The following is a 144,179-nucleotide window of genomic DNA, read 5'->3' as shown; positions in this document are numbered from 1 at the left end:
TTGTACAACTACTGTGGAAATCAGTATGGCGGTTTCTCAGAAAATTGGGAATCAAACTACCTCAAGACCCAGCCATACCACTCGTGGGTATATACCCAGGGAATGCTCAATCTTACCACAAAGATACATGCTCAACTATGCTCATAGCAGCATTATTTGTAATAGCCAGAACCTGGGAACAACCTAGATGGCTGTCAACTGAAGAATGGGTTAAGAAAATGTGGTACATATACATAAATACTCAGCAGAGGAAAACAATGACATCATGAAATTTTCAGGCAAATGGATAGAACTAGAAAATATCATTCTGAGTGAGGTAAACCCAGACTCAGAAGGACAAACATGGTATGTACTCACTCATAAGTGGATACTAGACATAAAGTAAAGGACAATCAGTCTGCAACCCACAGATCCAGGGAGGCTACCTACAGGGAGGACCCTAGGATGACAGTGGCTTATAATAAGTTTTGGTTTTGCCCCATTAATGGGCATGCTTTAAGGAAACATTTCACTATTAGGATAAGAATTTGTAACGTATCAAGCTGATGAAAGAATATGCTGGCTGTACTTGCAGGAGGAGAGGCTAAAATCTTTTTAGATTATCGATTAACCTGTAAAAAAAAGTCTGCCGTAAATCAACAGTGAAGGGGAAGATGAATAGGAATTTCACTTACACAACTTAAGCAAAACATAGCTCTCTGAACAGATGAAGATAGGTTTCTTCTATATCCCAGAATCTAAACAACATTTATATGTATAATTCAGCTATTATTTGGCTTAAAAGGGCTTATTGGGAAATGTTATCATTTTTACTATTTTCTACAGAGAAAATATTTTCCAGTTTCAAATAACTCTGGAATTTGGAATTATCACCTGTTTTTATGTTTAAAAAAATTTAAGTTGAAAATGCTGAAGGACCACTGAACTTGATGTTGTATTTGCATATCTAGATCTCTATAAAACAATGATTATAAATGTTTGTTTAAAAAGGTGAAGAGCAAATGCGAATTTAACAAGAAGTTGTAGATCTTTAATACTGTACACAAATTACTTTAATTCACTGCCTCCATAGCTCTCTCTCTCTGTACACCTTTCCTCTTCTCTCTCTCTCTCTCTCTCTCTCTCTCTCTCTCTCTCTCTCTCTCTCTCTCTCTCTGCACCTCTGCTGCCCTGTTCTTTCTTTGATGCTCTTCCTCAGCCCCTGTCTCTATATTACTCCTGCTCTGTTCCACAGCCAAAATCTGGACAATTATAAATTACATTTTCAGGGTCTTACCCATTCTCAGAATACAGGATAAGTCATGTAGTTTCTCTTAGGCTAGTAATGCCACATTGACCCAAGCACATAGCTCTAAGTTGGTGAGGGGTCCCAGACAGTAAACATTTGGCTGAACCTTGAGTGGTCAGGGTACATGCAGAAAGGGAGCTACTGCAAGGACTATGTCTTGATGTAAACAACCTGGCCTTGATTTAGCAATAGACAACACCTGAGAATTAATCTTTGCATAGTCTCTGTAGAGGCAGCTTACTCTGTTTTGGGCTAATTCTAAGGTCTTTGCAAAATGTGTAAAATGTTGTCTTTGAGACTGAGAACCCTATGCCAGTCTGAGTAATGTAAAATATTCCAGTATTATTTCTATACATCAAAATTATATAGCTTAAGCAGAAGTAATTTTCCTGAAAATCCACAGCTATATGTGTACCCAAAGATTTTAAAACACACTACTAAAGGGCTGTGGAAAGAACCCCACAGCTGTTCTTATTAGGGGGGCATAACAATGGCACCCAAGAAAGTTACAGACAGAAAACAACTGGTTTCTGCAGCCAGTTGACCCCATGGCTTTGCCAGGTGGGGGTCCCCATCAGGGAGTTTCTCATCTGGTGGGTCCACTTGTCAAACACTAGTTGTCACCTGCTGTATACTCCCATGACCCTCAGCAATCCTCCATGCTCCCTGCCCATTAATTTCATGAGAGACAATACGCCATATGCTATTTAATTACTTCAAGAGGAAAATCCTGTCCAATTTTCATTTGTTAACCAAAGTCAATTAGTTACCTGAGACAAAAGTCACACAGGATGAGAACCCACACTTTCTGTCTCCAAATAAAACGTTCTGTAATTCTCTAACATTTTAAGTCAGTTCCTTATACAAATTAGGTATACTATTATTCCTATTTTGACGATTTAATATATTAAATTAAACATAATTTAATTTGCTACAAGTTCACCCTAATAATTCATGAACTGAGGAGGTGGAGGCATGTGCATCAGGAATTGAAGGCCAACCTCAGCTATAGAGCCAGTTTGAGGCCACCTAAGTAAAAATAAATGAAGAAAAATAGCAAGATAATTAAGTTTCATCAAAACCTCAGTACTTTTCTCCCTCAACAGCCATAGCACGGAAACCTACAACTTACACTCATTCTAGGTATTTGAAATATGCATTTTTAAAATTCTATAAGGAAATTTAGGTTTTAATATTCACACAACATTTACATTCCATTCAACCCTGAAAGTTAGCACTCGGCGGCATTCCTGCCGAGCTCCTCCTGGCCTGGCTCCAGAGAGTGGCACCGAGCGCTAATCCAGCTTTTGTTTCACCGACGACACCTTTTGTTTCTCTTATCGCCCTATGTGAATCTTGTCTGAGAGTCTCCCCTAGGATCAAAGGCCTATGCAAAACTTGGTTCAGGAAACCTGGAAAACCCTGGTACCTGATAAATCCAGGAATTTGCACTTGGCCTTGTATTCTTGGGAGCTCCTTTCAGGTTGTTTTGAGCATATGGAAATCAACTTGCTAAAGTGTAAATATTGAGAAAACTAAAAATGCTCTGGTGAAGGAAGTGCTTCAGTCCTTAGAGGCTGGGTCCCCCTGCAGCCAAGAAAGGCTAGATTCATCTGAGTTTTCTTTCCACGGATCCACATGAACCCACACACCTATGCTGAGACATTCTGCAACATTAACACCTCTTTACTCAATCTTAAATGACATTTTGAGATTGTATAATCCTAGACAGACAGTACCAAGCCATCAAAGGCTCATGAGGCTAGGACAAGTGAGTCTGTCTTTTCAGGAAGGACGCTGATCTCAATCCTAAGTGATTAGCACTAAACACATGCAGATAAAGGTAACTTCAGTAGGGAAAGATGTGTGTGTGTGTGTGTGTGTGTGTGTGTGTGTGTGTGTGTGTGTGTTGTTTGTGTGTGTATTATTGTGTATAAAGCAAAGATAAGCATAGAAGTCTGTATCATAAATTTGTGAAGAGGTACCTTCACTCACGGAAACATCCCATCAGCCTAGTATTTTCACTTGCATTTTTTATTTTGTTTATCCTTTTTTATTGGATATAGATTCTCCTCTCATAAAATATATCCTGACTACAATTTTTCTTCCCTCTAATCCTCCCAGGTCCTCCCCTCCCATCCTGATTTACTCTTTCTGTCTTCTAAGAGGTAGCAACAAAACAGAACAAAATAAAATATAATTAGATGAAACAAAACCCAAGCCTAACCCACAGAAGGAAAATAGCCCGACACCCGGCACCAGAATCAGAGACTGACTCACTTACATACCCAGGAGTCCCATAAAACACTAAACTGGGAACTATCATAGACATGCAGAGGACCTGGTGCCGACCCCGCAGGCCTTGTGCTCGCTGCTTCAGTCTCTGTGGTTCATAGGAGCTTTGCTCAGTGTGTGTAGAGGCCTTGCTTTCATGGTCCCCTCCATCCATCCCCTCAGGCTCTTACACTATTGTTGTCTCCTCTCCCAAGGAGTTCTCTGAGCTCTGAGGGGAGGGATTTGACAGAGGCCTCCTATTTAGAGCTGAATGTTTTCAGTTTTAAAATTAAACACACTAGAAAGAAGAATTATTATTTGAACTTTTGAGGGGCAAAAATTACTCATTCTGATATTAAGTATTTTTTAATTACTATACCAAGTATTAGGTTCCTTTATGGTATTTTGAAAATACAACTTGTTTTTGAAGCTCCTCCTCCCATAGTCCCCCCACTTTCCACCTCTCCATCCCCAGTAGACTTTTTCCCAGTTTTCCTGTCACAGTCTGTTTATTATTACAGTCCCTATCTCCCATCTCTGTCTGGAGACTTATTTTCCCTCTCTCTGCTCTAGGTTCATGACCCACCTATAGTCCATCACTGATACAAATACATATATAAAAGCTAAGATTTGGGGACTGAGGAGATGGCTCAGCCAGTAAAGTGCTCGCTGTACAACTACGAAGACCCAAGTTCTACTCCAGAATCCATGTGTCAGCTCATCAAGAAATTCCTTTCCCCAGAGTCTGGCATTTAGATGAAAGCCAAAAAAAAAGTGATTTTATGAAAGGCATATAGGTTTCTGTGGTTTGGGCCAGCCTGGACTACAATCTCAAGTTCTAAACCCACTAGTTCTACTGTGAGACCCTCTCAAAAAACCAAAATCTGAATATTATTTATTATTATTATTATTATCATCATCACTATTATTATTATTTTATGGTATGTTTCATTCCTAGTGTAAAGGACTATGAAAGAGTCTGTTATGGCATTGCTTATGTTCCAGGAGAAGACAGATACATTGTGGAAGTGAAATGTAAAGTGAGGTATAATTTAGCAAGTGACTGAGAAAAGTGACTAACTGCTTGCAAATGGAACTAATCAACAAGGATACAAATGAAAAGGAAACAAAAGTCAACAAGTACTTATGAGTTCATTCATGAAGGAAAATAAAAATTAAGAAAAAAATAAAAACAATGAACTAAACCACTAGGCCTATCCGTCAAGAAAAAAAAACTCTAAGGGAAGCTTCCAAGCAAAAGATCATATTGTAACTTGACTTCTAAGAGTATCACACAACTCTTGGCTCATGATATACATCCAACGTTTGTTGAATGAATGAGCAAAGGAACTCACTACCTCTCTATAAATCAGTGAAATCATTTATAGACTTTTTCTTGAGTGTCTACAGCTACCTTCTTCCAGGATTTCAGAATGAATGGCCTAAAATGGGTCCTGTTGTTACAAAAACGACTTCCAAGCCTATCTATCCGATCAATTACTGTATCCTATTGTGTCAAACACCAAAATGGCTCAAAATAAAACCTACTATATGTACAATTAATCTTGGTCTCCAATGGTTAACTTCCAAAATGAACAGTGAAGTATGATTGGTTAATAGTATTACCCTAGGATGCATAGAATACTCAGAAAATTCACCCATGAAATTGTCAGTAATCTCTTTGGTACCCAAGATTTTCTAACACTTGAATAACCAACTGATACTCTTACAAACATGTAGTTCATCTGCATAAGCAGCACAAAGTGATATCTGTATTCAACACAACTATCTTCCTCCCATCCAATTACTGTATCCCAAAGGAATCTTCTGAACATTAATAATTCTCATAAATATCTGAAATGAAATATAGCCAAGAAAGCTGGGTGGTGGTGGCACATTTAATCCCAGTTCTCGGGAGGCAGAGCCAGGTGGATCTCTGTGAGTTTGAGGCCAGCCTGGTCTACAGAGCGAGATCTAGGACAGGCACAAAAACAACACAGAGAAATCCTGTCTCGAAAAAACATATATATATATATATATATATATATATATATATATATATATATATATCTCCGAGGAATTGAATGACTTGTACAATGAAAACTCTAAGCTTCATGAAACAAAATAGAAGAAGATACAATAAACTGGAAAGACCCCTATACTCTTGGATTGGCAGGGTTAATATGATGAAGACAGCCATTCTAAAAAATTAATCTAGAGACTCAATGAAACCCCTTAACAATTCCAACACAATTCTTTACAGAAATTGATAAACTGATCTTAAATTTCATATGTAAATACAAAAGAACCACATTAGTCAAAGCAATCATAAACAACAATAAAACTGCTTGAAGTATTACAATCACACATTTCCAGTTGTACTATAGAGCTATAGGAATGAAAAAAGTGTGATATTCAATTAAAAAAAAGATTCATTGACTAATGAAATATAATTAAGCACCTATACATAAATTTATACTTATAGACCCATGTGTCATTTAACAAAGAAGTCCAGAGGATACCACAGAGAATTGATAGCAATTCAACAAATGATACTTATCAATCCAGATTAGCTACATGGAAAAGAATGAAACTCAATCCTTTACCCAGACCAAGCACAAAAGTCAACTTCACCTTCATCAAGGGCCAGAACCTAAGACTTGATATCATGAATCTGACAGAAGAGAAAGTAGGTAATAGGCTTGACCTCATTCAAGCAGGGAAGGACTTTCTGAACAGGATCCTAAAAGTACAGATATCTAAAACAAAAATTAATAAATCAGACCTCATGAAACTAAAAAGTTTATATACAACAAAGAACACCATCACTTGAGTGAAAAGGAGTCCTCAAGTGTGGGTAAAAAAAAAAAACTCACTAGCTCCATATGAAAGAGAGGGATAATATTTAGAATATTAAAAAACTAAAATATCAACTATTAAGAAAACAAAAATCAAAAAGTGGGAAAAGTTGAACTGGTGCCTAACTAGAAGCTTCAGTTCTACTCACTAGTATTTATGATGTGTAAGCTACCGTGCATACCCACAGAATAGAAAGGTAAACACTAATATCACCAAGCTACAAATACTGCAACCTAAAACAGAGACCTGCCTGTCAGAGATTCTGGTGCAATAGTGGTACAAAGGTTATGGAAGTAACTAGTCACTGTTGATTGTATTTAAGGACCACTCCATGAGATGGAACCCATACCTGACACTGCTAGAGCAGTCAAGATCCTGAGAATAGATAAGGCATGAGCCTAGGGGAAACCCAATACTATTCTACTGAAGTAGCAAAGGGATATAATGAGTGTCATACCCACTGACCTGTGTTTCACTCAGCTCTCATTAGAGAAGCATCTTCTCACAGGAGATGAAAACTAACACAGAGACCCCAAACTGGAGCAAAATAAAGAGTAAGTGTGAACCCGGTTTTAAATGAGATGACTTGTTTAAAACCCTCCCCTTAAGGTTATTACTTCTATAGAACCAGAGGCACAAAGATTGTAAGAACCAGAGGTAATAGGTGACTCCAAAGAATCAGCATTTTCCAGTTAGAATATTATATAAATGAAACATTTTCCAACCAACTTTCTAGGAAAAAAAGAAAAAAGAATATAGAATCTGCCGGGCGTGGTGGCGCACGCCTTTAATCCCAGCACTCGGGAGGCAGAGCCAGGCGGATCTCTGTGAGTTCGAGGCCAGCCTGGGCTACCAAGTGAGCTCCAGGAAAGGCGCAAAGCTACACAGAGAAACCCTGTCTCAAAAAAACCAAAAAAAAAAAAAAAAAAAACAAAAAACAAAAAGAATATAGAATCTGTGAAATAATACTAAAAAATCAGTAGGATCTGAATTAATAATGATTTACTCAACTTAGAAATACAAATACAAAATTAAAAATGTCCAAAAATACACAAAAAAGGTTTTGTTTTTTCTAGAATGAGAATAATGCATCAAGTGATGTCTTCACAAGGAATTCTGCAGAAAAAAATACCTCCATAATAAAGGAATAATACTCTAGCAAATAGCCAACTCTGCAGTTCCACATCCTGGAAACAAGGACAGAATGAGGCCAGAGTCATAGGATGGAAACAATGAATGATGGTAGAGGTCAATACAGTGACTTTAGAGCAATCTGAGGAGGTCTGATAGTAGCACATAAGGCCAGCGCCCTGTGCATCACCCTGTGATTCTTTTTAACATATCGAGAAAAAGACAATATTTGTGTCAATTTCCTGAAACCAAATTACTGTAGTTTCTCTAGTTTAAGCAAAATAGACGAGCTGGGTGAAATGTGTGGCACTGCCTAATGGAACTGTTATTTTCCAGGTTTAAAATGTTCAGCCCGAGAGAAAATGTGTGAGTAATCTTTGTTGTGCTCTCATGCAAATTCCTAGTCTCTGGAGCACATAGACATAAAGCCTATTTAAACTTAACATAACTTGGGGAATTATAATTATACCATTTCCACCATCTCTTTCCTGTCTCCAAGCCCAAGTGTGTCAATCATTCCAGGCTGAGCCTTGACTGGTCAGTAAGAAGGAAAAAGAGACGGGGAAGGAGTGTCCTAATGCAGCCCAGGCTTTTATTAGGTAGTGGTGATGCAGAGGCATTTGTGTAAGAATGAGAATTCATTGTCCACACATTATAACCAGTTATGGTCACAGGATGGAAAGGGAGGAGCAGGAAGGAGCTTGAAAATTTACCAGTTTTAAGTGCAGTTGGGATTACCAATGTGCAATCAGTTAGTCAATTATAGGTGATCTATAAATGTCCTGAGTAGACATTTCTTGAGCTCCCCAGACCAGGTTCCTTGGCCAGGAGATTGACCTGTCCCCATTGAATAGTTAGATCTGCATCCAGGACAGAGATTTAATTCTCTTGACCACAGGTCCTTTTCTCTTAACAGGCCTTTTTTACTACTTTTAACATTTCTCCTTCCTAAGTCCCCTAGAATCACTTAGCATCAGAGAACAGTGCTCCCAAAACTCTTTTGGCATCTTTGGCCTCTGGCAAGGATGAAACTGCTAGAGTCCCAGTGTTACTTCTGGCTTTTAGTCAAGAAAGCAATGGGTTACTTTTCTTTGGGGTCTTTTTATCCTAAACTGCCTCATCAATTCTACCTCCAGTTCTTATCCCACCCCCTTTTGAAAAGGTAACCCTAACTGCCATTATGGGTTTGGGGCAATGAATGATTTGGCTTCTTCCAGCTGAATTTGGGATATCATGTGGCAATGTTGGGCTACCATTCCAGAGGACCTCATAAAGACCAATCTCTCAGATATAGACAGGAAAGGAATTTCTTTACTGATGTCTGGAAAGGACTAAAATGTCCAAAGTCCATAAGACATTCTTGATGGGCTCACAGTAGCCCCCGTTTATTAGATGTTTCTCTGTAACCTCTACAGTTGGTCTCTGGAATGATGAATCCACAGTAAGCTTTCACACCCTTTCAAGGCTGTTTCCAAAGCCAAAAGTCGGCATGATGCTCTTCCCATGCGGCTTCTGGATAGAGAGAGAAGTGGTATTTAGGCATTATTTAATTTGGGGGTTAAAACAATCATGGGTCTGTCTTTCTTGGTTGTGTGCAGGTGCTTAGGGAGCCAAAGTCTGACATCTCACATCTACATAGTATTTTTTTTTATGAAGAAGAAAATATTAGTGAGATTGGTTGTCTAAATAAACATCTCATGTAGACTCATATCTAATGTCCGTAGAGTGTGATCCCTTGGGTTGTTACCAATTCTCTTAGTCTTTGGTTAAATTTTTCTTCTGAATGCTGAGGCCCATAAACGTGGCCAAAATTAATACTTCTTTCTGTGCTATCAAGGCCAGTTGAGCAACTAGTCCTCAGGGATCACTTGGGCTTTAGAGGATCCTCAGACTCTTCTAGCCTTTCTTTTACCAGTTGTCTATCAATGTGAGGATGAGTCAAAGACTTTTCTTTATGTACTGTGGCTTCCTTTGAAGACTTGAGAAAATCTTCCCCACATTGACCCTCCTTTATGTAGACTGGACTATATTTCAAATTTATTGAGTGGGGTCTCCATGGCCTCTGTGAACAAGACAACAAGTGATCAATGGCCTTAGTTTCCAGGGGCCTCATTGACCTTATAGGGAAAGGGGAGAAATATTTCTTTTATCCTCTCTAAGCACATTAGAATAGGCTCTGAGAATGATTATCAAACACCCAGAAGATCAGTTTTACACCAGTTTGGTCCTTTTAACTACCGTATACTATTTAAATAACCAGATATAACTCTGTTTGGCAACCTGCCTAGGCCTTGGGAGGTTTCTCTGAGGCCCTGATGTATAGAGCAAAAAGCAGAGTTCCTTCTCTAACACCAGGAACATGCTTGGGAGAGCTGGTAAAGTTCTGGGGTCAGTTCTTGGGAAGGGATTGCTTCAGGTCCTGAGAACCCAACTTTTTCCACACATGGAGCTCTGGTTATCAGTCCCAATACTACTGTGGACTTTGATTAAAATGCTCTTGAGATACCCTATGTTCCTCTTGTGCAACACTGTCTTAAGATTAGCCTCCTTCTGAATTTACATACTTCCTTTTAAAACGGAATGCCTTGGTTTACATTAATGAGATATTTACTGTTGAATTTGCCACAAATCTCCAGTAAATCTGGCATAGGTCTGAGCTTCAGGTGGAAGCTAGAGACTGGGAATCCCTGCTGTATCCTTTCAGCTCACCAGGTCCTGTCACTCGGGCCTCACTAACCAATCAGAGCCTCCAGTTGAACTGCCAGTCAGATGGGAGGGTTCTTCCGGGCGCTAGGTTTATTTCCTCTGCTGATCTCCGCTGTCGGGCCAAGTGCGGTTGATCACAGAGTCGGCTTTGTGGTGAGCGAGGGGCTGCTGTCCCAGGCTGGGAGGAGTGGTCGGCCATGGTGAGCGAGGGGCTGCTGTCCCCAGACTGGGAGGACCAGTCGGCTGAGCCGGGTGAGCCGTGTGAGCCAATGTAGTAGGACTTCCCATGGCTGAATGGGAGGTCCTGGTGTAGTCCTGCTCTGTCCTGCGTGGTCCTTGCAACTCCCAGGGCCAGCGCGGCAACCTGTGAATACCTTCACTCTATGGGCTGTGTCTGTGCAGGGTATTGGGAGCGGCACTGTGCTTAGGAATGCCCTTATTGTGGACATCACCGTGAAATGATGGCACCTGTGGTGCTCATATTGCCACTATGGAAAGCAGATTTGCTGGACTCGGAGAGCCCTGGTCTCTCTAGTATCTTCCAGAAGTTCTGCACTTTTAACATGTAACATTTAGGTTTAGGATCCATCCAGAGTGAATCACTGCTAAACTGTGATGTAGAAAAGTAGAATTAGGCTGGGCTGTGGTTAATCCCAGCACTCGGGAGGCAGAGGAAGGTGCGTCTCTGTTGAGTTCCAGGACAGGCTCCACAAGCTACACAGAGAAACTCTGTCTCGAACCGCCCCCCCCCCGCCCCGCCCCCAACTTCCCTCCAAAAACAAAACAAAAGAAAACAAAAAACAAGTAGAATTGATGGAACTGAATTAATGGTATAAGGATTTACCAGTTCTTAGGAGACATTAAGTCACACAAAGTAGAATTTAGCAAAGGGAGGGCTGCCTTCCAAATACCCCAAAGACAACTAATATGGAAACCATGCCTGTTACAGATTAATGTGATAAAATGTATATGTTTGTTCACCAGGACTAACTGCGCATTAATCTACAATTCTCATAACAAAGGAGATAGCCCTAAATTATAACCAGCCAATCCTCCTCCCAACCCCACCACAATCCCCCTCCCCCGTAGCGAAGAACAGGCTTCTACCTTGCTGCTCAGGGGACCAACATTAAGTCCTGGTGTGCCATAAAGAGAGAGAACAGCTAGAACAGCTGCATCTCCATTCTTTTTGAAAAGTGGTTTTGAGTAAAAGTCTCCAATGTAAGATTGAGGTGGACTTGAACCCTGTCTGTAGCCCCACAGGGCATTGCCCTTGCTGTCCTCCTGACTAACCACCCTAAATTCTTGGTTTACAGGCCTATAGCACCACAGAGTTCTAAAATGACCAGTTTGAGTCACATAGTGGACTGTGCATTGCAGCGACAGGGAAAGAATTTGTGTGTAGCGCTTGGCTTCTCCCTTCAGACCAGAAGAGAGGAACAGTGTACTGTGCAAACTGCAGGGGGAAACAGACTAGACAATAGCCAGATCACAGACAGAAGTTTAAGGCAGTGAGTTGCAGGGGTCTCCATCATAAAGATGGACCTGATAGGGCAGGGTGAGTGACTTCTGTGTAATTTCCCAGTGTCTATTAATTCCTTCCATGTGAATGAAGACAAACAATTCATGGGTGTACAATTTAGGGAGCGTAGCTCGAACCACCGAATACTCAAATTTCCACTTAGGGAACTCTCCTATGCAGATATGTGCAGTCCTGGTTGACACAGTTAAGTCATCTCAGAAGTTTGAGACACAGGCCATTGACTGTAAATCTAGGTCAGTTTATAGCACTCAGCAGCTATTGGTATCAGTTATTGGTATCATTTTAAAAATTTCATTTTCTTTAAATGCATTACTGCTATAATCTCTATTTGTTTGTTTGTTTCTTTTTTCTTTTTTTTTTTTTTTTGAGACAAGGTTTCTCTGTGTAGTTTTGGTCCCTGTCCTGGAGCTCACTGTAGCCCAGGCTGGCCTTGAACTCACAGAGATCCGCCTGGCTTTGCCTCCCAAGTTCTGGGATCAAAGGCGTGTGCCACCACCGCCCAGCTTTTTGTTTCTATTTTCCAATATTTCCCAGTCTTTAAGAATTTCATTTTGTTTTTTTCCTAACTCCTATTTATTTATTTACTGATATCAGTTTAAAGCAGTGGTTCTCAGCCTGGTGGGTGGTGACCCTATCATAGAAGTGGCCTAAAACCATTGGAAAACATAGATATTTATATTACAGTTCATAACAGTAGCAAAATTACAGTTATGAAGTAGCAGTGAAGATAATTTTACCATTGAGAGGTGTTCACCACAACACGAGGAACTGTGTATTAAAGGGTCACAGCATTAGGAAGGTTGAGAACCACTGATTTAGATCAATGTCACCTCTTGTATAATATTAGAGGGACCAGCCTTAATATTATACATCCCAGGGGCTCGGGAGAGAGAACTACTAACGGCGAAGACTATTTTCGGGAAATAGAATCTCAGCACACCGAGCTCTATAGTCCACTTGCTTTAATTCCTCTGGCATAACATCCTTTATACACAGCTTCAGTTCTGTTCTCATGCCTAGCTCCTTTCTTGCCTGATTTTTCTCTATACTTATCCATTGCTCCCTCTAAGTTCTATCTTAACTCTGCCTCATCTAGGTCCTTTTCAGCTTGTTCTTACCCAGCTAGTACTTCACCATCTGGCTCTTCCTCATTTTCCATCTTGTTCCTCTAGTCCTCTCTTCTAGCCCTTCAACCTAGTTCTTCCCCATCTCAGTTTGTTCCTTGAAAGTTCTTACCCGTCTAGTTCTTCCATTCTCTTTTTTCTTCTCTGTCCTCCCGTGCCCTGGAAGTCCTGGTATATATACACTTAGAAGCAGTATTCCCTTAGCAGTGCAAAGCCAGGCTTCCAGGGTCAAATGGAGGGGTGATAAGAACCACATAGAGAGGCAGTAATTACTAATTATCATTTGCAACCCCAAAGGGAAGTGACCAATGGGGAATGAAATAACTAAAGGCTAAATTCGGGTAATATCTAAGAAGAGGGCTCTTATGTGCTCAACTATAACCTCAAATGTGATTGGTAGAAAATGTTAAGAATCTATAAGTTGCTAGATCAATGGGAGAAAATAAAACCGCCTTCTTTTTTCCTGTGGCTCATATCTGTCCAAGCTATCTGCTGTTTTTTCTGCAGGGTGGGGGAAAGTGTGCTCAGTCTCTAGGCAACCTGTGTACAGCTAGATGCCTTTGGTGATAGTTAAAGGGAGATCTGGAACTAGAGGTAAGGTTTGGGAAAGCAGGAAGTAAGGCTTAATTGGCACATCTGCCAGGCCTTCTCAAACAGGTAGCCTGGATGCTTAAGTCTGTTCTTACAGAGTACAGAGATATCTCTGATAAGGTACTTTCCTTCAACTGGGGATGGACCTGGCTGGATGCTGCCAATGATGATAATTACAGGGAGGCTTGAACTGGGGTTCTGGCTGAGCATAGCTGTCAGCACAGAAAGTTATCTAAATATTCCTAGAAGTGGTTAGGTAAGGAGTTAGAGGTCTATAAAGTTAGTAAGGCTGTGAGAAAGGAGGGTCTGAGCTAAATTGTGTAAAGCTATTACTTAACATCCACCTGATCTAGGCGGTGTCTCCTTGTGGAATTTATCTCAAATCAGGAGACTTGCATGTGGACTGTTATTACTTACTGCTAGTCCTTGAAAGTGGCCAAGGGAGATAATCTGATTCCAGAGAGAGCCTTTCCTGAAGCTGTTCTCCAAATACCTGGAATGTGTATGTCCAGAGAGTGATCAGTCCACACTGTTAGCCCTTCTTAGGGAAAAGTCAATTGGGAAAACTATGAAGGCACACATGATTTTCATAACAGAAGACAGCTGATATATAACAAGCCAAGTAACACCAAAAGCTCCTTGGAATTTGGCTTCCTCTGGAGGAATTCCCTGATCCCTCCAGGTAGTGACTTTGCCATAACCAGCTGAGTTCTTATGATATATTCCTGCCGCCCGCAGCAGTCACCTGTAGTTCAGAGTTGCCGTATAGGATGTAGTTGAGAATTGCTTTGAATCCCTAATCCTGCCTGTGCTGCCCAGGGATGGAAAGAGAGTCCTGTCACTCCTTCCAGGCTGGACTTCGACTGGTCTGTGAGAAGGAAAAATAGACCAGTGAATGAGTGTCCTCCAAGTTCTCTAGATTTTACTGGGAACTTACAAATGAAGAGGGACCTGTGTACAAATTGAGTTCACTGACTCTAAATCAGGTGCAGTCACAGCACAGAAAGGGAGGGGCAAGAAAGAGGGCAAAAGCTTTCCTGCTGTGACGGTAGTTGGCATTACCAATGAGTGTGAGGTAATCAACTTCAGGTGATTGATAAATGTCCTGACTGGCCATGTCTTGGGTTCAAAGACCAGACAATCAGGAATCTGGATAAATAGCCAAACATTCATGAAAACAAATTACTGTAGTTACATTAGTTCCACCAAAATGGAAGAACTGGATAAAATGGTGTGGCCCTGACTGACATGGCTGTGTTTTCAAGGTTTAAGATGTACAACCTGAGAACAGTGGTGTGAGTAGTACTTGGTGTGCTCTAATACACATTGATAGTCTGTGGAGCACATGGCCATAAAGCCTATTTTAAGTTTTTAATCATATTGCTTTGGGATTATAACTGTATCATTTCCACTGTCTCTTTCCTGCATCGAAGCCCTCCCATAGACCCTTCACTGTTTTCTAACCCATGGCCTCTTTTGCTTTAATAACAGTTACTGTTTGAGTGTGATGTGTGTTTGGCTGTAGGACTTCTCAGCTATGAAGCAAAGGGTTGGCTGTGTGGGACATTGAGTGTGTAATGGAATGTGCATACAAAGGACCCTGTACCTTGAAAGAGGAACAGGAAGTGCTCTGGGAGAATGGAAGGTTCTACTAAACTACAAATTTCTCAGACTAGAGCCTTGGCTGACCATAGGGTAGAGGGGCAGAGCTGTGCTGTCTGAGAAATTTGACTTCTGCTCACCCAGGGGGGTTACTGCTAATGTCTAGAGCCCCAACTGGGTGGTCCTAGCTAATGAGGGACTCTAGAAGGCTTAGCAGTCAGAAGCACCAGTTGGAGGTAGCTTACAGGTTTTTTTTTTTACCAGGATTCTCCTGTTTCTGCTGTAGGGAGCTATAAGGAAGACCACAAGCCATAGCATGGTGATTGTGAGGGTCATTGTCCCCAGACCAGAAGGAGCAAGTTTCCTGAGCTCTCAGAGCTGCTGGGAGTAGGATGGACTCGAAGCGAGACTGTGGTTTTGTTGGTCCATGTGTTGACCTGGGCAGTGGCCCTTGACCTCTGAGTGTGGATTCCCTGGGGAGGGGAGGCTATGCTGCACTGGCATGGGAGGCTGAGATGCTGGTAATATCCATGCCTTGTGTGGACACCCAGCAACTGTTTGGGTGTGCAGTGGGAAGCCAGATTGGAAAACTGAAGGTCTGGTTTCTAGAAGTTTTGAATGTTGCATTCCACTTTCAGTTGTCTTATAAATGTTACAGATAGTTTAGAAACTGGTAGAAAGGAGGTGATGGGGATCATCCTTCAGCAATCCATGATTAGAATGCTTTTAACTTTCTGCTGCTGTTGTGCTCATTTCTCGAAACCCCCAGAGACCAGCAAGTAGCTGGTTTCCAATGCAAGCACATAAGGGTCCTTTTATTGTCAGGTTCAACCTGGCTACCACCAGGCAGATGGAGGGAAATGTGGCGGCAATGGTGAGCCCAGGTGTAGAGAGTTTTTATAGGGAAAAACTGCAAGCCAGAAATTGGCAACTTGGGATTGGGTAGAAGGGACATGGGGCAAGGTGATTTTTTGAAACTATTGATCTAGACTTTGGGCGCGAAACCACATTTAAAACCATTGAGTTAGACTTTTGGTGGGGAACCACAACCTGTTGAACAGGATTATCTGGACTGTTCAGCAGGATGATTAGATATCTTCAAGGGCCATAAACCGCAGACAGAATGTCTGCAGGAGCATTCTGCTCTGTATCTGTTCGAGTTGTTATGGCACATTCCTGAGGCCCTTCCTGGAACTGAGTACAGCAGGTGGTCTACGATGGTGGCCCTACCCTAAGATAGGGTCTGTATTGCCTTCGCACTACCAGCAGCCACAGTGGTGTGATTCAGAAAAGTTCAGTTCCAGTGCACAATAGGAGTTTCTGAGCTGCAGAGGTATCTCAGTTGTGCATGGTGTTGGGCAGGGGATAGGGCAGATGCCATATTGTGTATCCTAATCCATGTGGCAGGAAGCAGACATTAAATTATTCTTGTACCTTGTTTTGTGACTGGACATGAGTGTTGCATTTGCCTGAAACAAAAGGGGTGCATGAGGGACTGTAGAGCCATAGTAAGCTCTGGAGGAGATCACCACCATTTGCAGAGAGCTCTAGAGCATGGGCCGTTCTGTTTGGAAGAAATATCAGTAGCTGGAGGGTCAGAAACATAATAGTTTAAGGATCAGTTTTAGTTAATTTTGTGGGAGTTGTGAAGTCTGTGATTAGTACACTTCTATACATATAGAATGATAGCTAGCTGGGTAACATTTGTCAAGATCACAGTTTTCCTGGCTGAGTTTCCTTTGGACTTCAGATTAAAAGTTGACTGTATTTTCTTTCTTTTGTTCTTGGCTTGTTCTCTTCATCCCCTTTATTCTTTTACAAATATTATAAATATTCTTGATTATTGTAGCTCTCGTGGTAAATATAGAAATCACATTTTGTCAATGTGTGTACTATTTTTTAATAATCCCATTGAGCATTGTGAGTATTTCCACTTTGCATGTAGCTTTGGAATCAGCTTTTCTGTTATGAATTGTTAGACATTGTCATTGGATTGTATTCAGTTTATGGTGCAAATTAACCATATATACTAATATAGATTCATCATGTTCCCAAAGACCATTTATTTACTTCATTTATTTAGGTTTTGCTGGTGTTAATTTGTGAAAGGCTTAGATTATTGGATAAAAAGTATTATAGGTCTTGTTAGGCTGTTGATATTTCTTCCAAACAGAATGGCCCCATGCTCTAGAGCTCTCTGCAAATGGTGGTGATCTCCTCCAGAGCCTACTATGGCTCTACAGTCCCTCATGCACCCCTTTTATTTCAGCACATATTCTTTTGGGGCATGACTTGAGTTCAGATCCCAGCACCCAAGTTGGCAGTATCATAACCACCTGCTATTCCAGGTCCAGGGGATATACTATCTTCTGTTCTGGTGTGTCACCTGTACATTCATGAAAGACATTCCTCCAAACACACAAACATACACATAAAAAACAGTGCTAAATTTGTTTTCAAAAGTGCTTGGACCTATAAAACAATTAGAGCAAAACAAGTTGCTTTAGATGCATAATACAAGTTGTACACTGTTTCTTTAAAAATCTGTTATCTTGCATTTGGTTTGGGAAAGTTTTTCTTTCCTCATTCTGATGCAGACTTATACCTAATCATCAATCATAGGAAAATGATCCTAATTTTTATCAGCAAAAAGGTAGGTATGCATAGATAGTATAACAAAAGTTATATTTTATTATGCTGATGGACATCACACAAATTTCACACTCTAAATTCCTAACTAAGATCCTAAGACTATTTCCCCAAGGCTGCCCACCTGTGTGATGTATCTTAGCTGAAGTTCAGGTCCAGTCTCTAACAGAAGTCTCTGATTCGAGGGTCAGGATTTGGAGAAAATGCTCTAGCTGCTGTTCAGATCAAGGTCATGTCATAGGATCTAGAGCATCCTCTGGTTACAAATTGTATCATTTCTACTTTTGGGTTGATGTAATCAGTTTGGTAGCTAGTATAAATCTAGCCTGAAATTTCAACAGTCTGGGACCTGATGTTCTATATTCTGGAAGGAACTAGTGTTTGATGTTTCTGGCTTGTATATCCAAAGGAATTGGGTGGTTTATTGTTTTCATCGTTATAGAGTATGTTATAGAGCATGGTATCATAGCTACAAAAATTCTTCCTCATTTGGCAAGCAGATTTTTTTTTGTTATAAAGATGGGTTTCAGTATATCATTGATAATTAGTGCAGTCCATTGTTCCGTTGGTTTCATAATTTTCTTTAAAAATGTGTCAGTAGTTGTCAAGTTGTATATCTTCTAAGAGTGGTGTATGAAAAAGACTGATTGGTCAGTTTGGTTACTCCATTGTCTCTTCCACCACTTAGACTTGTTTTATTGGTGGTGTATTAAACACTAAACTTTGTATAGTGGTGGTCCACTTGAAGTTGGAGCCCTTGATGAACTGCAAAACAAATTGAACAGACTTGCCCTCACAAGTCCAGTGTGAATTGGATGGTTGCATTGAGAGGTCATCCCATATGGAAGAGGTGACATTAGTCAGTACATTATTACTGTTTGCATCAGTTGGTTCCCATCCCAGAGAGTCTATTATGAGGATTGAGGCCTTTTGTGGTGGTATATTGACCATGTCAGTACAAAATATGGCTGGCTGTGCTAAGGTATAATCTGAGTTCTGTAGAACATAGGCAGGCATGAAATATCCAGGTGTCTGCATGGGTTCTCCTCAATGTGGTGAGGCTTCGATATCATAAGATATGAAGGGTTGTGGCAGTGGGTCAGTTAAGATCAATGGAAAATTACAATGTTGCATCTCTAATGCTGTAATTTACAGCCAGTCATCAATAGGAGGAAACGAATCATTTTCTGCCTTCCCTATCAAGTAGTTATTACATATGTTTGTCTTACCATAGTAGAGTAGGTTGGGAAAATCAGACACAAACACTACGGTCACATTTGGCCTCTTCAGTTGTGGTTTTAGTCTAAAATGAATTTGGGCATTTGAATCTATATGGTAGTAGTATTGTATTCCAAGAAAGAAAATGCTTTCCTAATGTTCTCCTATCAGTGTCTGGGTCAAAGGTACAGTTCTGCCAAATCATAGGTTCATATGGGTTTGTTGTGGTTGATGTTGATGTCTTCTCAGCCATGTAACCTGGCTCTTCATTCTGGTCCTAATCTGGATAATTGTATACATTTTCACTTGTGATTCTGATAGTTTCATTGTACTGGTAGACAAATACAACGTTCATCTTCAGTATGTATGGCATGAAGAATAATGAGGGGAATTTTGTGTTTGCTGCTGTTTCCATGTCTGGCATCTCTAATCTTATTCTCCCTTGTTCTTCATTATAAGGCATAAGGATGGTTTAAGAGATATTTCTCCAGTGGAAGTGGTAGATGGCTGTTGCTGCTGTGATATTTCTTCAAATCAGTGTTAAATGTCATTCCACTGGGTTTCTTTCTTTAAAATTGTTGTTTTCAGTGTACTCCTGGTTTGGTGACTAGCTCTCAAACTTGGTGCAATATGGGCATTAGCCTTTCTCATTCACCTCAATAGCTATACCAAGCTGCATTGCCAATAATAGCTTCACAATGAACATGTTGAACATAGAATGCATTCTTAGTGTAGGTGAGTTTTAGGATGAAGTCTTCATGGTTCTAGTATTCTGGCAGAAATCCATCCAAGGTGTAGTAGGGTAAGTCACCAATTTCATAGTTTTCTCTTGGTTTGTTTGTTATTGTAGCTGTTGGTATGGTGGTTGTTTCATTCATCATACCTGTTGCTATAGATATGGTTGTTGATGAGGGTGATGATGTCTCTGACTTTGTCCATCTCAGTGGTGTTCATGATGGTGAAATGAATGATAGTGTTGTTGAAGAGCCTGTGCTTGACTCACTGGGTAATCTTAAATTATAAAATTCTACAGGAGGAGTCCCAGCAACAGTGCCCTGGGTACCTTGGCCCAGCAGATTGATACTGTGACATTTTTTTCATCTTGTGTTCTCTTTTAATTTTCATGGTAAAGTTTCTATGAGGCATAGGGTGTAATTTGTTATGACTCTACCTTGCCATGTTCTATTTCCCTCTCTGTCTGGACAGAAGGTATAATGCCCAGTTAGCACCAGTGCTTAGTAAAGTAATCCTAAGGCTTTTACTATCCCTATGAAAGTACAAATCATATATATTGGGTTAGCTACATTATGGTTGTAGATCATCTAATTTTCTGAGGTTCAGATTTCCCTTCTTGTCTTTGGTCCAGATTATATTGACTGTTCCAGGTGCCAAGACTTATGTCTCCTTTAAGTCTTAAGTATTTCTGTCCTGTAAACACATTTATAGGGAATTATTCTGCATGGTCCAGAAATATCTGGTTGTTGTCCAACCTCAAGTCTGATTTAATAGCTTCTTCTAAGGGAAAAGCTCTATTTGATTTTGTCTAGTACTTAACTAATAGCATGCACTTTTAATAGCCATTTTCAAGGGGTATCTTTGAGTTATAATAACTTGATTTTAAGCAGTGTATTCTATCTTTCTATGTTGCCAGCTGAAGTTGTGTTATATGCTAAGTGGAAGACCCACTATATATCTATAGTCTGGAACCACCTCAGAACTTTAGAACCTGTAAAATGTGTTCCTTGATCTGACTCAATAATTATTGGGCAGCCATATCAGGCTATCCAGCACCCAAGTATGTTATTTTGTTTCCAACTGGTGTGGTCTATGACTTTCTCTAGGTAATCTAAGCCCTGTGCTTATATCTACAAGGGTGCAGACATATAGGTTCCTGTGAATATTCAAGGGTCTAATGAAATCTATTTGTAGTTTATAATTAAATTGTTTAGGAGACCATGTTACAGATTGGACTTCATGTCTGGATCTAGTTTTAAGTGCTAGACAAAGTGACAGTCTCTAATTGCATATATACAGGCTTTCCAGGTTCCTTCTATAAAACCATTGGAACAAAGCATGTGTGCCTACATATCCCACTGTTTTATGTAATTTTAGGATTTCTTCTTTACTAATTAGGCTAACATTCTCAGGTTTCTTAATTTTCCAGTCTGGGTTTTTTTTTTTTTTTTTTTAATAGTCATTCTCATAGGGTTGTTATGATTTAATTCAGTTCTCCACTTCACCTCATTTTTCAGCGTTAGGAGTAAACTTCCAAATTTACAAACCGTGTAGTGTACTGGCCTTGATAATTTATTCTGAATTTGTTCCCTAGCAAATTTTAGTATTCTCGTCTTAATTGAACATGATGCCAATTTGTCTATTTCATTATTTTTAAATGCCTCTTTAGTCTTGCCTGGGTGCGTGTTTACATTAGTTACATAAATTTTGATGTCTTTGCTGTGCATTGCTATTTCTATCCATGCCTCCCTTGACCAAATGTCTTTGTCATTTATTTGCCAGTTAGTGGTTTTCCATTCTGATGACCATATCACCATACCATTGCACACACACCATGAATCAGAAGACGCGGATTTTCCTTTTACCTTCCTTAGCTATTTGTACTATAGCTTGCTGTGGTGATATTTTATTTGTGCACCACAATAAAACTTATCTGGAGATCAGAGAACAGAGCCAGCCAGCAAATTAGACACAGAGGTCAGGCATGGTGGCACACACTTTTAATCCTATCATTCGGGAGGCAGAGATCCATCTCAATCTCTTTGAGTTCAAGGCCATACTGGGAACAGAGCCAGGTGTGGTGGCACACACCTTTAATCTCAGCACTTGAGATCTTTACTTGGGAAGGACACATGCCTTTAATCCCAGGAAGTAATATGGCAGGAAGCAGAAAGGTATATAAGGCATGAGGACCAGGAACTAGAGGCTTTTAAGCAGTTCAGCTAAGATCTTTCGGGTGAGGACTGAGAGGCTTTTAGTCTGAGAAAACAGGAACTTGCTCTCTTCAGACTTTCTGGAGGCTGAGGATTTCGTCTGAGGATTCGTGGAAACAGGGTCGGCTGAGAGTTGGCAAGGTGAGGTTGGCTGGGGTTTGTTCTGCTTCTCTGATCTTTCAGCATTTACCCCAATATCTGGCTCCAGGTTTTTATTAATAAGACCTTTTGAGATTCATGTTACAACCAGCAGTGTTGCTATTACTTCAGCGTGTTGTGCTGATTTGGTGATTCCTTCCTCAGTACTAGCCATTCCTTCCCCTGGTCTATAGGCTTTCCACTTAGTTTTGGTTCCATCAGTGGTTCATGAGCCATCAGTAAACCATTTGTTAGCCAAATGCTCTGACCATTCTATTGGTCCCCACAGTCCAATAGGGTACTCTTTTGGGTGAGTGTTGAGCATTTTAGGGATGGGGACTGTAGGCAACTGAGCTATTTGCTCATTGTGGGAAGGCACAGAGCCCTTTGCTTCCACATCCTGGTCATGAAGGAATTCAGATAGGTACCATGTCCACTGGATCTTGCTCTGTAGACCAGGGTGGCCTCGAACTCACAGAGCTCTGCCTGCCTCTGCCTCCTGAGTGCTAGGATTAAAGGTGTGCACCGCCACACTCAGCACATATCTGAAGATTTAACACTAACCTCCACAGTGACAGAAAACATGGGATGTTTACTTTCCTTTCTCTGGGTTGCCTTTCTCAAAATACCAGTTTCCAGCTCCTTCCATTATGTTGTGTATTCCAAAGTTTCATTATTCATTTATCAGTTGATGCAAATCTAGGTTGTTACCATTTCCTGGCTACTGTAAATATAATCACAATGAATTTAGATTAATAGATGTCTCTAGAATAAGATATGGACTCCCATATATATACATATGAGTGGTACTGCTGGGTCATATGGTGTATCTAGAGTTAGCTTTTTCAGAAATCTCCATACTGATTTTTAAAATGGTCGCATCAGTTTCCATCCCCTTAAGCGGTAAAATGGAGTTCCCTTTTCCAAAAATCAATGCCAGAACTTGTCCTTATTTATTTGTTTTTTAATTTTAACCATTGTAACTAGGGTAAGATGAAATCAAGAGAAAAGTTGTAATTTGCATTTCCCTAATACCTAAGTATGTTGAACACTTTTAAGTGTTATGTCAGCCATTTGTATTTCATTTTCTGAGAATTCTTTATTCAGCTCTATGTTTCATGATTAACATTTAAAATTCTACTTTTAGTATGGTTTTTTGAGGGACAGCCACACTTAAGAATATATGTGAGTATTTATTAAAAACACATGTATTGTGCAATATATTTACTTTAAATCAAGGTCAGTTGGGGTTCCGAATAGACTCTGTCTCAAAGCAGGAAAACAAATCAAAATTATATACACCTTTTTTAAATGTTTAGGGTTTTTTTTTTTTTGAGATGAGTCTTACTTTAGTTGACTATGTCAACCAGCATGCCCTTGAATTCATGCATATCAGCCTGCCTTTGCCTCCCAATGGCTGGGATTATTGGTTTGTGCTGGCATGCTCAGCAATATTCATTTTTGAAAATGATTGTATGGGCACCAGTCGCAGATCCCTGAAGTGACTTTTAACAGGTATTATATTGTCCTAATTTTCCAGTGCTCCTTTTCCTGTATGTTACTTCATTTTGTTCTTATTTTCTAGTGTGTGTGTGTGTGTGTGTGTGTGTGTGTGTGTGTGTGTGTATTGACTTTGTAGCACAGGTTTTAAAACTCAGTGACCTTCCTGTCTCTCTGTGTGGGGTCCTCATGTTAAAAGAATGCAATACCTTATGCAGCTTGAAAAATAAGTTTTATGGTGCAAGTTATCTATCTATCTTTATTTATTTTACAAATTTAATTTTAGTTACTTTATGTGTACGTGTATTTTCCTGTATGTGTGTCTTTATACCCCATTCATGCATTGTGATCAGGGAGGCTAGGAGATGGTATCTGAACCTCTGGGCCTAGAGTTACAGATAGTACTGAGCTTCCATGTGTACTGGGAATGGAACCTGCTCTGCAAGACTCGTTAGTGCTCTTAACTGCTAATGTTTTTCATCCCAAGTTTTCTGTTCTTGATAATGTTTCCTATTCAAGGCAGCCTAGTCAGGGGGTAAGACACCTGTTGCTTATTAAAAAGTGGGATTCTCCTTCAGGTGAGAGAATTAGTCTCAGATAGGGATGGGCTCCCTAATTGTTTATCCAATACAATGTTGTTAGCCCTTAAACCATATACCTACAGCCAACAAAGATGGACTCAGAAGGTTGCATTCATATGTTTCAAGATACTTATTCACACAGGAAGAAGTTAGAAGAAAAGTATTTTGGAAGGGATGGATGGAGGACGACAACAAAGGGGGAAAGTGGTATAATGTCTTTTTATTATAAATGTATAGAAATAAAGTTTAAATAAAAAGAGGGGCTAGAGAGATCACTGAGCTATTCAGACCACTGGGTGTTGTTGCAGAGGACTCAGGTTCCATTTCCAGAACCCACATGGTAGCTAACCATTTGCTGTAACTCCCCTTCAGGGCATCTGCCACCTTATTCTGGCCTCTGTGTGTAATATGTACAGACACACGCAGGCAAAACACATTAAAGCTAAAATAACTAAAGATTAAAAAAAAGAAAAGAATGGAATTCTCTAGAGTGATGTCACAGCCCTGAACCAGACAGTAGCCAGGGCTAATTAAAATGAACTCCTGCTGGTCCGCATGAGAACAGCCATGGCCTTCCTCTGAGCCAGCCTTCTTATTGGTAAAAGCAGCCTTATTCTGAGGTTACAATATCTCAGCATAGCCATCCAACTCAAAAGAGCAACCACAGTGCTCCTAGGTGATTTTCCTTGATGTTTTCTATATCTGTGTTCTCTGTCCTTTGTATTTGTGAGAATTATGGTATCAGTACATCTATCTTTTTTAAATGAAGCATACTTTCCAAAGCAGTCTAATTTCACAATGTCATTTACTTGATTTTCAGCTAATATCTTGTGGTATAAGATCAATATGCCAGAGGCATTTCTTTCTATCATTTTTGTAATTTTTATTTGTTCCTGTATGACTTTGAGGTAAGGTCTCAAAAGGTCTCTGCTTTTACTTTGTTACCATGTTCAGAAGTGGATTGTTCATTGAAACTGCTTAGGAATAAGTAGAACTGTACATGAACATGTTCAGACTCCCTAAGCAAAATCCCCATGCTCTGCTTGCCTCCTACAGGTAAGAAATCTCTCTCAGTTCTTCTGTCTTGGTTATTGTGATGGCTATTCTTGGTAGTCAAACTGACTACCACTGGGATTAACTAGAACCCAAAGAATTGGATACATCCCTGAGGGATTTTTTCTTAATTAAAGCATTTGAAATAGGAAAACCCTTCATTAATCTGGATATTTTGAGGTGATGAGATCCACCTGGTTAGACCAGCTCAGAATGATTGAGAATAAAACAGGGCTGGAGAGATGGCTCAGCAGTTAAAGGCTAGGCTCACAATCAAAAGTATAAGAGGATAAAACAGACCTTCTCTAAAACCAGGGATATGCTTGGAAGATCTGGTAATGATCTGGGGCCAGGGCCTTTGTGGAGGGGTTGCTTCAGATCCTGAGAACCCAGTTCTTTCCACCACACGGGGCTGTGGTTGTCAGTCCCAGGGGCGCTTTGGGTCTGCTCAGTGGTGTTCTTGGGGTTCCCTGTGTCTCACTTGTGCGGCATTGTTTTCTTTGCCTTCTCCTGGGTTAGTCCCATTTTGTGACAGTTTCTGCTGACTTCATAGAAGCTCCATGTTTCCTTCCATTTTCCACTGGATGTAGTATACAAGATGCTATTCTTCTTAAGACCTCACTTGGCATGAGACATAGCTTGTGCAAGACTTCCCCAACCCTGCTTTTGTCTTTTCTGCCTTCTGTTTTTCCTATCTTTCTCATCTTCTGGCTCCTGTACCTCACAATTTTGTCACTGGTATACTTAAGAAATAATTCTGGGAATATCTTTGCTGTGTGCGTCTCCCATCTGCCTGTGTGACTAGACTTGCAGTCTCCTTTCCCTATTTAAATTGTTCAGAGTGCAACTTGGAATCTGAATCTAAAAGGAAGATGGCAGCATACCTGGAATACAAAATCTGTTCTAGGTTGGTTCCTCTTTGAGCATTAGCCAAAGCTTAATGCATGCTATAATAAAAGACTTTTTAATCTTTTAATTGTGTGTAGCATGGTTTCTCCTTTGGAAGTCATATTAATTGTAGAACAGCTACACTTCCAGCTTTTTAGAAAAATGTTTCTGAGATAGGCTTTCCTGTGTTGACTCAGGTGGACTTGATCCCAGTCTGTTGTTCCCCAGGGCAATTACCTTACAGTCCTCTTGATTAAACCAACTAAATTCTTAAATTTAATGGCTGTATCCTCACAGAGTTTAAAATTATCTATTTCAGTCATGTAGTTAGCTATCCATTTGACAATGGTTGAGATTAGCAATGTGGAGTCAGGCAATCAATTTTAGATGACCCGTCAGTGTCCCGACTTGTCGTTTCTTAGGGTCCAGAGATAAGGGCAATCTGGATAGAGGACTGATCTTATCATGAAACCAAATTGCTGTAGTTATACTAGTTCAACCAGAATAGAAGATCTGGGTAAAACAGTGTGGCCCTGCCTAACTGGACTATTTTCCTGGTTTAAGATGTTCAGCCTGAGAGAAAAGGTGTGAGTACTCCTTGGTGTTCTCCCATACAAATCCCTAATCTCTAGAGCACATGGCCATAAAGCCTGTTTGAACTTTTCAAAATAATTCTTTGAGATTATAACTACATCATGTCCACAGACTCTTTCCTGCTTGCAAGTCCTACCATTGACCCCTCACTATTTTCTAATTTGTGGCCTCCTTTTCCTTTAAAAACAGTAGCAACAGTTGCCATTTGGCATATGTTTGGTTGTAGGAGTTCCTGGCTCAGAAGCAAAGGGTTGAATGCACTGGACATTGAGTGTGTGATGGAATGTTCACACAAAGGACCATGTGTCTTGGAAGAGGAACAGGAAGTGCTCTGGGAGACTGGAAGAATGTCTGCTAAAATACTAGAGACCTGTCTCCTGGGGTGGAAGGGCAAAGCTGGGAAGACCTTTGCTGTCTGAGTCATTTGATCTCTGATCACCCAATAAGGGAGGTGCGAATGTCCTGAGGCTTAGCTGGGTGGCTCTAGCTAATGTGGAACCCTTGGAAGGCTTAGTAATCAAGAGTACCAGTGGTGAGTAGCTCTAGATTCTTTCTAGGGATCATCTCTAATGGATCTGTAGGGAGTTGTCATGGATTCCACAAGCCATGCCTTTGTGAGTGTGAGGGTCATTGTCTTCACTGTCACAGAGCAGGAAGAGCAGTTCTTCTGAACTGCAGAGGTTTCTCAGGTATACATGGTGTTGGGTGGGTGGAAGAGGCAGATTCCATATCTTGTGCCATAGTCCACACATAGGAAATTGAAATTTTAATTATTCTTCTACATTGTTTTCTGTGTGGATATCAGTGGGGCTAAAACAACAAGGGGACATGACAGTTGGCAGAGCCATAGTAGAATACCTTGATTTGCAGAGAGAGCTCTAGAGCATGGAGCCTGTCAGGAATAAATATCTGTAGCTGAGGGTTCAGAAACATAACAGTTTAAGGGTCATTTTGAGATAATTTTGTGGGAGTTGTAAAGTCCGTGTTTAATTTCTAAACACATAAAATCATAGATAGTTGGGTAACATTGGCCAAGAGTGATTAAGCAAAATGATTCCTAGTCCCATGAAGTAACTTCATAGAGAACTTGCTACAACTCTGGTCTAAGCTTGGCAGGATCCATCCCAATTAAGAAGCCAAATTTTGGGGGGTCACCCATGTTGTACTGGTTGGGGAAACAAGAAAGGTGCAAAATTTAAAGGTCATGCATTCTTCCACTCTGGTTCTAGTTCAACCCTGTTGCACCCATCCTGTTTTGCAGAGTCAGAAACCCAGTGAGGAGACTGTGAGAGTTCATTGCATGAAGTTATGAAGATGAAGCCTGTGTTGTATTTTGAGACCATTGGATGTTGAGAGACCCAAGCTATAAGACATCTGCCATGGACCCCTGCATACAGGTAGTGGAAATAGCAAAGGAGAGACATATATATATATATATAAAGTTGCATGGATAGAGGTATCTGAGCCCTTTGAGAATTAAGCCCCACATGTCTGAGACAGAGCTACATAATTTGATGGTTTCCCTTCTGAGTTTTAGTCTTGTCTTGCTACAACATTCCCTCATTGTGTCCACATTCCTCTCTTTGTTAATTTATTCGTCTCTCATATAGCCCTTCCTGACTTCAATTCCCCTCCTTCTGTACCTCCCAGCCCCCTCCTCTGCTCCCTTCTCTCCCAGATCTCCTCCTCCCCGGTTTCCCTTCATAGAAGTGCAGCTCTCCCTGGAATATCAAGGAAATTTGGCATAACAAGTTACGGTAAATCTAGGCACAAGGCTTCATATCGAGGCTGAACGAGGCAACCCAGAGGGAGGAAAAGGTTCCCAAGAGCAGGCAAAAGAGTGAACACTCCCCAGCTGTTAGGAGTCCTACAAAGATACTAATTATTCACCCATAATACATATGCAGAGGACTTGGTGCAGACCCATGCAGGATCCATGAATGCTGCTTCTGTCTCTGTGATCCCCTATGAACCCAGATTATTTGATTCTGTGGGCTGTCTTCTCTTGTCCTCATTTAGGTTAGGAAATTTTTTTTTCTATGATTTTTTTTTTGAAAATATTTTATCGGCGTAAGTACTGGGATCTTTTTCTTTTCTTTTCTTTTTTTTTTTTTTTTTTTTGGTTTTTCGAGACAGGGTTTCTCTTGTGTAGCTTTGTGCCTTTCCTGGAACTCACTTGGTAGCCCAGGCTGGCCTCGAACTCACAGAGATCCGCCTGGCTATGCCTCCCGAGTGCTGGGATTAAAGGCGTGTGCCACCACCGCCCGGCTTGGGATCTTTTTCTATTCCTATTGTTCCTAGGTTTGATCTTATAGTGTTCCAGATTTCCTGGATGTTATGTTTCGGGAATTTTTTTAGATTTAAAATTTTCTTTGACCAATATGTCCATTTCTTCTAGCATATCTTCAATGCCAGAGATTGTCTTTTCCTTCGTTTCTATTCTTTTGGTGAAGCTCACCTCTATAGTTCCTGTTTGCTTACCTACATTTTTCATTTCCAGAATTTCTTTGGTTTGTACTATTTTTGCTCCTATTTTCATTTTTTTTTTGTTCATTTCCTTCAACTGATTTCTTTTCCATGGCTTTCTTTTAGGGATTTATTCATTTTCTCCAATATTTTGTTTATATTTTCCTTGCTATCTTTAAGGGATTTACCCATTTCCCCTTTAAGGAACTCTATCATCGTTATAAAGTTTGTTTTAAGGTCTTTTACTTGTGCTTCAGCTGTGTTAGAATATTCAGGTCTTGCTGTAGTAGGATTGCTGGGCTCTGGTGGTGACATATTGCCCTGGTTGTTGTTGATTTTATTTATATATATATATATATATATATATATATATATATATTTATTATGTATACAATGTTCTGTCTGCACACATCTCTGCAGGCCAGAAGAGGGCACCAGATCTCATTACAGATGGTTGTGAGCCACCATGTGGTTGCTGGGAATTGAACTCAGGACCTCTGGAAGAACAGTCAGTGCTCTTAACCTCTGAGCCATCTCTCCAGCCGTGTTGATTATATTCTTAAGCTAGCATCTAGGTATCTGGGTTTGGGGTGGATCTAGGTGCTAATTTCCCAGCTTGTCATTGTTGAATGTGTGTTTTCTTCCTTGGTTCATATTTGCTTTCTGGTCTTCAGGTCTTCTGGTCTATGTGGTCTATGGTTGAACAGCAGCAATTCCTTCCCCATATCCAAGTTGGAGGTTCAAAATCTGGTGGCAAATGTGGCCTCTGTTCCAGCATAGAGTCTTTGCCAAAGTTGGGAGCTGAGAAAAGATGAAGTGGGGGCATTGGGGACCGTGTGGGAGGCACCAAGAAAGTGGGGGAAGTTTTTGGGCGGGTGGCTTACATGGAATCCTGGCAGCCTGTATGTCCTTTGTTTACTACATCATCCTGACCAAGGCCTCCCCCTCCCTCTATTCTTCCCAGATTTCTGCCCCACCTCCTCCCACCTCCCCCCCCCATCCATTGTTACTCTCTTTCTCTTTAGAAAACAGTAGGCCTCCTAGGGATATAACCAAACACACCGTAACAGGATGTGATAAGACTAGACACAAACTCTCATTTCCAGGCTGGATTAGGCAACCCAGTAGGAAGAAAAAGGTACCAGAGCAGGCAAAGGATTTAGAGACACTACTACTGTTAGGAATCACACAAACACCCAAGCCAAACAACCACAGCATATATGCAGAGCACCTGGTACAGACCCATGTATGCTCCATGATTGCCACTTCAGTCTCTGTGAACCCCTATGATCCTTGCTTGATTCTGTAGCCTTTGTTCTTCTGGTCTCCTCAATGTCCCTGCCTTCTATATTCCTCACCCCTTTTCTTCCATGGAGTTCTCTGGGGGACCACCCCTCACCCCCACATTTCTCCAGAGTACTCTTGGGTAGGAGCAGTAGTAAATGTTAGATAGAAGGACAGAGGGGAGAGAGACAGATAGAAAATATAGGATAGACTCAGGAGAGCCTGGATCCTAACCCATTGGGCCTCAACTGTCTCTGCTCTAGGGTTTTTAAAGGAATGCTAAGGAGTAGAGCAAAAGACCTCCCCCCATCACAGCCAAGTGCAGACCATCTCAGACACCTGCACTCAGGCCTGTGGTCTAGTTATCCTCTCTATGCAGACCTGCTGGGTAAAGCCCAGATGTGCTCCAACAGGGCTCCCAGAGCTCTACCTAGTGTTTGGATGAACATCCTCTACATCTGCTCCAATCAGCTGCTGGAGAATTCGTCTCTAATTACAGTTGGGCTAGACACCAATTTATGATTTTAATGCAAAATATGGTTAATCATTTCATTGGCTTTTTTCTTTAATTTTGTTTTGAATAGTTGTATTTTATTCTGCCCTAATTCTCTCAGCCATCAGCTTCTGGTTCTTGCTCATCCAGGCAGTGCAAGGCATGGTCTCCCTCTTGTGGCATAGGCCTCAAGTTAGACCAATCATTGACATGGTCTAACCAGTCACCATTACCCAAACAGATCTTGCAGACAATAGAAGTGTGAGTTGAAGGATTGTATTTTGGCTGGATTGGTGTCTTAGTCCCACCACTGGGAGCCTTATGTGGTTACAGAAGATGGCCAGTTCAGGTTCCACATTCTCAATTACTTAGAGTACTCACTAGGGTCACACTCATAGGTTCTAGGAAGTTTCCACTGCACTAAATTTTTGAATCCACCCTTAAACCCCCTCCCCTCATTCCAGTTATCTCTCTCTGTATTTCTTGTCTCCATCCCTCTTTTACTCACCTGATCATTCATGTTCCCATCCACACCTGCCCCTAGTCAACCTGCAAAATATATTCTGTTTCCTCTTTCCAGGGAGATCCATGAATCTTCCCTATAGCCATCCTAGTTACTTAGCCTCTCTGGGTCTGTGCTTGTACTGTGATTATTCTTTACTTAGCACTAATATCCATTTATAAGTGAGTACATATCACATTTGTCTATGTGGCTTTGTGTTGCTTCACTCAGGATAATAACTAACTCAAGAAACTAGACATCAACAAACCAAATAATCCAATTAATATGGGGTACAAATCTAAACAGAGAATTGTCAATAGAGGAATCTAAAATGGTTGAGAAACACTTAAAGAAATTTTCAACATTGTTAGTCATCAAGAAAATGCAAATCAAAGCCACTTTGAGATTTTATCTTACACTCGTTAGAATGGCTATGATCAATACCTCAAGTGACAGCTCATGCTGGCAAGTATGTGGAGCAAGGGGAACACTCCTCCATTGCTAGTTGGAGTGCACACTTGTATAGCCCCTGTGGAAATCAATATGGCAGTTCTTCAAAAAATTGGGAATCTATCTACTTCAAGACCCAAATGCCTCTCTTGGACATATCCCCAAAAGACACTCCTCCATTGTAGCACAAGCATACTTGCTCGACTGTGCTCATGTCGGCTTTACTCATAATAGCCAGAACCTGCTGGGTGTATAAGAGATTGTGTTGATTGAAGATTGATGTGGAACACCTCCTCTACTGATGGTGGCAATGTCCCTGAACAAGTGGGCCTGGGCTGGATAAGAGACCTATCTGAGCATGAGATACTGACGAAGCAAGAGAGAAAGTGAGGAGACAATGTTTGTCAGTGGGTTTTGCCATCAGTTGCTAGCTTGAGTTTCTATACTCTACTCCCAAAATTATGAACTGTGATTTGATAGAATCAGCCAAATAAACCTGTTCATTACCAGAGATGCTGTTCATTACAGAGGATTTAATCTCTCCTGTCCCATGTTGTTGATTTATGATCAACAGTTGCATTGCTATTATTTTCATTTGTCTATTTGTAGCTCCTTAAACATGCATCTCGTTTAGTAAGACTTTTTTTTTTAAAGATTTATTTATTTATCATGTATACAGCATGTATGACTGCAGGCCAGAAGAGGGCACCAGATCTCATTACAGATGGTTGTGAGCCACCATGTGGTTGCTGGGAATTGAACTCAGGACCTCTAGAAGAGCAGTCAGTGCTCTTAACCTCTGAGCCATCTCTCCAGCCCTAGTAAGATCTTCTTAATGTTACATTATAAACTGGTTTATAAACACTTCAGGTTTCTAAAAGATGAATACAGAACTGGAATGAATACATAACTCTTTCTAGGAACTTCAATTAAAACATTTGAGTTTTTTTTTTTTTTGTTTTTTTTTTTTTTTTTTTTTTTTTTTTTTTTTTTTTGTAGCAGAGACAGGTTCTTATTAATATGTATGCCTGGTTGTCTTGGAACTCATTACATTGACCAGGCTGAAATCCAACTCAATTAAATTCACCTGCCTCTGCCTCCTGAGTGCCAGCATTGAAGGTATGAACCAGTACACCCATCTTGCCCATCTTTTTTTGTACTTAGTAGTTGTTCATAAAATTTCTTTGCTGCATACTCAGTATCACTGATCTGTTTGCTTGTCTCTCTCTGTCTGTTAATTGGCATTCGCTTTCAAGGCTATATCCTATTCATAGGGTGCAGAGATGATAGAGGTGAACCTATTCAGCTACCTCCTAAAGGAATTTGATGATTGCATTACAATTTCTGTGTTATGGAATAAGTGTGGGAAGCACCAGAATTCTATGAATATATTGTCAAAGAAGTATATATTTACTATATTGTCATTTTCACACTTTCTCTTTTATACATGTATGGGATATTTTAGAATACAGTAACCTATGATGATGTGCATATAGATTTCACTTGGGAAGAGTGGACTTTGCTAGATCCCTCCCAGAGGAATCTCTACAAAGATGTGATGGTGGAGACTTACACTAACCTCACTGCTGTAGGTAAGACTGAATTTTCCTTCACATTTTAAAATAAGGGGATAACTGCTTCTTGGTTATTAATGCACTTCTGTAGTTTTGGCTGAGAAAGAGGAAGAATGAGCTGAATAAATCAGGCATGGTTCTAAGGTTCACTTAACACAGTAACTTAAATATTGCACAGTTTCTTATAATATGCCTTTCATTTTCTGATACTATATTTTAGGCTACAGTTGGGAAGACCATAATATGGAAGAACATTGTCAAAGTTCTCAAAGACAGAAAAGGTAATTTTCATGTGCAAGGTGATACAAATGTGCCTCTGAAGAAATTTTGATGTGCCCTGGAAGTTTTAAAAGAAACAACAGTGTAATTAAGCACAGCTTTAAGAGTATTGATGATTACTAAATTCTCACAAAACTTTATACATCAATGTAAGGTAGCTGATTTGTGTTTGCAAAGTATTCTTCTAAGAAAGAAGACAGGAAAATAATGCCGTAATATATATCATCTTTTGGATCATAGCCCTGTGAGAGCTATACTGTAGAACTGCCAATCCACTTAGTTTCATACCACTCAGATACTGCAAAATGTACACATGTTGAATAGGTGATAAGTTTATATCCAAGACCTTCTAATAGTCAAATTGTCCATAGTAAAGTTGGTGTTTTATATACTTATGTACTTGTACTCACTTTGCTAAGTTAAGCTAAAGAGACAGCTTATGAGGGTTAGAAGGTTGTTGTGGAGAAACCTTTAACCCAATACCAAATGTCTCCTATGACTAGAAAGTCAAACTATGTGAATGCAATGTGGAAACCATTTATTTGTTACTTTTTCTTTTATGAATATACCATATGTCACTCTGGATACAAAGCGTGTTAGCATAGGGATATGGGAAGGAGCAATGTTCCTCTCTCTCTCCCAAAACAATTAGAAGATATGTAGTAGTCCCCACTTTGAATAGACTTGTTGAATGTGATACAAGTTTACAATTAATTGGTTTTCTGATATAATTGGGAATGTATCAACAAACTCAAACTTCAGAGAAGCCCTATGAGTACTAAGAATGTGCAAATAGTTCTGTTTGTCTGGTTCACTTTGCAAATGTAGTATGACTCATAGTCTAGAAAATTTACGAATCCATTAACTGTGGTAAAGAGTTGATTTCTTTTAGTTCTCTTGTAATATGGGAAAAAAATTCGTATAGAAAAAAGATGGTATAAGTGTGAGCCATATAATAGAGACTTTTTCCATCACAGGTATTCTTAATGAAGGGGAATACATGAATGTGAGCAAAGTAATAAAAACTTAAGTTCTGATTCCTCTTTATAATTAGACAAAATTGTAAAATTAATTAATATTGATAAAATGGTTCATCACTGTAATGATTATAGTAAAAGTTTACCATGTGCCAATTATCCTTGCAGGTACAAAAGAAGTAATACTGGAGAGAAGCCCTGTGAATATACTCAATGTGTTAAGTCCGTTGCATATCACAGTAGTCTCCAAATACACAAAGGAACACATACTGAAGAAAAACCTTATGAATGTAATCAGTGTGGTAAAGCCTTTGCACATCATAGTCATCTTCAGATACATAAAAGAACACATACTAGAGAGAAACCTTATGAATGTAATCAATGTGGTAATGCCTTTGCATTTCATAGTCTTCTTCAAATACATAGGAGAAAACATGCTGGAGAGACACCCCACAAATGTAATCAATGGATTAAAGCCTTTTCACAACACAGTTATTTCCAAATACATAAAAGAACACATACTGTAGAAAAACCCTATGAATGTAATCCGTGTGGTAAAGCCTTTGCATATCAGAATATTTTTCAAGAGCATGAAATATTTCATATTGAAGCAAAACTCTATGAAGGTATTCAGTATGGTGAATCTTTTGCACATCATAGTCATCTCAAAATATGTAAAGAAACACATACTGGAAAGAAACCCTATGAATGTAACCAATTTAGTAAAGTCTTTGCACATTGTAGTCATCTTCAAACACATAGTGGAGAGAAACCTTATGAATGTAATCAATGTGGTAAAACCTTTGCAAGAGACAGTCATCTTCAAATACATAAAAGAACACATACTAGAGAGAAACCTTATGAATGTGATCAATGTGGTAAAACCTTTGTACATCACACTTATCTTCAAATACATAAAAGAACACATACTGGAGAGAAACCTTATGAATGTAATCAATGTGGTAAAACCTTTGCATATCAAAATATTCTTCGAAGGCATGAAAGAATTCATACTGAAGTGAGACCACATGAAGGTATTCAATATTGTGAAGCTTTTGCTCATCACAGTCATCTCAGAATACATAAAAAAACATATACTAGAAAGAAACCCTATGAATGTAATCAATGTGGTAAAGCCTTTGCACGTCGTGTTCATCTTCAAACACATGAAAGATCACATAGTGGAGAGAAACCTTATGAATGTGATCAATGTGGTAAAACCTTTGCAAATGACTATCATCTTCGAATACATAAAAGAATACATACTGGAGAAAAACCTTATGAATGTGATCAGTGTAGTAAAACCTTTGCACGTCATAGTCATCTTCAAATACATAAAAGAACACATACTGGAGAGAAACCCTACAAATGTAATCAGTGTGATAAATCCTATTCACAACACAGTTATCTCCAAATACATGAAAGAACACATACTGGAGAGAAACCTTATGAATGTATTCAATGTGGTAAAGCCTTTGTAAGTCAGCGTAGACTCCAAATACATAAAAGAATGCATACTGGTGAGAAACCCTATGAATGTAAGCAGTGTGATAAAGCCTTTTCCTGTCACAGTAATTTTCAAAGGCATAAAAAAATACATACTAGAGAAAAATCCTATCAATGTAATCAATGTGGTAAAGCTTTTGTACATTGCAGTAGTCTCCAAATACATAAAAGAACACATAGTGGTGAGAAACCCTATGAATGCAATCAATGTGGTAAGGCCTTTGCATGTCATAGTCATCTTCGAATACATAAAAGAACACATACTGGAGAGAAACCTTATGAATGTAAATATTGTGGGAAAGCTTTTGTAAGTCACAGTAATCTTCAAAGACATGAAAGAGTTCATACTGGAGAAAACAATATTTCTATTGTTTTCAGCATCATGAAATAATTCTTATTGGAGAGAAACCCTGTGAACACTAACAATGTGGTAAAGCCTTTGCATATCATAGTTATCTCTGAAGGCAGAAAATGAGACATACTAGAGAAATCTTATGAATGTACTCATTGTGGTAAAGCCTTTGAATGTCATAGTCATCGTCAAATACCTAAGAGAATAAATACCAGACAGAAAGCCTACAAATGTAATCAATATGCTTTTCACAATATTGTTATTTCCAAATACATAAAATAACACATACCGGGGAGGAACTCTATGAATAGAAGCAGTGTAGTAAAGCCTTTGCATGTGACAGTAGTCTCCGAATACATAAAAGAAAACATTACTGGGAAGAAACCCTTTGAATGTAAGGTAAGCAGTACAACCTTTGTATGTGTAAGTAGTCCTTGAAGTCATGAGAAAAAAAATCATATGCAGAGAAACCCTATTAATAGTCAGTGTGTTTAAATTTTGCACTTCATGGTAGTCTTTCTGTTACATGAAGCAATTCCTGGTTAAAAACAAAAAAACTATAAGCCTTTAGATGCCTAACACCTGTTACAGAAATGAATGCAGGAATGAAGAAAAACATTGTTTTAATTTTAATTATGTGATGTCTGTGTATCTTATGTGGGGATGTGCATGTAAATGCTGGTTCCCAAGAAGTTTAGACCCTTGGACATTCTTGTAGCAGGAATTACAGGAAGTCATCAAAAACCTGACCTTGGTCCCTGGAATGAACTTTGTCATTGCTTGGCCATATCTCTATTCCTGTAAATATTTTAAAGCTTCATATATCATCTTGATGGTAGGAAATATGAAAGAACTTGTATAAGAGAAATCCTATTCATGTAAATAATTTGGTAAAGACTTTAGGCATCACAGTTGTCTGTAGTTTATAGAAAAAAAATTGTTTCATCTCTTTTTCATCATAGACATGAAGCAAGTAAGTTATTTACCATGTTTACCCAAGACCGTGGAGATCCCTACATTGTAGTTTCTATTTTGAAACATTTGAAAACATTGATATTAAAGTTTGCTTTATGAGTGACAAATCTATTTAATAAAGTTTATATTTCTTCTGTGGCTTTTGTTCATCTTTTATTGTGCTTTCACTTGGAGATAGGTAGTTTTCTGTTCAGTGTATAGAATGGGGTGCCCATCATCTAAGTAGTCCATTATTTATTTATCAGACTGTGGAGGATTATACTTTTCAAGTAAGGGTGTCTGAAAATTTGGTGGGTACCTGGTTTTGTTTTTCATAGCTTTATGAATCCTCTTGAGATGTTGTTTGTTATACAACCTGTCTTAGATGTTGAAAATTAGACAGGGATACATTTGAACTCATGGTCCTCATGTGTCAGCCTTATGAATACAAGTCTAAGGGTAGATAATGTACCTCCAACATGCACTATTTTGTCAATACATTGTAACAATGTTAATGTTAAAAAACTTAATAGAAGAGAATATAAGGAACAATACTTCATGTGTATATCCAATGCAGCATTTTGTCTGTCTGGAAGAGATATAATAAAGTAGGATAATCAGCAATCAACTGTATTATCTCATAACATAGCTTCGTATTTCTTTGGATATGTATATATTACTTGATGTTCCATGTTTCTTCATGTCCAAGTATAGTTATATGTTTTGCACTTCATCTTGAAGTACTGCCTTCAAAGGGAATTATACAGAGATGGCCAATAATGTAACAGCAATGAAAATTTTTAAAAATTTCTGTTGTGTGTGTAATGTGATTATAGGTTTTTAGGCTGTGACAGATATGTGGAGCCTGAAGACAACTTTGTGAGGTCTACTTTTTTCTTGTTCATGTAGTGATCAAGATGAAGGTTTCAGCCTTACACACCACAGACATTTCCTACTGGGCCACCTTCCAGATGCTCAAATAAGATTAGTTGAAACATTACATCTGTAAAATATTGTCTTTCTTTTCAGACTGTAAACATATTTTCATCCAAGGATAGAGGAAAACAGGACAGTTTGAATAATGAATACTGTTTGCAAATGAAAATGATATACTGCTATCACTTGTATTTTGGAATATGTTAATTCTCAGGACTAAACATTATTCATAAAACTTTCTCAGAGCCACAAACAAATGCCAGAGAATTCTCTCAGTAATGTTGGTTGCTGCTAAGCTTGATAACTTCGGTTCAATCTTTAGTACTACAAGTCTTTTTCTTATTTCTATATTTGTGCTGTGGTATATGCACACTCACATACCAGCACACACATAAATAAATTTTAATCCAAATAAGTACCATTGAGATCACTTGAAGCCAAACAATTCCTTGGCTTTCAGCACTAGAACACACATAAGGGATGTAAATAATCAATACCTATAAGTTGTCCTCTCATTGCCAAATTACATTATTATGCAGGTTTACACACACAAACACAATCCAGGCATTTTAAATGGATGAAATTAGCCAAGCCAAAAAAAAAAAAAATCCAATTATTGGGAACATATGAAATGACTTGCCAGTTTTAATTATTAGAATTTCAAGAAGTATTACTGTTCATCAAAACAATGATAGTCCCTTTTAAAATCTAATTTTATCCTTTCTGTCTGATTCAAAGATAGGTCATTTTAAAACCATGTCTCAGCTGGGCTTAGACGTCGATACACATAATCACAGCACTTGGGAGACAGTGGCAACTGATCTGTCTGAATTTGAGGTCAGCTTGGTCCATTTAGTGATTTCCAGGACAGCCACAACTATGTAAAGATATCCTGTTTCAATAAGATTCCAAAAAGAAAAAGCATATCTCAAATATGGAGCTTTTTCTAATGTAATCTGACTGGACTCTGGTTTCAGCAAAACCTTTTGTTGTTTTTACTCACATGAAGAGAATGTGGAGAGTCCATTCATGGAGGTGTAGAAATCCATTGACAAACATCTAGCAGGGACTTTCATCACCTTCAAATGATTGAAGATAGGAGTAATGAGGTGTCATCTTCTGTAGTATAATAACGTTTGGGAGCTGGAGAGTTTGATCCATAGAACTTTTCCTCTGGAATACCCAAGTGTGGTTTCTAGCCCTCCACATCAGATGAGTAAAAATTACCTGTAATTCCAGCCTCCAGTAGATGTGATACGTTTTTCTGGTCTCCTAGGGCAGCAGATATGCAAATGGTGAGAAGACAAATATATATGTGATTAAATGTTGTAAAAAAGGTTTTCTTTTGTATATATTAATTTTTAAGAAAAATGAAAATTAATTTAGATGTACATATTTTGCCTGTGTGTATATGCTAGGTACTAGTGGAGGCCAGAAGAGGGTGTCTGATCCCCTATGACTGGAGTTACAGATAGTTGTGAGCTGTCTTGTGGGTGCTAGAAATCAAAAGACAAGCCCTGTGGATGAGCAGTCAGTGTTCTTATCTGCTGAGTCATCTTTTCAACCAAAGGAACATGTCATTAAGAGCGATGTTGTATGAATGGCTAATCCTGAGTTCATCTTTACCTCAATCCTGGTCACCCAAAAGATAGCATCAGAAACTAACTTAGATATGGAGCTTAGCGAAGTTTCCAAGCCTAAATCTCTACAAAATGAGGGAAGAGTACAAATATTGATCAGGAGAAAAACTGGCAAGTCTTTTAAAAAGTAGCTGACTACAGATTGAGTTTATCTCAAATGTGGTAAATAGGCAGCAATGGGAGCCCACAAGAACACTGCAGGTGGAAGAATTAGGCTCAGGCAGGGATGAGCTCTGTATTTGCTTATACAATGCAATGTGTTCGGTCCTGAAACCCTATACACAGAATGAACAGAAATGGACTCAGCGGGTTTTATTTATATATTTGTGCATACTTAGTCACACATACTTAAGGAAGAAATTGGAAGGGAATAATTTGGGAATGGATGGACAGAGGACAGGAAAGGGAGAAAATGATGTAATATATTTTAATAAAAATATATATAAATAAATTTTAAATAAAAATGCTGCTAGTAATATAAATTATCAATTAAGAGCACTGGGTGTTTGTACAGAGGACACAGGTTCCATTTCCAGAAGCCATGGTAGCTAACTATCTCATGTAATTGCAGTTCGAGGGGATTTTATGCCTTCTTCTGGCCTCTGTAGGTACTGCATACAGACATGCAGGCAAACACACATATACATAAAGTAAAAGTAAATCTTAAAAAATGGGAGTTCTGTACAGTTACGTCACAAGTCTTGAGACAGACAGTAGTAAGGATTACTTAAAATGAACTGGTCCTCCATAGAAACAGCAATGGCCTTCCTCTGAGCCAGCCTCCTCAGAGGGAAAGGCAGCCTTGTTCTGGGGTTAGAATACCTCAGAATAGTGGTTCATTTAAGAGCACCATCCATGATTTGGAGAGGTGTCTTTCCCAAGATGTTTTTTTGTATTTATATTCAGTATGGTGAATCTTTTGCACATCATAGTCATCTCAAAATATGTAAAGAAACACATACTGGAAAGAAACCCTATGAATGTAACCAATTTAGTAAAGTCTTTGCACATTGTAGTCATCTTCAAACACATAGTGTGTATTTGTATCTTGGCATTGTTACATCTTTTAAATGTAAAAATATTTATAATATAAGTAGATCATAATGTTTTATCTAAAAGATAGATTTTGTTCTATAAATCTCCATCTGCTTAAGTGGAGTCTTCTGTCCCTATTTAAGTTGTTCAAAATATAACCTGGGGCCTGGAATGAAAAGAGACTTAAAGATGACAGCATATTTGGAATGCAAAATCTGTTCTAGGCTGGCCTCTCTTTTTCCATTGTCCAAAGCTGGGTATGCACTGTTACTAAAGAGATTTTTGTTATACTTTTAAGTGTGTGGAGTGATTTCTTTCTGGGGAGGCATATTAATTCTAGAACATCTGCACCTCTAGCCTTTTAGAAAAATGTTTCTGAGACAAGCTCTTTATGTTGACTCAGGTAGCCTTGATTCCACTCTGTTGCTCCACAGGATAATGACCTTGTTGTCCTTGTGAATAAACCAACTAAATTCTTTTTTTTTTTGAAACTAAATACATTTTAATAGAAAACAAAATACAAAATAACTCTTTCCAGAAAACAGAAATATTAAATCCTTCCCCACACATCAGAACTTCCTCTGTCCTTAGAGCATGGTTTGATACTCGTGAGTGTGCACTCATGATTCATTCCTGTGTTCACTATACTGGTACTGCAGTGAGGGGTGGAAGCAGATCATTGAGGGAGAAAAAGACACCAAAAGCCACCTCTCAGAATAAACAGTCATCTGGAAATCCAGCTTTCTTAAGTCTATCTTGTGACTTATTCAAAATTAGTCTTGACCATAATTTTGTTGACGGTGCGAGGATGGAACAGTGGACAACGGGCTCAGGTGCTGATGCCCGCCCTCTGCCTCCACAGTCTTTCTTTCCAGGTAGAGAAGTCCTGACCGAGTGATGCCAACAAAACAATCTTTCTCCCCCACCATCACTCCAAGAGCCCACTGTTCAGTTAAGCTACCTGCCTGCTTGCAGAAGCACATTCTATGGTGCCCCTTTCTCCTGATACACTGGGCTACCAAAGTCTGAATTCCCTGAACCTCAAAATTCCAAGTATCATAGCCAATGCCAGGAGTCAAACCTGCAGATAAAAGCAGAGACATCTCTGCCAGTGCTAGGTTTCCTCTTCTCAATAATAATAATTATTAATTATAATAATAATAAAAATCCTGGTTCTATCATTATGGAAAAGAAAGACTGCTAGAACATCCCTTCTTTTCCTAGTTCCTGTCCCCACTTCCCTCGAGGGGTAGCCACAGGAGACACTGTCTACAGCTGCTGCAGGGGAGTTCTGCAACTGTCCAGTAACCCTACTGGGGAGAGACAGATGCAAAAGCAAGGTGCCTGCATCGAGCCGGGAGGCCTCAAGCCTGAGCATCCGGCTCACAACTGGAGTCTAGTGCACCAGGGCTGTTTTGGGTGAATGTGGGGTAGGGGAGGGCTCTTTTGCAATCACTGATTCAGTTTTAGCAAGTCCTGGACTTCGACCAGTCTTCCAGCCCCACCCAGTCTGCCACCTGAATAAAAACTTAATGTTCTTGATTTTCTTGTGTGATTCCAGTCACCAGGAGGAGGTTGCAGGCCATGAACTGCACACTCAGGACGTTGCTCATCTGCCCAGTGTACACGCCCACGAGCTCACCCGAAGAGCCATCAGCAGGTGTGTTACAGCACGTGCTTCTGATGTCCCAGACACGCACAGAGTTGTCCATGGAGGCAGAGGCAACCAGACCGCTGTCTGGGCTAAAGGCCAGACTGGTGATACTGTCTGTGTGGCCTCTCAGTTCTTTAAAAAGCGTCCCAGAGGCCAAGTCCCACAGCTTTAACCGCTGGTCCTCACCAGCAGATGCCAAGTACTTACCGTTGGGAGAAAAGGCAAGGGAAAGCACGGGACCTCGGTGACCTGTGAAGAGCCGCACTGAGTACCCCTGTTGGGCACTCCAGAGCCGGACAGTTTTATCAGTGGAACCTGTAGCCAAGTAGTTTGAGTTGGGGTGGAATTTGACACAGTCCACATCAGCCAGGTGTCCTGCATATATCCTCAGCGGGTACGTCCGATCAAAAGACTACAGCCTGGCGGTCCGGTCATGGGACCCACTGGCAAAATACAGGCTGTAGGGGCTGATGTCCACGTCCCACACAGGGTAGGCATGTCCCTGATACAGCACAGTGTTGGTGAAGCTTCCCAGGTCCCAGTACCTGATGGACATATCATCAGAACAAGAGAGTAGTCCCGAGCTGTCTGCGAGGAACCGAGTGCTGTATACTGGGCCACAGTGTCCCCGAAGGATCTTCATCTCTGTGCCTGCATTATCTTCCTCATTCTCCTCCTCCTCCAGAGTGTCACAAGCTAGACGGATACGAGATGTGTCCACATGGTGGGGCTCTGATTTCAGCTTTTTGGAGCACAAGCTCCAGAGCTTTATGCAGGAGTTGTCAAACCCAGCAGCCAGAAGTTTGCTATCAGAGGAGATCTCTGCAGTATTCAGCAGCTGCTCTGTGTTATAGAAGGCATAGAAGCAGATGGTGGTGAGGGAGGGAGGTCCATCCTTGACCCGCTTGATACTCTCCTGCAAGACTTCCAGGGCAGCCTCATTCTGCAGAATTGGATTGGGCACATCTGGTGGCTCCAGGCCGCTGCTCTCACTTCGGGAGGAGCCACCACTGGCATAGAGCTGATAGTCTGTCCCCTTGGCAGGCTGAACGTCCAGGTGAATGTGCACGGCAAGCTCCTTGCACAGGGCAGTGTTGTTGTCGCTTTGGAGGTAGCAGATAAGGTAGTTGTAGCTATCTTCCTGGAGACGGACCACGTACTTGTTGTCCAGGAATGCACGAAGCTGGAAGTTTGACACAATGTCCTGGATGGTCTGTGTGGTTTGCAGCTGCTCAAGGATGTCCTTCTGACTTGCATTCTGTAGGAACATTCCATGGAAGCGGCTATAGAAGCTTTCCACTGTGCTCTTGGGGCCACTCTGGACCAGGTTGAGGTGGAGGTAGACAAAGAGGGGGTAGAGGAGAGGCATAACTTCATGGCTGTGCTGGGAGTCAGAATCAGTGAGAAAGCTTCTCAGTCGTCCAAACTGTACTTCATATTGCTGGGGTTCTGCCTGGCAAGGAGCTGCAGACACCGCATTGGCACAACCAGATTCTGACTGGACTGTGAGGTTGGCTGCCATCTCCTCAGGGGTCTGTGATAGTCTCAGGCCTTGCTTCAAGGGGCCTTCTGAGTCCACGTACTGCCGACGTTTGAGGTAGCAGGACACTGCCACCTGAACCTGCTCCGTGCGCACTCGTTTCATGACCTCTCGACGCCGGAGCCACAGCGCCTGCGAGGTCCGCGGGTCGGCGACTCACGGCGAAAGCTGCGAGCCTGCCGTCGGCTGCCCACTTCCGCCGAGCGCCCTCGGGAGCTCGCGGCTGGCTCCGCGCGAGGGCGCCCGGCGGGGCCGCGGGGTCTCCGGGAGCGTGCAGCCGGGGCCGCCACGTGCGGGGTCGCTCGGGCCCGCGCGCGAGGAAGGTCGGGCCTGCGCAGGTAAACGCGCGCGCACGCCCCCTAAATTCTTAAGATTAAAGAACTTTAATACCATTGAGTTTTTTTTTTTTTTTTTTTTTTTTTTTTTTTTTGATTTTTCGAGACAGGATTTCTCTGTGTAGCTTTGCGCCTTTCCTGGGACTCACTTGGTAGCCCAGGCTGGCCTCGAACTCACAGAGATCCGCCTGGCTCTGCCTCCCGAGTGCTGGGATTAAAGGCGTGCGCCACCACCGCCCGGCACCATTGAGTTTTAAAGTTACCCATTTGAGCCATGTAGTCAACTGTCCATTGTGATAATATGAAAAGGATTTGTGTGTGGAGCATGGCTTTTGTCTTCATACCAGAATAGAAATAGTTTATTATGTATACCAGAGGAGGAAATGGGATGGGCAATCAGCTGCTAGAGTCACCATTATGAAAAAGGACATGATTGTGGCAGGGGGGAGTGATTTTGTGATTTCCTAGCATGTATTAATTCATGTCATGTGAATGAACACAGACCAGATTGGTGGGTGTACCGATCTTCCTGGACTGGGAAGGTTAGCTTGAGCCAATGAGTATTTAATTTGTCACAAGAAAACATTCCTATGCAGGTATGTTTAATCCTGCTTGTCACACTTAAATCAGCTCAGAGGATTGAGACACATGCCTTTGGCTATTACTGCACAAAGGGACAAGGTTAATCAGTATCTTATAAATGCCATTCCCTCTTCCAGGGAAGGGTTTACTCTTTTCAAAGGCAGTATACTTATCTGTTTTTTTTTTTTCAGTTTTATCGGTTTTTAAAATGTCAATTATTGCTGGAGAGATGCTGAAGTGTTTAAAAGCACTAGCTGCGCTTCCAGTGGTCCTAGGTTCAATTTCTAACAACCACATCGTGGCTCAATAATCATCTATAATAGCATCTGATGCCCTCTCCTGGCACGCAGGTATATATGCAGAGCACTCATACATAAAAATATAAATTTTTTAAAAAATTTAAAAAATTATTAGCTTTACTTTTTAAATTTGATTTTCTTTAAATACATCACTCCTCTATTTTCTTATTTGTATTTAAACTCCAATGTTTGCCAGTCAATAATTTCCTTTCATTTTTCTTAAGTGCTGTTGATTATTTCTGTTTAGAGCAATACCTTGTGTAGCCCAGGCTTGCCACATGCTGTGTAGTTGAGAATTTTTTTAAACAGCTAATCCTGCCTCTGCTTCCCAGTGCTGGGAAGACAGTCCTGTAACTCCTTTCAGTCTGGGACTTGACTGGTCTTTGAGAAGGAAAAATAGACAAGTCAGTGAGGGTCCCCCAACTTTTCTAGATTTTATTGCAAATTTACAAATGAAGTGGGACCTGTGCAATATTTGAGTTCAGTGACTAACTCCAAAGCAGGTATAGTCATGGTACAGAAAGGGAGGGGCAAGAAGGAGAATAAAAGCTTCTCTATTTTAACAGTAGTTGAGATTAGCAATGTCGAGTCAGATAATCAATTTTAGATGATCAATAAATGTCCTGACTGCCTGTTTCTTGGAGTATACAGATGAGATCAAGGACTGACCTTATTGTGAAACCAAATTACTGTAGTTACACTAGTTTGACCAAAATAGATTTGGGTAAAAATGATGTGTCTCTGCCTAACAGGACTGTTATTTTCCTGTTTAGGATGTTCAACCTGAGAGAAAAAGACATGAGTAATCCTTATTGATCTCTAATATAAATCCCTAGTCTCTGGAGCACCTGGCCATATAGACTATTTCAACTTTTTAAAATATTTTTTTGGGGGGATTATAATTACTCCATTTCCACCATCTATATCCTGCCTCCAAGCTCTCATTGTTTTCCAACATGGCCTCTTTTTGCTTTAAAGATAGGTACTGTGTGAATGTAACTTATGTTTGGCTGCAGGACTTCGCAGACATCAATAAAAGGGTTGACTGTACTGGACAGTGAGTATGTAATGAAATATGCACATAAAGAACACTATCTTGGAAGTAGAACAACAAGTGCTCTGACAGACTGAACGAATTTCTACTAAAATACAAATTTCCCAAACTAGGGCCCTGTTTGCCCCAGGGTGAAAGAGCAGAGATAGAAAGTTCTGTGCTGTCCTCGTCATTTGATCTCTGCTCACGCAGTAGGGGAGCTGCTGCTGCTTTTAGGCCCAACTGGGTAATCTTGGCTAATGAATGACTCCAGGAAGACCTAGCAATCAGGAGTACCAGTGTGAAATAGATTTTAGTTTCTAGGGTTCTCCTCTGATGTAGGTTTAGAGATCTGTGAAGAAGACCATAAAACATGTCATTGTGAGTTGGGGGCATTGTCTTTTAAGCAGAAGGAGGAGGTTGGCTGAACTGGTAGATCAGCAAGGAGTTGGATAGATCATTAGTTCTGTCGGTCCATGTGGTGACTAGGGCAGTGGTTCTTGGTCTGTGAGCCTCCCTGAATGTGTATTCCCTAGGGACAGGGATGCTCTTCATGCTTGGTCATGGGAGCTGTGGTGCTTATAATATCACTGTCCTGTGTGCTCACACAAGTATTGTTTTTGGTGTGCAATGAGAAGACAGATTGGAAAATTGGAGATCTGGTTTCTAGAAGTTCTGAACATTTCATTCCACATTCAGTTTTGTGTGATAAATTTTACAAATAGTTTAGAAACTAGTAGAAAAGTGATGGAGATCATGCTTCAGCAATACTTAACTAGAATGCTTTTAATTTCCCTCTACCACCAGCCACAATGGAATAATTCAGAGAAATTCAATTCCAGGGGACAAAAGGAGTTTCTGAGCTGCAGAAGTTCCTTGGTGGGCATAGTGTTGGTTGGGTGAATAGGGAATATTCTGCATCTTGTGCAATAATCTGTGTAGGAAGAAGCAGACATTAAATTATCCTTAAACATTGTTTTGTGTGTGGGCATCAGTCAGACTGGATTTGTTTGAAACCACAAGAGGGATAACCATAGCCAACCTTTCCTATTACCTCCATTTTCAGAGAGCTCTAGAGCATGAGAACTCTCTGTTTAGAAGAGAGATCAGTAGTAGCTGAAGGGTCAGAACTATCACAATTTACAGGTCATTTTGAGTTATTTTTGTAGGAGTTGTGAAGTGTGTGTTCATTTAATTTTTATACACATACAATCATAGGTGATGATGGCCACATTCACATTTTTCCTGGTTGAGTGTCCTTAGGTCTTTTGATGAAAGCTTGACTATAATTTTGGTTTTTTGTTCTTGTCTTTTTCTATCTCCTTATTCTTTCACAAATATGGTACATATTCTTGATGATTGTTGATTTGTGCTAAGTACAAAAGTGTGGAATATTCCTTTTTACTATGTGAATATATTTTGCTGTGATTGGTTTAATAAAGGAGCTGACTGGTCAATAGCTGGACAGGATAAGGTTAGGAGTAAAGCCAAACAGAGAATGCTGGGAAGAAGAGTCAGAGGAGTCATAGAGACAGAGAGAGAGGCAAGATGAATATGCCATAGTGAGAAAAGAAACCAAGCAATTTGACAATGCATAAATAAAAATGTGGATTAATTTAAATGTAAGAGCTAGTAACAAGCCTGAGCTATTGGCCAATCATTTATAATTAATTTTATGTCTCTGAGTGGTTATTTTGGAAGGGACTGTCAGAACATAGGAAAACTCCACTTACACAGAAGTCACATAGTCTCAATGTTTGTATCATTTCTTCATCATCCTGAGAACTCTGAAATTTTCCACATGGTTCTTAGCTTTAGAGTCAACTTTTCTGTTGTAATTTATTGGGAATTTTCTTTGAATTTCATTGAATTTATGCTGCAAATTGAACATACCCAACTTGTTGTTGAAGTGTACCATTTTAATGGTGTTGTTTGCATAAGTATAAAGGGGTAAAAGATACTATTCTACATAATCATTCATTAAGCAAACTACAGTAAATGTGTGAAACTGAAATTAATTTGAAGTAATGTACAAAGATGTAAAAAGAGGACAGAATAGTGATACAGAATACATTATTACATTCACATAAAAGATATCTCACTAAGTATGATTTCATTGAGAAAACAAAAAGTTTGAAAATAAAACATGCTCCAGAATTTAATTATGAATCTAAATGTGATGTGATATCGTGTAGTAGCTTGCAAAATAAACTGTGATAGCAGTGGGTGGAGATTTTTCCACAGATATCAACTAAAATTAGTTAAAAGCATGTTGCATTGTTATAGTTGATATAAAATCACACATATTTAGTGTATGTATTCTGATGCACTTGGACACATTGCCTATACCCAAGCAACCCCATTACTAAAAACAAATGGTAAACCCTGTTCTCTATACATTCTCTTTCTATCTATCTATGTGTATATGTGTGTCTATAGTATACAGAGTTCTCATAAAATGGCAGAATTGCTATGGACCCCTGCAATCTTCTCACTGTATTCTCCATGTACTTGAAATTAGTGTTAGAAAGTATCAGAACTTTCGTGATCATTGCAGTTATATTCACAGTTGCCTAATTATGAAAGCAATCTAACTGTTCACTTGTTGAGGACAAGCTTGGTGCCTCAGGAGGACATAATGCTAAATGAATTAAGACAATAGCAATGGTTAAAGAGAGGCCCAGGGATACAACCTGTGCTCCCATACCCCTACCCATTGTAGTCCCAGTTGCAGGCCAGCAGGCAAGACTCCTGAAGGCAGGCATGAGAACACCATCAACCATCAGACCCTGTAATCTATAAGCCTCACTCCATCCTCCAAACCCACCCATCCCCTGAGACCACAACTGCTCCCTGAGACATAGACTCTGCCAGCTCTGATTGAACCAAGAGGTGAATCACCGTGCTTCCAACCAGTGACTCCAGCCTCTAGGCCTTAGGCCCAGAGGTACAACCCATGCCCCCATACTCCTACCTATTGCAGCCCCAGTTGCAGGTAAGGAGGTAAGACTCCTGTGGGCAGGCCTTCTCACCACCACCCATTGGACCCTGCAATCTATAAGTCTCACTCTGTCCCCTAAACCCACCCACCCCCTGAGACCCCAGCAGTTCCTTGAAACACAAACACTGCCAGTGCCAATTGGACCAAGAGTGGCTCCTTGAGACACAGACAGCTTTTACACTGATTGGAGGAAGAGATGGGTAGGTCCCAGGGAAAGAATACATTCAACAACATAAAGAACAATATGGCACCACCAGAACCTAGTGGTTATACATCAGCAAGACCTGAACACCTCAATGTAGAAGAAGCAGATGAAAATGACCTTTAAATTGATTTTATGAAGATGATAGAGGCCTTTAAAGAGAAAATAAAAAAATTCTTTTAAAGAAATTGAGGAAAAGACAAATAAAAAACAGAAAGAAATCAATAAATTCCTTAAAGTCAAGACAACCAAGAAAATGCAATCAAACAGGTGAAGAAAACAGTTCAAGACTTGAAAATTGAAATAGAGGCAAAAAAGAAGACACAAACTGAGAGAATGCTGGAAATGGAAAATCTAAGTAAACAAACAGGAACTACAGATGCAAGTATAACCAACAGTATACAAGAAATAGAAGAGAGAATCTCTGGTGTTGAAGATACAATAGAGGAAATAGATTTGTCAGTCAAAGAAAACATTAAAGACAACAATGTCATAACACAAAATGTCCCATACCTATCCACAAATCCAGCCTTACAGAAAGCCTTGGAAGGAAACATCCATGAAAACACAGGCAATAGATGGTTCCACACAAACAAATCTCAAAGAAGAGAAACACACACTACCACCAAAAATTACAGGAATTAACAATCAATGGTCATTAATATCTCTTAATATGAATGGACTCAATTCACCTATAAAAACACACAGGCGGGCAGAGACAAGCAGATGCAGGTAGGCCCGCGGAGGCAGCCCGCAGAGGTAGATGGGCCCAGCGGCGGAGACAAGCAGACGCAGGTAGGCCTGCGGCGGTGGCCTGCAGAGGTAGATGGGCCGGCGGCAGTGGCCGACAGGGACATTCAGGCCCAGCGGCAGCCCACAGAGGTAGACAGGCCCGGCGGCGGAGATAAGCAGATGCAGGTAGGCCCGCGGAGGCGACCCTCAGAGGTAGACAGGCCCGGCAGCATCGGCCGACAGGGACATACAGGCCCAGCGGCAACCGGCAGAGACATACAGGCCCAGTGGCAGCCCGCAGAGGCAGACGGACCCAGCGGCAGTTGACAGGGACATACAGGCCCGGTGGTGGACCGCAGAGGTAGACAGGCCCAGGGACGGAGACAAGCAGACGCAGCTTGGAACAGGGACGCCCCTAACCCCAACACCTGGGGAAGAAGCTATCTCTGTGGGTCGGAACCAGAACGAGTCTGAACACTCCATCTGAGGACAACCCAGGGCCCAGCTGCTGATCCTGATCAGCTGAGGAGTTGACAAATGAACAAAACGTGACCTGGGAACACAGAAGAAGGCTCTACCCAGCCACCAAAACAGATCACCAGAATCATAAGTATATAATTCACCGACTGAAATCAGCTGCCCCTGAAGAAATAGCCCAATAGCACCAATTTAACCAAGAACCCCTACTAAACCAAGACTAAAAATGAGAACAAGAGAGGCACTCTCAGACACAGACACCACCTGCACCGCACAGAGGAAGAGATGAGTAGATGCCAGTGCAAAAATACAGGCAACAACATAAAGACCTATATGGCAACATCAGAACCTAGTGATTCTACACTTGCAAGACCTAAACATACCATGACAGAAGAAACAGAAGAAATAAACCCTAAAAATGACTTTAAGAAGATGATAGAGGCCCTTAAAGAAGAAATAAAATATTCCCTCAAAGAGGAAATAAAACTTTCCTTAAAGAGGAAATGAAAAACTACCTTAAAGAGGAAATAAAAACTTTCCTTAAAGAGGAAATGAAAAACTACCTTAAAGAGGAAATAAAAACTTTCCTTAAAGAGGAAATGAAAAACTCCATTAAAGAGGAAATAAAAAACTCCCTTAAAGAAATGGAAGAAAAAACGAACAAAAAATGGGAAGAAATCAAATCAAGCCAAGAAAAAGCAATTAAACAGATGAAAGAAACATTCCAAGATCTGAAAAACAAATTTGACACAATAAAGAAAACACATGCTGAGGGAATGCTGGAAATAGAAGTCCTGACTAAACGAACAGGAACTACAGAAACAAGCATAACCAACCGATTGCAAGAGATGGAACAGAGAATCTCTGACACTGAAGACACCATAGAGAAAATAGATTCGTCAGTCAAAGAAAACACTAAAGACAAAAAAGTCGTAACACAAAACGTCCAGGAAATTTGGGACACCATGAAAAGACCAAACCTAAGAATAATAGGGATAGAAGAAGGAGAAGAATACCAACTCAAAGGCACAGAAAATATATTCAACAAAATCATAGAAGAAAACTTTCCTAACCTAAAGAAAGAAATACCTATGAAGATACAAGAAGCTTACAGAACACCGAATAGGCTGGATCCAAAAAAAAAAAAAAGTCCCCTCACCACATAATAATCAAAACACTAAACACACAGTACAAAGAAAAAATATTAAGAGCCGCAAAGGAAAAAGACCAAGTAACATATAAAGGCAAACCCATCAGAATAACACCAGACTACTCAATAGAGACTATGAAAGCTAGAAGATCATGGACAAACCTCATGCAGACACTAAGAGACCACGGATGCCAACCCAGACTATTATACCCAGCAAAACTCACCATAGGCGGAGTAAATCACCATAGGCGGAGTAAACAAAATATTCCAGGATAAAACCAGATTTAATCAGTACCTGTCCACAAACCCAGCCCTACAGAAAGCACTAGAAGGGAAAATTCAACCCAAAGAAGCTAAACACATCCATGAAAAATCAAGCAATAGATAATCCCACACCAACATACATTACAGAAGGACAACACAACACAAACCACAAAAAATAACAGGAATTAACAATCACTGGTCATTAATATCCATCAATATCAATGGTCTCAACTCACCTATAAAAAGACACAGGCTAACAGAATGGATAAGAAAACAGGACCCATCCATTTGCTGCATACAAGAAACACACCTTAACTCCAAAGACAGACACTACCTCCAAGTAAAGGGCTGGGAAAAGGCTTTCCAAGCAAATGGACCTAAGAAACAAGCTGGTGTAGCTATCCTAATATCTAATAAAATAGACTTCAAACTAAAATCAATCAAAAGAGACCAGGATGGACATTACATATTTATCACGGGAAAAATCCACCAAGATGAAGTCTCGATTCTAAACATTTAGGCTCCAAATACAAAAGCACCCACATTCATAAAAGAAGCACTACTAAAGTTTAAAACACACATCAAACCCCACACATTAGTAGTGGGAGATTTTAACACACCACTCTCACCAAAAGATAGATCTACCAGACTGAAACTTAACAAAGAAATAAAGGACCTAACAGATGTTATGACTCAAATGGACCTAATAGATATCTACAGAACATTCCATCCTAACACAAAAGAATATACCTTCTTCTCAGCACCCCATGGAACCTTCTCAAAAATTGACCACATGCTTGGACACAAAACAAATCTCAACAGATACAAAAAAATTGGAATAACCTCCTGTATCTTATCAGACCACCATGCCTTAAAGTTAGACCTCAATAACAACAAAAATTATAGAAAACCCACAAACTCATGGAAACTGAATAATGCCCACCTGAAACATCAATGGGTCAAGGAAGAAATAAAGAAATAAATGAAAGATTTCCTAGAATTCAATGAAAATGAAAGTACAACATACCCAAACATATGGGACACTATGAAAGCAGTGCTAAGAGGAAAATTCATAGCTCTAAATGCACACATAAAGAAGATGGAGCAATCCCATACCAATGAATTAACAGCACAACTGAAAGCTCTAGAACAAAAAGAAACAAACTCACCCAGGAGAAATAGACACCAGGAAATAATTAAATTGGGGGCTGAAATCAACAAAATAGAAAACAAGAGAACAATACAAAAAAATCAACGAAACAAAGAGTTGGTTCTTTGAAAAAATCAACAAGATAGACAAACCCCTAGCCAAATTAACCAAAAGGCAAAGGGAGAGCACCCAAATTCACAAAATCAGAAACAAAAAGGAGACATAACAACAGACAACGAGGAAATCCAGAGAATCATCAGATCATACTTCAAAAACCTGTACTCCACAAAAATGGAAAACCAGGAAGAAATGGACAATTTTCTGTATAAATACCACATACCAAAATTAAATCAAGACCAGATAAACCATTTAAATAGACCAATAACCCCTAAAGAAATAGAAACAGTCATCAAAAGTCTCCCAACCAAAAAAAGCCCAGGACCAGATGGTTTCAGTGCAGAATTCTACCAGACTTTCAAAGAAGAACTAATACCAATACTCTTCAAAGTGTTCCACACAATAGAAACAGAAGGAACACTACCAAACTCTTTTTATGAGGCTACAATTACCCTGATACCCAAACCACACAAAGATGCAACAAAGAAAGAGAACTACAGACCAATTTCCCTCATGAACATTGATGCAAAAATACTCAACAAAATATTGGCAAACCGAATCCAAGAATACATCAAAACAATCATCCATCACGACCAAGTAGGATTCATCCCAGGGATGCAAGGATGGTTCAACATACGAAAATCAGTCAATGTAATACACCATATAAACAAACTGAAAGAAAAAAACCACATGATCATCTCCTTAGATGCTGAAAAAGCCTTTGACAAAATCCATCACCCCTTCATGACAACAAAAGGAGATCAAAGGGATACAAATTGGCATGGAAGAAGTCAAACTTTCACTATTTGCAGATGATATGATAGTATACATAAGTGACCCCAAAAACTCTACCAGGGAACTCCTACAGCTGATAAACTTCTTCAGTAAAGTGGCAGGATACAAGATCAACTCAAAAAAATCAGTAGCCCTCCTATACACAAATGATAAAAGGGCTGAGAAAGAAGTCAGAGAAACATCACCCTTTACAATAACCACAGATAATATAAAATACCTTGGGATAACACTAACTAAACAAGGATCTTTTTGATAAGAACTTTAAATCTCTAAAGAAAGAAATTGAAGAAGATATCAGAAAATGGAAGGATCTCCCATGCTCATGGATAGGTAGGATTAACATAGTAAAAATGGCAATCTTACCAAAAGCAATCTACAGATTCAATGCTATCCCCATCAAAATCCCAACACAATTCTTCACATACTTGGAAAGAAAAATACTCAACTTTATATGGAAAAACAAAAGACCCAGGATAGCTAAAAGAATCCTATATGATAAAGCAACCCTTGGAGGCATCACCATCCCTGACCTCAAACTCTACTATAGAGCTATAGTAATAAAAACAGCTTGGTACTGGTATAAAAACCGACATATGGACCAATGGAATCGAATTGAAGACCCTGACATTAATCCATGCACATATGAACACCTGGTTTTTGACAAAGGAGCCAAAACTATACAATGGAACAAAGTAAGTATCTTCAACAAATGGTGCTGGCATAACTGGATGTCAATATGTAAAAGATTACAAATAGATCCATATCTGTCATCATGCACAAAACTCAAGTCCAAGTGGATCAAAGACCTAAACATAAATCCAGTTATACTAAACTTAATAGAAAAGAAAATAGGAAGCACTCTTGAATGCATTGGCACCGGAGACCATTTCCTAAATAAAGCACCAACAGCACAGACCCTAAGCACAACAATTAATAAATGGGACCTCTCGAAATTGAGAAGCTTTTGCAGGGCAAAAGACACAGTCAATAAGACAAAAAGACAGCCAACAGAATGGGAAAAGATCTTCACCAACCCCACATCTGACAGAGGATTGATCTCCACAATATATAAAGAACTCAAGAAACTAGACATCAAAGTACTGAACAGTCCAATTAAAGAAAATGGGCTAAAGAGCTAAACAGAGAATTCACAAAACAAGAACTACAAATGGCTGAAAGACATTTAAAGAAATGCTCAACATCCTTAATCATCAGAGAAATGCAAATCAAAACGACTCTGAGATACCACCTTACACCTGTCAGAATGGCTACAATCAAAAACACCAATGACAGTCAATGTTGGAGAGGATGTGGAGCAAAGGGAACACTCCTCCACTGTTGGTGGGAATGTAAACTTGTACAACCACTGTGGAAATCAGTATGGCGGTTTCTCAGAAAATTAGGAATCGAACTACCTCAAGACCCAGCCATCCCACTCTTGGGCATATACCCAAGGAATGCTGATTCATACCATAAAGATACATGCTCAGCTATGTTCATGGCAGCACTATTTGTAATAACCAGAACCTGGAAACAACCTAGATGCCCATCAACGGAAGAATGGATGGAAAAAATGTGGTACATATACACAATGGAGTACTACTCAGCAGAGAAAAACAATGAAAGCATGAAATTTGCAGGCAAATGGATGGAACTAGAAAACATCATCCTGAGTGAGGTAACCCAAACCCAGAAAGACAGTTATGGTATGTACTCACTCATAGGTGGATTCTAGATATAAAATAAAGAACAATCAGACCACAACCCATAGAACCATAGAGGCTATATATATAGCATGGAGGTCCCTAGGATGACTGTGGCTTATAATAAATTTCAGTTTTACTCAATTATTGAAAAAAAAATAGCCAAATGAATGGAAACACATGAACTATGAACCAAAGGCTGAGGGGTCCCCAGCTGGATCAGGCCCTCTGAATAGATGAGAGAGTTGATTGGCTTGATCAGTTTGGGAGGCAGTTAGGCAGTGGGACCAAGTCCTGTGCTCATTGCATGAGTTGGCTGTTTGAAACCTGGAGCTTATGCAGGGACACTTGGCTCAGTCTGGGAGGAAGGGACTGGACCTCCCTGGACTGAGTCTACCAGGTTGATCGCAGTCCTCGGGGGAGGACTTGTCCTGGAGGAGGTGGAAATGGAGGGTAGGCTGGGGGTAAGGGGAGGGGGTGGGAGGGGGGAGAATAGGGGAACCCATGGCTGATATGTAGAACGAATGGTATTGTAAAATAATATATATATATGGAAAAAATTCTAAGTTATTAAAACATTTTAAATGCCATATTATGTAGCTCTCTGAAGGGTTTGAAGATGACATGTCTATCTAAAATATATCTCTGCTTAACCTTGAAAACACCTAATGTGACTACAAGTTCAATTGTAATGACTAACTACTAATTCTCATTTCTCTATATCCTAATAGTTGAAAATAATAACTTTCAAGGATTAGCAAGTTGCATTACATTGTTAAATGAACTATATAGGTACAATATCCTGAACAAGATTAGAAATATACATAGAGCATTTTCTAACAATATCAATCTCAATACATATGATTTGTATACAATATATAAAAATCCAATCCAATGTAAAGTTTTTAAAACTAGTAGTTGTCTTTTAAAAGTAGATTCAACAATCTACCTTTTTATCTATAGCATATCTATACCCTCTCTTTTCTTTTCTTTTTTTAAACAAGAACCTTAAATCTAATCTACTTTGTTTATCTTTTTTTCCTGACCATTAACAACAACAACAACTTGTAACCAATTATCCTAAACAATGAAAATTATCCCAAACCCAAAACTCATTGAAAGACAAAAAATTCCTGCCTCACCCCAGCTCTTGGGAATGTAGGTGTTGCGTTTTTAAAATTACTTTCTGCTGTTTCTGAGTGAAGGCTTCTTTAGGGGATCCTGAAGAGAAAAATTTTGGGTTAATTGTCAAGTTCTAGGAAATGTAGCTATATCATTTGTTGTTCAGTTTCTGTATAATGCCAAAGTGCAAGGCTTATCTCAATTCCTTGTTGAAGTAGTCTGTGAAGCTGGATCATCTCAGCTAGCCATCTTGAAATTGTTCTGAGCAGTTTGTAGTCCAAAGCTGATCTTTGGGTGATGTTTGTCAGATTAGGGGTATTAATATTGTCCATGTGGAATCATTGTTGTGGGGCCCCATCATCTTTCTGGAGTCTTCAAATTCACTGTTAGGTATGGTCATGATTCCCTGCAGAAAACAGAGACTCAAACACAGAAACATGTATAGGCAGCTAAATGAAGCCTTTTTTTCTAGAATTAGTTAGTACTCTATATGACCATTAATATCACAATGAGAGTTTAAACAATATATATTAATCTTATAAATTTTGATATAAAATTCATACTTTAAGAAAAATTTAAAGAATCAAAATAGAACCAAAGAATTGATATTAGTGGCAATAGAATAGTCCCTTAATTTTTTTGTTTTCTTCTGTCCCATATCAGAAGATGGCTTTTCCTTCTGATATGATACAGAGATTTTACATTTTCCTTTTAACAACATGCCTGGGTTTAGAGAGGGAGAGAGCCATTCTCCAACTCCAAAGCCAGCTTTATTTTTAATTGAACCGGACTGCAAGAAGATCATTTGTGCTAAGTGTCTGTAGAGAAAAGCAGAAACAAACATTTAGGAAGACTTATGAAATTTTATATGTGATATACCAATAGACCAATTTACTCTTTTTCTTGGGACATTTTTTTTTCTAGATAATTTGTCCTTTTTCTTCAGATGTCTCATTTGACCTGTGTTCTTCAGATTCCTTAGCCTTCATTCTCCTGAAAGTCAAAAACAAAAACCCTTCCCCAACCCTAACTTTGGGGAGGTCCCCTTTTGGCAAGTTATATGTGATTAAATGAAAAGCATTTGTTACTGCTATAAATTAGTTTAAATTGGATGGTCATGCTGGGCAGTGAACTATCACCTCTTATAATTAAGAAGTCTCTCTTGTTCAAATCGAACCTTTATCAATTTTGATGGTATTGACAGCTTATCTTCTCCTGTAGAAACAAAAGCAAAACCTCTTCCCCAACATAATACATATCCTGGTTTCCATTCTGAAGTCAGCACATCCTTAAAGTATATAGGCTGATTTAATTCTGTAGTTTTTTCTATTATTTTGTATTCTATTTTCTATTCCAGTGTCTCTCTGCAGCTATTGTACTTTTCTCATTAGCACTGACAAAATTCAAAGTTAATAGAGTATTATGTAATCTATTTCTAGGGGTTTTTGTTATCCCTTTCTGTTTCTTTAGCATATCTTGGTGTCTTGCAGGCTTGTATTTGGGCAGTACAAGATGCTCTGTCTACAGCACTGCTGTATCACAAGGCAGCTTTACCTTCATTTTTCCTTCTGAATTTATGGAGAACATATCTGCAAAAACCTGATTACTGTTCCTATAGGTTTGTCACCTTCTTTCTAAATGAAAACCTCCTGCAAAGTGACAGCTTTAATCACCTTCAGGTATTGGATGTTTTCATTTTCTTTTCTACAATCAGGCATGATAATTTATGCTGAACAAGCAAAGAGGCAGTGTGGTTATGCATGTGACTGAGTACTAAAGTCTGTGACTTCACTAGCTTCAGGTATAATACCAATATCCGGTATAATTTCCCACTTTTTGGGTGGATTTTAAGTCTACTTAGACAGTTCCTGCATCTATGGCTCAAGGAACATTGTGGAAGAGGTGAGCAAAAATGTGGTAAAAGCCAGAAAACCAGAAAATCTAGTCGGAAACAGTCTCTCCTGGCATTGGCTGCATAAACAAGACCAGACAATGGCAAGATCAATGGATGTGTTAACATGGAAGGAAAGAATTTCATGAGGTCCGCCCATAGACAAAGAACTGCAGGCAACTAATGCCTGCTGGGAGAAGAAGAATTTACCTCTCCCAGAGCCTTCTTATTGGTAGTCCAGTGCAGAGCAGAGTCATAAGCTCTGAAACCATTTACACAACTGGTCATTTGCAGAATAACTGACTCATCAGGCTGAGTCATGTACACACAGACACAGACACACACACAGACACAGACACAGACAAGCACAAACACACACACACACACACACACACACACACACACACACACACACACAGGTTCCGATCAGGCACCAAGAGTATCAGAAAAATATGTCTCTATTGTTAGAACATTCACTCATTGATTTGGAAGATTTTTTTTTTTAAGTAAATAAGCGTTTTAAAACCAGAACAGTGCACACAAGGAGCTTGAAATGGCTGGTTACTATTAAAGCTGTTTTGGTGCCCTCAGTGGGACAATGAAAAACTGAAGGGAATTAGGAAACAATGAAAATTAAATATGAAGGGCAGAGGAACATTTTGATTGATAACAGTGCTTGAGTAACATAATGAGATGCTTAACAAAAGAATTAATGGAATTACAAAGTTTCCAAGAAGGTATCAACTGAGGAGATCTGTTATGCCTGTGGATAAAAATGTATGTAGTGAGTATTACAAAGTTTTGAGTACCTAATTCACTTGAGTCCAGAAGCCTGATCTGGAGGGATAGGAGCCTGTTCTAGAGGGAAAGAATCTTGGTCTAGACTACAGCAGTTCTTAACCTGTGGGTTATGATCCCTTTGGGGTCAAAAGACCCTTTCACAGGGGTCTCATACCAGATATTTATATCATGATTCATAACAGTATCTGAATTACAATTATGAAGTAGCAATAAAAATAATTTTATGATTGGAAGTCACCACATCATGAGGAATTGTACTAAAAGGTCACCACATTAGGAAGGTTAAGAACCACTGCTTTAGAGGGATAGGTAGAGCCTTCAAGTTAAGAGGGTCATCAAATTAAGCTTTTCTGTGTTCAACATGTAATATTCTCCCATGAGGGGATTTAGTAAATTCCATCTCAGTTTGTACTAAATTTGTGTTTTCTCATATTCCTTAAAAATATTATTTGTGGCTATTCCTGCAGGTTTTTCCACAGAAGCTAATCATTCAGTAATTACCAGTTCAGAATTTACTTCTCAAACAGACTCAAATGAGTAGTGTTGGTAACATCTGTCAACTCACTAGGAGCCAAGGAAAACCATGTGGAATATTTCAGTTGGCTATAGATGTTCATCTCATTGGTTCCAATGTCTAAAACTAATGTTTTAACTCAAAGTGCATAGCTTTTAAATGTCGTGTTCTTTTTCTCCATTTCTGTAAATGTGATTTAATTCAGTAATTATCCCTCATGACTTGGCTAACAAATGTGCCCTATGGAAACTTGTAGGAAGATAAGGCCTAAGAGGCCAAAAGAGGAGCCAATCTGGAGTCTGCCTGAGGGCCTGGCAACAGGAGCTGTCAGAGGTCCTGATCATGCCTAGCCAATGAGAGGATCAGGACACAGCCTGGGTGCTGGGAGGAGAGTAGTTAAGGCTCTCCCCATTGCTGAATAAAGGAGTCTGCTGTTTGCCTTTTACCTGATTCCCAGTGTCTGTGCTGTTGATGAAGCACCTTCTCACCCCCTCCCCCGAGGGAGCCGGTAGGATCCAGCAGCAGAAACTAACTTAGGTTACATCCTCAGTTGTAGTGGAAAGTTTCTCTGATCCCACCTGGCCCCACAGCCCCTCAGCTGCTTATAAAATAATCATTCAAAGGCTCAATATTATTTACGTATTTATTTATTATATCTTAAATAAATCCATTTCTATTAATCTATGTTTTGCCACGTGTTCTGTGGCTTTACCGGTCTGCTGGCATGTTGTTCCTTGGGCGGCAGGCTGGCATCTCTCCAGATTCTGTCTTTATCTTTCCTGTCTCTCTCCTTGGATTTCCTGCCTGCCTCTAAGCTGCCTTGCCATAGGCCAAACCAGCTTATTTATTAACCAATGGGAACAACATATATTCACAGCCTACAGAAAGATATCCCACAGCACTCAGTTCATTGAAAAGATGTAAAGAAATTGTACTGTAATCACATTTTTTAATCTTTATTTTTTAAAAAATATGTAAGTTCCAAATATTGCAATAAGTATTTATTAATGAATCTATTTTTATGGCTATATAATTACTAGATGCTTTATTGCATGTGGTTGTGCTATAATTATAGCTACATCTCAGTAGTCCTAAACCCATGGCAGTGTGAAGCACAAAGATCTCAGAAACAACTACTCAGTCAGTATGATGGACACAGCAGATCAACAGCAAACAGACAAATATGTAAGTACATGCAGATGGCAGGTTGCCTTAGTTGGCCCCTGGAGACAAACAATCCATTGGTTCTGCAACAATAGGCCTTTGACACTGAAAACCTACCACGTAAGGAGTCTTATGCAAAGTAGGCAGCATCAAAGAGATGGTCAGCTGTCTTCTCAAAGAGAACAGTATCAACATACCCTCCATCTTTGGCCTTGCCCAACCTGGTTATACCCAAGACTACACCTTGTGTCAGATGCTTAGAAGGCTTTCAAGCCACTTTCCATAGTGCCAAACCAAAGCATCAGATATCTCAATACCAGAAACAACAAATTCAGCCAAGTCGCTAGTCGGTTATCAGACAACTGGTTATCAGGCAGCCTCATAGCCCATGACTCAGTGGACCTATCAAGGACATGGAGCCTTTCAATTGTACCCAGATGCTGTGCCACAAAGAATTAGGAATTTTAAAGGGAGGGGAGCATCTCTTTTACTATGCCCAGGCAACTAAAACTAGAGAAAAAAATTCGATACCTCCAGCCAAGAAAATCTTGTGGCAAATATTCACAAGACTAGTTCTGTCGATACCTTATGATTTCATAGAATGACTGGATGATGGAAAACAACTCAGGAATGTAAACAGTGTAAAATTTCTCCCACTTCCAGTTCTTTTCAAATACAAATAAATACAAAGAAAATGTTTGGAAGCTCCCTCTTGTATAGAAAACTGTCATGCTTCTAATAATAAGCAAATCATATAGAAGGAAATATTTATTAGAATTTATTTTAAAATATTTAATATTCATTATTCTTTAAACATTACATAATGAGTTCCAGGCTAGCTGGAGCTTTCTAATAAGATCTTGTCTCAAAAAACAAAGCAAAATTATATTCAACTATGTGTGTGTGTGTGTTCTTGTGTGTGTGTTATTGAGACATGTCTTTGATGTTTTTCTGTCGGTTTAGTAGCTGCACATGCATCTACTGATATTGTAATTCTTGTTTGTGGCCCCACAGCCCAGCAGTCAACTGCCTCTCCTGCCACCCAGGCCTTGGCCTGGAGGGATTTCTGGTCCCAAGGCCCCCAGCTTACTCAGACCTTCATAACTTGCCAAGGCTTTCCAGTTCATTTGTTTTGTAATTCTGGAGCCACCCAATCATCATCATCTTCATATATCTACGATTTTCTTTACTAAGGCCACTTCCATATTTACATGTTCTTTTATGTCCTGCTTCCTTTTTCTAATGCTATGAGACACAGGAACATTAACAAATATATTAATGTTCTGTTGTGTGAATTTACTCCCTATTCGAGGGGTACAAAGCAATGTGTATCTCATCCTTATAAGTCCCAATGCCAATGCAAAGTGCAATTTTACCAAAAGTCCACCATGGAAAACCAATGAGTTTATTGATCTTACTTACTGAACATGGTTGAGGGGATACAGGAGTTTGGATGCTGTGGTGGTTTGAATCAAAATGGCCCCCATAGTCTCACAGGGAGTGGCACTATTAGGAGGTGTGGCCTTATTGGAGTAGTAGTGTCCTTGTTAGAGAAAGTGTGTCCCAGACACTTTCTGCTGCCTGCTGATCTGGATGTAGAACTCTCAGCTCTTTCTACAGCTCCATGTCTGCCTGCATGCCACCATGCTTCTCTCCATGGTGATAATGGACTAAAACCTCTGAAATTATAAGCCAACCCCAATGAAATGTTTTCCTTTATAAGAGTTGTCATAAGTCCTGACGTCTCTTCACAGCAATAAAAACTCTAAGACAGATACCCAAAAGCAGTCACACAGGAATGTCTACACCCAGTATGTACAATGACTTTCTCATAGCTGCATATGTAGAGCTCGCCTTCCCTTTACTATTCCACTGCCTGTGTACCCCAGCATTACATTACATTTCTCAGTGTGCATAAGTGGTAAGCCTGATAGCACTCAAGGTAAATTCTCACTTTTAAGGTAACTTTCTCATAGATGCAGATGCAAAATCTACCCCCTTGCAAGTCTTTCCCAGGATATGTTCCTCTATTCCTCCACAAAACCACAAGGTCACATGTCATTGGGGTCAAATTGCTTACAGTTGCCTGGGAAAGAAGCTGTATGTTCAGAAGGAGGGGATCCCTCCTTCTGTGATGGAATGCCAACAGTCGGCAAACCTGGTGGTGGCCATCCTTTGTAAGCAGGCACAGCTGATCATAGGAAGGTGCCAGTTGTTTGTCTTAAGATAGTGCTGAGCAACAACAGTTAAATAAAAGAAAGCTGAATAGAAGCTGTGTATAAGATAATGTAATAAATTAATATTTCTTATGTATAATCTGTTAAACTAAACCTTCGAGAAAACACAAGACAGTCTACATAGAATACATGGCATCACTACTATAACCATGCTTTTGGTTTTTAATGGGTGCAAGTAGACAATACAAAGAAACAGCAAATAACTAACAAAACATTATCAAATTGATAAATTGATGTTACAGCATCCAGTACAACACAATGAAGAAATCCCTCTTAAAACTATCATGCTCCCACTTACTATAGAGAGACCTTTACACAGAGGGTCGCTCTATCCTTTCCATGGTTGAGAATCCCATTAGCAGTTTTTGCCATAGACATGTGCCCAATAACAATATACATAAAAGGTGAACAAACATTTACATCCTAGCATCCTAATCCCTAACAGGCCTGGTTAACATACTACTTATCTTTGAGGTATTTAAGAGGCACACCCCCCCCCACCTTAGCTAAATTCTTTGTGTACTTACTATCTCCTAAGCATTGGTAAATCCTTTATATCACCAATTCCACTCTTCTGTATTACAGCTTAGTAGTGGAGTGCTACTCAGTACATGAGATGCCATTTATAACCTCCACAAAATTAACTCCAAATGGATCTTTTTGTTTTGTTTTTTGAGGCAAGGTTTTTCTGTGTAGCTTTGGAGCCTGTGCTGGAATTTACTCTGTAGACCAGGCTGGCCTTGAATTCACAGAGATTTGCCTTTCTCTGCCTCCTGAGTGCTGGGATTAAAGGCATGTACAACCACCGCCCGTCTTCCGAATGGATCTTACACCTAAATGTCAAATTGAAAGTGCAGAACTTCTATAAGAAGCTAGGCTTCTCTGAATTTGGCAACCTGCCTAGGCCTTGGGAGGTTTCTCTAAGGCCGTGATGTTTAGAAAAAGAAATAGAACTCCTTCTCTAAAACCAGGAATATGCTTGGGAGAGCTGGTAAAGGTCTGTGGCCAGGGCTTTTGGGGAGGGTTGGCTTCAGATGCTGCTCTTTCTGCACATGGGGCTGTGGTTATCACAGGGCCACTGTGAACTTTGTTTATAATGTTCTTGAGATACCCCGTGCTCTTCTTGTGCAGCATTGTCTGACTAGCCTCCTTCTGAATTTGTATACTTCCTTTTAAAACTGAAAGCCGCAATTAACAAGAAACTTGTTGTTTAATTTGGCACAAATCTCTAGCCAATATGAGATAGGTCTGTGCTTTGGGTGGAAGCTATGGCTGGGAACCACTGTGCTGTGTCCTCCAGCTCACCCAGTCTCCAAGGGAACTACTCCTGTCATTCGGCCTCACTAGCCAATCAGGATGCCCCGTAGACCTGCCAGTCAAGTGGGCGGGTTCTTCCCGTTTCCAGACTTTTGGCTCAGCCCCTCTGCCGAGGAAGTAGGAAGTTGGCGCAAGTGTTCCGCAGTGGCTGCGCTGCGGGGAGTTGTGGGGAGAGCGAGGGCAAGTCTGACAGCCCCACCATGGTGAGCGAGGGGCTGCTGTCCCCAGACGGGGAGGAGGGACCAGCCATAGTGTGCGATCGGTCGTTGTCCCCAGACTGGGAGGAGAAGCCGCTGAGCCAGGGAGCCAGTGTGCTTGGTCCTACCCCGAAGCTGGGTGTGAGCCAGCGGCCAGACGCAGAGTTCGGCATGGTTCTGCCTGGTCCTGCCTGGTCTGCCTGGTCCTTGTGACTCCCTAGGCCCGAGTGGCAGCCTCTGAATAACTTCACTCCGCGGCCTGAGTGCAGAACATTGGGAGTGGGACTGTGCTTAAAAACAGCCTGTTGTTGACATCACTGTGAAATGTAGTGCTTGTATTGTCTCTATGAAAGGCAGATTTGCCAAACTAGGAGAGTCTCTAGGAGCTCTCAAATTCTGCACTGTTAACATTTAGGTTTGTGAGCTGTCTGAAGTTAATTTTATGGAGCTTGTAAATGGTATCTCCTGTGTAGAGTCACACTCCATTGCTAAACTGTAATGTAGAAGAGTAGAATTGATGGGACAAGGATTTACCAATTCTTAGGAGACATTAAGTCATATAAAGTAGAATTTAGGTAAGGAAGGGCTGCCTTCCAAATACACCAAAGATGCTAACCATGCCTATTAGATTAGTATGGTTAAGATGTGTATGTTTGTTCCCCAGCATTAACCAGCTATAAATCTACATTCCTATAACAATGTTTGAGACAGGGTCTCTAATTTGCTATCAGATGCCCATAGTCTTTCAGGGCTTCTCCTGTGTGCTTCCTATTTTGCCTTAAAGTCATTGGATTATTGTCATGCACTGTTGCAACTGGCTTTACAGTTCCTAAAACTTGGCTTATTGCTGTTTGAGATGTCACTAAAAAAGGAATGTTGTCTCTGTGTAGGCAGTCTACACAGCAAGTTTTATTAACTTTGTGTAATGGTTAATATTGTCAACTTGACAAGCTCTATTATCAGCTAAGAGACACTCGTTCAGGCACACTTTGAGGGCTCATCTAGATCATGTTATTCCCTGGGGTGTGCTATGAGAGATTAGCTTGCTAAATTCGTTGAGATGAGAAGACTCATCTACCAGAAGTGATAGTATCATTCCATTCTGTGGTGTTGGTACTGGATTATGTAATAAGGACCAAGATTTATCACTGTTAGGTTCCTGGCTGTGGATACAGTGTGATCAATCACCATAACCTGCCACCGTAGTTACTTTCTATAAAGCTTCTTTCACCATGGCAACTTTCTGTAAGGCTGCATCTTCATTTTTTGGTTTTGTTTTGTTTTTCAAGACAGGGTTTCTCTGTGTAGTTTTGGTGCCTCTTCTGGATCTCACTCTGTGGACCAGGCTGGCCTTGAACTCACAGAGATCTGCCTGACTCTTCCTCCCGAGGGCTGAGATCAAAGGTGTCTACCACCACTGCCAGGCTATAAAGCTTCTTTTTATTCATTTTAAAATTGTATTTTTTTGAGTGTCCACATGTTCATGCAGTGACAGTAAAGTTGAATAAGATAGCACCCAAGCCAAGTATGGTGTTACAACCCTGTGATCACAGAACTTAGTAGGCAGAGGAATGAATTTAAGGGTTTTAATTTCATTCAAAGACTGAGTATGCAATGGGGTATGGAGGAAGATCTGCAGGAATAGGTGAGACTGTGTGATGGGGCTCAGACAAATGTCCCTCGGTGACTTCTCCTAGACTCTAGAGCAAGCCTGTGGGCTGCTGGACAACCCCACCTTCTGGGCTTCAAGGTGTCTTCTTCTTCCATGAGGCCTGGGAACCCCAAGATCTAAGTATTGTGAGGTGTGAGTCCCAGTTGTCTTCAAAGCTCACATTTCTGCAGTGGCAAGAACTCACGATGTGTTGGGGTCAGGGATGGGGAGGAGACTATAATGGGCTGCTGATTGGGTGAGGCTAACATCATTTTGCCTCTTCCTTGCCCATATCCCAGTGTCCTTGTCACTTGACTGAAGGCAAGTCAAGCTGGTTTGAAGCACAAACAGTAATTACAAGGCTGGGAACAGGAGCAGTTTATCAGGCACCACCCAGTACGCCATCTCCAAGAGATCATGACTAGATGGCCTAGACAGTAGCGTCTCCAGGGTGCTGATTCTGGGACTCAGAGACCTGCCAGCAGCTCCAGTGCCCTGGGGCCACTCAGGTGCTCTCCTGTTTCCTTTTGTCCTTTCCCATCTCCTTCAGCTCTCCTGTCTACTGGGTCTCCTCTTGTACTCCTCTTTCATCTCCTAAAATTCGGTAAGGTGTCAGGTAAAAAGTGGAATCAGTAGGCAGTAGACTGGTGTGGAACTGGCTGGGATTCTCTGCCTCAGTGTCTTAGCTGACCATTTTACCCTATAACATCCTCCACACTTCATGAGTTTGAACCCTGGATCTCAAGCTAGCAGTGATACTTTGCAGTTTTGCAACCGTTAGGAAATACAGCCTCCTTTGAGAAATGGATTACTGTGGAGTACTCAAGTTTTATACCCAATGGAAATTTCTATTTGCTCTCTGATTCCTGACCTTGGACTCCCAGTACTGTTCCCAAATCTTTCGTTCCCTATTGGAGTATTTCTCCTTGGAACTACAAGCTACAATATACCTTTCCTCCCTCATATCACATATTGTTAGTTATTTTGTTGCTGCAAAGAGGAAAATAATTCAAACAACTCTCATGTTCTACTGTAGGACAGAAGTATATTTTTGTGTCACTAATTTTTGAATCTAAGTGTCAGGACACATAGACAAACCTCATATAGTCAGCCAAGTCAGTGCCAGGTACCAGCTTATACCCAACTATTTATCTTTTTGGTTCCCATGGAATTGTTCTTACAGACAGTTGTGAGCTGTCATGTGAGTGCTAGGAACGGAATCTGGGACTGCAGGAAGAACACCCAGTGCTCTTAACCACTGTGCAATCTGCCCAGCCCCTCTATTCTGCTTTCAGTAGGATGAAGTAGACTACTATATACAGGAGATTGGAACTAGCAGGACCATGGGGGCATCCTATGAGAAAGGTGCAGGTATTCTAGTGAACTGGCCTAAAAGAGAGGCTATGTGTGCTGCAGCTGACAGAGCTGAAGGAGTGGGAATAACTAAACCCTTTGGAGTCCAGGCAATTTCATCATGATCTCAAGATGCTGGACAAGGTGCTATAAGATTTGATATTTGCCCTGCTGGATTTTGGTCTGTTCATCTGTGTTATGCTCTGATTCTTTCCACTGGAATAGGAATGTTCATGCTGGAAATGTAATGGTATCATTTAAGGATATAGTAGAATGTGGTCTGATAAAAAGTAGTTGTTGCTATCTAAGAGTTGAAGAAGTATGAGGTAGTTAAATGAGTATGACACCCATAGACTCATATGTTCTAATATTGTTCCCCAATATGTGGAATGGTTTGGGAAGGAATAGAGCTATGGCTTTTCCAAAGGAGGTGTGTCACAGGGTTGGGCTTTGAGACTTCAAAAGCCTCTAACTATGCCCAGTATGCATTCTACCTCCTGCTTGAGGTTCAGATGTGAACTCTAAGCTTTTCTTTCTGCCTTGTGTTTACTGGGCCTTTATAGACTCAAACCCAGTGCCACTTTTAAGCCCAATTAAATGCTTTATTTTATACATTGCCTTGGACATGGTGTATTTCATCACAGCAATAGAGTAGTAACTATACAGAAGTTTTCTATGGAAAATCAGAATACAGAAAAGTCACCCCTTCCAATTATTGAAACCAGGGAGGAGTTTGTTCTAACTTTAGCTCTAGAGCAGTTAGCATCTGTCCCAAGCCTTTGAACATATGAGTGATCCCAAGATTCACATGTTTAGACTTCTATGAAGAAGCAACCGTGTTAAGAACAGTCCTTTATTTCTAACCAGACCAATATCAAATTACTTAAAAACTCTGTCTTCTATAAAAGATGGTCCAAAGTTTGGACTATCTATCTATCTATCTATCTATCTATCTATCTATCTATCATCTCAGTATTTATTAAACACTCGAATTATATTATACTTAGGGAACAAAGGTCAACTAAGATTCCAAACTAGACCTAGCCTTAAACAAAGAAAACAAATCAAAATTATATATACCTTTTAAACATTTTTAGGTCTTTATGAGATGGGTCTTACTTTGGAAGTGGCTATGTCAACCAGCATGGTCTCAAATTTATGAATAGCAGCCTATTTTTGCTCCCATTGCTGATATTAATGGCATGTGCTAGCATGTTTGGCAATATTTATTTTTTGAAAATGAGTGTGTGGGCACCAGTTGCAGACACCTGAGATGATTTTAAGAGGTATTATATTGTCTCAATTCTTCAATGCTCATTTTCCTGTATGTTACTTGGTTTTGTTCTATTCCTGTGTGTGTGTGTGTGTGTGTGTGTGTGTGTGTGTGTGTGTGTGTGTTGACTATGTAGCACATGCTTTAAAACTCACAGTGATCTTCCTGCTGTTGTGTCTGGAGTACTGGTATTAAAGAATGCACTACCATGTTGTTGGAGAATTTTTCTCCAGCTCCTGCCAGTCCCGGAGCCCACTTATAAAATAAACACACAGACGCTTACATTATTTAAACTGTTTGGCCATTAGCTCAGGCCTATCATTGTCTAGTTCTTACTCTTGTATTCAGCCCATTTCTATTAATCTTTACTTTGCCATGTGGCTCGTGGCTTATCTGTACTTTACATCTTCCTTGTCCTGGTGGCGGCTCCAGGTGGTCTCCCTTTTCTTCCTCCTTCAATTTTCTTCTTTCCTTGTCCCGGCTGTACTTCCTGTCTGGTCACTGGCCAATCAGTGCTTTATATAGAGCGATATCCACAGCACTCCCCCCCCTTTTTTTTTTCAAAAAGGAAGGTTTTAACTTTAACATAGTAAAATTACATATAACAAAATAATTATTGAGTAAGAATTACAGTTACAATATTAAAGAAGATATCTATCTTATATTTGTGAGTTTAAGGTTTTATATCTAACTTATCTTTTATCATAACTAAGGAAAATTTTAAGTATCTAGTCTTTAACCACATCAAAGACCTCAGAAGGATATAATACTACCTGAGAAATGGGAGAAGGATATAAGCAACTTTTGGGAATCTTGCAGGGTAGACAGAGACAGCTGACAGCCTGGACAGTCATTTAAAGTTTTCTTGTAAAGTTGGGACATCGGTTTTTAGCCCTCATGCCTAGAGTCTCTCATTTACTTTTTTCTGTGTCCTGTAGAATGTCTTGCAGTTTCCCATGCAAATCAGGAACCTGAAGGACCATTTTGTCAAGCAAAGTTCAGTGGTTACCTTTCTATGGGTCTTGTATGTCCAGTTGATCAAGCAGTCCAGGCAGGAACAGTTTCTTGTGCAAATGGCTATTTTTGTCAAGGTGAAGATAAACTACAGACATGTCTCACTGTCCAGAAAGTCTAAATTTTTAAGACATGAAGCAGGAACCTGGTTTTGGCTCTGTTTAGAATTGGTTATTAAATATTCTCAGGTTTAAGGTGGAAACTCGAGCCCTTTGGCGCCATTTGTTGTTGGGGAATTTCTCTCCAGCTCCCGCCAGTCCCGGAGCCCACTTATAAAATAAACACACAGATGGTTACATTATTTGAACTGCTTGGCCATTAGCTCAGGCCTATCATTGTCTAGCTCCTATTCTTATATTCAGCCCATTTCTATTTAATCTTTACTTTGCCACGTGGCTCATGACTTACCTGTACTTTACATCTTCCTTGTCCTGGCGGTCTCCCTTTCCTCCCCGCTTCCTCAATTTTCCTCTCTCTTTGTCCCGCCTATACTACCACAAACAGCTTGAAAAAGAAGTTTTATAGTGCAAGTTGTCTTGTTATTTTTTATTTGTTTGTTCATTTTACAAATTCAGTTTTAGTTGTTATTTTTTGTGTATGGGTATTTTCTTTTACTTGTGTCTTTATACCCCATGCATGCATGGTTGCCAAGGTGGCCAGGAAATGGTGGCTGAACCCCTGGAACTGGAGTTACAGATAGTAGTGAGCTTCCATATGTAATTTGGGTGCTCTAGAAAAATCTTTAGTGCTTATAACTGCTAAGGTATTTTCTACCCCAAGTTTTCTGCTCTTAATAATGTTTCCTATCAAAAACAGCCCAGTTGGTGGGTCAAACACCTGTTGCTCATAAAAAAGTGGAATTTTCCATATGATAGAATTAGCCTCAGGCAAGGATGAGCTCCTTAATTGAGTATTGAATAGAATGTGGTCGGCCCTAAAACCACACACATACAACCAACAAAAATGGACTCAGAAATTTTTTTAAGGTTTATTTATTTATTATGTATACAACATTCTGCCTCCATGTATCCTTGCATGCCAGAAGAAGGCACCAGATCTCATGGATGGCTATGAGTCACCATGTGGGTGCTGGGAATTGAACTCAGGACCTCTGGAAGAGCAGCCAGTGCTCTTAACTTCTGAGCCATCTCTTCAGCCCTACTCAGAAGTTTGTATTCATGTATTTCAGCATATGTATTCATACATACTTAACAAGGAAGAAGTTGAAAGGGAAGTATATAAGAAGGAATGGATTGAGAAAAACAAAGGGGGAAAGTGTTATAATGCCTTTTTATTATAAATGTATAGAAATAGCTGGGTGGTGGTGGCACACCTCTTTAATCCCAGCACTCAGGTTGCAGAGGCAGGAAGATCTCTGTGAATTTGAGGCCAGCCTGGTCTACAGAGCAAGTTCCAGGATAGGCTCCAAAAAGTTAACAGAGAAACCCTATCTCGAAACAACAAAAAAAGTATAGAAATGAAGTTTGAAAAAGAGCTAGAGAGATCACTCAGCTATTAAGAGCACTAGGTGTTGTTATAGAGGAATCAGATTCCATTCCTAGAACACACATGGTAGTGAACCATTTGCTGTAATTCCAGATCCAGGCATCTCCTGCCACCTCCTGGCTTCTGTAGGTAATGTGCAAAGATGTATACAGGCAAAATACCCATATAACTAAAATTAAAATAAAGGTTTTTTTTTTTTTTTTTTTAAAGAAAAGAATGGAATTCTCTACAGTGATGTCACAGCCCTGACAGACAGCAGCAAGATCTATAGTTAAAATGAACTTTTGGTCCTGCATGGAAGCTGCTGTGGCCTCCTGTGAGCCAGCCTGCTCAGAGTCAAAAGCAGCCTTGTTCTGACAACAGCTCAGCAGAGCTATCCAAATATGAGGGGCAACCACAATGCTGATAGATGACTTTTCCTTGATGTTTTCTATATTTGTGTTCCCTGTCCTTTGTTTTTTTGAGAATCATAGCACTGATACGTCTATCTTTTGATCAAACACCATTATTGACATGTAGTATAGGGTCCAAAGCAATCACTTTCACAGTGTCATTTACTTGATTTTCAGCTAAGACCATGTGGTACAAGATGAACATGCCAGAGGCATTTCTTTCCATCATTTTTATAATTTATATGTGTTCCTGCATGACTTTGAGGTAAGAATGCCTCTCAGTGTATCTGCTTATCATTGTGACCACATTCAGAAGTGGACTTATTAACTGAACATGCTTAGTAATAGGCAGAACTCTACAGTAACATGTCCAGACACCCTATGTAAAATCCCCATGCTTCCCTTGTTTAGGAAAAGCATTGCTTTGGAAATGACTCCTGTGCTCTTCTTGCCTCCTGCAGGTAAGGAATATTTCCCAGTTCTTCTGTCTGTGCTTCTGTGGTGACTATTCTTGGAAGTCAAACTGATTTCTCTGGAATTAACTGAACCTGAAGAACTGGATACACTTGTGAGGGATTTTTTTTCTTAATTGAAGTTTTGCAGCTTTTGAAGTGGGAATCTTTTGAGGTGATAAGATCCACTTTTAATATGTGCCATAATTTTTTTGTTGCCAGCCAACATATATAAAGAATATTGAAAAAGGAAGCTTTTTTTCCTTTCCTTAGTCCAAGGCCACTGTGGGTTTAGTAATGTTCTTGAGATACCCTATATTACTATTGTGAAGCATTGTTTGATTAGCCTCTTCCTGAGTTTGCCCCATGGTATGATAGTTTCTGCTGACTTCATAGATCTCTTCCATTTTGTTCCATTTACCCCCTGGAAGTAGTATATATGATGCTATTCTTCTTTTTTAAATATTTTTATTTTATAATTAATTTAATTTTACATATCAGCCACAGATTCCCCTGTCCTCCGTCCTCCCAATGCTATTCTTCTTAAGAGGCTTACTTGGCATGAGACATAGCTTGTGCAAGACCTTCCCAACCCAGCTTTAATCTCTTCTACCTTCTACTTTTACTGTCTTTCTGATGTTCTGGGACCTCCACTTCAGGACCCTGTCACAAAAGAATGACCTGATGATTCTGGTCACTGATATACTTAAGAAACAATTCTGGGAATATCTTTGCTATAGAAATCTCCTGTCTGCCTAAGTGGCTAGACCTGTAGTCTCCTATTCCTATTTAAATTATTCAAAGTGTAACCTAGAGCCTGAACCTAAAAAAAAAAAAAAAAAAAAAAAAAAAAAACACTTTAAAAATGACAGTGGATGTGGAATGCAAAATATGTTCTAGGCTAGCTCTTCTTGGATCATTAGCCAGAGGTGAATGCATGCTGTCATTAAAGAAATGTTTCTTTATTAATCTCTTAAGTGTATAGAGTTATTTCTCCCTGGGAAGGCATATTAATTCTAGAACAGCTGTACTTCGAGCCTTTTAGAAAATTGTTTATGAGTAAGCTTTCTTATGTTGACTCCAGTGTCCATGATCCCAGTCTTTTGTTCTCTGGCAATAACTTGCTCTCCTCTATATTACAACTCTTAAATTCTTAAAAAAAGGACTGTACCTCCTCAGATTTTTCAAATTGCCCACTTGAGTCATGTAGTCAACTGTTCTTTGCACTCACAGAAAAAGGATTTGTATGTAGAATATGGTTTCTGCCTTCAGACCAGAATATGGGGAATAGTTTATTGTGTACACCATAGGAGGAAATGTTAGGAAATGAGCTGCTGGGGTCACTAATATGGAAAAGGACCTGATTGTGGCAGGAAAGTGATTTTGTAATTTTCCAGCATGTATTAATTCATGCTTTGTGAATGAAGACAGACTATGTTATAGGTTGTAGCTGAAAGTTTTTCCATGTCCTGTGCGGTCCACAGCACGCAGACCCAAGTAAACACACAGAGGCTTATATTAAAACTGCTCAGCCATTAGCTCAGGCCTACCACTGACTAGCTCTTACACTTAAACTCAGCCCATTTCTGTTAAACTATATGTCACCACGTGTTCTGTGGCTTTACCTCTATGCCATTACATGCTGTTCGCTGGAGGGCAGGCTGGTGTCTCCTGACTCAGCCTTCCTCTTCCCAGAATTCTTCTTATCTGTTTATCCCACCTATACTTCCTGCCTGGCTATTGGTCAATCAGCATTTTATTAAACCAGTGTACAAAAGCATTATCCCACAGCATTTCCCCTTTTCTGTTTAATTAAAAAGGAAAGTTTTAACTTTAACATAGTAAAATTATATCTAACAAAACAGTTATCAAGCAAGAATTACAGTTACAATATCTTGTCTATTTATATTTGGCAGATTGAAAGAAAATATTCTATTTATCCTGTATTTGTGAGTTTAAGATTTCATATCTAACTTATCTTTTATCATAACTAAGGAAAGTTTTAACTATCTAGTCTTCAACTACATTAAAGACCTCAGAAGGGTGTAATGTTACCTAAGTAAACAGAAATTGCATTGTAAGCAACTTCCAAAAGTCTAGAATGACAGAGACAGCTGGCCACCTGGACAGTCACCTAAAGTTCCTCTGTAACTTTGGGGCATCCATCTTCAGCCATATAGGCCTAGAATCTCTCAGTCTCTTTTTCCTGTGTCCTGTAAAATGTCTGGCAGTTTCTTCTGTGAAGCAGGAACCTGAAGGACCATCTCATCTTGCAAAGTTCAGTGGTCAGCTTCCTATGGCTCCTGAATGTCTAGTCGATACAACATTTTTGTCAAGCAGTCCAGGCAAGAACAGTTTTTTGCCAAAATGGCTATTTTTGCAAAGAGAAGATACACTCCATATGTATGGAGTGTCTTTGACGCCCCTCTTTCTCTTTGAAGTAAATTGGTGCTGCCAGGAATAGACATGTCTCACTGTCCAGAAAGTCTAAGTTTTTAAAACATTTTAAATGTCATATTCTGTAGGTCTTTGAAGTGTTTGAAGATTATCTAGTTATCTGAAATATATCTATTTATACCTAGAAAACTAAACTAACATGACTATAAGATTGATTATCATAGATGATTAACTGTTAACCTGTATTTCTTAATTATCCATTACAATTGAAATGAGTTACATAAACACAATACCTTAAACAAGAGTAGAAATATATATAAAGTATAACAAAATGTTTCTTGGCCAAATGGCTATTTTTGCCAAGAAGAAGATAAACTCCATATGAAGTGTCTTTGATGTCCATCTTTCTCTTTGAAGGAAATTGATGCTGCCAGGAGTAGACATGTCTCACTGTCCAGAAAGTCTAAGTTTTAAAAACATTTTAAATGTCATATTCTGTAGGTCTTTGAAGAGTTTGAAGATTACCTATCTGTCTGAAATATATCTATGAATACCTAGAAAACATAACTAATGTGACTATAAGTTTATCATAGATGATTAACTATTAAACTGTATTTCTTAATTACCCATTACAATTTAAATGAGTTACATAAATATAATACCTTAAACAAGAGTAGAAATATATATATAAAGTATAACAAATTAACTTTAAATTTGTATTAAACTAAAATCTATAGCAATTTAAAATAAGTTGCTCTTTATAAGTAGATTCAATAATCTACCCTTTCATTCTATCATATCTATATCCTACATTTCAATATCATATCCCCCTTTCTTCTTTTAGAAAGAGATTGACTATGACCAATAACAATTTGCAACCAATAATCTAAGCAAAGACAAACATCTATAATCCATTTTTTGGGAATGTGGGCATGGTTTTCTAGGCTACTTCCTGCTGATAAAGGGTGCTGTATTCTTATGGGGATCCTGAGAAAATTAAGAATTACGGTCAAGTAAATCCTGACTGGACTTGACCTGACTGGACTGTGATGCTGTATTCTCTGAGCCAGTTGCCTTGAAGCTGTTTTTGGATGTTGGATCATCTGGGCCATGGTGTCATCAGAGACCTTTCAGGGGGTCTTGGCTGGTCAAACTATATTAGCCTGGACGCAATCCACAGGTTCTCATCTTTGTGGAAACAAAAGCAGAACCTCTTTTCCAAAGCAATATATCCTTAGACACATTTAAAATATACATATTGATTTAACACAGCAGCTTTTACATTCAAATGTCTTTCTGCAGTTAAAAATCCCAAAGACAATATAACCCAGACTCTCTGTATGATTTCCATCTTTATGTGGCTTATTTTTTTATATTACTTTTACTTTATCTTTAAAGACTTTATTTTTTTAAAATTTTCTATTTCTTTATATAACTGTCTATATTCCTTTTCTTTCCTCTTCCAAGCCTATGTACATTTTTACATACATTGTAAACTAAAGTCTTATTCCATCTGAATCTGCCCTATTGTGAACCTGTAATCCTTCTCTGACCAGGAGAGATTTTAAATTGCTAAACTGCATTTTGGGGACTGAAACAGCAACCTTGGCTACTGACTCTGCCCATTTCAGCTTTTTAGCCTGGCAGAGCTAGTTCACCTCCTGCTTTGGGAGCCATGCTGTTTGCTGACTGGGAGGCAGTGGGTCTATGCTTCTATCAAAGTAGCATGTAGCCCAGAAATCTTTTTCCCCCCTGTACTAGCAAAGGCTAAATCCACCATGCAGCGTAATGTGTGTCTTGGAGACACCTCTGTGTACTGCAGCGGGAATCCGCCATGCTGTAGGTCAAGCCCATGTGCCATGAACCTGCCATCCTATAGCTCAAGTCCACATGCCATGGCGCCTTTGTATCCCAGCTTTCCTGAGAGACGTAACTAGGAAGCTGCTCTTGGCTCTATTTTAGAACCCTTTTTTAAAACTTCTTCAGGTTTTGGGTGGAAATTCTTGCCGCCACATGTGGGTGCCATTTGTAGCTGAAAATTCTTCTGTGTCCTGCCCAGTCCACAGCCGCTCAGACCCAAGTAAACACACAGAGGCTTATATTAATTAAAACTGCTTGGCCTTTAGCTCAGGCTTACTACTGACTAGCTCTTGCACCTAAACTCAGCCGATTTCTGTTAACCTGTATGTTGCCACATTTTCCGTAGCTTTACCTGTGTGCCATTACATGCTGCTCCCTGGACAGCAGACTAGCATCTCCTGACTCAGCCTTCCTCTTCCCAGAATTGTCCTGTCTGTTTATCCCACCTATACTTCCTGCCTGGCTACTGGCCAATCAGCATTTTATTAAACCAGTGTACAAAAGCTTTATCCAACAGAAGTGGATGTACAAATTGGAAAGGTTAGCTTGAGCCAATGACTATTGAATTTCCAATTAGGCAACTCTCCCATGCAGATATGTTCAGTTCTCCTTGGCACAGTTATGTCAACTCAGAGGGTTGAGAAATAGGCCATTGACTATAACTGTGTGTGTCAGGTTACAGATTTCAGTGGCCTACATGTGCATATGGGCAAGATCAATTATTTTCTTATTAATGGCATTTCCTCTATTAGGGAAGGGCCTACATTTTTTCAAAGTCAATATAGCTAAGATTTTTTTTTTAATCTTAAAAATAATTTTTTTTATCATTTTTAAAACTCAATTATTGGTATCCCTTTTTTTCTTTTCTTTTTCTTTTTTTTTTTTTTTTTTTGGTTTTTCGAGACAGGGTTTCCCTGTGTAGCTTTGAACCTTTCCTGGAACTCACTTGATAGCCCAGGCTGGCCTTGATTGAACTCACAGAGATCCTCCTGACTCTGCCTCCCCAGTGCTGGGATTAAAGGCGTGCACCACCACAGCCCAGCTGGTATCCCTTTTAAAATATCATTTTCCTTATATATTAATGCTCTAATTTCTATTCGTTTCTGTTTTCCAGTGTTTCTTTCAGTTTGTTTATATGGTGTATTACATTGACTGATTTTCGTATATTGACCCATCCTTGCATCCCTGGGATGAATCCTACTTGGTCGTGATGGATGATTGTTTTGATGTATTCTTGGATTCGGTTTGCCAATATTTTGTTGAGTATTTTTGCATCAATGTTCGTGAGGGAGATTGGTCTGTAGTTCTCTTTCTTTTCCAGTGTTTCTTGGTCATAAGAATTTCCATTCCTTTTTTCTCAAGTGCTATTGATTTATTTTTTTTTTTCTGTTTAGAGAAATGCCTTCTCTAGTCTAGTCTTGCCTCATAGTATGTGAGTGAGAATTTCTTTGAACACCTAATCCTGCCTCTGCTGCCCAGTGCTGGAAAGGCAGTCCTGCAACTCTTTTCAGGCTGGGCTCTGACTGGCAAGTGAGAAGAAAAAAATAGACCAGCTAATGAGCATCCTCCAATTTCTCTTGCTTTTATGGGGACTTACAATGAAGAGGGACTTATGTAAGACTGACCAACTTTGAAGCTGGTGTACTGACTGCAGAAAGGGATGGGCAGGAAGGAGGGTGAGAGCTTTCCTGTTGTGACAGTAGTTGACATTAGCAGTGTGGAGTCAGGTAATCAATTTTAGATGATTGGTGAATGTCCTGAGTGATCATTTCTTGGGGTCACAGACCAGAGCAATCAATCTGGATAAAGGACTAAACTTATTGTGAATCCAAATTACAGTAGTTAAACTAGTTCAACCAAAATAGAAGATCTGGGTAAAATGGTGTGTGTGGTCCTGCTTAAGAAGACTGTTATTTTCCTGGTTTAAGATGCTCAGCCTGAGAGAAAGTTATGCATAATCCTTGGTGTGTTCTCATACACATCCCTGGTCTCTGGAGCACATGACCATAAAGACTGTTTCAACTTTTGAAAATAATTTTTTGAGATTATAACTACATCATCTTCACAGTCTCTTTGCTGCCTCCAAGACTTATCATGACCCCTCATTGCTTTATAGTTCATGGACTGTTTTTCTTTAACAAAAGTGACACAGTCACAACAGTTACTGTTTGAATGTGGCCTGTGCTTGTCTGCAGGACTTTCCATCTGTGAAGCAATGGGTTGGCTGCCCTGGACATTGAGTGTGTAATGGAATGTTCACTCACAGGAAGAATAACAGAATAACAGAAATAACAGAATAACATAAAGTGTTCTGGGAGACTGGAAGAATTTCTACTAAAATACAAATGTCCCAGCCTAGGGACCTGTCTGTCCCTAGTGTGGAAGGGCAGAGCTGGGAACGCCTGTTCTGTCTGAGGAATTTAGTTTAGTCATTTAGTCTCTGCTCACCCAATAGAGGAGCTGCTAATGTCCTGAGGCCTAGCTGAGTGGCCCTAGCTCATGAGCGATTCTGGAAGGCTTAACAATCAGAAGCACCAGTGGGGGTAGCTTACAGGTTCCTTGCAGGATTCTTTTCTAGTTCTGCTGTAGAGATCTGTGAGGGAGACCACAATGTATGCCATGGTGAACATAGGGGTCACTGTTCCCAGACCAGGAAGAGCAGGTCTACTGAAATGTCAGAGCTACTTAGACTGGGATGGACCTTGAATTAGACTGTGGTTCTTTTGGTCTATGGGGTGACCTGGTCAGTGGTCCTTGGCCTCTGAGCTTTCCTGAGTGTTGATTCCCTAGGAATGGAGGCTCTACCACCCTGGCTATGGGAGGCTATAATGCTCATAATATCACTGTCCAGTGTATACACACAGACATTGTGTTTGGTGTGCAGTGGGAAGAGAGATTGGAAAACTGAAGGCCTGGTTTCTAAAAATAGTTCTGAGTGTTGCAATCCACATTCAGGTTTGTCTTATAAATGTTACAGATAGTTTTGAAAGTGGTAGAAAGGAAGTGATGAGGAAATCATCCTTCAGCAATACATGATTAGAATGCTTTTAACATTCTGCTCCTGCCATCCACCATGTTGTGATTCAGTGATGTTTAGTTCCAGGAAACAAAAAGATTTTCTGAACTGCAGAGGTTTCTCAGCTATGCATGGTGTTGGGCAGGTGGATAGAGGAGATTTTGCATCTTGTGCCAGGATCCATGTTGTAGGAAGCAGATTTTAAATTATTATTATTTTTTTTTTTTTTGGTTTTTCGAGACAGGGTTTCTCTGTGTAGCTTTGTGCCTCTCCTGGAACTCACTTGGTAGCCCAGGCTGGCCTCGAACTCACAGAGATCTGGCTGCCTCTGCCTCCCGAGTGCTGGGATTAAAGGCGTGCGCCACCACCGCCCGGCTTAAATTATTTTTTGATGTCATTTTGTAATTGAGTATCAATGGAGCTATGTTTGCCTGAAACCACCGGGGGCATGAGGGGCTGTAGAGCCATGGCAGGATTTCAGGAGATCACCTCTGGTGGCAGAGAAAGCTCTAGAGCATGGGGCCTCTCTGGAAGAAATATTAGTAGCTTGAGAGCCAGAAACAGTTTAAGGGTCACTTTTGAGTTAGTTTTTGGAGAGTTGTGAAGTCTGTGTTTATTTAATTTCTATACACAGAGTCATATGTAGTTTGGTAACAATGGTCAAGATCACAGTTTTCCTGTCTGAGTTTCCTTTGTTCTTTTGATTAAAGCTTGACTCTCTCTCTCTCTCTCTCTCTCTCTCTCTCTCTCTCTCTCTCTCTCTCTCTCTCTCTCCATATATATATATATATATATATATATATATAGCTTTTGTTCTTGGCTTTTTCTCTGGATCCTCTTTCTTCCACCACAGATATTGTACACATTCTTGATTACTGTACATTTGTGTTAAGTATAGAATAACATTGTATCAATGTGTGTACTATTTTTTAATTATCCCATTGAGCATTCAAAGTGTTTCCACTTTGCATGTAGCTTTGGAATCAGCTTTTCTGTTCTAAATTGTTAGGGATTTTCTTCAGATTATATTCAATTCATGCTGTAAATTGACTGTGTGCAGCATCTTAATATTGATGCATCATGTTCCCAAGAATTATTTATTTACTAATTTATTTGTTTAGGTTTTGTTGTGGTGGATAAAAAGGCCTGCTGGGCAGGTCGCTCAGCACATGTTCTTCATAGGGATGTCCTGAGTTCAAATCCTAACACCCAATTCAGGAGGCTCATAAACTCTTGCTACATACACTACGTACAATGTTTCTTTAAAAAAATCTGTATCTTGCGTTTATTTTTAAAAGTTAGGAGTCCCACTAAACTCGAAGGTAAACAACCATAACATATTTGTCAAGGACCTAGTACAGACCATTGAGTCTCTGTGAGTGCTGCTTCAGTCTCTGAGAACTCCTATGAGCCCTGCTTCCTTGATTCTCTAGTGCTGTATTCTCCTAATGTCCTTGAACCCACTGGATCCTACGAAGTCCCACCCCTCCCGCTCTTCCTCAGGGAGGAAGTTCCAGCTAATGTTTGGTTATGGATGTCTGCTCCCATCAGCTCCCAAGGGAAGCCTCACTAATTTGATTGGGCTAAGCACCAACCGATGAGTATAGCAGAATATTTCTTTCATTTCACTGACTTTTTTTTTTCAAGCAGTTGTGGTTAGTTCTACCCTAGGTCTCTGAGCCATTCAGTTCCCAGTTTCTGCCCAGTCAGTGTTTGGCATGGCTTCCTCTAGTGGCTTGGGCCTCAAGTTAGTCCAGTCGTTGGTTGGTAACTCTCACAAGCTCTGAACCACCACTGTGCCAGCATATCTTGCTGGCAGGACAGGTGTAGGTCAAAGATTTTTTTGCCTGGGTTGGTGTCCCAGTCCCACTGCTGGGAGCCTTGCCTGGCTAAGAATATGGCCACTTCAGGCTTCTGTATCCTCAGTTAGTTACTAGGAGTCCTCACACAGGGTACCCTCATAGATTCCAGGAAGTCTTCACTGCACTAGGTTTCCACATTGCCCCATAAATGCTCCCCTTTTCTAGTTTTCTCTCTGTGTACTCTCTTCCCCCTTCCTTACCTCCCCTACCTGATCCTTACTATTTCCATCCCCTCCTGCACCCATTCTGTCCACAAAAATCTATTCTATTTCTCCTTCAAGGGAGATTCATGTGTTACCCCCTGGAGCCTTCCTTGTTACTTAGCCTCTCTGGGTCTGTGGATTGTAGCATGATTATTCCTTATCTAACAGCTAATGCCCACTTATAAGTGAGGACATATCATGTTTGTCTATCTGAGTCTGGGTTGCCTCATTCAGGGTGAAATAGAACTCAATAAACTAGACATCAAAAAAACCAAACAATCCAATTAAAAATGGGTTACAGATCTAAACAAACACTATTCTCAGCAGAGGAATCTCAAATGTGTGAGAAACACTTAAAGATATGTTCAACATCCTTAGGTATCAGGGAAATGTGTGGGGGCCCACAGAGGCTCCCTAGTAAGGCCTTACTCAAGGTCAGAAAGTCTGAGCTTGCTTTGTCCAGCAGGGATCCATAATAGGATGATTTGGCCAAAGGCATGGCTACCAGGTATTTTGAAGGATCTATACTTATTGGTACTTTATACCTAGACCTTAAAAGGGGGAGGTCTTTTGCTTCTCCCCTTACTGATGTATAAAAGGCCCATCATGAATAAACTTGGGGCAACTGGGTATTGACCCAGGTCCCTCCAAAGCTATCTTGCATTTCTGTCTTTCTCTCTGTCTACATCTATATTTCTTCCTATTATTTCTCAATTCCTCACTCCTCCCTCCAAGAACCCTTCAACAGGTCCCTGACAGAAATGTAAATCAAAACTACTTTGAAATTCCATCTTAACACCTGTTAGAATGGCTACGATCAATAACACAAGTGGCATCTCATGCTGGTGAGGATGTAGAGCAAGGGGAATACTCCTACATTGCTGGTGATATTGCAAACTTGAAAAGTCACTGGAAATTAATATGGGAGTTCCTCAGAAAACTGGGAATTCATTTACCTCAAGACCCAGGTATGCCACTGTTGGACATATACCCAAAGGACACTACCCTACCACAAGTACACTTGCTCAACTTTGTTCTTAGCAACTTTATTCATAATAGCCAGAAACTGGAAAGAACCTGGATATCCTTCAAGTGAAAAATAGATAAAGAAAATGGTATATTTACACAATGGAGTATTACTCAGCTGTTAAAAAATGATATCATAAAATTTGCAGGCCATGGATAGAACTAGAAAAATTCATCCTGAGAGAGACAACCCAGACCCAGAATGACAAGCATTATATGTACTCACAAAAAAATGGATATTAGTTTAGTTATTAAGTAAAAGATAATCACACTACAATCCACAGACACAGAGAGGCTAAGTAACAATTAAGGCTCTTGGGGGCCACCTGGACTAAATACATTTTCATAGGGTGACCATAGCTGCATAGTGAACTGGGACAGAATGTAATTGATTGAAAAAAACACTCATAGGATGATACATATGAACACTTTTCTCTCATTGGTGGCTTTCTTTATGGTGCTTATGGAATCTTCACTAAGAAGAGCCTTTCTAGAGGAAGTTCCTCATTGGGGATGTGATTTGACTATCTATAGCTTCACCTCATTTCCTGTCCTTTGTATCTACTTTCTTGTTGAAATTGATCAATGCGCTTCCTTCTCTAGCTGTCATGAACCCACCACCATTATAGACTGTATCCCTGAATAATATAAGATACAGTAGAAGCAATTGCTTTTCATTGCTATGTCCTTAGGTTGCTTGTTTTTTATGTATTTCTTTATTTTGTAATTTTTTTGTTTTTGAAGGCAAGGTTTCTCTATATAGCACTGGCTGTCCTGAAAATAGTTCTTTTTTTTTTTTTTTGGTTTTTCGAGACAGGGTTTCTCTGTGTAGCTTTGCGCCTTTCCTGGATCTCTGTAGCCCAGGCTGGCCTCGAACTCACAGAGATCCGCCTGCCTCTGCCCGCCCCCCGAGTGCTGGGATTAAAGGCATGCACCACCACCGCCTGGCGAAAATAGTTCTTGAGGCAAAGATAGCCTTGAACTTAGATCTGCCTGACTCTGCCTTTCATGTGCTGATAGTAAAGGTGTGGGTGAACACGCCCGGGTTTTTTATTTTTGTATTATTGACTGGTGAACCTGCAGTGTAGGTTTTTGTACACAAACATATGCTGTTATGCTGAGCTTCACCAACATTTTGAATTCTTAACTTTGTAGAGGATATCACTTTTTCTCTTTTGATTGCATATAGTCTGTACTGTCTGAGGTTCTTGAGTCATTGGATTGCAGAGGTGTGACATTCCTACAGCCTTCTGTTGTATGTTTTGAATTTTTGAATAAATATGAATATTTTGCCTATATGCTTCTGGTGCTTCCAGTACTTAAAGCATGGACTCAGAACCTCTGAACATGGTTTATGGATAGTTGTGAGCCTCTGTGTAAGTACTGGCAACTGAACCCATCTTCTCTACAAGACCAGCAGGTGCTCTTAACTCCTAAGTCATCTCTCCTGCCCTATTTTTTGTTGTGTTTTTATTTTATTTTATTTTTTTACAATATGTATATATATTAAAGATTAATTAGTTAATTATGTATACAGTATTCTGCCTGCATGTATGTGTATAGGCCAGAAGAGGGCACAAGATTTCATTACAGATGGTTGTGAGCCACTATATGGGTGCTGGGAATTGAACTCAGGACCTCTGGAAGAGCAGCCAGGGCTCTTAACCTCTGAGCCATCACTCCAGTCCCTTGTTGTGCTTTTTTTAAAATCTGGATTTACAATGCTTACATTTTCCCCTGTCCATCTCTAATGGGTTAAACTTGTATTCTCTTTTAGTAAGATCTTAGTTAACACTTAGGGTTTCTGAGAGATGAATAGAAAACTGGAATGAATGCATATCTCACTGAAGTAGGAACTTCAATGAGAACTCTTTTTTGTTTATTTGGTTAGTTGTTTTTGTTTTTTTTTGTTTTTTTGTTTTTGGTGGGGGCAGGGTCCATATATGTACCTTTGGCTATCCTGGAACTCATTTCATAGACCAGGCTGGCCTCCAACACAATGAAATTCACTTACTTCTGATTCCTGAGTGCTGGGATTAAAGGCGTGAGAGAATACGCTCTTCTTGCCCATCTTCTTTGTAGTTAGTAATTGTTTATACAATTTCTCTGATGTGTACTGAGTCCTGTTGATTTCTTATATCTCTCTGTAGGTCTGTTAATAGTCATTTCTCTTGGAAGGGCAAATTCTATTCAAAGAGCCAGGAAATTACATTTCTGAACTTCCTTTTCAGCTAAATTCAAACACATCTTGGTGATTATATTAGAACTTCTCTGTCATGGAATAAGTGTAAGAAGCACTGTAATTATACAAATATATTGTCAAAGAAGTATACATTTACATTGTGATCAATATCTCACTTTCTCTTGTATACATCAATGGGATATATTAGAATTCAGTGACCTATGATGATGTGCATGTAAACTTCACTCAGGATGAGTGGGCTTTGCTGGATCCTTCCCAGAAGAGTCTCTACAAAAATGTGATGCTGGAGACCTACCAGAATCTCACTGCTATAGGTAAGACCATGAATTTTTCCTTTCAACTTTTAAAAAAGGAGAAAACTGTTTCTTGGTTATTGATGCTCTACTGTAATTTTGATTGATAAAAGTGAAGAATGTGGTGAATAAATCAGGTATAATTCTTAGGTTCACTGAATATAGTAACTTAAACTTTGCATGATCTTCAATAATATACATTTTCTGGTATTATATTTTAGGCTACAAATGGGATGACCATAATATTAAAGAAGATTTTCAAAGATCTAGAAGACTTGGAAGGTAATTTTCATGCTGATACAAATGTCCCACAAAAAAAATTTTAATTTGTAGTGGAAGTTTTTTTTAAACTTAATAAGAATTTATTTAGTCTTTGTGTCTTTCACATCATGACTGTCTTCCCTGCCCCAAATAAAACAAAATAAAATTTAAGAGAAAAGGGGAAAAGGGGGAAGATTTCCTCATGGAAGCTGAAGTATGACACAGTGAGTCATGTAGTAAACCCTTTATCCACACATTTTTTATGTAGGCATTTATCACAAAGAATAATTGGTCTGATTCTAGGCTTTGCTGTATCACCCATGCTAGGCCCTCTGTGGGACTCTTCCTGGACATCTCATTGCTGCTCTTTGTCTTGGAGATCTTGCAGCTCTGAGTCCACAGGACTGATCTCCTCCTCCAGTGCTCTAGGAGATCACGGATAGGGTGGATATTGGGGTGGACCAGCTCATAATCCTGGCTCTGGTCCTGGGTACTTGCAGGGTTGCTCATCCCACCAGCTGAGGTCCTGAGGTCATAAGAACAGGAGAGCTGTCCCCTGTATTCATCACCAGGGTGAGCTCTCCATCTCCCTGGCTAGCTCACCCCTTGCAGTGATGAGCAAGGGCCAGGACCAGTTCTCTAGTTTTCATGTCCTCAGGGTCCATTCTTCATCACCTATACCTTCAGGACCAGCTCTACTGGGTTGCCCAGGTAAGGTGTAGGGGCCACTCTCCCGAGTGCTGCAGCTGATGAGGGGCAGGGACAGCTCTCCTGCTCTTATGACCTCAGGGCCAGCTCTGCCACCAGCGTCAGGTATGTATGGGTAGGGGGGGAAGGCATCTCTTTCCTCCCTATGCTGCCACTAGAGAGATGAGTAGTGGGTACAGCTCTCCTATGCTCACAGCCTTGGGGCTGGCTCAACCTAAACCTCTGCTAACAGGGTTGGCTCTATTGTACGTCTCAAGCAAGGCACAAGGCCTGTTCTCCCACCTGCCTCAGGTGTTGATGGGAGGGGAGGACATCTCTCACCCACTAATGGCACCACTAGACACATGGGTAGCTTGCTGTGGAAGTTTTAAGGAAAAGCAACAGTGTAAATGAGCACAGCTTTAAGTATGTTGATGATTACTAAATTGTCACAATACCATGTACCTCAGTGTCAGGTATTTGATCTCTTTTTGCAAGGCATTCCTCTGAGAAAGAAGACAAGGAAACAATGCCTTAACAGATACCACCACTTGAATCATAGCCCCATGATAGCTAGGCTGTAAAACTGTTAATCCATTTAGTTCCATAGTACTCAGATATAACAAAAGCCATACCCATTGATTAGGTGATAAGTACATTTCTAAAGCCTTCTAACACAGAAATAGTCTGTAGTAAAGCTAATGTTATATACTTGTGGTGAGTTACCAAAGTTTAGTAAGAGGGGGAGTTTATAATAGTTAAGAAGATTGTTGTAGAAAAACCTTAATACCTGTACCATATGTCTTTGAGGAACAAAAAAATAAACTGTAAATGCAGTGTGGAAACCTTTTATTAGGTATTCTGTCATTAATGTTATATCACATGTCACTCTGAAAGCATGCCATGTATGCATAAAGGATATGGAAAGAAGCAATGTACTTCTCTTTCCCAGAACAAGTAGACGATATGTAGTAGTTCCCACTCTGAGTAGACTTTCTGAATGTGATATAAGTTTATAATTAGTTGTTTTTCCAACTTCATTGGAAATATATCAACAAACTCACATCAGATAAAAGCCCTGCTGCTACAAAAAGTGTGGAAATTCTTCTGTTTGTCCTGGTTCACATTGCAAATGTAGTGTGATTCAACATATAAAAAAATGAGCCGGGCGGTGGTGGCGCACGCCTTTAATCCCAGCACTCGGGAGGCAGAGCCAGGCGGATCTCTGTGAGTTCGAGGCCAGCCTGGTCTACCAAGTGAGTTCCAGGAAAGGCGCAAAGCTACACAGAGAAACCCTGTCTCGAAAAAACCAAAAAAAAAAAAAAAAAAAAAAAATGTTATAAATGTAATCAGTGCGGTTATCAGCTCTGAATTCTTCCAGTTCTCTCCAATTATATGAAAAAGCTCATATTAAAAGGATGCTATAAATGTGAGCCCATGTACTAAGGGCTCTAACCATTACAGATATCTAAGACCCCATAATGATTAGGAACCCTATGAATTTAAACAATGTAAAACCTTAAGATCTGACTCTTCTTTACCCTTAGACCAAACTGTAAGATTAAGTCATACAGATAAAAACATTTATCAGCATAATGGATGTGGTAAAGCATTTACATGTGCCAATTATCTTCACAGGCATGAAAGAAGTCATACTGGAGAGAAACCCTATGAATGTAGTCAATGTGGGAAAACCTTTTCACGACAGAGTAATCTCCAAGTACATAAAAGAACACACACTGGAGAAAAACCCTATGAATGTAATCAATGTGGGAAAGCCTTTGCATGCCACAGTTATCTTCAAAAGCATGAAAGAATTCATACTGGAGAGAAACCCCATGAATGTAAGCAATGTAGTAAAGCTTTTGCAGATTACAGTAATCTTAAAATACATGAAAGAACACATACTGGAGTGAAACCCTATGAATGTAATCAATGTGGTAAAACCTTTTCACAACAGAGTCATCTCCAAATACATAAAGGTTCACATACTGGAGAGAAACCCTATAAATGTAATCAATGTGGGAAAGCCTTTGCATATCATCGTTCTCTTCAAAGGCATGAAAGAGTTCATACTGGAGAGAAACCCTATGAATGTAAGCAATGTGGTAAAGCTATTGCATATTACAGTAATCTTAAAATACATGAAAGAACACATACTGGAGTGAAACCCTATGAATGTAATCAATGTGGTAAAACCTTTTCACAACAGAAGCATCTCCAAATACATAAAAGTTCACATACTGGAGAGAAACCCTACAAGTGTAACCAATGTGGGAAATCCTTTGCATGCCATAGTTATCTTCAAAAGCATGAAAGAGTTCATACTGGGGAGAAACCCTATGAATGTAACCAATGTGGTAAAGCTTTTGCATATTACAGTAATCTTAAAATACATGAAAGAACACATACCGGAGTGAAACCCTATGAATGTAATCAATGTGGTAAAACCTTTTCACAACTGAATAATCTCCAAATACATAAAAGTTCACATACTGGAGAGAAACCCTATAAATGTAATCAATGTGGGAAAAGCTTTGCATGTTATCGTTCTCTACAAAAGCATGAAAGAGTTCATACTGGAGAGAAACCTTATGAATGTAAGCAATGTGGTAAAGCTTTTGCAGATTACAGTAATCTTAAAATACATGAAAGAACTCATACAGGTGTGAAACCCTATGAATGTAATCAATGTGGTAAAACCTTTTCACAACAGAAGTATCTTCAAATACATAAAAGTTCACATACTGGAGAGAAACCCTATAAATGTAATCAATGTAGTAAAGCTTTTGCACATCATAGTGTTCTTCGAAATCATGAAAAAAATCATATTGGAGAGAAACCATATGAATGTAATCAGTGTGGTAAAACCTTTTCTAGACAATATAATCTCCGAATACATAGAAGAACACATACTGGAGAGAAACCCTATAAATGTTATCAATGTGGGAAAGCCTTTGCATGTTGTAGTGGTCTTCACAGGCATAGAAAAATTCATGTGGAAGAGAAACCCTATGATTGTAATCAATATGGTAAAACATTTTCACAACAGAAGCATCTCCAAATGCATAAAAGCTCACATACTAAAGAGATCCTATAAATGTAAACAGTTATCTCCAAAGGCATGAAAAAAATCATATTGGAGAGTAAATGTATGAATGTAATAAGTTTCATAAAGTCTTTGTACTTCACTGTAATTCTTGATACCATCAATGAGTTCATCCAAGAGTAAAACCTGTATTGTGTAATCAATTTGTTAAAGTCTTTGTATATTATAATAGTCTTTGATGACATGAAAGAACTGCTACTGAAGGGGAATCTATGAGTATAAAGAATTTGGTAAGATCTTTAGCCAACAAACTTACATTTAGTTACACAACAATATTGTGGTGAAAAAAAAGCTGACACGTCAACATTCTGTTCAAGCATTATAATGTCCCTCTTTATTTTGTTTGCACCTACAAATTCATGGACAATAGCTCTGTGGACTAAATTAGCAAGACAAACCTTTTAGATATCACACTTCTCTCCAATTACATGAAATAACTCATCCAGAGTAAAACTTTATGGAAGTGTACTAGTGCCTTTTCTCTTTCTGTGTGGTTTGAATGTAATTGGTCCCCATAAGCTCATAGGGATTTTCACTTTGTTGGAGGAAGTGTGTTAATGTGGAGGGAAGCTTTGAGATCTCTTTTTCAAGGTTCACTCAGTGTGACAGTCAGTCCACTTCCTGTTACCTTCTGATCAAGATATAGCCAGCACCATGTCTGTCTGCACACTACCATGTTCTCCACCATGACGATAATAGCCTGAACCTCTGAACTGTAAGCCAACACCTCAATTCAATGTTTTCTTTCATAATCTTTGCCCATGGTCATGATGTCTTTTCACAGCAATAGAAACCCTAATTAAGATACTGATTAAAAACAGTATTTGAGGCAATTTATAAAAGAGCTTAGCTGGGTGTGGTGGCACACACCTTTAATCCCAGCACTCAGGAGGCAGAGGCAGGCAGATCTCTGTGAGTTTGAGGCCAGCCTGGTCTACAGAGCAAGTTTCAGGACAGGCTCCAAAGCAACACAGAGAAACCCTGTCTTAGAAAACCAAAAATAAAAAGAGCTTAATTTAGCTTATGGTTATGATCTTCATGAGAGAGGCAGGGCAAAGCTCAGAGTTCATGCCCTTGACCTGAAATGTGGGGCAGAGAATGGGAACTGGAAGTGGTATGAGGATTTAAAATCTCAAAACTCACAATGAGTGACATATTCCCTCAAAAGGGTAGCATTTCTAAAATTTTCCAAATGGTACCAACAACTGAGAATTATTGATTGTCTGTTTTTGAAGGCTACATGCTTGTTTTCTTTTACATGAACTAATTCATGTTGAAGAAAAACTCTATGTAAGTTTCTAGATGCCTCAACCTGTGGGTTACAGGAATGAATGTTTACACAAGAAAAATTGTCGTAAGTGAAAACATGTTTAACAATTTGTTTTAAATGTTTTATGCGGCTGGGCGGTGCTAGCACTCGGGAGGCAGAGCCAGGCAGATCTCTCTGAGTTCGAGGCCATCCTGGTCTACAGAGTGAGATCCAGGCCAGGCACCAAAACTACATAGAGAAACCCTGTCTCAAAATGTGATGGATGTGTGTCTTTGGGTATATGCATGTTCTTGATGGTACCCAAGAAAGTTAGACCTTGTAATCTTCCTGAATTTCTTTTTTTTTTTTTTTTCTTTTTTGGTTTTTCGAGACAGGGTTTCTCTGCATAGTTTTGCTCCTTTCCTGGAGCTCACTTGGTAGCCCAGGCTGGCCTCGAACTCACAGCGATCCGCCTGGCTCTGCCTCCCAAGTGCTGGGATTAAAGGCGTGCGCCACCACCGCCCGGCATCTTCCTGAATTTCTAAAAGCAATTACAGAAAGTTGTGGGGGGGAAACCTCACCTAGTTCCTTGGCATGAGCTTGACTTAACTGGCCCTGTCTCTAGCCCTGTAAATATTTTTAAAGCCTTTATATGTCATCTTAACATAAGGAAATAGGGAAGAACTCATACATGAGGAAAACCCTATTCATGTGATTTAGACATCACAGTTGTCTTCAGTTTCAAAGAAAAAAACTCTTGTTTAATCTCTTTTTTCATCATAGGCTTGAAGCAAGTAAATTATTTAGCATGTGCACTCAAGTCTGATGGTGGAGATCACAGTATCATGGCTTGTGTTTTGAAGCTTTTGGAGTAGCTGTTGACGAATTCTGTATATATGACAAATCCCGTTACTGAAGTTTATTTGGTGGTTCATACATTCATTTTCTGGCTTCTGTTCATCTATTGTGCTTTCAATTGGTAACAGGTATTGTTCTGCTGATGTGTATAGGATAGAATGCCCATCATCTAAGGGGTCCATTGTTTATGTAAGTATTGGGCAGTGTATGACAATACTTTTCAAGTAAAGGTGTCTGTGAAAGGGTGATGGATTGTTGTTACTTGTTTTGTTTTTCATATTTTCACAAATTTCCTTCAGACATGGTTTGTGATCCAGCCTGGCGTGGATATCAGTAAACAGTCAAGGCTACATTTGAACAGATGTTTCTCATGTGTCAGCCTTCTGAGTACAAGTCCAACAATAGAAGATGTGCCTCCAATGTGTCCTGTTTTGTCAATACTTTTTAAAACTGTTAATATTCAAATGCTTAATAGAAGAGAATGTCAGAAACATTAAAATACCTCATCTGTGTATTCAAAGTAGCATTTTCATCTATCTGGTAGAGATATAATAAAGTAGAATAATCAGCAATCAACTGTGTATCTCATAGTTTGATGTGCTATAGATATGTATATATTATTTGATGTTCCTACTTTATGAACCCATGTTTATCCGCTTGGCACTCCCTCTTGAAGTATTGCCTCCTAAGGGAGTTATCTAGAGATGCCAGATAATGTCAGGGAATTGAGATTTATTTTAGAAAAAAAATGTGTGTGTGTGTGTGTGCTGATTATGGGTTTGTAGGGCATAGCAGACATGTTGAGACCTGAAGAAAACTTGAGAAAATTCTTTTGGTCCTCTTTGTATGGTGATGAAATCAGATTGCCAGCCTTGCACACCACAGACATTTTTTACCCTAATGAAGCATCTCACTGGTACTTGACTATGATTAGTAGAGACATTGTATCAATAAAATGTTATCTATTAAAATTATAAACATTTAAAGATAGAGGAACATAGAATAGTTTGAATAATTAATCCTATTTGCAAATGAATATGATATATTGCCATTTTTGGATTGTATTAGTTTCTTCTGAGAAGTAAACACTTGTTCATAACGCTTTCTCAGAACCACAAATGAATTCCAGGGAATTGTCTCAGTGAGTAAATTTGGTTGTTACTAAGCCTGGTTACCTGAGTTCAGTCTCTTGGAGACCCATAGTGCTCCTACAAGTCTTTCTTTTGTTGTATACTTGGGCTGTGGCATATGCACACCCAAACACCAGCATATAGAAAAACAATGTTAAAACCCAAATAAGGCCAATGCGGTCACTTGCAGCCAAACTTGACTCCCTGCATTTGATCACTAGAACTCACATAGGTGAAGGAGTAATTACACCTGTACGTTGTTCTGTGGGTGTCACATGCATACTGTGGCATAAGTGTGTACACACTGTTAAAACAGTTTTAAAAGTTGAAGTCAGGAAAGTGAAGAGAATAACCTAAATATTGAGAACAAATAAAATTACTTGCCGGTTGAAATTAATACATTGTAGAATTTTAAGTAGAATTACTGTTCATCAATACAATGATTGTTCCTGTTTAAAATTTGCACTATATTTTTTATTCTCTGATTCAAACATAGGTCATTAAAACAATATATCCCAGCTGAGCATAGTGGTTCATGTGACTGCAGCACTTGGGATACAAAGTCTAGAGGATCTCTCTGAATTTTAGGAAGGTGTGGTTGAGATAGTGAATCCCAGGACAGCTGTTGCTACATAGAAAGATCCTTTCTCAAAAAAAAAAAAGATTATGGAACTTTTCTTATATAATCTGGCTGAACTCATCTGTATCCTACAAATCCTTTTGTTTTCTTTACTCACATCAAGAGAAATGTGTTAATTATGACAATAAGAAACAACGAGGAGAGTCCATTCACAGGGCTAGAAATCCATTGACTCATTCAATGACCATGTAGCAAAAGGAGTAATGGAGCCTCTTCATCTACTGCATTATAATGACTGATTTGGTAGCTGGAGAGTTGGCTCAGTAGTAATGATCCTGTTAGGTACCCAAGTTTGGTTCGTAGCACCCATGTCAGATAGCTCAGTTCTACCTGTAATTCCAGGTTCACAAGATATGAGGCACTGTTTTGGCCTCCTTGGGTACTAGGTATGCAAATGGTGTAGAGACAGGCATGTGACTTCATATTGAAGAAAAGGTTTACTTCACATGTGTTATTTTTTAATTAAAGTTAATTTATTTTAGGTGTATAAGTTTTGCCAGCCTGTAAAACAGTTGAATTCCAGGTACCAGTGGAGACAAGAAGAGAATGTCAGATCTCCAATGGTTGAAATGACAGTGAAATACAGACAGTTGTGTGTGGTGGTATTGTGTATTCTAATAAATTTATCTGGGGTCAGAGAACAGACAGCCACTAGATACAAAGGCTAGAAAATGGTGGCACTCACACCTTTAATCCTAGCATTCCAGAGATAGAAATCCCTCTGGATCTCTGTGAGTTCAAGGCCACATTGGAAATAGCCAAGCATGGTGACACGCCTTTAATCCCAGAAAGCCAGCCTTTAATCCCAGGGAGTGGTGGTAGAAAACAGGAAGATATATAAGGCGTGAGGACCAGAAACTAGAAGCATTTGGCTGGTTAAGCATTTGGCTGGTTAAGATTTTGGCTGGTTAAGCATTCAGGCTTTTGAGCAGTAATTCAGCTGAGACCCATTCCGGATGAGGACTCAGAGGCCTCCAGTCTGAGGAGACAAGACCAGCTGAGGATCCGGCGAGGTGAGATAGCTGTGGCTTGTTCTGTCTCTCTGATCTACCAGCATGGACCCCAATAACTCGGCTCGGGTCTGATTTTATTAATAAGAACCTTTAAGATTCCTGCTACAGTTGTGAGATGTCTTTTGGGTGCTGGGAATCAAAGCCAGGCCCTGTGGACAAAAAGCCACTGTCTTTAGCTGCTGAGCCATGTATTCATACCCATATACATGTTATTCATAGTAATAAGATATGAGTGCTGTTTTCAGTTCATCTTTACTTCAGCCCTAATGACCCGTAAGAAATAAGATTGATAGCATCAGAAACTAACTTAGAAGAAAACTAACTTCAAGACAAATTTAAGCCTAAATCTGCACAAAATGAGGGAAGTGTGCAAAGAATGTTCAGGAGAGAATTTGAAAGCAGTGGCCTTAGAAGTGGCTGACCACTTGACCAAAGCCACACAACTGAGTTTATCTCAAACGTGGTAAATAGGCAGCAGTGGGAGCCCACAAGGACACAGGCCCAATGTCTCATGCTGGAGTTTATGCTCCGTGTAAGGAGAGAAAATGAATTTGCAGGCATGAAGACCAACTTGTCTGAAAGGGATGGTTCACTGATGCCTATGAAGAGACTAGAAAACCAAAATCAAAACATTGTTTTTAGGGCATGGTAGGGCAAAAATGGACTAAAGGATTTCTTAGAGAAAACATCTTGGAGATTTCAGGTAGGAAGCTGGGGCAAACCATTGAGGCCAGCATAGCCTTCCTCTCCAGCCTGATGCTGTAAAGCCTGACTGCTGGCAATAGCTTTTCTAGCTCCTGGTTTTCTATTCTTTTGGTTCTGGTAGGGCCTTGCCTCCCCAAGACTGATTCTAGGCTGATGTAAATTTACATGAACCTTCCAAGCCTAAGCATTTAAAAGTGCCAGATACTTTGCTAATATTGGAGGCACATGGCTAAGAAAATGCTTCACTTCCCCATTATATCTATCAGATAAAGCAGTGTGTCAAAAATGAAACAAAACTAACTTCTTTAGTATAAATGAGGTAATCCTTTAAGGGTTCGGTGGCAGCAGGAAATTTATGGATGTGTTTATTTTGTTTTATTTCACTTTAACGAGGAAGTCACATGGCATTTACGTTTTTTAAGAAACCATTAGTAAACATGATGGCCAAGACACACTGCTGCTTTCATTGTGATGTAATCGCCAGTAAGATGGGAACAAACCACCTGTGCAGGGAACCATAGAGTTGACTTGGCCTAGCTGCCTTGAGAGGGATGCATCATAGATTTTTCAGGTTAGAGTCCATGGCTCCTGGGGCATAATGTGGCTTCCAGTTCCCGAGAGACTGATGCACTCCCACAGGCAGTAAACATTGAGGCTGCTTTGCGTTTCTCTGTATGTTCCCATAGTAGTCACTAAGGCAGTGTGACAATTGGTCTTGAACATTAATCTTGTGTACCCTATGCCTTGTATCCTGGCAACTACAAATGTATTGATCCCGGCAATTGCCACTATATTCTGTTTCTGATAAAAGTATAAAAATCTGGTTGCGCTGGGCGGTGGTGGTGCACACGTTTAATCCCAGCACGTGGGAGGCAGAGGCAGGTGGATCTCTGTGAGTTCGAGGCCAGCCTGGTCTCCAAAGCGAGTTCCAGGAAAGGCGCAAAGCTACACAGAGAAACCCTGTCTTGAAAAACCAAAAAGAAAAGAAACTTAGAGGTTTGAGGTAATCCCTAAGACAACTGTATGTTTACATTGACAAAAAGGGCTCTTCCTGGGCTAGGAATACAGCTTATCATGCACAATAGCATGTCCCCATCACCACTAACAATTTAAAATCTGATAGCTCTCAATAAAATTATCACAGCCTCAATTGTGTTGTGGCCTTTCCAATGGCCATATCAGGCCATATTGGCCCAATAAGCAAACACAGGCACTTACAAACATGGTTCCTTTTTGATCAGAAGGTGAGCCCATCTCCCATCAGGCAAAAGTCTCTGCAGGATCCACACATCTCAGGTTAAATGTGCACTGTCACTCCTTTTTTTTTTTTTTAAGACATGTTTGTTTATACATATCTATAACCTAGGCAGATTAGCTCAAAATAGCAAAAGGAACAGAGGAAAGAATTCCATGATCCCAGTCAGAGACAGTGAAGTTTATATTTTTTATACATGAATTACATTGTCATCCAGGGTTTTTTCCTCCTCAAGTCCCAGGTACAACATGTTTCTAGGCACCAATTTATTCAGTATGCTGTGGGCTGAGATTAGATAGATCTGAAACCCTTCATGTGTGCTGGCATTTAAAATGTTTGGAAACAAACTTTTTCAAATAGTTCATCTTAAATTAAAATCTGGAAGACTTTTGGGACCCTTTTACTCAGAAAGCAGTGCAAACATCCTTATCTAAGACAGACTTAATTACACAGAGACTGCCTTTGTCCCTTCCACCAGAATTGATTCAAGGTTTCCCAAAGTCTGTGGGTGCTGGGTGGGGAGGGAAACAATGAGTAATGCCATGCACAGAGAGGAAAGATAGGGACTTAAAGGTCAGTTTGCAGACTTCGTGTTGTTCAATGTCTCCTTAGAGTAGGGCGAGTTATATTAAGGGAGCCTGTAGCACAGCTAGAGGATTTGGCTCCCCTCTGTTTAGGGGAAAGGTTTCCTTTCTTTAGTTTCTTTCTTTGACTTTCTTTTTCTTTAGAGCTCTTTCTACCTAGGCTGTTTTCCTGTCTTGGTTTATGTTGTGCTCTCTAAAGAGTTTTCTTGCACACAAGTTTCAGGTCAAACACATCTCGATCCCAAGAAAACCTAACCACTAAAGGAATACATTTTTGTTCTCCACATCATTTCTTACACCTCATCTATGCACAGAGTGTTCCTTGTTGCCCTGGTAACTCCCTTAGACCTGCCCTCACTGTGACGTCCAGAAACTTCCATCCTCTGGATTCTTTTGATGACCTAGAGAGTTCAAGAGGCACAGGACCACTACAGAAGATGGTGGGCAGTATCTACCCAGGGTGGCAATCTCAGGTTGTTCCTCAGGTAAGCTAAGTTCCCAGGCTACCCTCTAAATTGTTTCAAGTGTCTGGACATGGCTAACTTTTCTCTTGATCAGGAGTGTGAGTGTGCATTTGAAAAGGGAACTCTCCTAGACAGTAACTGCACTTGATTTTATTCTAAGGAAAGTAGTGACTGTGTTTTGTCCCCAGTATCTGGGGTTGGCCCTCACAATCTTACTCACTGAGTGAATCTGAAAGGAAATGGTGCATAGGACATGAATGAGGAAGGGAAGCAAGACTTCTTCAAGGAGAGCAAGGTCACTGCTCCAGGCCATCAAATTCCTAGAATACGGAAGTAGGCTGGGGAATAAACAAGACTTTGCTGAGTGGGGGAGATATAGATATTTGAATTCCATACCTTAAAACCAAGTTTGATAATATTTGATAGAAAACATTCATATTTGATATTTCTTTGAGCATAAGTGTGGCTGTATTTGTTGAAACCACAATTGGAAGTGTGGGCTGCAGAGGTATAGCAGGGTTTCTGATTCCCCCCATGTCCAGAGAAAGTTGTAGAGAATGGGGTCTCTCTGCTTGGCATAATAGCAGCTGGAGGATCAGTAACCTAAGAGTTTGGGGTTCACTTTAAGTCAGTTTTGGGGGAGTTCTGAAGTCTTTGTGTACATACTTTCTATCCCTATGGAATAGTAGGCAGGCGGATAACATCTTTCAAGATTACATACTTCCTGGCTGAGTTTGCTTTGGTCCTTTGTTTAAAACGTGACCACAGTTCTGTGCTGTTGTTTTTAGCTTTTTCGCTCTGCCAGCTTATTGTTCCACAAACATATCACCCTTTCTTGATGTCGTTTTCTGTTAAACACAGAAGTCAGATTCTGTCAATGTGTGTATTTCTTCTTAATTCTATTGAGCATTCTAAGCTTTTCACCTTTCCATATACCTTTAGAAACAGCATTTCTATCATAAATTGTTGCAAGTTTTCTTTGGGTATGTTGAATTTATGCTGCAAATTGAACATGCCAAACATCTTAATATTGATTCATCATGTTCATATAACAAGTCACCATTTATTTACTTCTTTTATTGTTTTGTTCATATGTGAAATACTTCTAGTTTATTATATGAAATGTACTTTGGGGCTAGACAGGGGGCTCAGCACATACTCTTTCTTCTTGGGGATGGCCTGTGTTTAGATCCTAATGCCCATCTTGGGAGGCTCACATGAACTTTCAACTCCAGATCCAGAGTATCTGACAAAGCTCTTTTCTCTTTACACACACACACACACACACACACACACACACACACACACACACACACACACACGACATTCTTGCATGCATACATAAAAACATAAAAAACACACATAAAAATGGGATTAAATTGTTTTTTTTTTCCAAAAGTCCTTATGGCTTATGAAACAATTGGAGCAAAACAAGTTGCTTTAGGAATTTAGTACAAATCATACAATTAAAAAACCTGTTATCTTGCTTTTCAATTTAAAAGGTTTGTATTACCTTGTCTTACTATGATCCAGAATTACATCCAATCATTAATCAGAGGGAACATAAAATAGTTTCTAACTGATCACAAAAGGCTTCATTTCCTATATCTTTAGAGAATGAAATAGTTTTATTAGTTAAAACTATTTAATCTTCAATGTTGAAACATCAGAATTACTTCAAGTAAGTCTCCTGAATTCTGGAAGAGCCTCAAAAAGACGCCATTTTCTATTATTGGCAAAGCAGAGTACTAGAGTCCCACAGTGTAAGTGCTGGCTCATGGTTTGTTCTTATTGTTGTCTTACTAGAATCTTGTACTTCTTGCTTTGAAGGATCATGGCATATTTTTAGGTTTGTGTCTTTCATCAGTAATGCTGTCTCTGTTGCGTGTTTTAATTAATTATACATCTAATTCATTACACATTTTAATGGATTATACATCTAATTCATTATTCTTTTTTTTAGAAAATGATGGAGTTTCATGTATTTTTATATTCTAAAAATTGGCTATAATACTTTATTAGTCCCTGGAAATTTGTGGATATGGGGGAGTTTCTGTAGAGTTTTATTTTCTTTTCTCAAACTCAATAGCTCCCCTTTCCCCATTTCTTGGACATATCTGGGTTTTTCAACTTTTGTTATGATTGCTTGGGGTTTTGCTATTTAAGTGATTTTAATGGATAATACATTGATTGTTAAATTGTTAAATATTCCTTTTTTCTTTTTCATTTTTTATTTAAAAGTTTCTTTTTATTTTACATACTGACCACAATTCCCCCTCCCTCCCCTCCTCCAGCTCACCCCTTACCTTCCCCTTACCCCACCCCATCCACTCCTCAGAAATGGTAAGGCCTCCCATGGAAAGTCAACAAAGTCTGGCATATCAAGTTGAGGCAAGACCAAGCCCCACCCCCCACCCCCGTATCGAGGCTGGAGGTATCCCTCCATAGAGAATGGGCTCCAAAAAGCCAGTTCATGCACTAGGTATAAATCCTATTCCACTGCCAGTGGCCCCAGAAACTGCCCAAGCCACACAATTGTCGCCCATATTCAGAGGTCCTAGTTCTGTCCCATGCAAATTCCCCAGCTGTCAGTCCAGAGTCAGTGAGCTCCAACTAGCTCCAGTCAGCTATCTCAGTGGGTTTCCCCATCATGACCTTACCCTTTTGCTCATATAATCCCTCCTCCCTCTCTTCAACTGAACTCCAGGAGTGCCACCCAGTGCTTAGCTGTGGATCTCTGCATATGCTTCCATCAGTTACTGGATGAAGGTTCTATGATGACATCAATCTGATTACAGGGGAAGGCCAGTTCAGGGATCATCTCCACTATTGCTTGGAGTCTTAGCTAGGGTCACCTTCATGGGTTCCTGGGAATTTCCCTAGTACCATATTTCTCCCTAACCCAATAATGGCTCCCTCTTTTAAAATATCTCTTTCCTAGCTGGGTGATGGTGGCACATGCCTTTAATCCCAGCACTTGGAAGGCAGAGACAGAGGCAGAGGCAGAGGCAGAAGCAGGCAGATCTCCATGAGTTCAAGGCCAGCCTGGTCTACAGAGCAAGATCAAAGACAGGCTCCAAAAAGCTACACAGAGGAACACTATCTTGAAAAACAAAAAATAAAATAAAACATCTCTTTCCTTGCTCTCCTTCTCTGTCTCTCCCCCAACTTGACCATCATATTCCCTCATGTTCTCTTGCCACCTCTTCTTATTTTTCCCCCTCCTCCCACACTCCCAATTTACTCAGGGGAATTTATCTATTTCCCCTTCCTAAAGGGATCCATGCATGTCTCTCTTAGGGTCCTCCTTGTTAACTAGCTTCTCTGGGGTTGTGTATTGTAGCCTGGTTATCCTTTGCTTTACATCTAGTATCCACTTATGAGTGAGTACATACCATGTTTGTCTTTCTGGTTGGTTTACCTCACTCAGGATGTTTTTCTAGTTCCATCCATTTGTCTGAAAATTTCATGATGTCATTGTTTTACAGCTGAGTAATACTCCATTGTGTAAATGTACCATATTTTCTTTATCCAGCCTTTGGTTGAGGGCCATCTAGATTGTGTAGACAGAAGTTTTCCTGTGTCCCACCCCATTCTGTAGCCATCCAGTGTAGCTGGAAAGTTTTGCTCCAGCTCCCGCCAAGCCCTGGCAGTCCCACAGCCCAGTTATAACATAAGCACACAGACTCTTACATTATTTAAACTGTTTGCTCTAATGGCTCAGACTTCTAGCTATCTAGTTCTTACATCTTAAATTAACCCATTTCTATTAATCTATACTTTGCCATGTGGCTCTTGGCTTACCGGCATCTTCACATGCTGCTTTTCATGGTGGTGGCTGACAGTGTCTCTCTGCCTCAACCTTCCACTTCCCAGAATTCTCTTCTCTGCTTGTCATGCCTATACTTCCTGTCTGGCTATTGGCCAATCAGTGTTTTATTAATAACCAATCAGAGCAACACATTCAGAACATCCCACAGCACTTCCCCTTTTCTTTTTTTCAAAAAGGGAGGTTTTAACTTTCACATAGTAAAATTACAGATAACAAAACAATTATCAAGCAAGAATTACAGTTATAATATCTAGTCTATTTATAATAACTAGTCTATTTGGCAAAATTAAAGAAGATATCCTATCTGTCTTATATTTGTGAGTCTAAATTTTCATATCTAACTTATCTTTTATCATAACTAAGGAAAATTATAACTATCTCTAGTCTTCAACTACATCAAAGACCTCAGAAGGATATAATATTACCTGAGAAATGGGAAAAGGATGCAAGCAACTTTCAAGAGTCTTGGAAGAGTAGACAGAGACAGCTGGCAGCCTGGACAGTCATTCAAAGTTTCTCTGTAAAGTTGGGGCATCTGTCTTCAGCACACAGGCCTAGAGTCTCTCAGTCACTTCTCTCTGTGTCCTGTAGAATGTCTGGCAATTTCCTCTGCAAAGCAGGAACCTGAAGGACCATTTTGCCAAGCAAAGTTGAGTGGTCACCTTCCTATGGGTCCTGCATATCCAGTCAATACAATTTTTTCAAGCAGTCCAGGCAAGAACAGTTTCTTACCCAAATGGCTATTTTTGCCAAGCTGAATATAAGCTCCATATGGAGTGTCTTTGATGTTCATCCTCCTCTCTGAAGCAAATCTGGTGCTGCCAGGAGCAGACATGTCTCACTGTCCAGAAAGTCTGAATTTTAAAAAATATTTTAAATGCCATATTCTGTCTTTGAAGTGTTTGAAGATTACCTATCTGTCTGAAATATATCTATATATACCTAGAAAACTAAACTAACATGACCATAAGTTTGATTATCATAGAAGACTAATTGTAATTATCCATTACAATTTAAATGAGTTATCTAAACATAATACTTCCAACAAGAGTAGAAATATATATACAGTAAAACAAAATTAACTTTAAGTTTGTATCAATAAACTAAAATCTACAGCAATGTAAAACATTTCTAAACAAGTTGCTCTTTAAAAATCCAACCCCAAATAAACATATAGGGGCTTATATTAATTCTAAACTATTTAGTCTATGGCTTAGTTTCATTACTAACTAGCTCTTACAACTTAACTCAGTCCATTCCTATTAATCTATGCTTTGCCATGTGGTTTTGTGGCATTACCTGTTCTCTCACATCTTGCTTCTCCTGGCAGCAGCTTGCAGCATCTCCTCTGACCTCTGCCCTTCTCTTCCCTGTATTTCTGCTTGGATTTCCTGCCTGGCTCTATTCTGTCTTATCATAGGCCATAGCAGCTTCTTTATTAACCAATGGCAGCAACACATGTTTACAGAATACAGAAAAATGATCCCACAGCTTTTTTCCTTTTCTGTCCAATCAAAAAGGAAGGTTTTCATTTTAATATATTAAAATTATATATAACAAAACAGTTACCAAGCAAGAATTACAGTTACAATATCTAGTCTATTTGTATTTGGCAAAATTAAAGAAAATACTCTATCATCTATCCAATTTTTGTGAGTCTAAATTTTCATATCTAATTTACATTTTATCATGACCAAGGAAAACTATAACTATCTAGTCTTCAACTCCACCAAAGGCCCCAGAAGGATATTATCTGAGTAAATAGGAAGTGCATTGCAAACAACTTCCAATATTCTAGAAATGAGAAGAGACATTTGGTTGCTTGGACAGTCACCAAAAGTTCTTTTGTAGCATTAGGGCATCCATCTTCAGCCTATAGGCCTAGAGAGCTGGCAGACTTTTCAGTGAAGCAGGAAATTTGAGAACTGTCCTGCCTATTTTGGCAAGGTTTGTCAGTCACTTTCCTCTGTGCCCTGCAGAATGTCTGGCAGTATCTTCTGTGAAGCAGGAACCTGAAGGATAATCTCACCTTGTTTTGGCAAAGTTCAGTGGTCACTTTCCCATGGGTCCTGTATGTCTGGTTTATACAATATACTGTCAAGCAGTCTGGGCAAGAACAGTTTCTTGCCCAAATGAATAGCCTTTTTCATATTGTAAACAAACTCCATAATAAGTTTCTTTGATGCCCATCATCTTCTTTGAAGTAACTGGTGCTACCAGGAGCAGACATGTCTCACTGTCCAGAAAAGTCTAAGTTCTTAAATATTTTAAATGCCATATGCTGTAGGTCTTTGAAATGTTTGAAGATTACCTGCCTATCTGAAATATAACTCTGTATACCTAGAGAAGCTAACTAACATGACTATAATTTTGACTATTAAGATGACTATTAAGTTATATTTTATAATTATATATTACATTTTTTGGGTTTTTTTGAGACAGGGTTTCTCTGTGTAGCTTTGGAGCCTTTTCTGGAACTCACTCTATAGCCCAGGCTGGTCTCAGACTCACAGAGATCCACCTGCCTTTGCCTCCCGAGTGCTGGGATTAAAGACATGCACCACCACTGCCCAGCTATATTACATTTTTTAATAAGCTGCATGAACATAATACCCTAAACAAGACTAGAAATATACATACAGTATAATAAAATTAACTTTAAATTTGTATTAATAAACCAAAATTTATACTAATGTAAAATACATGAGATTAATAGTTGTTTTTAGGTGAAAATAGATTCAATAATCTACCGTTTCTTCCCATCATTTCTATATTATATCCCCCTTTCTTCTTTTAGAAAGAGATTGACTATGACCAATAACAATTTTTAACCAAACCCCCTAAACAAAGACAAACCTCCATAATCCATTTTCTGGGAATGTGAGCATAGTTTTCTTGGCCATTTCCTGCTGATTGGAGGCATTGGTAATCTTTGGAGGACCCTGAGAAAATTTAGGATTATGGTCAAGCCCTGACTGGACCATCTCAGCCAGTTTTCCTTGAATTTGTTCTTGATGTTGAATCCCATTGGAGACCTCTCAGAGGATCTTCCTTGATGCAGCCATATTAACCCAGAAGGAATCCACAGCTTCTTATCTTCTGTGGAAACAAAAACGGAACCTCTTTTTCCAAAGCAACATATTCTTAGACCCAAAATTTGAAGACAAGATAACTTTAGAATATGTATGTTGAATTAATCTAGCAATATTTATAATCAAATGTGTCTTAGCAGCTGCTGTTCCTTCTTCAGTCTTCAAACAATTAAAAGACAACATAATAACATATAGTATCCAGACTCTCTGTGTATATTTCATCTTATGTGGCTTTTTTATTTTATATTATTTTTATTGTCTCTTTAAAGACTTTGTTTTATTTTTAAAAAACCATTTATTTCTTTCTATAATTGCCTATACCCATTTTCTTTATTTTTCCCAAGGCTACATACATTTTTTAAACACACTGTTACCTGTTAGAGGCCTTTCTGCCTGAGTCTGGTTTATCCTTTTCTGACCAGGAGACTTTTTAAACTGCTAAGTTGTGTGTCTAGGACTGAAGTGGTAACTTTTGCTGCTGGCCATGCCCAACTCAGCACGACAGAGGTACATTTATTGCCAACTCTGGGAAGCAGTGTGTCTATGCCTCCATCAAGCAGCATGAAGCCCAGAAACCTTATAGAAAAAGCTAAATTTGCCATACAGCATGCTGTGAGGCTTGGAGATGCCTCTGTGTACCATGGCAGGGATCTGCCATGTTGTGCTCAATCTCATAATAGCATCTCTGTACCATGGTCTGAATGAGAGACATAAATTAGGAAGCTGCTCTTGGCTCCATTTCTGTGTATTCAGAATCGTTTAAAAGGTTTTTCAGGTCTATGTGGATCAATGCCTGATGATGGGCAACAAGGCTGTTTCCAGGTTCTGGCTATCACTAATAATGCTGCTATGAACATAGTTGAGCAACTGTCCTTGTGGTATGAATGTATAACCTTTGAGTATATGCCCAAGAGTGGTATTGCTGGATCATGAGGTATATTAATTCCCAGTTTTCTGAGAAACCCCCATACTGATTTCCAAAGTGGCTGTACAAGTTTGCACTTGTTTGAATCTTAGATGGTCATTTAATAAAAAACCCAGAGCCAGATATCAGGGTGAAAACTGAAAGATCAGAGAAGCAGAACAGCCAGCCACTAGTTCTTACTTCTATGAAATCCTCAGCCTAATGAGACGGAGCTTCTGTTTTCTCATGCCTTATATACCTTTCTCTGTCCTGCATATTACTTCCTGGTATTAAGGGCATGTGTGCTTTCCAAGCAAAGGCATGAGATCTCAAGTGCTGGGATTAAAGGTGTGTACCACCACTGCCTGACCTCTATGTCTAATCTAGTGCCTGGCTCTGTCCTCTGATCCTCAGGCAAGTTTATTGGGTACACAATATATCACCACATTTCTCCTTTTTTGTCTAAAACAATAAAAGAAGGTTACAACTAATATAACAAAAACTATATACAATATGTATAATAAGTATATAGAATATATACAGTCAAGAATTACATTAACAATATCCAGTCCATTAACATTTGACAGATTCAGAGAAAAATTTCCATTATTTATCCTATTTTGCTGAGTCCAAAATGCTGTACATACTTCATGTTCTATCCTAACTTGTATTACCAACTGAAAACTATCTTTTGATGTCTTTCAAATTTATACACTTTACACACCTTTAGTGAGTTTCCTTTCTGAATTTGTTAACAAGGAAAACTATAACTATTTAGTCTTCAACTCCTTCAGAGACCCAAGAAGAAATAATATTAATTGAGTAAGCAGGAAGTGCAAGCAAGCAACTTCCAAAAAATGTGAGAAATGACAGAAACAGCTGTCTGCCTGGACAGTCACCCAAGGTTCCTCTTCAATGTTGGGGCACCCATCTTTTGCCTACAGGCCTAACATATATGACAGACTCATCGGTGAAGCAGGATTTTCTAAAGGGCCCTCCTACCTTGTCTTGACAAGGTTCTGGAGTCCTTTCTTTTGTGTCCCACTTGTCCCTTTAGGCAGCATAGTGTCAGCAATCAAGGCATGTGCATTCTTGCCCAGTGGCTAACTTTTGCCACAAACAAAGTAAACTCCATATGGAGTTTCTTCCATGCCCATGATCTTCTCTGAAGTAGATTGGTGCTGCCAGGAGCAGATATGTCTCATTGTCATAAAAAAGAATCTATGTTATTAAAATATCTTAAATGCCATATTCTGTAGATCTCTGAAGTGTTTGAGATGAACTGTTTATTTAAAATATATTTCTGTTTGACCTTGAAAACATACCTAATATGACTACAACTTCAATTGTAATAACTAACTACTAACTTGCATTTCTTTATATCTTTTTTTTTTTTTTTTTTTTTTTTTTTTTTTTTTGGTTTTTTTGAGACAGGGTTTCTCTGTGTAGCTTTGCGCCTTTCCTGGAACTCACTTGGTAGCCCAGGCTGACCTCAAACTCACAGAGATCCACCTGGCTCTGCCTCCCGAGTGCTGGGATTAAAGGCGTGTGCCACCACTGCCTGGCTCTTCTTTATATCTTAATTAGTTGGTAATAATAACTTTCAGGGACTAACAATTTGCATTACATTGTTAAAAGAACTGTGTAGGTACAATATCTTGAACAAGAGTAGAAATGTATGTATAGTATGTTCTAAGAAAAATAATCTCAAATTTGTATTAATGTACAAAATTTGTATACAATATACAAAAATCTAATCCAATGTAAAATATTTAAAACAAGTAGTTACTTTATCAAAGTAGTTTCTGTAGCTAGAGTTTTCCTGCCTTGCCCACAGTCAGGACAAATCTTTGTCACCTGCCAGTCCCACAGCCGCTCAGACCCAACCAAGTAAACACAGAGACTTATTTTGCTTACAAACTGTATGGCCGTGGCAGGCTTCTTACTAACTGTTCTTATAGCTTAAATTAGTCCATTTTCCATAAATCTATACCTTGCCATGTGGCTGGTGGCTTACCAGTGTCTTGACATGCTGCTGGTCATGGCGGCAACTGGCAGTGTCTCTCCTCAGCCTTCTGCTCCTCTCTCCTTGTCCCACCTACTTCCTGCCTGGCCACCTACTTCCTGCCTGGTCACTGGCCATCAGTGTTTTATTTATATAGAATGATATCCACAGCAAGTTTCAATAATCTACCTTTTTATCTTATCATATCCATATTCTCTCTTTTTTTCTTTTCAGAGTAGATTATACAATATAATCCAGTGCTCGTAGTGCATTTACTGTGGATTGCTCACACCTATAACTAAGCAATCACAGTGCATGATGAGTTCATGCCTATGACCCAGCACTCTCTCTGCATGTATTCTAGAAGGTTCAGGCCTACAGTATAGCACTCATGATGCATGTATTGTAGAAGGCTCATGCTGTATCCTAGCACTCATGACGTAATTACATGGAGACATGCACATTTAACTTAGCATTCACAGTAAAAGACTCAAACTTGTAACCCAGAACTCATGGTGCATGTACTATGGGGGGATCCAGCCTGTAACTCATTCATTATGCATATATTGTGGGAGAGTGATATCTGTATACTAGTATTCATCATGCATATACTATGGGAAGCTGGAATGTGAAATCCTATTACTCATGTTACATACTGTGGGAGGTTCATGCCTATAGCCCAGCACTCATGGTGCATTTACTGTGGGAGGATCATACCAATAAAGGAGCACTCATGGTGCATGTACTATGGGGTCCTATCTGTATAAGGCTGCATTCATGATACATTTACTATAGTGGGCTTAGTCCTGTAACCCAGCCCTCACAGTGTAGGGACTGTTAGTGGCTGACATCTGTATGATAAGTACTCATGATGCATTTACTCTAGGAGGCTTAGGCCTGTAAATCTGCACTCAAGGTGCATGTATTTTTTAATACTCATGCCTGTAGCCTGGAACTCATGGTGCATGTACTGCAAGAAGCACTAGCCTATAACAGATCACTCATGATTCATTTATTTTAGGAGGCTGACATCTGAATACCAGTACTCATGATGCATGTACTGTGGGAGGCTCAAACCTATAGCCCAGAACTCATTGTACTTACACTGTGGAAAGTTCATGACTATAACCCAGTATTCACAGAACATGTAGTATGGTGGGCTCATGCCTGTAATCTGGCACTCATGGTGCATGTACTTTGGGAGGCTCCAGGCTGTATCCCAACATTCATGTGAATGTATTTGTGAGGACTTATGGTTGTAAAACAGCATTCATGGTGCATGTATTTGTGGGGGCTCATGGTTGTAAACCAGCACACATACTGCGTGTACTCTGGACACTTAGGTCTGTAACCAAGCACTCACAGTGCCTCTAGTGAGGGCAGCCCACACATGTATCCTAGCACTCACAGTGCATATACTTTGGGGGGCTCATCCCTAATGACACAGCATTCCTTATGAATGTCCTATGTGAAATTGAAACCAGTATCCCAGCATTCACTGTGCATGTACTATGGGAGGTTCATGCCTATAACCAAGTATTCACAGTGGATGTGCTATAGTGGCTATTTGCTGCAGCACAGTACCCATGGTATATGTATAGTGATTGACACTTGTATCCTAGAAATCATGGTGCATATACTATGGAAGGCTCATGCCTATAATCCTATACTCATGGTGCATGTACTGTGGGATGTTTTTCCCAATACCACTGCACTCACTGTGAGTGTACTGTGTGAGATTCAAACCAGTAACCCAACATTCATGATTCATGTACTGTGGGAGTTTCATGCCTATAACTCAACATAAATAGTGTATGTATTATGGTAGGCTCTTTGCTGTAACCCAGGGCTCATGGTGCGTGTACAACAGTTGTCTGGCCCCTGTAATTCTCCAGGCATGGAATCTCTTGTGCATAATACACCATTTGAAAATAGGGATGAATCAAGTTCTTTTGCTATTTGTCCTTTAATTTTATTATCTTGCCTTATTACTTTAGTGATAGTGAGTACTTTAAGTACTATGTTGGAAAGGAATGGGGATAGTAGACACCCCGGTCTCATTCCTGAGTTTAGTGGGATTGCTTAGAGGTTTTTTCTCCTTGTAGGGGGATATAGCCTCTGTGATGATGTGTCATGTTCCCTCAGGTACTGTTTTTGTCAGGTTTTTGTCATTCACATGTATTGGATATCGCCAAAGGCCTTTTACACCTCATGAAAGAATCATGTGATTCTCTTTTCTTATCTATTTGTATGATTTACTATACTTTTTGAGTTACATATGGTAAAGATATTCCAAATCTCTGGACAACTACAACTTTATTTTGATGGATGACACCTGTTTTCATTGTCTTACCAGACAAGGCCTTTATTTTGTCTTTGTTTTGTAATGGTATGAATTTCAAATTGAAATATAATTATGTTCCTTCCCATATTGATTTTCCTCCTGCCAAGCCCTAGATTCTAATTCCTCAATATAATGCTTTCAAACAGTATACAGACATGCAGCAAAAAGACTATCTGTCATGACCAAGTAGACATTAAGTAGACTTTGTCCCTGGAATGCAGTAATAATTCAATTTAAGCAAGCCAATAAATGTAACAAACTACATAAATGGACTAAAAAACAAAAATCACATGATCATTTCAATAGATGAAGGAAAAGCATTTGAGAGCATCCAACATGGCTTAATGAAAAATGTACTAGTCAATGAACAGATAGAGAAAAAAAAATACCTCAACATACTAAAGGTATTTTGAGAAATGCAGCCAATATCATTCTAAACAAAGAGAAGCTTGAAGAAATCCAATTGAAGTCAGAAATGAGACATAATGTCTGTTATACTCACTATTTATAATGTTGTAAGCTCTAAGTACTGGCTGGTGTTATTCGGCAAGAGAAGGAAACTAAAGGAATATGAATATAGGAATAAATCAAAATATCCCTATTTATGGATAACATGGGGTATCCCAAAAGTTCCACAGAAAACTTCTTGAAACAATAAGCTAATTCAGTATAACAGGATACAGAATCATCTCGCACAAATCAATAGCTTTTCTATATACAAACAACATGCAAAGAAAGAGATGGTGAATAAAATCCCATTTACAATAACCTCAAAGAAAATTAAATAAGTAAGAATGACTCTACTCAAGGAAGTGAAGGACATCTGCAATGATAGAGAGACACTAGAAAAAGAAGCGTATCTGACCCTCACAGATTGGTAGATTTAATAATATGAAAATGACCATTTTATATGAAGCTATTTAGTGCAATTCCAACTAAAATTCCCATATAATTCTTCACAGAAATATAAAAATCTATCTTAAAATTCATATAGAACCACAAAAGACCCCAGGTAGGCAAAAAAATATCCTGAACAAAACCAACAGTTCTGGAGAGATTAACATTCTGTATTTCAACATATACTACAAACCAACAGTGAGAAAAACAATAGGCTATTGGCAGAAAAACAGACATGAAAAACAATGGAAGCAAATTTACACCCAAACATGAGTACATAAAGCTACACCTATTTAACATCTGATAAAAGATGCATAACCTGAAGAAAAGAAAGTATCCTCAACAAATGGTCCTGGGAAAATTGGATGTCCACATTTGAGAGACTAAACATGTTTTTTTTTTAAATATTAATGTTAAAATACTTAATAAAAGATGATATGACAAATAGTAAATGTCTTGTGTATCTAAAGCAACAATTTCATCTACCTGATAGAGATGTAATAAAGTAAGATATTCAGCAATCCACTGTAAATCTCATAACATAGCTTGATATGCTAAGGATGTATATATATATTATTTGATATTTCTGTATCTTCATGATCCAAATTTTATCCATTTAACACTTCATCTTGAAGTTTTGCCTCCTAAGGGAATTATCTAGAGATGCCATATAATGTAAGGGCAATGACATTTATTTTTTAAAAGAACAGTTCTGTTTTTGGTCTGTCTGTCTCTCTGTGTAAAGTGATTATAGGTGTATAGGCCATGACATATGTGGGTACAAGAAGAAAACTTTGGGGGGATTGTTTTTGCCCTTTTTGTATAATGATCAATGTCAGATTTCTACCCTTGAACACCACAGACATATTTTTCCCAATGAGATGTCTCACTGGTGCTCAAATAAGATTAGTAGAAGCATTACATCAGTAAAATATCGTCTCCTATTCAGATTGTAAAATATTGTTATCTAAGGATGGAGGAACACAAAACAATTTTAATAATAAATCATATTTGCAAATGAAAATTATATTTATACTGCAATTTATTTATTTATGGAATATGCTAATTTATTCTGAGGATGAAACACTTGTTCATAACACTTTCTCAGAAGCACAAATGAATCCCTAAGAATAGTCTCAGTGGGTAAAGTTGGTTGGTACTAAGACTGATGACCTGAGTTTAATCTCTGGGAGACACATATTACTCCTACAATTTTTCTCTTATGTCTACAGGTGGGCTGTGGCATATGCACACGCACACACCAGCACATACATAAATAATTTTTAATCTTAAATAAGGCCAGTGAGGTCACTGGCAGCCAAACTTTTACTTCCTGGGTTTGGTCTCTAGAACTCACTTATAGGATGTAGTAATTAATACCTGTAAATTGTCCTCTGAGTGTCATATGCACACCATAGCACAAATATATGTGCACAGTTAAAACAGTTTAAAAGATTGAAGTTAACAAAGCAAGGAAAATAAATAACCAAAATGTTGAGAACATCTGAAATGATTTACCAGTTGAAATTAATACATTGTAGAATTTTGAAAAGAGTTATTGTTCATAAAAACAATGACAGTTCCTGTTTAAATTTTATATTGTCTTTTCATGCTTTGATTCAAAGATAGATCACTTAAAAATCATATCTCAGCTGGGCTTAGTGGTTCATACTTGTAATCCCAGCACTTGGGAGACAGAACCACGCAGATCTCTTTGAGTTTGAGGCCAAAACAGTCCATAGTGAGTTTCAGGGAAGGCATGACTACTTAGAGTAATCCTGTCTTAACCACCGCCCCCCCCCAAAAAAAAACCCCTATATCTCAAATTATGGAACTTTTCATAATATAACCTGGCTGGACTCATGACTACTTAACAAAACCTTTTGTTGTCTTTACTCACATCAAGAGAATCTTGTTAAAAATGATAAGAAATGTGGAGAGTCCACTCACAGAAGGCTAGAAGTCCACTAAATAAGACTTTCATCACATTCAAGTCATAGACCACAGAAGGCGGCATATTTATCTTTGCATTATAATGAAATATTGGGAGTGGAGGGTAGGCTTGGTAATACTGCTACTATTGGGTACTCAAGTTTGGTTACTAGGACCCTCATCAGATGGCTCAGTAATTCCCAACCCAGGAGATATGATGCACTCTTTGGGCCTCTTTTGGCACCAGGTATGCAAATGGTATAAAGACACACACGCGCACGCGCGCGCGCGCGCGCGCGCGCGCACACACACACACACACACACACACACACACACACACACACATGACTCCATATTGTAAACAAAGTTTTTTCATGTATTTGTTATTCTTTTTTAATTAAAATTAATTTGATTTCAGTGTATAAGTTTTGTTAGTGTGTATTCCAGTGCTCTTAGCTGCTGAGCCAAGTATTTAGCTCCTGCCTCCAGGTTCCAGTTCTGCTTGAGTTCCTGTCCTGACTTCCTTCAGTGATGAACAGCAATGCTGAAGTGTAAGCCAAATAAACCCTTTCCTCCCCAACTTGCTTTTTGATCATGGTGTTTTTATCATAGCAGTAGAAACCCTAAGAAAGACAATGATAGTAGACTAAACCTCTGAAACCATAAGAAAGCCCCAATTAAATGCTTTCATTTATAAGAGTTTCTGTGGTCATGGTGCTTCTGCATAGCAATAGAACACTGTCTAAAACACAAATGAAAAATATATTTCCCTTTTAGTGTTTGTTTTTTGAGATGGGTCTTACTATGGAACTGACTATTTAGACCAGTCTGGCCTTGAGCTCATGGTGATCAGCCTGCCTTTGTCTCCCAGGTTTGGGGATTAATGGCATGTGATAACATGCTGGATGCTGGATAACTCTGTTTTTGAAAATGATGGATTGTATGGTAATGAGTGAGTGAAAACTGTAAAGACCTTAAGAGGTATCTTCTCATTTCTCCAATGCTCTTTTCTTTTGTTATTCAGTTTTGTTCTTTTCGTGTGTGTGTATGTGTGTGTGTGTGTGTGTGTGTGTGTGTGTGTGTGTGTGTGTGTGTGTTGATGTAGTACAAGCTTCCCCCAAACTGACAGTGATCTTTCTGCCTCTGCATCTGGTGTGCTGTGATGTAAATCATGCATCACCATGACTGGCTTGAAAAAAAATGAGTTTTATTCTGCAATTGTCTCTTTAAAATTTTTTAAAGTTATTATTTAATGTGTATGGGTGTTTTCCCTGTAATTTTGTCTCTGTACCCAGTTCATGCCTGGTGGTGAGGGGGACAGAAAGCAAGTGTCAGGTCTCCTGGAGCTGGATTACAGACAGTTGAGCACCATATGTATACTGAAACACATTCTGCATGCTCTGGAAGTCTTCGGTACTATCAACTGCTGAGCTATTTCTTCAGCTCATGTTTTCTATTCTTGACTATGTTTTTTTTGTCCAAGGCTGGTTAGGACACTAGGGGATCAGACTCCTGTTCATCATTAAAGAATGGAATCTCCTTCAAGTGGAAGACTTAGCCTAAGGCAGGGATGAACTCTCTAACTGGTTACCTAATACATGGTTAGGTGGTTAACCCTGAAACTATATATACACAACCAAAAAAAGTTACTAAACAAAATACAGTCATATATTTGCATACACTTATTCATATAAGTATATTGTATAGAGAGACTTGACAAACAAGAAGGCGTGAGTAGGGAAATTAAGTAGGGATGAAGGGATGGCAAGGAAGGTGAAAAGTGATGTAATGTTTTAATTGACAATGAATAAAAAATAAAATCTAAATGAAAATGAGAGGGCCTAGATCAATAATTCTCAACCTGTGAGTTGCACCCCCATAGGTATTTAATAACTCTTTCACAGTGATTGCAAATCAGATATCCTGCATATCAGATATTTACATTATTATTCCTAACAGTAGCAAAATTAGAGTTAATGAAGTAGCAATGAAATAATTTTATGGCTGGGGTCACCAAAACACAAGGAACTGTATTAAAGGATCACAGCATTAGGAAGGTTGAGAACCACTGTCCTAGAAAAATGGCTCGGTGTTTAGGGCCACTGGGTGCTGTTGCAGAGGACCCAGGTGCCATCCCCAGCATTCCCATGTTCACTAAGAAGCTGCTCTAGTCCTAGGGAATCTAATGCCCTCTCCTGGCCTCTACAGGTACTGTGCACAGACATATCCAGGTAACACATAAACGGTTAAAAAAAAGAATGGAATTCTCTACAATAATGTGACAGCCCTGAGAAAGTCAGCTGCCAGAGCTAGTTAAAATGAGCTTTTTCTGGTCCTGCATGGAAGCAGCTGTGGCCTTCCTCTGAGTCACGCTGTACAAAAGCTAACGCAACCTTGTTTGAGGTTAGAATAGCTCAGCATACCTATCCATCTAAGAACAACATCCATATTTTATGCATTTTCCCGTCTTTTGCATTTGTAGGAATTGTGGCATTGATATATATAATATAATATAATATAATATAATATAATATAATATAATATAATATAATATAATATAATATAATATAATGATATATAATACATAATAATACATAATAATATATAATAATATAAATATATATATTTCAGATCATACATCATGATAGCAGCATTAGCTCCCAAGCAATCAGCTTTCAAATTATCATTTACTTGATTTTCCACTAAGAACAAGATAAACATGCCAGAAGTATTTCTGTCCATCATTTTTATATTTTACATAGCTTTCTGCATGACTTTGTGTTAAGAATGCCCCACATATCTCTGCTTTTATGTTATGATCATGTTTAGAAGTGGGTTTGTTAACTGAACATGCTTAGGAATCTTTGGAAATTATTCCCATGCTCTCCTTGCTTGCTAGAGATAAGAAACCTTTCTCTGCAATTCTAGATTCTTATATATATAGGCTCTTATGGTTGGTATTCTTAGTTGTCAACTTAACTACATCTGGAATTAACTAAAACCAGTTCAGTTTATTATACCTGTGAGGGACGTATCATGTGAAACAGTAAAATCCAACAGTAATCTGGTTCTTTTGAAGTGGGAAGATCCATCTTTAATCTAGGCTACTCATGAAGGCAGCCTGTATACAGAACATGGAAGAAGGAAGCTTTATTCTTTGCCTGTTTGCCCTAGCTCTCTCTAGCAAGTTTATTCAGTTAGTGGTGATACAGCCCACTTTTGGGAATTCCTGTTCATACTGAAGACCAGATGAGACATGAAGCTTTTTGGACTGAACAACTACTGGGTTCTTGGTTAAGTAAAGGAAGACAGCAAAGTCAGCTTTTGGAGGCCAGGCATGAATGCTTCTGAATTTGCAAATCTCTGCAGAACTGGGACTGGTTTTTGTCTAAGGTTGAAGGCCAGGGTAGATAAGCACCGTGCTGTGTCCCTTCAGCACACTGTCTTCTTAAGGAAGCTACTCTTGTCACTCAAGACTCACTACCCAATAAGGGCCTCCTAGTGGACACAGCAGTCTACAGGGTTGGAGGGCTCTTCTAGGCTCCAGGTTGCAACCTTGCTCCATTACTCAGGTAGGAGCATGTGCTGCACTGTGAGACCACTGCCAGGATCTATGAGAAGAGTGTAGTTGAGCTTGGAAGAACCGACATGGTGAGCTAGGGGTTGCTTTCCAAAGATAATAAGGAGTGGTCAGCTGAGTTGTTGGAGCAGATATGCTGGATCTTCCCCTGGGCTGAATGTGAAACTAGGAGGGAGGCAGGTATTCAATTGGGACCCAAGTGGCCTTTGCATCTCCCTGAGCCAGGACACCAGCCTCTGAATGACTTTATTCTGAAGACTGAGCTGCCTAGAGCATGGGGAACAGAGCCTGTGCATAAAAATATTTTCCTTGTTTGTGATCACTGTGCAATGTGCTTTGAATATAGCTCTATAAGGCAGGTTGCCAAAATCAGAAGTGTGGTTTCTCTAGTGTCTTCCAGAAGTTATGCACTTTTATTCAACAATGAAGTTTAGGATCTATTGGAGATAATTTTGTCGAGATCCAGTCTGGATCCTCCCTATCTAGACTTGATGTGACAAATACCCACAATCAGTTTAGGTGCATCTGAAAATAAAAACAGACAAGCTGAAAAAACTTAGTCAGTACCCCCATCCTATAAAGAGATAAAGATGTAGAAAAACACAGTTCTCTGAGTTATTTTTCTACAAGGGGCACCCTTTATCCCACAGTTTATATTTAAGTCAGACCTGGGTACAGAAAACTATTGACACTTTGGTTCTTCAGGCCTAGAGATAGAAGAGAACTCAAAGGATAAAAACACAGTGAGGGGGAGCCTTCACTGACATCCACCCATCTTTTAAGAAAAATTAAAGTAACCTGGAATGTCTTCTAGACCCTCTTTGTCTGCCTCTGCAGAGCATCCTCAGGAGTATTCTTACTTCCTCTTTCTTTTCTCACAGTTACTGTGGTAATTTGAATAGGAATGGCCCCCACAGAATCATGTGTTGTGCCACAGGGAGTGACACTATGAGGTGTGGCCTTGGAGGAAGTGTCCCACTGTGGAGGTGGGCTTTAAGATCTCTCTCATATGCTCAAGCCAGGCCCAATGAGGTAGTCTCCTGCTGCCTGTGGGTAAAGATGTAGAAATCTCAGCTTCTTCTCCAGGACCATGTCTGCTGCATGCCACCATGGTTTCTGTCATGATAACAATGGACTAAACCTTTGAAACTGTAAGCCAGCCCCAAATATATGTTTTCCTTTATAAGAGGTTTTGTTATGGTGTCTCTTCACAATGATAAAATACTAAGACAGATATAAAAAGAAATGCCTCTCATATTAGCTGCTTACCCTGATGTTTAACTGGATATTTGATTGCTTCTTTTCATTAGTGAACCAAAAGACAGGGTCTGTATGGATTATCTGCTCCTTTATATATTATATGACTCAGGAATACTTATGACATTACTGAATTCTCCTTGAATTTTTCTCTGATTTTAGCCTATCTGTGCTGGATGCTCATCCAGCAAAACTTCTGGAATGTATATATTGAAACTCACATGTCAAAGAAATCAGTAAACTTCTAATAAATATTAGTGAGAATTTTGGCTCTCTTGTGGGATAAACTTAACAATATTTCCTTAAACATTCCCTTAAGCCTGTTCTCTAAATTTATAATCTGTTAATCTCGGTGACATTTCTCACCCTAAATTGGAGTCAAGCATAATAACATTCAGTGCAAACCCTTCTTTTTAGAAATGGCTTTCTATAAGTCAGGCTTCCTAGGTTAGAAAAGGAATAGTATAATTTACCATATGCAATCTTAACATTAATCTTAATTACCCATAGATCAGAGGATCTAGGACACCAAAGACACAAGACATAAAATAATGGAGAAAGAAATAATATTCGGATGTTCCATTTCCATAGCATGTTTATGTCACATTTAGAAAACAAAAGTGTAGGTTTGAGGGTTATGCTGGAGCAGATACAAAAGTCAGCTGCAAACCTGGACAAGAAGAGGCTCAAATATCTTAGAGAAAAAGAGGCTCGGAGATTCCATGCGGAGGGTCAAGTTGGGACAGCACATTAAGACTCTGTGGCCTGCATATGTTCCCTCCAGCTGTCATAGCTGCCGGTGGTAGCAGCTTGTCTGACACTCAGAAATTGATTCCTTTAGTCCCGTTGGGATGTGAGCTCTCCCAAGACCAGCTCTAGGCTGGGCAAATTCCCATGAGCCTTCCATGTCTCAACACTTTTAAAGTGTCAACTTCCTTTTGGAGGCACATGGCTAAGAAAGTTCTTCAGTTTATGTGGAAGCCAGAAAATACATTATGTAAAGCAATGTGCCAAAAATAAAATACAGCAAACACAAACTATGAAAGGCTGGTGTCACCTCTTTAGTATATAAATGGGGTAATATTTTGAAGGTTCAGTGTTACCAGGAAGTTTATGGCGATCATCATTTTGGTATATGTCAAGTGGTTATAGTAACCACAAATTCACATTAAATTTACCTCTTTTATGAAATTATTACCAAAGGTCACATGGCTGCTTCCTTCAGGATGAGGTCACAAATCAAGATGGCAGCAAATCACATGGTAGCCTTCTGCTCAAAGTTAACCCAACTCCCTGCTAAGGTGAGCCCATCCATCATCAGGCACTGCCCTGTGGGACCCAGAAGTTTCAGAGGTTAAATGTTAACTGTTACACACTTTGAAAATACACTTTAGTTACATTAGTATAAACACTATCATTAGTTTGGTTATCGTGGTACTCTCTTGACTGTGGTGTCTTACAAAATGAACAAACCAAATATGTTGTTCCAACATACAACGGCACAGACTATACATACCCTTTCATAACACAGTGAGAAAGATTGGACCAGAGCAAAACTGAAACCCAGTAGGGCAAACACCAAACCCCGCTGCTCAGTTTTAGACACCTGGGGCTTCATTTTCAAAAGGCTTAACCCTGTGACATGAATCTTAATAGGTCTTATTAATAAAAAAAAAAAAAAAACCCTGGAGCCAGATATTGAGGTAAAAGCTGAGAGGTCAGAGAAGCAGAATAAGCCACAGCCAACCTCATCTTGTCAACTCCTCAGCTGATCCTGTTTCTCACTCCTGAGGGTCTCAGTTGAACTTCTGCTTAGTTCCTGTCTCCTTACACCTTATATATCATTCTCCACCTAGCCATGTCACTTCCTGGGATTAAAGGCATGTTGCTTTCCAAGCAAAGGCATGAGATCTCAAGTGCTGGGTTTAAAGGCACTGCTTGACTCTGTTTCTAGTGTGGCCCTGAACTCACAGAGATCCAGATGGATCTCTGCCTCCCAAGAGATAGGATTAAGGGTGTGCCACCACTGTCTGGCCTCTATATCTAATCTAGTGGCTGGCTCTGTCCTCTGATCCCCAGATAAATTTATTATCATATACAATATATCACTACATTATAGATAAGAGGTAGATTATTGAATCTACTCTCTCTCTCTTTTTTTTTTTGAGACAGAGTTTCTTTGTGTATTTGGTGCCTGTCCTGGATCTCACTCTGTAGACCAGGCTGGCATCAAACTCACAGAGATCCGCCTGGCTCTGCTTCCTGAGTGCTGGGATTAAAGGCGTGCACCACCACCACCTGGCTAAATTTTGCCTCTTTTTTATTTCCAAAAAAAAATTTCAGGGGATACCACCATATGGGGATCTGGTTATTCATGGATTCTGTCCAACTTGGAACAGAGTAGCAACATGTTCTGTATGAAATTGGTTTTAGTGGCTAGGAATTGGCTTGCCTTTTACTTTCATAAACTGAAGGTTTAAGTGAGTGAGGTCTTACCCTTAGGGCACTTTTCCTATGCTTACAATGAGGAGCAGCTACCTTCTCTTGAATATCACCATCCTCCTTGGAAATTACTGCTTCTGTTTCAGTATGTGACTGCAAACTAAAGCTTCCTGAGTTCTGGATTAAAGGCATAAAGCATGAGCCGCCACACCCAGCTTATCCATCCGTTTTTGAAGTTAGCAATTGTTGATACTATTTCTGTGATGTGTACTCAATACTGTTGAACTGTTTGTGTGTCTCCCTAAATAACTGTTAGCAGACATTTCTCTTACAATGCCATATCCTATTCAATGGGCCCAGAAACAAGAGGGGTGATCCTCTTTTTCTATTCCCTTCTAAAATGACTTATTTTCCCCTCCAAACTGCACATTTCATTTCTTTGTGCCTACTTGTTGCTCTTTTTCACTATAGACCTGCACGGATCATAAGTACTAACTGTATCACTGACTCAGTGTTTTGTCAAAGAAGTCATTACCATTTAATTCTGCCTAAGTCTTTCAGGACTTGGGCAGAATACAGACAGATTTCTTTGCCAAAATATGACACAAATGACTGTCCAAGTTACTGTTTTTTTGTGCTGTGAAGGGGAAATTGTCAAATCAACTCTTATAATAGAGGGCTTTTAATTGGGGACTTGGTAACACTTTTCAGAGCATTAATCCATTTTCATGTCAGGAAAGATGGCAGTAGGCAAGCATAAAGCTTTGAGTTTACATACTGATCTGCAGGCAGCAGGCAGAAAGAGAGAGCCAATTTCCAGTGACACACCTCCTCTACCCATGCCATATCCTATTTCTCAATCAGTTCCACTAATTGGGGAGCAAGCATTCAAATACATAACCATGTGGGGGCCATTCTCACTCAAACCACCCTGTGACCTCTAGCCTAGTTTTCTATGGAGTTTATTTCCTGCTCAATCCTTATAACCTTGACCTCTACTATCTGAAATACTCTCAGCACTCTAACCTTCCAGTTCCTTCCATCTGCAAGTTCCTTTTCTCTCCTTACAAGAGGCATAAACCCAAGCAGGAGTACACCTGTGCCCTTGTGCACTGCCATTGCTGTCTACTGACCACATTTGAGGTAAACTCAGTCTTGTATCTTTGGTCAAGCAATCAGCCACTTTCTAAGACTTCTATTGTTGGTTTCTCTCCTGAACATTTTTTTAGACTCCCATCATTTTGTGGAGATTTGAGCTCAGAAACTTCTTTAAGCACTGATTCTAAGTTAATTTCTGGTGACATCAATATTACATTTCTTCTAGGTCATCAGGGCTGAGGTAAAGATGAACTTAGGATCAGCCTTCCACACCTTTCTGCTATTAAGGACAAGTTCATAGGGCTGAATAAATGGCTTAGCACCTAAGAACAATGGCTGCTCATCCACAGGGACTGGCTATGATTCCCATCACCCACAATACAGTTTATAACTTTCTGTAACTTCCATCATGGAGGATCTGACACCATCTTCTAGTCTCCACTGGTACCTAACACACATTTTTATAGACAGTAGCAATACTTATACCCCTAAATTAACTTTAATCCACATACATGAAGAAACATGTAGCTAGAGTTTTCCTGCCTGGCGCTCAGTCAGTAGAGCATGAGACTCTTAATCTCAGGGTCGTGGGTTCAAGCCCCACGTTGTACACCATTTGTAGCTAGAGTTTTCCTGTCTGGTCCACAGTCAGGACAAATCTCTCTCACCTACCAGTCCCACGGCTGCTCAGATCCAACCAAGTAAACACACAGAGACTTATATTGTTTACAAACTTTATGGCCGTGGCAGGCTTCTTGTTAATTGTTTTTATATCTTAAATTAACCCATTATTAATAATCTAAAAGTTGTCACATGGCTCGTGGCTTACCAGTATGTTAACATCTTCTCATGGCATCAGCTGGCAGCCTCTCCTCTCCCCTAGCCTTCCTGTTCCCCAAATTCTCCTCTCTCTAGTCCCACTTATACTTCCTGCCTGGGTACTGGCCAATCAGTGTTTTATTTATCAATCAATCATCCACAGCAAAAACATTTTTCTTAACAATCTGGAATGACATATATGTGCCTTTTTACCATTTGCATATCTGATGCCCTAGGAGACCAGAAGAGCCATCTGACATCCTGGACCTAAAAATACAAGTAGTTCTGAGCCATCTGATGTGGGAACTAAGAACCAAACTTGGGTACTTAAGAGGAGCAGTACTACTGAGCAAACTCTCTAGCTCCCAAATGTGTCATTATAATAAGGAAGATGAAGATGCCCAATTATCCTTTCTGTTCCACATCACTTGAAGGAGATGAAAGTCCTTGTTTGATGATTGTCAAGGATTCAATGGATTTCTATCCCTCTGCAAATGGACTCTCCACATTGTTTCTTAGTTTCATTATTAATACAGTACTCTTAATGTAAGCAAAGATAACAAAAGGTTTTGTTGAAACCAGTGATAGAGTCCCATCAGATCATGTTAGGAAAAGTTCCATAATTCAAGATATGCTTTCTTTTTGGAATTTTTTTTTTTTTTTTTTTTTTTTTGAGACAGGCTATCTCTACATAGCTACGGCTGTCCTGGAACTCACTATGTGGACCAAGGTGGCCTCAAACTCAAGAGATATTGGCCTGCCAGGATTACAGGTTTGCAATTCTAAGCCCAGCTGTTTTTTTAAAATGATTTATCTTTGAATTAGAGGAAGAATAAAACAAGATTTACAAAGAAGCCATCATCAATTTGATGAACAGTGATACTTCTTGAAATTCTATAGTTTTAAAGCCTTTTTAAAAAGATTTATCAACTATGTATACAGCGTTCTGCCTACATGTATGCCTGTAGGCCAGAAGAGGGCACCAGATCTCATTATGGATTGTTGTGAGCCACCAAGTGGTTGCTGGGAATTGAACTCAGGGCTTCTGGAAGAGCAGCCAGTGCTCCTAATCACTGAGCCATCTCTCCAGCTCCCAATAATTTAAACTGGCAAATCATTTCATATGTTCCAATAATTGGGTTATGTTCTTTGCTTTGTTAATTTCAGCTACTTAAGAAATGGTGAACTGTGTGCATATATATACCTGTGCCATGGTGTGCATGTGACAGTGAGAGGACAACTTACAGGTGTCAATTGCCTACTTTCCCTATGTGAGTTATCTACTTCCAGTTCTAGAGATGAAACCTTGGGAGTCAAGTTTGGCTGAAAGTGATCTCATTAGCCCTATTTAGGTTTAAAAATTATTTATGTATGTGCTGGTATGGGAGTGTGTATTTGCCACAGCACCAGTGTAGAAATAAGAGAAAAACTTGTAGGAATAATATGGGTCTCCTAGAGATCAGATTTAGCAGCAACCAATTTTACCCACTGAGAAAATTATCTGGCATTCATTTGTGATTCTGAGAAAATGTGATAAGCAAGTGTTTAGTCCTCAGAATACACTAACACATTCCAGGGAAGGAGGAAGGGAAGGAAGGAGGAGAGAGGGAGGGAGGGAGGGAGAGAGGGAGGGATAATAGAAAAAGATAATATATCATTTTCATTTGCAAATACAATTTATTATTCAAATTGTCCTGTTTTTATCCATCCTGAGATGGCAATGTTTACAATCTGAAAAGACAATATTTTATTGATGCAATGTTTCAACTAATCTTATTTGTGAATTAGTGAGAAGGCTTGGTGGAAAATGTCTGTGGTGTGCAGGGCTGGTACCTGACCTTGATTATACACACACAAAACACACACACACACGGTGAAAAGTAGACTCCAAAAAGTTGTCTTTAGTCCACATATTTGTCATGGCCTAAACACACACACACACACACACACACACACACACACACACACACACACACACACCACATATTTTGGAAAATATAAATCCCATTGCTGTTATGTTATCTGGCATCTTTAGATATTTCACCTAGAAGGCAGTACTTCAAAATGAAGTGCCAAATTGGCAACTAATAGGGACATGAAGACAAATAATATATCCATATCAAATCAAGCTATGCTGTGAGATATACAGTAAATTGATGATTATCATACTTTATTACATCTCAGCCAGAGAGATAAAAATGCTGCATTAGATACACACATGAGGTATTTACTTTTTCTTATATTCTCTTCTATTAAGCATTTTAACATAACATTGTTAAAATGTGTAGACAAAACAGCAAACATCAGGGGTATATCTTCTATCTTTGGACTTGTGTTCAAGAGGCTGACACATGAGAATCAAGAGTTAAACTGTATCCCTGACTAATTACAGATATCTGAGCCAGGCTAGATAACAAAAAGAACATCTCAAGGGAATTTGTGAATATATGAAACACAAAACTAGGAACAACAACCCAATACCCTTCCACAGACACCCTTAATTGAAAAGTATGACCACATACTGCCTGATACTTAAATATGGACCACTTAGATGATGGGCATCACATTCTATACAATGCAGCAGAAAAATATGTATCAACCAAGTGAAAGTGCAAAAAGATAAACAATAGCCACAGAAGGAATACAAGGACCACAAAATAAACTTTACTAAATGGATTTGCCACACATACAGCAAATTCTATACCTACTCCAAGTATTTCAAAATACAAACCCAACCACAGATGTTGATCTTCACCATTACACTTGCACGAACATGATAAATAATTTACTTCTTTCAGGATTTAAAGAAAAAGAGATGAGACAACATTTTTCCTTGAAACTGAAGACAACTTTGATGTTTAAAGTCTTTACCAAATTGTTTACATGAACAGGATTTTTCTCTTATATGAGTTCTTTTCTATTTTCTAACATCAAGTTGATATTTACAGGGTGAGAGACATGACCAAGCAGTTCAGACAAATTCATCCCCAGGACCAAGGTCAGGTTTTTGACAATTTACTGAAATTCCTGCTACAAGATTACAGGGTCTAATCTTCTTGGGAACCAGCATAAACATATACATACCCACAAAGGCACATTGATATCACAAATTTAAAATGAAAACAAATCATTAAAAAGTTTTTACTCATGAATATTCTTCTCATGTAAGCATTCATTACTGTAACACAGGTGTTGAGGCATCTGAAGGCTTACAGGGTTTTCTTCATCATGAATTGGTTCATGTAACAGAAAGCAAGCATGTAGGCTTGAAGTCAGAGAAATTAATCCTTCTCAGTTGGTGGTATCATTTGGGAAGATTTAGGAAATGCTGTCCTGTTGGAAGAAATATGTCACTGGGGGTGGGTGGGCCTGAGAATTTACATCTGCACACCATTTTCAGATCCCACTCTCTGCTTCATGCTGCAGATTGATGATGTGGGTTCTTAGCTTTCTGCTTTACCTACCACATCTGACAATTGTTGCCATGCCATTTTCATAGTGATCCTGTAATATTCTGCAACCAAGGGCCAAATTAAACTCTTCTGTAAATTGACTTAGACATTATGTTTTATCACAGCAACAGAAAAGGCACTAATACACACCCATAAAGCTTTACACCTGGATAAATTATTTCACATAATTGAAGAGAAGTGTGAAATCTAAAAGGGTTACCTCCTTATATTAATTCATAGGGACATCATAATACTTCAACAGATTGTTGACACATCAGATCTTTCCTCCAGAATAATCTTGAGTAACTAAATATAAGTGTGTTGGCTAAAGATTGTACCAAATCCTTCATAGCCAGATTCCCTTCTGTACTAGTTTTTTTCCAGATTCTCAAAGATTACTGTGATGAGCAAAAGCTTGAACAGACCAATTACACACTAAAAGTTTTACTTGTGTATAAAGACTATCATGAAGTGCAAAGTTTACCACACTGATAACATTTATAAGGTTTCTCTGCAATGTGATTTTTTCTCATGAATTCTAAGATTACTGCTACATGTAAAGGCTTTATCACATTGATGACATTTGTAGGGTTTCTCTCCAGTATGTGTTCTGTTATGTAGTTGCAGATGACTTTGACGTGCAAAGGCTTTACCACATTGATTACATTTATAGGGTTTTTCTCCAGTATGTGTTCTTTTATGTAATCGGAGACTACTGTTAAATGTAAAGGCTTTACCACATTGATTACATTCATAGGGTTTCTCTCCAGTATGGGTTCTTTTATGTAGTCGGAGAGTGCCAAGACATGCAAAGGTTTTACCACATTGATTACATTCATAGGGTCTCTCTCCAGTATGTTTTCCTATATGTACTCGGAGACTACTATGATGTGCAAAAGCTTTACCACACTGATTACATTCATAGGGTTTCTCTCCAGTATGTGTTCCTTTATGCATTCGGAGACCACTGTAACATGCAAAAGCTTCAGCACATTGATCACATTCATAGGGTTTCTCTCCAGTATGTGTTCTTTTATGTATTTGGAGACTACTATTTTGTGAAAAGGCTTTCCCACATTGATCACATTCATAGGGTCTCTCTCCAGTATGTATTCTTTTATGTATTTGGAGACTACTATTTTGTGAAAAGGCTTTCCCACATTGATCACATTCATAAGGTTTCTCTCCAGTATGTGTTCTTTTATGTACTTGAAGATGAGTGGGATCTGCAAAATCTTTGCCACATTGATTACATTTGTAGGGTCTCTCTCCGGTATGTGTTCTTTTATGTTTCTGAAGATTACTCTGACGTACAAAGGCTTTACCACAATGATTACATTTGTAAGGTTTCTCTCCAGTATGTGTTCTTTTATGTACTCGGAGACTACTGAGATGTGCAAAAGTTTTACTACATTGATTACATCCATAGGGTTTCACTCCAGTATATGTTCTTCGGGGACTACTGTGGCGTACCAAGTTTTCACCATATTGAAGACTTTCATAGGGTTGCTTTCCAGCATGAATTCTTTCTTGCCTTTGAAGATGCCTGTGATATGCAAAGTCTTTACTATACTGAGTATACTCAGAGGTTTTCTCTCCAGTATGACTACTTTCATACCTGCAAAGATAATTGGCAAATGTAAAAAGCTTTACCACATTCATTACACTGATGAATCTTTATATCTGTATGAATTAATTTTACAATTTGGTCTAACTGTAAAGAGGAATCAGATCTTAAGGTTTACACTCATGGTGTTCCTATTCATTAAGGGTTGTTTTGCATTTTTGAAAATGCCTGTGATGGAAAGAGCCTTTATTAAATGGCTCACATTTATAGCATCTTTTTTCTAAATAAGATTTTTCAAATATTTAAAGAGAACTGGAGGAACTCTGAGATTTACCTCAATTTTGCATTTGCAAATTTTCCTATACTGTGAGTCATACTACATTTGCAAAGTGAATTTCTCTGGTATGAGTTTGTTGATGTATTCCCAATGAAGTTGTAAAACCAATTAATTGTAAACTTGTATCACATTCTACAAGTCTACTCAAAGTGGGGACTACTACATATCTTCCTATTATTAAGAGAGAGAGAGAGAAGTTGATTCTTTCCATATCCCTATGCTTACATGGCTTATATCCAGAGTGACATATGATATACCTAGTAAAGGAAGAATAACAAATAAAAGGTTTCCACATTGCATTCATACAGACTGACTATCTGTTCTTCACAGACATGTGATATAGGGATTAAAGTTTCTCCACAATAACTTTGATTCTCATAAACTGTCCCTCTCACTAAACTTAGTAGTTATGAGTATATGAGCTATACTAGTTTTACTATGGACTCTTTGCTTATTAAAAGGTTTTGGACAAATACTTATCACCTATTCAACATGCATACCTTTTGTAATATCTGAGTGGTATGAAACTAAATGGATTGGCAGTTATACAGCATAGCTCTCATAGAGCTATGATTCAAATGATGTTATCAGTGAAGGCACTGTTTCCTTTCTTCTTTCTTAGAAGAGTGCCTTGTAAACACATATTAGCTACCTCACATTGAGGATATGTTTTTTAAGGATTTAGTAATCATCAATATAATTTAAGCTGTGCTTATTTATACTGTTGCTTTTCTTTAAAACTTCTAGGACACATTAAAATTTCTCCATAGGAACACTTGTATCACCTTGCACATAAAAATTACCTTCCATGTCTTCTGGAACTTTGACAATGTCCTTCAATAATATGGTCTTCCCAACTGTAGCCTAAAATATAATACCAGAAAATGTATGATATATTATTAGAAATTGTGCAATATTTAAGTTACTGTGTTCAGTGAACCTTAAAACCATGCCTGATTTATCCACCTCATTCTTCTTCTTTCTCAATCAAAATTACATAAGATTATCAATAACCAAGAATAAGTTGTCCCCTTATTTTAAAACATAAAGGAATATTCAGTCTTACCTATAGTAGTGAGGTTCCTGTAGGTCTCTAGCATCACATCTCTGTAAAGATTCTTCTGGGAAGAATCCAGCAAAGCCCACTCTTCCTCAGTGAAGTCAACATGCACATCACCATAGGTCACTGCATTCTAAAATATCCCATACATGTGTACAACAGAAAGTGTGATAGTGACAATATTGTAAATGTACACTTCCTTGACAATATACTTATATAAAATTCTGGTGCTCCCCACATTTATTCCATGATACAGAACTTCTATGTAATCACCAAGTTATTTTAGAAAAAAACTGAATAATGAGGTTCCTCTATCATTTCTGCACTTTGACTAGAATATAGCCTTGGGAGAGAAATGCAAATAAACAGACATAAGGAGAGAAATGAGCAAACAGATCAATGGTATTGAGTACATTTTAGAGAAATTGTATGAAAACTTACTAGTTAGAAAAAAGATGGGTAAGCTGGCTGTTGAGGCTCATGACTTTAATCTCAGCTCTCAGGAGGCAGAGGCATGTAAATGTAATTGAATTGGATGCCAGCCTGGCATATACAGTGAGTTCCAGGACAGCCAGAGTTACATATTAGTAAGACTTCATCTTCCCAATAAAAAAATCAATAAAACAAACAAAAATGTAGAAGAACCCAGAGATATTTACTAAAGTTCCTATGAAGAGTTATGCATTTACTCTGGTTCTGTATTCATCTTCCCAGAAAACTGAAGAGCCTCAGTATAAACTGGAACAATAATATTAAAAGGGAATGCATGTTTAAACAGTTACAAATGGACAAATGAAAACATTAAAAATGTAAATGTTGATCATAAACAACAAAGGCAAGGAGAGTGGGCGCAGCAGTTAAGAGTGGTTACTGGTCTTGAAGATAGGTGAGCTCAATTGACAGTACTTACATGGGGCTCACAACAATCCATTACTCCATGTTTGGGTGTTCTGAGGCCATCTTCTGACTACTCTGGGGACCAGCCATACATGTGGTGCATACCCCAGCATATAGGCACAAGACTCATATTTGTTCAAAATAATTCAAAACAAACACAATACGTAGAAAGAATGTAACACACTTGCAATCCAGTGACTCAGCAGGCTCAGGCAGTATACTGCCATCCTGGGAAACAGAATGATACCCTCTGCCAAATTTCAAAATTCAAGACATGGATGAAGCTCAGCACAACAGCATATGCTTGACATGTATAAAAACCTGCATTCCAGGCCCAGCAGTCACTAATATAAAAACAAAATGAAACAAAACCCTAGGCATACTGGCCCACCTTTAATCCTAGCATGTAGGATCTAGAACCAATGGGACCTCTGAGTTGAGGCCAGGCATCTTGGTCTACAGAGCTATTTTCAGGACAGCCAGGGCTACACAGAGAAACCTTGTCCACAAAAACAAAAACAATAAAATTAAAAAAAAAAACAACAAAAAAACATCAGGTTAGCAAAATGGCTTGGCGTTGAATATAAATTGCTTCAGGTGTATCTTATGTGATTTAGTGATACCATCTATAATGGTGGTGAAATCATGACAGCAGGACACAAAGAAGAGGAAATTGGTTAAGGCTACAGACACTCAAATCCCATCCTCAATGAGGAATTTCATCCAGAAAGGCTCCTCCTATTAAAGGCTCCACAAGCACCCCAAAGAAAGTCACCAAGGAGAGACAAATGTTCAAATACTTTATCCTATCTGGTACCTTTTTCATTCAATCAACTAGATTCTGACCTAGGTCACTATAGGCTTACGGTCATCCCATGATGAACATGCATTTAGTCTAACTTCAATATCCATAGTCTTCAACAGCTCTTACACTGTTCAAATGTCCAAAGTCTCTTCTGACACTCAAGATGATTGCCTGACTGTGAAGTCTTGTGAAACCAGAAAAACATGTTATATCTTTCCAATGTACAATGGCACAGAATACTCATTCCCATTCCAAAAGGGGGATAGGGGACACAGTGAGAGAAGATTGGACCAAGGCAACAGTGAAACCAGCAGGGCAAACGCCAAATCCAGTAGCTCTGTCTGAGACACATGGGGCTTCAGTTTCAAAGGGCTTTGAAGTCACATTTTCCCTGCAACTTCTCATCCATCTCTCTCCTTGGTTACTTCCACTCCCTATGTGCAGCTCTGCATGGCAGATATCTCACACCTTAGGTATCTCAACATCTTGTGGTTTGAAAAGGCAACCCAGGCTTCATCCTCACAGCTTCATGAAATGAACTGTCACAGTCTCCTCACTGGGGCTCTGACTCTGCAAAACATAGATTCCTGCATCAGGGCTGAACTGAAACCACAGACTTAGAATCCATGACCTGAATTTTTGATTTTTTTCCCCCCAGAACCAGCACAAGTTTGGATTGGGATGGACCCTGCTGAGCTTGGACCACAGTTTGCATCAGGTTTTATGTGAAACTTCTTTCTGGGGCTAGGAATCACTTTGCCTATTCCTTCCATTAATTGAAGGCCTAGCAGGATGGAATCTTACTCTTAGGACACCTTGCTAAGCTTGCACTGTAGAGAAGGGTCTTGAGTTCTTTATTATCCTAAGTGAAGCAACCCAGAACCACATAGACAAACATAAGTGTACTCACTTACAAGTGGATATAAGCTGTTAAATAAAGAATAATCGTAGTACAATCCACAGACCCAGAAAGGCTAATTAACAAGGATGGCTGTGGGGGTACCTAGGAAGAGAAGATAGATTTTTGTGGGTAGACTGAGGGTAGGAACACAGGAAGGGTCAGGTAAGGAACAGACAGAGGGAGAGAATACAGGGAGAGATGAGTTGAATAGGGAAGGTTTTAGAGGGTGATGTGAAAACCTAGTGAAGTGGAAACTTCCTGGAAGCTATGAGGGTGACCCTAGTGAGGATTCTAAGTAATCAAGAATACAGAGCCTGAACTTGAAATTGCCATCTTCTGTAACCACGTAAATCTCTCAGTGGTGGGACTAGGACACCAATCCAGCCACAAACTACTTGACTCACACTTGTCCTGTCTGCAAGATATGCTGGAGCAATGGTGGCTCACAGTTTGTGTAGTGGCCAACCAATGACTGGTTTAACTTAAGGCCCAAGCCAAAAAGGGAGCCAGTGTCCAACACTGCCTAGGTGAACAGGAACCAGAAGTTGGATGGCTCAGAGGACTAGGGTAGAACCATAAGCAACTGACCAAAAGGAAAAAGTCAATGAAATGATGCCTAATTATATTCTGCTATAATCATATACCAGTACCTAGCCCAATTGTCATCAGAGGTGCTTCCTCCTGCAGCTGATGGGAGTAGATGCAGAGAACGTCAACTAAACATTAATTAGAGCTCTGGGAACCATGCAGAAGAAGTGGGGATGGAGAGGGGTCAAGGACACAAGGAGAACACAGCCCACAGAATCAACTAAGCAGGTATCACAGTGACTCACACAGACTGAAACAGCAATCATGGAGCCTGCATGGGTCTGTGCCAAGTCCTCTGCCTACACGCTGTGGTTGTTCACCTTGGTGTGTTTGTGGAACTCCTAACAGTAGGAGTGGGGGTGTGTCTGACTCATTTGCCTGCTCTTGGACCCTTTTGCTCTTACTGGGTTGCCTAATCCAGCCTTCATGAGTGTTTGTGCCTAGTCTTATTGCATCTTGTTATGATATGTTCAGTTCATATCCCTGGGAGGCCTGCTCTTTTTTGAAGAGAATGAGAGGAGCAGTATAACTTGGGGAGTTAGAAGGAGGGGTGACTGGGAGGAGTGAAGGTAGGGGAGGCTGTAGTCGGGATGTATTATATGAGAGAATAAATGAAAAAAGAAAAACAACAAAAAAGAAGTGAAAAAGCAATTATTCAAATTTCAATGATCATCATAGTCTGTAACTGCCCAACATGTTCAAATGTCCCAAGTATCTTCTGATACTCAAGACAATCTTTTGACTGTGACATCTTGTAAAATCAAGAAACAAATTAAATCTTTGCAACATACAATGACACAGCATACGTTCCCATTCAGAAAGAGAGGAATGTGGCTGTGTCCCAGCCTCCAACTCATACAGACATCCCATGCTCAAGTGCAGACCACACAAGCTAGAAGAACAGGGAGATAAACCCAGGTAAAGAGTCCCTGCTGGACTAGAGTCCACACCAGCCATCAGAAATCCAGGTAGGCTGCCCACCCATGAACCTCCTTCACTATTAAAGTCCACTATCCCCAATCCCACTTCACTCCTTGTTGCTGTGTCCTAGCTCCCAACTAGGATGGAAATGGTCTGCTCCAACAAAGAACACACCAGCTGCTAGAAGTCCACGTAGCCCACCTGCCCACAGACCTCCCCCAATCTCACAGTGCCCCTCCACTTACACTCCCCTCTTTGCCTCTTCTCAGACCACACTTGGACCAAGATTCCCTCCTGGAACAGAGGCCATACCTGCTACCAGATTGCCAGTCCCCAATGTGGGTGGGGAGGAAACCTCAGTACAATAATAGCTCATATAGACCAGAAGACCAGAAAGCAAATACAGACCTAGGTACAAAACACCCATCCAACAAAAACAAACTCAGTCACCTAGATCCATAATTACCCCAAACCTACATACCTAGATACCAGCTTAAGAACACAATCAACAACAGCCAGGGCAATATGTCACCACCAGAGCTCAGTTATTCTACTACAGAAAGCTCTGAATATTCCAACAAAGATGAAGAACAATAAAAGACCTTAAAACAAACTTATAGATGATAGAGGTCCTTAGAAGTGACTAAATCCCTTAAAGAAAGCAAGGAGCTCTACGGCCTAGGCCCTGGGACACAACCAGTCCCTGGGAACACCCACCCATTTCTGCCCCAGTTTCCGGCCAGCAGGAAAGACTTCTGTGGGCAGGCTTCCCACCAAACCCCCCATTGAACTCAGCAATTCATAAGACCCAAGCCTTACCCCAATACCCATTCCTCTGCAAAACCTGTGGCTTCCTAAGACACAGAATCTGCCAGCTCTGACTGGACCAAGAGCCCTGATAAGACCAAGAGTGGCTCCATAAGCCACGGAATCAGCTAGCTTGGATTGGACAAAGAGCAGCTCCCTGAGATACTGAATCTGCCAGTTCCATTAGATCAAGAGCTAAGATTGGAATGAGAGGGGCTCCCTGAGACCCAGACACAGAAGCACAAATTGGACCAATAGCAGCTTGCTCAGACAAAGGCACCTCTTGCACTTCTTGGAAGAAGAGATAAGTAGATGCCAATGCAAAAATACATACAACAATATAAAGAGAAGGTTCTGGCATCACCAGAACCTAGCCCTTCTACAACAGCAAGACCTGAACTTCACAATGTAGAAGAGCAGAAGAAAGCAACCTTAAAAATAACTTCATGAAGATGCTAGAGGCCTTTAAAGAGGAAATGAAAAATTGCCTTAAATAAATTGAGGACAAGACAAACAAAAAATTGGAAGAAATCAATAAATCCTTTAAAGAAAGCTAAGAAAACCATGAAAAAACAATTAAACAAGTAAAGAAAACAGTTCAAGACCTGAAAAGTGAAATAGAAACAATGAAGACACAGAGGGAATGGTGGAAATAGAAAATCTGAGTAAATGAACAGGAACTCCAGATGCAAGTATAACCAACAGAATACAAGAGATGGAAGAGAGAATCTCTGGTATAGAGGATACAATAGAGAAATAGATTCATCAGTCAAAGAAAACACCAAAGCCAAAAAAGTCATAACAAAAAACATCCAGGAAATCTAGGACACCATGAAAATGCCAAACCTAAGAATAATAGGGATAGAAGAGAAGAATACCAACTCAAAGGCACAGAAAATATATTCAACAAAATCATGGGAGAAAACCTCCCCAACTTAAAGAAGCAAAGACCTATTAAGATATAAGAAGCTTGTAGAACACCAAATAGACTAGACCCCCCCAAAAAGTCCCCTCCTCACATAATAGTTAAAGCACTAAATATACAGAATGAAGAAAGAATATTAAGAGCATCAAAGGAAAAAGGCCAAGTGACTTATAAAGGCAGACCATCAAAATAACACCTAACTTCTCAATGGGGACTTAGAAAGCCAGAAGGTCCTGGACAGATGTAATGCAGACACTAAGAGACAATGGATGTAAGCCTAGACTAATATAACCAGAAAAATTTTCAATCACCATAGACAGAGTGAACAAGATATTCCAGGACAAAACCAGATTTAAAGAACACCTATCCACAAATCCAGCCCTACACAAAGCACTAGAAGGAAAATTCCAACCTAAGGAAGTCAGATATACCCACAAAAACACAGACAATAGATAACCCCACAGCAGTAAATCCCAAAGAAGGGAAACACACACATACTACCACCAAAAGATAACAGGAATTAACAATCACCAATCATTAATATCCCTTAATACCAATGAACTTAATTCACCTATAAAAAGACACAGGCTAACAGAATGGATACAAAATCAGGATTCATCCTTCTGCTGCATACAAGAAACACACCTCATCTTCAAAGACAGTACCTCAGAGTAAAAGGCTGGGGAAATACTTTCCAATGAAAAGGACTTAAGAAGCAAACTGGTGTAGCTATCCTAATATCTAACAAAAATAGACTTCAAACTAAAATCAATTAAAAGAGATCAGGAAGGACATTGCATACTCATCACAGGAAAGATCCACCAAGATGAAGTTTCAGTTCTGAACATTTATGCCCCAAATACAAGGGCACACACATTTGTAAAAGAAACATTACTAAAGCTTAAATCACACATCAATTAAATCCCCATACACTAGTAGTGGGAGACTTCAACACCCCACTCTCACCACTGGACAGATCTACCAGACTGAAACTTAACAGAGAAATCAGGGAACCAACAGATGTTATGACTCAAATGGACTTAATAGACATCTACAGAACATTCCACCCTAATAAAAAAGAATATACCTTCTTCTCAGCACCCCATGGAACCTTCTCTAAAATCAATCACATGCTTGGCAACAAAGCAAATCTCAACAGATACAAAACAATTGGAATAATCTCCTGTATCTTATCAGATCACTATGGCTTAAAGTTAGATTTCAACAAAAACAACAACAAAAATTACAGAAAGCCTACAATATCATGGAAACTGAATAATGATCAACTGAATCACCAATGGGTCAAAGAAGAAATAAGAAAGAAAGACTTCCTAGAATACAATGAAAATGAATGCACTACATACCCAAACTTATGGGACACTCTGAAGGCAGTGCTAACAGGAAAATTCATAGCACTAAATGCCCACATAAAGAAGTTGGGGAAATCTCATACTGGCGACTTAACAGCAAACTTAAATTCTGTAGAACAAAAAGAAGAAAAGTCACCAAGGAGGAATAGATACAAGGAAATAATCAAATTGAGAGCTGAAATCAATAAAATAGAAACAAAGAGAACAATACAAAGAATCAATGAAACAAAGTGAGAAAATCAACAAGATAGACAAGCCCTATCCAAACCAACCAAAAGGCAGAGAGAATGTATCTAAATTAACAAAATCAGAAATGAAAAGGGAGATGTAACAACAGACAACAAGGAAATCCAGAGAATCATCAAGCCATACTTCAAAAACCTGTACTCCACAAAACTGGAAAATCTAAAAGAAATGGACAGTTTTCTAGATAGGTACCACACACAGTTAAATCAAGACCAGATAAACAATTTAAATAGACCAATAACCCCTAAGGAAATAGAAACAGTCATTAAAAGTCTCCCAATCAAAAAAAGCCCAGGAACAGATGGTTTCAATGCAGGATTCTACCAGATCTTCAAAGAAGAGTTAATACCAATACTCTTCAAATTGTTCTGCACAATAGAAATGGAAGGAACATTACCAAACTTTTTATGAGGCTACAGTTACTCTATTTCCAAACCACCAAGATGCAACAAAGAAAGAGAATAGACCAAACTCCCTCATGAACATTGATGCAAAAATACTCAAAGCCGGGCGGTGGTGGCACATGCCATTAATCCCAGCACTCGGGAGGCAGAGGCAGGCGGATCTCTGTGAGTTCAAGGCCAGCCTGGGCTATCAAGTGAGCTCCAGGAAAGGTGCAAAGCTATGCAGAGAAACCCTGTCTCGAAAAACCAAAAAACAAAAAAAAAAACAAAAAAAAAAAACTCAATAAAATATTGGCAAACAGACTCCAAGAACACATCAAAAAATTATCCACTATGATCAAGTTGGCTTCATCCCAGAGATGCAGGGATGGTTCAACGTAGAAAAATCTGTCAATGTAATACACCATATAAATAAAATTATAGAAAAAACCACATGATCATCTCATTAGATGCTGAAAAAGCCTTTGATAAAATCCAACACCCCTTCATGATAAAGGTCTTGGAGAGATCAGGAATACAAAGAACATACCTAAACATAATAATTTACACGCAATTTACAGCAAGCCAATAGCCAACATCAAATTAAATGGAGAGAAATGCAAAGTGATTCCATTAAAATAAGGAACAAGGTTGTCTGCTCTCCCCATATTTATTCAAGCTAGTACTTGAAGTTCTAGCTAGAGCAATAAGACAACAAATGGAGATCAAGGGGATACAAATTGAAAAGGAAGAAGTCAAACTTTCATTATTTGCAGTTGATATGATAGTCTACATAAGTGACCCCAAAAATTCTACTAGGGAACTCCTAAAGCTGAGAAACACCTTCAGTAATGTGGCAGGACACAAGATTAACTAAAAAAAATTAGTAGCCCTCCTATATACAAATGACAAATGGGCTGAGAAAGAAATCAGAGAAACATCACCCTTTACAATAGCCACAAATAATATAAAATACCTTGAGGTAACTCTAACTAAGCAAGTGAAAGACCTGTATGACAAGAACTTGAAGTCTCTGAAGAAAGAAATTGAAGAAGATAGCAGAAAATGGAAAGATCTCCCATGGTCATGGATAGTAAAATTGTCAATCTTACTAAAAACAATCTACAGATTCAATGCAATCCCCATCAAAATCCCAACACAATTCTTCACAGACCTGGAAAGAACCATAGTCAACTTCATATGGAAAAACAAAAAACCCAGGATAGCTAAAAGAATCCTGCCCCACCTGTAGGGTTACAATGGGTACTTGACCATCCTAAGGTGGGAATGTAGGGACAGGAGATACAAAGGAAATACACCAAGTCTAGATTCTGATCAAGGTGCAACTTTATTTTTCTCCAGGAGGGTTGATATAGTTCCTGCAGGGTGGGGGGAGCAAGAAGCTGTCATCTGCATAAGGTGGGGCAAGCTAACAGGATGTTTGTATAGGATGTTTACAGGGTGAAAGGGTTAAGGGCTCTGACTCAAGTCCTGTTGCTAGGCAACCTGACTGTAAAATAATCTAGTTCCCTGTCTTATGGGGGTCTGTATTTTTCCACTAACTAGAGATTCTATCCTTGTCCCTAATAGAATCCTGTACAATAAAGCAACCTCTGGAGGCATCATGATCCCTTACTTCAAGCTCTATTATAGAGCTACACTAATAAAAACAGCTTGGTATTGACATAAAAACTGACACATGGACCAATGGAATCAAATTGAAGACCCTGACATCAAGCCACACACCTATGAACACCTGATTTTTGACAAAGAAGCCAAAACTGTACAATGGAAAAATGAAAGCATCTTCAACAAATGGTGCTGGCATAACTGGACGTCAACATGTAGAAGATTGCAAATAGATCCATATCTATCACCATGCACAAAACTCAAGCCCAAGTGGATCAAAGACCTCAACATAGATCCAGTTACTCTGAACCTGATAGAAGAGAAAGTTGGAAGTAGTTTTGAATGCATTGACACAGGAGATCACTTCCTAAATATAATACCAGTAGCTCAGACACTGAGAGCAACAATTAACAAATGGGATCTCGGGAAACTGAGATGCCTCTGTAATACAAAAGACACAGTAAATAAGACAAACAGCAGCCTACAGAATGGGAAAAGATCTTCACCAACCCACATCTGACAGAGGGCTGATCTCCAAAATATATAAAGAACTCAAGAAACTAGACATCAGAATAACGAACAATCCAATTAAAAAATGGACTACAGCGCTAAAAAGAGAAAACCCAACAGAAGAATCTCAAATGGCTGAAAGACATTTAAGGAATTGCTCAACATCCTTAGGGAAATGCAAATCGAAATGACTCAGATACCATCTTACACCTGTCAGAATGGCTAAGATCAAAAACACTGAAGACAGCTTATGTTGGAGAGGATGCGGAGCAAGGGAAACAATCCTCTACTGTTGGTGGGAGTAAAAACTTACACAGTCTCTTTGGAAATCAGTATGGCAGTTTCTCAGAATATTGAGAATCAGTCTTCCTCAAGACCCAGCTATACCACTCTAGGAATGCTTAATCATACCATAAGGACATATGCTCAACTATGTTCATAGCAGCATTATTTGTAATAGCCAAAACCTGGAAACAACCTAGATGCCCCTCAACTGAAGAATGGATAAAGAAAATGTAGTACATATACACAATGGAATACTACTCAGCAGAGAAAAACAATGACATCATTAGGTCTGCAGGCAAATGGATGAATTAAAGCAACATTTATAGCTCAATCTCCTCCTAATTCTCAGGGATCATTAAGAAAGATACAGCAGGAAGAGCATAAAAGGCAGAGGTGAACTCTGTTCCCCCAGATCCAATTCCCTGTGGCTCATACCTAGTTCTGCAACAGATCACCAGCTGAAGCCAGCCTTTCCCCTGTGCACATTTCCTGTGGATCCCACATCTTTGCCATTCTTGCCAAAAGAGGGTCTATACACATTGGTCGGAGCAGAGATGGATGGCTCTGGAGACTCACCAGACATCTTGATACTTTATATTCATCACTTGGTTTGTCGCAATATTAATATACAAAAAGCTGAGAAACAACACTGGAAGCTAATTATGAAGCTTACTGGACTCTTAGTTGCTCTTTTCATTAATAAAAAAAGAACTATCTAGCCCTTGGTCATGAACTGCATACTCTTAATTGACACTGATCAGGTAAGGATGATGTTCTACTATGATTGGCTTAGCTCAGAGTCCTACAGCTACAACTCTGGTATGCCCCCCTTAACAACTTTGTTTGAAAGTGATTGCATCTCCTCTTATTTCTGAATGTATTTTCAACTTCATACATACCAAATCTGGAGAAAATATAAATTTGGAAAAATACATATATTCCAAAAAATCACAGCAATATACTGTTATCTGTATTATTTTGACCATTTTGCTTTGTTTTAGTGCCTAAATTTTGTTTTCCTGCATTTATTTGTCTATTAGGATATTTACTGTATGCTTTCTCTTTTTATTATTTTTTTATTTTTTGGTTTTTCAAGATAGGGTTTCTCTGTGTAGCTTTGCATCTTTCCTGGAATTCACTCTGTAGCCCAGGCTGGCCTCAAACACACAGAGATCCACCTGTCTCTGTCTCCTGAGTGCTGGGATTAAAGGTGTGAGCCACCACTGCCTCGCTTGCTTTCTCTTTTTAATGTTGTGCCCTGAATTTGCAAATTGCTGTGAAATTGCTAATAATTCTTATATGTGGCCCTCATAAGCAATGTGTATACTTCAAGGGGATGTGATATAATGAGCATAGTTTTTTTTTTTAAAGCCTCTTCGATATAAAAAATTAGCTTAGTCAGGAACCCAACTACACCCAAGTCTATACCTAATAACCAGAAATCAGTGATAACTCATTCCAGATAATCAGACAAAGTCTACAACCTCATGACACCCACTGGACAGTCTATAAGTAGATACCAAGAGCAATGCACATTTAGAGAGACATCACTTTGTTTAGCCCTGTGGCCAGAGCATCTTCCCCAGGATCCTGATCTTCTGTTAAAGACTGGATCTCACCTTCAGCTGAGATACAGGTGAGCAATCTTAGAGAAATAGGTTTAGGGACCATAGTTAGGAAATTAGCGAGTGTGAACCTTGTGTGATGACCACCAGCATAATAAAATATAACTTTTGCTATACTAACTATGCATATCTACCTTCCTACTCATGAACGTTAGAATGCTCAATGGGATTATGAAAAAATAGTAGAGATTGACACAATGTGACTTCTATATTTACTACAAAGCTACAATAATAAAAAATGTGTACAATATTTGTGAAAGAATAAAGGGGATGGAGAGAATAAACCAAGATCAAAAGTAGGAAAATACAATCAACTTTTCATGAAAAGACCAAAGGAAAGTCAGCCAGGATAACTATGATCTTGACCAATGTTACCCAGCTACCTATGATTCTACATGTATATAAATTAAAGAAGCATGGACTTCACAACTCATACAAAATTAACTCAAAGTGACTCAGACTTTTATGTTTCTTACTCTCCAGCTACTGATATTTCTTCCAGAGAGGCTCCATGCTCTAGAGCCCTTTCTGCAAATGTAGGTGATCTCCTCTAGAGCTCTAGGGCTCTACAGCCCTTTTTGTTCACTGTCATTTTAGGCAAACTCAGCCCTACTGACGCCCAATCACAAAACAATGTAGAAGAATAATTTAATGTTTGCTTCCTGCCACATGAATTATGACACAAGATGTGGAATCTTCTCTATCTGCCCAACACCATGCAAAATTGAGATACCTCTGGAGGTATTCCAGAAACTTGTTTGTCCCCTAAAACTGAACTTGGCTGAATTCCACCATGGTGGCTGGTAGTAGCAGAAAGTTAAAAGCATTCTAATTATGTATTGCTGAAGGATGACCTTCATTACTTCTTTCCACCATTTTCTAAACCATCTGTAACAATTATAAGAAACCTGAAAGTGGAATGTAATGTTCAGAACTTTTAGAAACCAGGCCTTCATTTTTCCAATCTGTCTTTCCACTGCACACCAAAAGCAATTTCTTTTGTGTGCACACTGGATAGTGATATTACAAGCATCATACCCTCTCATACCCAGGGCTGCAGAGCCTCCCCCTCCACAGAGAATTCACACTTAGGGGGGCTCAGAGGACAAGGGCCACTGCCCAGGTCACCACAGGGACCAATGGAACTTCATTCTGGTTCTTGGTATAGCCTAGTCCCAGCAGCTCAGATCCTGATAGCTCATCCAACCTGCTCTTCCTGGTCTGGGGACAGTTGCTCCCACACTCACTATGGCATGGCTTATGGTCTTCCTTACAACTCCCTACAAGAGAACCAGAGGAGAAACCTGAAAAGAACCTGTAAGCTACCTCCAACTGGTACTCCTGACTACTAAGCCTTCCAGAGTCCTTCATTAGCTAAGACCACCCAGCTGGGCCTTGGAACACTAGAGGTTACCCTATTAGATGAGCAGAGTTCAAATGGCTCAGACAGCACAGGCCTTCCCAGCTCTGCCCTTCCACCCTGGGGTCAGACACTGCCCTCATCTGGGAAATTCGTAGTTTAGTAGAATCTTCCATTCTCCCAGAGGACTTCCTGCTCCTCTTCCAAGGCACAAGGCCCTTTCTGTGCACATTCCATTACACACTCAATGTCCTGTGCAGCCAACCCTCTGCTTCACAGCTCAGAGGTTCTGCAGACAAACACGGGTTACATGCAAACAGTAACTGTTGTTAAAGCAAAAAGAGGCCATGGGTTAGAAAAGAGTGAAGGGTCAATGGGAGGGCTTGGAGGCAGGAAAGCGAAATTGGAAATGAAGTAACTATAATCACACAAAATCATGTTCAAAAGTTGAAAGAGGCTTTAAGGCCATGTGCTCCGGCGATTTCTACTAGAGCACCCCAGTTACGACTCATGCCATGTTTGTCAGGCTGTCCATCTTCAGCCTGGAAAACACAGTCCTGTTAGGCAGGGCCACACCATTTTATCCAGTTCTGCCACTTTGGTGGAACTGGTGGAACTGAAGTAATTTGGTTTCATGACAGTTCAGTTCGTTATCCAGATTCTTGATTGCCTGGCGTGTGGATGGAAGAAATGGCCAGTCAGGTCACTGATCAATCATCTATAATTGATCACCTCACTGCTCGTTGCTAATGTCAACTACTGTCAAAGCAGGAAAGCTTTTACCCTCCTTCTTCCCCTTCCCTATCTATGCTTTGAAGATGCCTACTTTACTGGTCAGTGAATGTAATTCTTACACAGGTCTCACGTCATTTTCAAATCTGCAATATAATCTAGAGAAGCTGGAAGACACTCACCCCCTGGTCTATTTTTCCTTTTCACAAACCAATCAAGGCCCAGCCTGGAAGGAGTGGCTAGACTGTCTTTCCAGCACTGGGCACGAGGCAGGAATAAATGTTCAAAGTAATTCTGAATTACAGAGTGTGAGGCAAGCTTGAGAAACAGGAGACACTGATCTAAACCAGTGGTTCTCAACCTTCCTAATGTTCTGGTCCTTTAATATATTTTCTCATGGTGTAGAACCCCCTCTATAAAATTATTTTCAATGCTACCTTATAACTATAATTTTGCTACTGTTATGAATTGTAATATAAATATCTGTGCTTTCCAATGGTCTTAGGCCACTCTTCTCCTATGATAGGGTCATTTGATCCCTCAAAGGAAGCTCTGACCTCCCCAAGATTAGAACCACTGCCCTAAACTGATATAAATAAATAAATAAATAACACTTAAGAAAAAATGGAATGGAATTCTTAATGACTAAGAACATTGGGAAATAGAAACAAATAGAGATTATAGCAGTAATGCATTTAAAGGAAATGAAATTTAACTAATAATTAATAACCTTCTAAAATGATAAAGATAACTGGAAGGATACTTAGGTATAATGACTTTGAAACAGAGTAGGCACTTCACTGGTAGAGAGAATGCAATTAATAAGACACTGTATGACTTTGTCCATGTAAAATGATAGCTGCTGAGTGCTGTAAGCTGACACAGATCGACAGCCAATGGCCTGTGTCTCAAACCTCTGAGCTGACTCAACTGTGTTAACTAGAACTGCACATATCTGCACAGGAGAGTTCCCTAACTCTGAATACTGAATACTCAGCAATTCAAGCCACCCTCCCTAAATTGTACACCCACCAATTCTGTCTTCATTGACATGGAAGGAATTAATACATGCTGGGAAATGTCTGACACACACACACACACACACACACACACACACACACACACACACGTCACTCACAGTGCCCTATCAGGCCCTTCTTTATGATGGAGACCCCTGCAGCTCACTGCCTTAAACTTCAGTCTGTGATTTAGCTGTTGTCTAGTCTGTTTGCCCCTGCAGTGTGCACAGTACACTGTCCCTCCTCTTCTGGTCTGAAGGGAGAAGCCATGCGCTACACATAAATCCTTTCCCTCTTTTGCAATGGACAGTCCACTATGTGACTCAAACTGGTAATTTTAGAACTCTGTGGTGCTACAGACCTGTAATCCAAGGATTTAGGGTGGTTAGTCAGGAGGACAGCAAGGGCAATGCCCTGTGGGGCTACAGACAGGGTTCAAGTTAACCTCAATCAATACTGGAGACCTTGAATGAAAACCACTTTTCAAAAAGGTTGGAGAGCCGGACAATGGTGGCTCACGCCTTTAATTCAAGCACTTGGGAGGCAGAGGTAGGTGGAACTCAGTGGTTGTAAATCAGGGTTGTCTCCTTTATTATGGGAATGTAGTTTACTGGCTGCTTAATCCGGGTGAACAAACATTTACATTTTACCATGCTAATCTCTAACAGGTATGGTTAGCATTCTACTTTT

The 144,179-nt window shown here is 39.5% G+C and overlaps 4 protein-coding genes and 1 long non-coding RNA gene across 12 annotated transcripts in view; 3 read left to right on the top strand and 2 right to left on the bottom strand.

Annotated features, from left to right (window-relative positions):
* Positions 1–10,329: 10,329 nt before the first annotated feature.
* LOC114709572 (zinc finger protein 431-like) lies at positions 10,330–41,432 on the top strand. 5 transcript variants are annotated; one of them, XM_028893503.2, is made up of 6 exons: positions 10,350–10,510; positions 27,949–28,084; positions 33,348–33,474; positions 33,677–33,737; positions 34,881–35,350; positions 41,011–41,432. In XM_028893503.2, the coding sequence occupies exons 2-6, from the start codon at positions 28,034–28,036 to the stop codon at positions 41,202–41,204; spliced, it is 903 nt and encodes a 300-aa protein (XP_028749336.1). In that variant the 5' UTR covers positions 10,350–10,510; positions 27,949–28,033; the 3' UTR covers positions 41,205–41,432. The 5 variants fall into 5 exon arrangements, with proteins under 5 accessions (XP_028749333.1, XP_028749336.1, XP_028749332.1 ...); XM_028893500.2 differs by lacking the exon at positions 41,011–41,432 and having other exon boundaries at positions 10,330–10,411; positions 34,881–37,683; XM_028893499.2 differs by lacking the exon at positions 41,011–41,432 and having other exon boundaries at positions 10,350–10,458; positions 34,881–37,683.
* A 1,114-nt stretch (positions 41,433–42,546) lies between these two features.
* On the bottom strand, positions 42,547–44,469 carry LOC114709595 (TAF5-like RNA polymerase II p300/CBP-associated factor-associated factor 65 kDa subunit 5L). The gene has a single exon (XM_037211791.1). It carries the CDS (start codon positions 44,432–44,434, stop codon positions 43,202–43,204), a length of 1,233 nt encoding a protein of 410 aa, XP_037067686.1. The 5' UTR covers positions 44,435–44,469; the 3' UTR covers positions 42,547–43,201.
* A 20,823-nt stretch (positions 44,470–65,292) lies between these two features.
* LOC114709576 (zinc finger protein 431-like) lies at positions 65,293–90,113 on the top strand. Of its 2 annotated transcripts, XM_037211786.1 has the most exons (4): positions 65,293–65,418; positions 85,808–85,934; positions 86,135–86,195; positions 88,500–90,113. In XM_037211786.1, exons 1-4 carry the CDS (start codon positions 65,416–65,418, stop codon positions 89,959–89,961), a joined length of 1,653 nt encoding a protein of 550 aa, XP_037067681.1. In that variant the 5' UTR covers positions 65,293–65,415; the 3' UTR covers positions 89,962–90,113. The 2 variants fall into 2 exon arrangements, with proteins under 2 accessions (XP_037067681.1, XP_028749339.1); XM_028893506.2 differs by lacking the exon at positions 88,500–90,113 and having other exon boundaries at positions 86,135–86,199.
* A 1,563-nt stretch (positions 90,114–91,676) lies between these two features.
* Positions 91,677–93,865, top strand: LOC119089234. The gene is made up of 2 exons (XR_005093110.1): positions 91,677–92,266; positions 92,377–93,865. It is a non-coding gene; the product is annotated as an uncharacterized LOC119089234 (long non-coding RNA).
* A 30,050-nt stretch (positions 93,866–123,915) lies between these two features.
* The window catches only part of LOC114709563 (zinc finger protein 120-like), a 21,023-nt gene continuing 759 nt past the window's right edge, over positions 123,916–144,179 (bottom strand). The window contains exons 1-5 of one of the 3 annotated variants that reach the window (XM_037211790.1): positions 129,775–129,874; positions 128,493–128,619; positions 128,230–128,290; positions 126,996–127,140; positions 123,916–125,403 (exon numbers count right to left, since the gene is read on the bottom strand). In XM_037211790.1, the coding sequence (XP_037067685.1) occupies positions 125,389–125,403; positions 126,996–127,140; positions 128,230–128,290; positions 128,493–128,619; positions 129,775–129,789 (363 nt within the window). In that variant the 5' untranslated portion in view covers positions 129,790–129,874 and the 3' untranslated portion in view covers positions 123,916–125,388. Of the gene's footprint in view, positions 127,141–128,229; positions 128,291–128,492; positions 128,620–129,774; positions 129,875–144,179 lie in introns of those variants that run through there. The other 2 variants (XM_028893480.2, XM_028893481.2) reach the window with 2 other exon arrangements.

The sequence above is a fragment of the Peromyscus leucopus genome, chromosome 17 (genome assembly GCF_004664715.2).
Source record: "Peromyscus leucopus breed LL Stock chromosome 17, UCI_PerLeu_2.1, whole genome shotgun sequence".
NCBI lineage: Eukaryota > Metazoa > Chordata > Mammalia > Rodentia > Cricetidae > Peromyscus > Peromyscus leucopus.
This window is presented reverse-complemented; position numbering and strand designations above follow the sequence as displayed.

What these genes read in the sequence shown, in the direction of transcription:
- LOC114709576 (XM_037211786.1), top strand. An exon ending in CCAGAATCTCACTGCTATAG is followed by an intron (nt 85,935 to 86,134) that starts GTAAGACCATGA and finishes ATTATATTTTAG; the next exon opens with GCTACAAATGGGATGACCAT. An exon ending in AGATCTAGAAGACTTGGAAG is followed by an intron (nt 86,196 to 88,499) that starts GTAATTTTCATG and finishes TTATCTTCACAG; the next exon opens with GCATGAAAGAAGTCATACTG.
- LOC114709572 (XM_028893500.2), top strand. Translation starts at nt 28,034, where the DNA reads ATGTTGAGAGACCCAAGCTATAAGACATCTGCCATGGACCCCTGCATA. An exon ending in CCATGGACCCCTGCATACAG is followed by an intron (nt 28,085 to 33,347) that starts GTAGTGGAAATA and finishes GGGATATTTTAG; the next exon opens with AATACAGTAACCTATGATGA. An exon ending in CACTAACCTCACTGCTGTAG is followed by an intron (nt 33,475 to 33,676) that starts GTAAGACTGAAT and finishes ACTATATTTTAG; the next exon opens with GCTACAGTTGGGAAGACCAT.
- LOC114709595 (XM_037211791.1), bottom strand. Translation starts at nt 44,434, where the DNA reads ATGAAACGAGTGCGCACGGAGCAGGTTCAGGTGGCAGTGTCCTGCTAC.